Raw genomic sequence first — 111,624 nt, 5'->3', positions numbered from 1 at the left:
AATTAATTAAGAAGGCGTTGTGTGTGATTTTCGGGAATACACATGATCTGAAACAAGATCAAAACGAAATAGTTCTAAGTAAACACCGGAAAACATCACTGATTGCGTAATTGTACACATCGATTACCGTTGTGACAATTATTGTACATGTGTGTTTTATTATCTTATACCTTCAATTAGGGTGTGAAAGTAACAAAACTATATTTTATTTTCATCGCGGATTGTTATTATTGTTTTGATGTGCTCAGGCTTGCTTAGCGTACCTATGATTGCTGTTTCACAGCATCAAAAAACCATTGTCCACATCAAATGCAGGTGTCGGTATAAGCATTTTTAAACTTTCACCAAAATCTTAATCTAGATCTTTCGGCCAATTTGAACTTCTGAAAATCGTATTCGGTATGTTTTCCACATTACCAAGATAGCCTTTACACTCTCTCGCAATTTGCACTAAAACCTTGACCAACGCAAATACCGATGTTTACGCTAGGTTGACTGTATCAACCCCGTTTTCTTCCTTTGCTAGGGGAGATAAAAACTGTGAAATCGCTCATTCGTCAAGATTAGATCTTGAATCGGCAACATAGCAAAAACAACTTTTGTGTAAAAGTAGTCGATAGATTTAATAATAAGGAACGTTTATAGCTTTTATTACACGCGTTATTGAAAACTTTTCATTTCCATATTTTCCAAACCAAAGGTAAGAATGCGTAGCAAAATCTATTTTATCAGGAAAAAAACATACCCATGTGTTTAATTCCGTGACGTATGTAACATTTCATTTTGTGACAAATGCCATTACGTGAAAATACGTGCGGTAGCATTATTTCATCTACATTTGAACAATGCGTACATACATGTCACATTTGCTAAACCTTAAAACTTATTTTGTGTCAAGGTAGCATATCAAAGATTGCTTTTTCATTTTATAATTTCAGCTAACCATCAATGTGTAACATTAGAGACTGGTCAGAAACTGAAATTTTTTCCGAATATTGAAGTAACTTTTGACCAGGCCAACAGTATGTGTGTGGACCACGATGGACATTTGGTCATAGTCAACAAAACAGACAGTTTTCAACAACTAGGTTCGCTGGTGAGACAGATCTCAGGTAATAAACATATCCTGTAAACATTCTTATTTTAGCGGTAGTTTTATTTTAGCGCTTTTATCGCTCTCTTTAGAGCACTAATTCATGTTCAGTGCTCAAATTTGTAAAAGGGTATTTCCGTTATTGAACCACCGAATAGCGCTTTTTATATCTGCGCTAATAATCTTTCGGGGTTTCGCATTTCCGCTAAAATTTGACAGCGCTAAAATAAGCACGCTTACTGTAGTTAAACATTTGTAAATTGTGATAATGGATAATATGTTCTACCTTTGGAAGATCTTGTTGGCCATTTAAGATATTTGGTTTTGAGAACTTTAGGTTGTCTTTAAACATTTGGATTGTTTTCTTCACAACTCACAGGTTGTTAATATCCATTACCTTGGTTCCCTTCCAGCATGTACGTTTTAGATTTATTGGTTGGTTCCTCTTGCTTATAGATGAATTTTCCTAACTTCCTTCGTTTTAATGATCGTTCCTATTATTAAATATATTCTGCCGTTCATATCGCCTCCTCTGATTATAGTGTCTTATCCTTTCATCTCTGCATTCTTTAATAGTTATGTTGGCTTCCTTTGGTAGTTCTTTCTCCTATGCATTGGGAAACGATAACTCTCTCATATACATGGGATGATAGACAGCTCATACGTACTACACAATGTGACGTCATCAATACATGCAGCGTAACATCGAAAAACATTGTTGATGACGTCATCATTTTTCAGGCATTACAACGTTTCTGTGATGAAGAGCTGAAAAACAACTGATATATTTTCTTTTTTCTACTACGCAAGGAAGCAAAATAATCAAACATGAGTCTGTCGAGTGAACAGAGATATCTCAACCTAGTGTAAGAGGCAGTCAAAACATTTGATGATGTTTGATATGTCCCTGTCCTCTTGACAAACTTATGTAAGATTCTATTAGTCATCTGCATTTGATAATTCTTCCCTTCTTGAAATGTCTGTCTTTTGTCGTTAATTATTCTGTCATTTTCCTTTGAAAGTTCTTCATTTTTCTTGGATGATTATTTTCTCTTCCTCTGATAATTCTGTCTCCGTTCTTTGATAAGTCTGCATGCTGTTTTTAATTGTCTGCCCTTTTTATGTGAAAATCAGGCTACTGATCATATATTCCTACCTTTGCCGCTTCATGTCTCCTACACTCCTGTTATAAACCAGGAAGGGGGATGCAAACTTACCAGTTTCGTAACAGGAGGGGGAACTATTGTTACAAAACTGTTGAGAATGGCAACCCCTGTTTCAAGCATTGGGAGTCCGTTAAGTTGAGGATATGCGATCGAACTTCTGAGTTGTTGTGTCTTCGGGGTGAAGACTTGAAGGGTAATCGGTAAAGCATACGGCTAGTGTTCGGAGGTCCCGTTTCTCTCCCCTGTTATACTTTGATAATTGTGTTTTTCTTCTTAAGTTCTTTTTCCATCAATTTGCATTTTTGATCTCTTGTTGTTTCTGGCAATCCCCTTCAATTCCATGAAGCTCGTATACCTTCCTCTAAGACAACGTCGACTTCTAACTTATATGTTTCCTTTTTAATCTTATTCAGAGCTTAAAACCGTGAAACATTGGTGGCTCGGTGGACACAAAACCACAAATGACTGGCTATGGTTAGATGGACAACCCATGAACACGACAGAAGGACCATATTTTTATGCGAGTGGCAATGGAGACTGCGTAAGATACATGTCAATTACAGAGCGGCTTGATGATGTTCCATGTAAAATTAACATAAGTTTTATTTGTGAATTTAACAGATGCAACTGAAGGATACGAAATGTTTGTGTTAAAATTTACATTTAATGTGTACTCATCCCACAAAAACTGGTTTATTTGATTCACATCGTGTCAATTCAAATTAAAAAATGTGAGGTTACATTATGGAAACCCGTGAGCAAATAAAACATTTTCTTTTATTTTGTTTTCAATATGTAGCCTGCGAGTAAATTTACCTGTTGGACAGACTTTGTGTTATAGATCTATTAGTTCTGCGATGCACAGTACTTTTAATGTATATTTTTCCGTTTATGTGAACATACGCAGTCTTATCAACGACGGATTCATTATTATTACAGGATGCAACAAGTTATCGAAGCTTGAACTAGAAGTAGGTCGGTCCTGCACTGGATTTGTATCCATACGTCATTTGTGAGAATCCGCGGATTCACACAGTTTGCAAACAAAATTTCTATCATACCTCGATTGAATTTTAAAAAAAATAGTGACATCAATGAATAAATGATATATACATCCATCTTTAATTGCTCAAGCAATCCACTGCGGCAGTGCTCCACTAACAAATCGTTCTAGGTCGGTCCATAAATATTAATCATACCTTTACTAAAAGTAGTTCACAGCTTAGAATTGTTTTCAAAGACACAAGCGGAAATTTTTATTGATACCATCAGAACATAAATTTTATGAACTGAAACAATAAATTTTTATTCATCAAATCCGCGTGTGTTACGTTTATAAAATATTCATGTTTAACGCTCCCGTGATTATGCTATGTCTATATTGTTTAGCCCTTAATAACAGACATTATAAATATACCACCCGTCGAATTAACATATTTCGACATGGACAATTCAACCACGAAGAATTTCTAGTGTACCATGACTATTAAAGGCCCACTACCTTTCCGAAACGGCTTTTAATTTTTAAAATGGGAAAGTTAAACGAGATCGATATTTTTGTATAGACGCTAAAGTTATTAACTTACCGTTAATACTACACGTGTCATCACATTCTGATCAATTTGATTAAAATGAATAAAATTTTCATAACGCGGGTCGTCTTATGTTTTCCGCCGTCGTCCTAAATACCGCGCGGTAGTTGACTATCACTGCGCCAGACGGCAAAACAGCGAAATAACTCTCCACTGTTATCAAACATTATTTGGTGTTGTAACCTCATCTTAGGCCATTGGTATATATTTTCTGATGTTATTAATGTTTTTAAGAAACCTTTATGTTTTCCTCCGGAAAGGTAGTGGGCCTTTAATTTTTAAAATGGGAATATAAAACGAAACCGATAATTTTGTAGTATTGCTTGCCGTTAATACTACATTTATCATCCCCTTTTGAACAATATAATTAAAATAAATAAAGTGTTAATTTGCATAACGCGGGTCGTCTTATGTTTTCCGCCGTCGTCCTAAATACCGCGCGGGATTTGAGTAACGTTTTTTTTAAAGACCCCTTAAACTAGTAAGTTTTTGTATGGCTATATTTCACATCTTAGGTTTATTTGAACATAACTTAGTTGATATAAAGTCTCTATGCATTCGTTTTAACCTTAGATATTACTGTTGACTCGTAGATCGTTGTGTTGTTTGTATTTGGACAAAAGATGCAAACAACTGCACACCATTTAAGTCTACAGGGTTGAATACATGTATCTGTCAACAAATAACCATGCCATTAAGTTAACTTATGTTATCGCATGTTGAAGTAGCGATCGTTTTACCAGATTCGATTTTACAAAAGCATGCACATCGAGTCCTTGTTGACCTTGTCCGGAAAATGGAAAACCTTACCTTTGCCGTAATATAGTAAATGTAATAGATGTAAACCCATATATAGTCAATAGAATAGACGTAAATCGCTATATAGTCAATGAAATAGACCTATACCCATTTAAGGTCAATGGAATAGACGTAAAACTATACATAGTCAATTGGATAGACGTAAACCCATTTATAGTCAATGGAATAGATGTAAATATATATATTGTCAATGGAATAGACGTAAACCTACATACAGTCAATGGAATAGACGTAAACCCATATATAGTCAATGGAATAGACATAAATCCATAAATAATCAATGAAATAGACGTAAACCCATATAAAGTTAATGTTATTGATGTAAACCCATATTGAGTCAATAAAATAGACGTAAACCCATATATAGTCAATGGAATAGATGTAAATATATACATTGTAAATGGAATAGACGTAAACCTACATACAGTCAATGGAATAGACGTAAACCCATATTAAGTCAATAAAATAGACGTAAACCCATATTAAGTCAATAAAATAGACGTAAACCCATATTAAGTCAATAAAATAGACGTAAATTCATATAAAGTTAATGTTATTGATGTAAACCCATATTGAGTCAATAAAATAGACGTAAACCCATATAAAGTTAATGGTATTGACGTAAACCCATATTGAGTCAATAAAATAGACGTAAACCCATATAAAGTCAATGGAATAGATGTAAATATATATATTGTCAATGGAATAGACGTAAACCCATATAAAGTTAATGTTATTGATGTAAACCCATATAAAGTTAATGGAATAGACGTAAACCTACATACAGTCAATGGAATAGATGTTAATCCATATATAGTCAATGGAATAGATGGAAAAACCATATATGGTCAATGAGATAGATGTAATTCCATATATAGTCAATGAAATAGATGTAAACCCATATATAGTCAATGAAATACACGTTAACCCATCTTAAGTTAATGGAATAGACGTAAACCCATATATAGTCAATGGAATAAACGTAAACCCATATATAGTCAATGGAATAGACGTTATATAATGCAGTGACAATCATGAACACAAACTGATCAAACTGTCTCACGTTCACGTCTCAATAAGATGGTACGTCATGAAACCTGTATATGACTCGATCCTATAATTTGATCTTGTCGCATCGCCTAAGGATGAATGTTTATGACCCCTATAACTCGATCTCTTCCAATCGCCTATGGATAAATGTTTATGACCCTTATAACTTGATCTCTTCCAATCGCTTAAGGACAAATGTTTATGACCCCTATAACTAGATAACTTCCAATCGCATATGGATAAATGTTTATGACCCCTATAACTTGATCTCTTCCAATCGCTTAAGGACGAATGTTTATGACCCCTATAACTTGATCTCGTCCTATCGCCTAAGGATAAATGTTTATGAACCCTATAACTTGATCTCGTCCTATCGCCTAAGGATAAGTGTGCATGATCCCTATAACTCGATCTCGTCCCATCACCTAAGGATAAGTGAATATGGCCCCTATAACTCGATCTCGTCTCATCGCCTAAGGATAAATGTTTTATGACCCCTATAACTCGATCTCGTCCCATCGCCTAAGGATAAGTGAATATGACCCCTATAACTCGATCTCGTCCTATCGCCTAAGGATAAGTGTGTATGGCCCCTATAACTCGATCTCGTCCCATCGCCTAAGGATAAGTGTTTATGACCCCTATAACTCGATCTCGTCCCATCGCCTAAGGATAAATGTTTATGACCCCTATAACTCGATCTCGTCCCATCGCCTAAGGATAAGTGTTTATGACCCCTATAACTCGATCTCGTCCTATCGCCTAAGGATAAATGTGTATGACCCCTATAACTCGATCTCGTCCTATCGCCTAAGGATAAATGTGTATGGCCCCTATAACTTGATCTCGTCCCATCGACTAAGGATAAGTGTGTATGACCCCTATAACTCGATCTCTTCCAATCGCCTAAGGATAAATGTTTATGACCCTTATAACTTGATCTCGTCCCATCGCCCAAGGATAAATGTTTATGACCCCTATAACTTGATCTCGTCTCACAAGGAGGAGGGACATGGAAATTAAGTTTCCACGTCAAAAGTATACGAATTCCAAATGAACAATAATGAGTTGTTATGAAGTGTTAATTAAATATTGTATTTAAACATTGTTACGGTAATATACATCATAAGTAGTCGCTGGCAGCTTACAACGACTGTGTGCTCGGTTGCCTATAGTCGCTACTCTAACAAAACGATATTTTTTCCAAATGGATATTACTGCTATATGGTGTCATTTTGAAATTGACATTTAAAAAAATAACTGAGATTTATCACTGTTATTATTTCCAATCAAATAGCAGCTGTAACGTTCAACAATCGGAGCTACATATATTTGGTAACCATGACTATTCAGTCATTCTTGGTAACCCAAATTAACAAATATTCAACTACGAATCCACAAATTTAAACATACTATGTAAACATATCAATTGAACTGTATTTTATTGCGTATATAGTGGTATGAACATAATAGGATACAGTCATGGCACTTTAGCACTACATTAGAGTATGACCGTGTTATTGCGTCCATTCTATTGTTAACGTAATGAAACTAACGTATTTTAGCGTCAACTGAATTTTGTATTATTATGTCGAAACATTTTGACTTAAAGAGTTATTTTATAGACGTAGTTGAAACTAGGCTTAGTCGAATGCCAGCATATAGTAGTGTAAAATATATGAAAATAATCCATTTTTATATGCCAGCATATAGTAGTGTAAAATATATGAAAATAATCCATTTTTTTCACCTTTGATAAGGCCATTTTCTATTTTTATAATTATACATATCTGATCCTTGGTGTTTTATGTACACAACTGTAGACATAGTATGTTGTCGTATGCGAATGCTTACAAATTGTGATACAGAAAATATCATTCTCTTCCATAGAACGTGAAATAATTAACTAACACTATATCAAATGCTGCGATTGTCTCAATAATGTATTTGTTCGTTCAAAATGCGGCATCGCCCTTATTGCCTCGACAGTTACATAACTGTGTTCCATTGCATAAACTCTACATTTATTGAAAAATTTCGCGTAAAGAAAGTATCACAGCCAAATGCATAGCATGATAAATTCACACCCTCGCACTCGTTTATCGTAGATTCCATTTCCTTAGTTTATTCTATCTCGTTTTGTTCAAGTCCGTTCTCCGTATTAACAGTGGTTATGCATCATGGATAAGTTATCTGTGATGCGGAATAGCAGAACAATGCTAATAGACCATATCATATCTACGGAATGATGAGGCGTATCTCTTCATCATCACGCCACAAGCAGGTGTTCCACATCGAACCTGATATCAAACCATGTCAAAGATATGATTTCACTGGTGTGGAAATACATTACAAACAGTATATGATACGTGTTTGAGAAGAAGACTTCAAAGAAAGGTAAGAAATATGTCTTTTGATGAACGGTAAACAAAATAAGAATCATTCTCTACAGTGAACAATTAGCGTATTCTTTTAATGGTTGAATGGATTGCTAAAAACTGGACGAAAAAAACCCAATGCTAATGTCACCACAAACGCCATTATGGACACAACCATTTCTTTATTTTGTCAATATACGGTCATTTTTAATTCGGATCAGCATATAACTCACACTAAGGTCACCTTCATGAAAACGGAAAGCATGCTTATTCTAATTTGTAATTTATTCTACAGGACCGGTATACGATTAGTAGAACAGCGTTTTGTTACTTTTTGGCCTTCCGTAAGATAATATTGTGTTGATGGTATGTTTTAAGTCTCGACATTGTAATTTTGCAATTTTTCTATTTAAAGATGCTCCACCGCTGACAGAGCATAAATGATATTCAATATTTGAACAATGGTTGGTGTTTAATCGTGTATATATATGTCTAATTAACACAAAAAATAATATAAAACGATTTATTTTGCCTTTGGTGCATGTGAAATCAGTACTTCATTCCAGAATTTTTTCGGGATACAATTAATTATTTTTTTCATATTTTTAACTTGAAGTAAAATAAGAAGCCCAAATTTAAGTAACTTTTGTAACTGATGAAAAATACTAAATCGTCTGCTCCTGTTTTAATAGTGAAAAATATCATTTGTCAGCGATGGAGCATCTTTAAGATATATTTGTCTAGTATAAACATCGATAATATCTAAATGTGCAAAAGATATTTTTTATTCACACAGATTATAACTTTCCGAAATAAAACGGAAACATTTATAAATTTCGCTTTAAAATTATAACTTTGTGCGAGAAAACTGAATCTTAGTCACGAAATCTGAAATTGATTTGCATACAATCATAAATTATAATATCATTGTAAAAAGGCAAAAACAAAAGTGAAATAAAATAACCACAAAGCTAAAACATGGCATATACATATGTTTTGTTCATTATTCTTTTTCCGCGCGATAGTCAATATTAGCTTAATAAAAACTAAGAAAAGAATACTTTAAAGCATCTTTATTTCACGATTCCAGAGTTAAATCAAAATTGCGGACGTTATTTTTTGCGGATTCAAAGCCTGAATATCATCGAAGTAAATCATTCACTGAGATGAACTTTCGCGAATTTACTTTAATGACGAAAGATGGCTTAATGATGATTTTTACCTGTTACAGACACCATGGAACAAAGCGCCACAGTGATAATGATTCTGATTATAACTGGATGTCATTGCCAGTCTTATGAAAATACAGAAAATGACGATTTGAGAAGGCACCCCAAAACGTTTGGCAAAAGCAATTCCGCCTTGGCATCGAGTGACAAAAATAATCCAACATCTCCTTTTGCCATTTCTGAAAGTGGAACGTTAGGAAAAGGGATGGGGATGAAACCGGGATCGGGAAGTGGAGGTAAGTCCCCGTTCTCTATTTCTGGAAGTGGATCTCATGGTGGAGGAACGAGTAGCAAACCTGGGTCCGGAAATACAAGGAGTTCCCCATTCGCTATTTCCGGAAGTGGATCTTTAAGTGGAGGGACAAGTCTGATTTCTGGATCCGGAAATTCTCCATATACCATTTCTGGGAGTGGATCTGTTGGAGGAATGGGTAACAAACCGGGATCCGGACATGGAGGAAATTCTTCTCCGTTTTCTATTTCAGAAAGTGGATCTTTCAATGGAGGGATGGGTCAGACATCTGTATCCGGGAATTCTCCAAATACCATTTCTGGGAGTGGATCTGTTGGAGGATTGGGTAACAAACCAGGATCCGGACATGGAGGGAATTCTTCTCCATTCTCTATTTCTGGAAGTGGATCTTTTAGTGGAGAGATGGGTCAGACATCTACATCCGGAAATTCTCCATTTGCAATTTCTGGTAGCGGGAATGGAGGAAACTCACCCTTTTCTATTTCTGGGAGTGGATCTGTTGGCAGCGGCATGGGTAATAAGCCTGGATCCGGAAGCGGAGAAAATTCTTCTCCATTCTCTATTTCAGGAAGTGGATCTTTTAGTGGAGGGATGGGTCAGACATCATCTGAATCCGGAAATTCCCCATTCACCATTTCCGGGAGTGGGTCTTTCGGAGGAGGAATGAGTCAGATATCTGGATCCGGAAACTTCCCATTCACCATTTCCGGAGGTGGGTCTTTCGGAGGAGGGATGAGTCAGACATCTGGATCCGAAAATTCCCCGTTCACCATTTCCGGGTCTTTCGGTGGAGGGATGCCTGGATCCAGTGATGGGGGAAATTCCCCTTTCTCTATTTCGGGAGGTGGGTCGTTCAGCGGAGGGATGAGTCAGATATCTGGATCCGGGAATTCTCCATTCGCCATTTCTAGCAGCGGAAACAGAGACAATTCACCCTTCTCGATGTCCGGTGGTAAAAAAGGTATTATGGGTGGAACCGCCATGGGAGCATCTGCATCCGGTGCAGGGATGGAGAGTCCATTTAGTACTGGAGTCTCAGCGGGAGCCGGAAGTGGACAAGGGTCATTCAGTGCGTCTTCTTCTGAACATAATGGGAAAATGGGCGGAAGCGGTAAAGGTATGTGATAAATGATGTCGACAAAAAACAATTATACAACTTCACGTTAAATACTAGTAGTTATTTTAACACATTATATATATATTTACTGAAGGTATGCCGAGTCCGTTTGAAACAGGATTATCAGCCGGGGGTCCAGGAAGCATGACGGGCGGTGCATTTACTACAGACATGACAAGTCACGGTCCTGGTGGACTAGCAGGCGGCGCGTTCGACTTAGGAACCGGAAGTCAAGGGCCTGGTGGTTTGGCAGGTATTGTTATGGCATAGATTTCTTAAAGACCGCCGACAGAGTATAAATGATATTCATTATTTGAACAATAATTGGTGTATTATCGTGTATATATATGTCTAATTAACGCAAAAAATAATATGAAATACTTTATTTTGCCGTTGCTCAATCAGTACTTCATTCCATATAGGATATTGTGCAATGGAATTTTTTCGGGATGCAATTAATTTTTTTTCATATTTTTAACTTGAAGTAAAATTAGAAGCTCAAACTTTTCAATGCTAGTAATGGTTTAAAGTAAGTAACTTTTGAAACTGAAGAAAAATACTAAATCCTGTTCTCTCTTCTCCTGTTTTTGATAGTGAAAAAATACCATTTGTCGGCGGTGGAGCATCTTTAAATAATGATAGTTCAAGATCGCCAAATATGGTTAGAAGCTGTTAAATTCTATAAAATCTTACCTGGGCACAGAGTAATACTAACATTGACTTCTAATATTTAACATTTTTCGTCCGATTAGAGACATTAATTAGGATATTATAAATCACAGAGACAACGTTAACGTAAACAAGTAAACCTGTGTGATACGTCATATGTGTTCCCTGGTGTTTCGATACCGCGAATATGAAGTTCGTGAAAATGTCGATTCTCATAGTTAAAAGAAACATAATGATCTATTGTCTATAGGAGGGAAATTTGACATAGGTGGAAGTACTGGGCTGGAACTTAGTGCTGGGGCTGGTCTCGGTGGTTCACAAGACAACAGTCTTTACGATACAGACAAGTACCAGGCGATGCTACAGGAACAGTTCAACAGCGACGTGTACGAGAAAGGTCTTACCGGAACCTCATTCTCCGGGAGCAGTCTTACCGGCGACCCCTCATTCTCTGGGAGCACTTCAGGATCAAATGAACATACCAGTCTTGTGGATTATGACAAAAATCCATATTATAGTCTTGGTTCTTATTCCGTGTCATCTGGATCTGGCTGGAGTTCTACATCACAAGGTCAGTGATAACAACTTTTTGACAGATATTTGTTTGTGTGTTCATTACAAATAACAAGCCTTCCTCCATTAGCATACGGATGCGCTTCTAGGAAGTAGGCAACGAAACATCCATGTTTCGTCTTTGATTCGATTTCCCCATGCAATATAAGTAATCAAAAATATATGTATAATAACATTTCAATTAAATAAAAACATTAATATAACGAATAAAGCCATATCGAGTGTTCAGCTTTTTTGCTTTACAGTATTTGCAACATTAAATAAGCTGAAGTTGGCCTTCAAAGAATCATTTACCCTGCATCCAGGTCTTGAAATTAAAACCAATAGTTGCTGGTAGAATAAGCAAATCAATTGTGATCTAAATCTTAGGGATCATTGATGCTGGGAAGGGGACTGGTGCTAATCCTTTCGATACAAAAAGTTACTCTTCCGCCTCAAAAAGACCATTTACTACCTCCAAGTCTAGCACCGGAAGTAGTTACTTAAGTGGAAACAACTTAATTGGCGGAAGCAGTTATTCAACAGGGATGAGTGGGAAACCTTTGTACACAGGTAGGGCAATTAAAAAGATTATTCAATTTATGAAACATTTCATATGTCGTAATCATGGTCAAAACGGTTTTTTTTAATTGCCGTCGTGTTTCGGAGTGTACCTATAATATTATAAAATGTGGAAGACATTACCAAATAACTATACTTTTAATCCTCCAGAAGAAATGCTGAGTGGCAAGACAGATGCTGGCGCTGGACTCTTTTCCAATTCTTACCAATCAGGAGGGAGTTCGGGGTCATCATTTACTTCAAATACTGGACGCTTTGACACATCAGGTACAAACAATGGCATTTTCATCCTCTGATTGAATAACACTAGCTTTTCAGCCAATCAAAATACTTGCATCTTGAAAATGAATCCGAGAACAATGAGGGGAGATTATTGATCATAATTGCAATCTCATGAAATTGTTGATACTTGTAACGAGCACGTTCAATTTGATTGAAAACAAGTCAGAAAGGCTATTTTGAATACAACTCCGTTAATCAAGGATCCGCTGTCAATATGATATAGTTTATTATATAATGTTACATCTTAAAGGGCTGCGCGGTGATCATGAAAAGATAAAGTGAGCATTGTAAAACATAGTTATGACTGTGTTATGCTTTTTAACCATTTATATGATTAAAATTATCGTGGAAGGAAACTTTCAGATCTGGCGCTTACTTATAAAGATATTTTTAAACTCAAGCAGACACATCGAATGATGCGCGTTATGGAACACCTTTCGATGCACCTTACAATGAACTATTGTCCAACCCACTGACATCGTCATACGGTAACGCTGGACAAGGAACCGGTGTTACTGGTTACAGTGGGGGAAGTTCCCCTAGTGACTCCGTCAATTCCCTTTTCCCGGTCAATCAAGGATTTGGTTCCTCGGCATTGGGAGTAGGTGCTTTAAACAGTCCAGCTGGGAATCCAAACAATCAGGCTGGGTCCTATGTCACATTCAATTTATCACGGAGTGAGTATAATTCATCAAAGAACATCATTTCGACTTTTATACAGTATACAAATGTACTTGTGATGAAGCCATATATGTTTTTTTTCTAAGTATAACACTTGTATCGTAATTGGCAGTTGTCATTTCGTCGAAAATACTGCCTATAGTATCTTTAACGATGTAATGTATTCATACATAATTTCAATAATGCCCTAATAGTATTATGTCTCCCACTGATGTAATGTATTCCTGCATCTGTTTAATTATTGGAGTTAGACGTTTGAACAATGTGATGCAGTTTTGGCAATAACATTTTATAATGCATTTTCACGTTATTTCAACACATCGAAAATATTCCATTATGTAATGTTAATGTAATCTACTTACTCTGCAGGAAGAAGGATGCCTACATATGTGCATAATACTTTATTTGGAAGGATTCGGGAATAGTCTACCTCGAGCATCGAACTGACAAAACGTTTTCGTGCTTGAAAACTTTTGTCAAATGTCAATTCTATGTATGCATATTCATGTATTAAATGTCTTTAAACTACTTAGCTTACTTTGATATATATCTGATTTACACACTTTCATAATTTGTAAATGATTTTTTTAATACTGCAGTATAAATAACAAGATTGAATTAAAATGAATCAACAAATAAAATAACGTTTATTATTACATTATTACAAAAAAAAAGCGAAAAATACCAATTTTATTTGTCAATGTATTCAGTAGTAACAAATCATCCGCTATATATAAATATATATAAATAAATAACAGCATAATATCGATGGTGATGCAGTTGAGGAAAAAATATTGAAGATTTATTTAAGATTGAAAGTAATGCCATAGAAAAATGCCAACACCAGATGACTAGTTATTATTCAGTAGTAAATTATCATAGAGCTTGATACAGCTCTATGGTCAAATTAAGTGGAAGCCAGGTGCATTTTAACCTCTAAAATAACAATATTCATGGAAAAACAAATATTACCGAGGAATTCAACATCCTTTACTTACATTCAACATGTATGTTACAAACGTGAAAAGTTGTCTTTTTTGCCAAATATTTATGAGTGAGAAAGATTTGTCACTGTTTATTTACACTACTAAACACCCCGCGAGACACATATGAACCGGCAATAAAGCTATTTTCCGCACCAAATATTTGTCTTCTCGAGTCAGAAACAACAATGCAAAGCTTGATAAATTTCACGATGTCTAGTCCTTGTTTTAAGGACGGAAGATTTAGAAGAAATGTCTGAAATTTTCATTAAAAAATGACAGCTGAGGAAAGGACGGCCCGCTTCAGAAAGTAAGACGGTAAAGCGTACAGGCATCCACAAGCTATATCAAAGGTTGCACCGGTGGAAAGCCAGTGGTCGCCAAACGTCATGGTCAGTACAAACACAAAAGCGTTTGCGACGTATTCGTCCAAAACCCTGAGTGAATAATCCTTATACTTCTCATTTATAAATCATTTGTTTTACATAGGTGGTCATTATATATACTTTTATAAAAAATGAACCGCGTATTCTGAACTTCTTAATGAATAGTAAAACCTTTCTAAACGATATATACTTTGTCATGCATTTACACTTAAAGGTTAATGCAATGTGCAGTTTGAAGGGAAAGTAAAATGAGCATAACTTTACATACCATAGACGAGAAAGCATATAGATAAATAAAGAAGTGTTTATGCATATCAGCAGAACAGTTCAACATAGATGAAGTAACTTATCATCAAATAGTTTACTAATTATTGAAATAACAAAAAGGTTTTGTAATTCAGCATAAAACATTTGTACAGTATAACTTGTCTAAACCGGATGTGAACGGGACCAGTCTATTTGTTCGGTTTATACAGGTGTCCGGTTTATAGAGGATAGAACCTTATCACAATATGTTCACATGAAAATCACCAGAATTTTTTTTATTACAGCACAAACATTTATTCTCACATATGTACATGGTAGAACACAGAATTCCATCCTACTGTTTTCTTGGTTTCTGAGGTGTATACATCTATGATCCATTTCTGTGTGCTACATTCAAATGAACTCTCAGAAGTATGTGAATGTTTTATTGTTAGAATTGACCGTGAAAAATATTAACAATTACATTGTACATGTAACAAAACCGTCGAATGAAAAGTGAAAAGTTGTCATTATCTAGCCCTTAGTATACCGGTACAGGTAAATCCCCTTAGGCCCCTCATGATCAGTCCTATGTTGTGAAAACATTGCTGCCGGTTTGCCCAAGTTAAATTTACAAAGAAAGGTATAGTAACATTACCTAGACAGTTCCGGTTTTCAGAGTAGACAGGTTCCGGATTATGCATGTTTTGGGTACTATAGTTTATTAAGAAATTTGCCGGGACCAAACAAATTAATCGGTATGGAAAAGTTTCCGGTTTATACAGGGTTCGGTTTAGACAAGTTATACTGTACATAAAAGCTAACAGCAATCCTTATGTTTATTGAACAGATATAAGAATATGTGATTATTGCAAGAACAATGGAATACAATAATAATAATTTTAAACAGTACATATTAATGTGTCAATTAAATTGGAACTTTTTCGGTGTCTTTGGTCTCTCACGGAAACAATTTCCTATAGGTGGCATGTGCGTATCCGGTAAATAGTTCTTAAATGCCATAAAAGTGTCCTGTCGGAAAAGCTGGTGCGGAGGGTCTTCCACATATGTGGGATCCGGAGAAAAGATGGTGCCCGGGGGGCCGGGCGGTTTTTCTGTAATAGGTTCTTCCATATCTTCATCTTCCATATCTTCATCTAACATCGGACTAACTTGAACCATTCCTGTGAAATGTATAGAAGATGATTTAATACGGTGTGAGAATAGTATACAGTTGTTTCATGCGATATCAGTCAACAGTCAAAACTGTTTTCCACGAGGTGTTAGGTCCAGAAATAAAGCACGATTCAGACAATTTTATAATATCATACGCAATTCTTTATCAGAAAACAAAACTGAGTCTGAAATACTAAATTAAAAATGTTTAGAATTCCATGGTAGCATAGACTCCATAGATGATTAACGTAAATAATGTACGATGGCTATATATGTGACTCAATTTCCTGTTAAATGATTTACAGCTGAATGTTAATAATTTAAGACCCAAGCTATTGATAGGATATCAAATATATTCAAGAAATAAATTCGGTAAAAAATTAAAACTTACTGCGTTTCACCCTTGTTTTAATACAGTATATAACAACAGTTAAGACCAATATAGCCACCAGCACAATAAGGACGGCTAATAAGATAGTTAGGATAGAGGATGAGGAGGAGGTTGTATCATCAATTTCCCCTGCGTCCTGTTAAAATGGAAACAAATGAAACGAAATCATTATAATTGTTATTTATTTAGTATAGCGAAACTAGGCTAAACCAATGATGACTGTCTAACACATGAGTGAGCATGCACATACACAATATTCACTGTATACTACAGACTAAAAACGTGTGAGCAGTCCTTGAATGATTACCTAAATAATAGAAAAATAAAATTTCACAAACTGTGGACCTGAAAAAATCGCATATCAATGTGAAATGAAAAGAATGATTGAGTTTTTATATTTTACATTTAAGATTTTATAGATATGTATAGACGTTGAACTTACCGATGGGAAACAATTGGTTGGCTCTGAGCCACTGATTAACAGGTATTTATTTAGAGTGGCCGTAGTTCCGTTGTAGCTGAAGGACAGGGTAGAACTGATATTGTTACAAAGCATTGTAAGAAAGTCGTCAAATGTGGTGTTGGTCCCTTTCAGTACAAATGACACAATCACGCTCCCTGTAAGTACCGACACAAACAAGTCGAAGAACATGAGAAACGAAAAATTTGCATAGGCTCTTCCTGTATCATAGTTTTGATTTAAGACATTGTAATGTATCACGCAACAGGAAAACTTATTTGTTTGATTGGTGTAGACCAAAGTTACTGATAGGATAAGTTGTTTTTTATGATAAATAATTACAATAACATATTAACACAATTTCAAAAATTTGTTGAAGCGGTTGATCATTACCAATGGCCCCAAATGCTCGACTTATCAGAAGTCATTATTTCATTACTTTAGCAACGGATACAAAAAAAAGGTCTTCTTTTCTAAAACTGGTTACAAGTTAATTGTATATAGAATTGGAATAAGAACATATTGAATGTGATGTCACACATCAGGTCAGACAGAATGACACAGCATTGATATATCTCACCTGGAGATGCTGTACAGTTACTCAAACTTATGGCCGAGCTCATCAGCATCATGCTGTTGCATGCAGCCTTGGCAAACTCCGTCGTCCCATAGACACTATAGTCTAGGTCGTACTTCACCGATCCCGTATTGTTTACGATAGTGGAATTTTTCAACAATATCCAGTCAACCGCATCGTCCTGCTCTTTAGTAAAGTTGTACTCAGCAGGACTTGAAAAGACTTCTACAACCAGTTTGAAAATCCCCGCTGTATCCAGTACTAAATCATCAAAGACGGCTAAGCCGGTGACAGAGTCAAATGTAACATTGGTCGTGCCAGAAAAGGTTGCAGAAAATTCGTAAGTGTTACTTATTCTTAATTCAGCCGTCCAAGTGTGGCCCTAAAATGTTTAGAAATAATACAAATATCAATCTATAGTAATGAAAATGATCCATTGCACTGTTTATGCCAACCAAATCACCATGTGTCGATGATGAAACATTTTTCATGTTCAGTTGTGTAATTACTCGTCTTTTGATTTGTAAAATAAAAAGACAAGTTTATAAGCATTATCAAACTAGTATGTATTCTCCTTGCAAAAGTGAAATGATTTGTATTGATTAGAACCTTTATTGTTGAATAAATCAAAAGAAACTTTCAAAACATGACTTTAATAAAATGTCTACTTCATTTCGGTCTCTGTCCATTACATGACACCTTCAAACATTATGTCCTCATTCAATAGAATGAAAAAAAACCATTTATTCAATAAATGATAGTTGCATATAATTATATTAAATCATCAAAACATAGTTCTGTATAATAGTTTAAATATAAATATGAATGATAAAATGGAACTGCAGTTAATCAAAGGAGAGAGGGATTCGTCATTAAAAACAGTTTTGTATGATTTTTGGTAGTAATGAGGCAATCTTGGTCATGTTATACATAACAATTCTCCAAAAGAAAATGCGCAAATAAACATTTTTCCGACCAACCACAAACAAGATAAATACAATGTACATACTGTAATTTTACAAAAAAATTCTCTTGAAAAATGTTGCGAAAAGCATGGTTGCGTTATTTTTTTTATATTGTTCATAAAATTATGATAATGATTACGAATATTAATCATTGAATTAACATTTTCAATATCTCAATATCCTTTTTTATCTAAAATTTAATTGCGCTTGAATAGTAGAGCCTACAATTTAACTCCGTCTCATAACAACAAAATCTTTCATTTGCAGGAAGAAAATGGATGACAGAATTTACGCTCTGACATTGCTACACCAGTTACCTTCATTTGATAGTACGTGTACCAACATACCTTCCAACCAACATCCTCGATAACAGCATCTGTGGCTGCATCCTTCAGATTGATAGTAACGTTAAACGCCTCACCGGTGTACTTTGGATTGGATACCGATACAATGGCAGCTGAAACATTCCGACTCAGAATTGTCAGATTCCCTGAAGCTAAGGTAAAATTGGTCCCTGTCGGTGAAGTGACTTCAAAATCAATAATGTAGGCTTCTCCGGTACAGGAAATTGATAAATCTGTAAAGTTTGCCCAGCCGTCTTCAAAGTTGACTGTCGTAGTTCCTGTCAGGGTTGGGGTGCAGCCGCTAGAGTTGCCCGCCCCTGATCTCAAAGTGGCGGTGATTTCCCATGGCATTGCAGATATTCCCAGAACTGACGCATGATCTCCCTAAAATATACATAGCAGAATTTACAAACTTCTGGAGAACATCTTGTTCTTAAAGGCATTAATGGTGATGCCGCTTAGATATGGTAATAAATTCTAGCGTTTATTAAAGTGATGCTTCACCACCATCATAAATGATACCAATCAGTTGAACAATAACTGATGTTAAATCGTGTATATGCGTGTCTAATTAACACAAAAATACATATAAAATAATTCGATTTGCTTTTGGTACAGTACTTCATTCCATATAGGGCACATTGCCATGAAATTTTTTTCGGGTCACAATTACTTGTTTTTAATAACTTCATCTTGAAGTAAAATAAGAAGCTCAAACTTTTAAATGATGGTGAAGGTATAAAGTAAGTAACTTTTGTAATTGAAGAAAAATACAAATTCGTCTGCTGTTTTTGATACAGAAAAATACCATTCGTCAGCGGTGGAACATCTTTATCTTATTGCACCAAATTTGATAAAATCTTGTTAACTTTTTTAGGTTGAATAGTTTACATTGGAGCAGTGATAGAAGCTTTTCCACGTACATTTTCATCAATGAAGTGAAGAACAGGCTGTTGTTGGAAGGGGTTCCCCTCAGTGTCCTCTATGATGGGTGTGTGGAATTGTAGACTGTCCAGCACCTTTAGGACCGTCGTCACGTTACCAGAATCCACGATAGTTTGCCATGTTGGATCAGTACTGGGCGGTAACACTTCGTCTACACTCAGGGTATTGACAGTTACATTCAAAATGTCACTGATCTGTCCTAACTGTAAATAAAAAATAAAAATGAAACCATGGTTAATTGACTTTATCTTTAATTGAAATAATGCCATTCCATTTCATTCTTTTATTTCACCCGAAAAAACAAATTGACCTTATGTTTAAATCGGGTAATTTTTCTTCTTTTTCTTTTATATTTTGCATTAAAATGAAACCCTGTATACCTTCACGCAATAAGGGAAAATAGACCAAACAATTTTGGATAGGATACCTGTCAACTGACACAAGTACGGTGTTATCTATGACTGAACAACGATAGATGATTCATTACCATTTTTGCAAATAGCACAAGTCATACACATAAATGTGGCTTAGTATGACTATCTGAAATGTGACAGATAAACACTTATCGGAAAAACCGTACTAAAGATACTTACTTGTAATGGAAGTGATCTACTCACCAGATATGCATTGACAAGTTTGTTGGCTAAATTCACAAGGTCTACCGCTTCCAATGTAAGAGATTCAGATGCACAAGTTGTAGTGTTGCAAGGATTGTCAGCGATCTGTACAACGTACGTCGTAGTGGCACCAGACCTCTTATGGCGGGTCGTTGATTCAGAGATGGCCTCTCTGACCTTTACCAGACCTTCACTCACCCCTACATATTGCGCCAATTGTTTTACAAGAACTGTTAATATCGGATCTTCAGAAGATAATGTTGGCAGGGAGAGATGAAGAAAAACAGCTTGTGATATCCTTATATCAATGGCCCCATCACCACAGACAATAACATGAAGTAGTTTAGTGCTTGACTCGTAGAAATTGGCTCCACAATCGTCACTCACTGTCGGGATGTATTTGTATTTGTTAGTGGCCGTATCCATATGAAACATAAATTCATCTTCGTCGTAGAAACTGTTCATGGGTGCTTTGTAATCGCCAGAGGCAAACACATCAATTCTGTTAGCTTTGGAATAGTGGATGGCAATTTTGACTTTGTGTGACGTTTCTGAATGAAGCATGGTGAGACGTAGCCATTGCGGAGGAGTGTTTGTGAAGAACAGCTTGTACGACAGGCCTGAAATAGACACATCATCATTATACTATAAGCACTTCTGACCTCATACTGTATGTTTAATATAAGAGAAAGACAAAAAAGTTACTTTATCAAATAATTTGTTTTAATTATATTATACATTTTTTAAATTTTGTTTTCAATGAAATTTAATTTCATTGCTTCTGCATCTGTATCGGGAAAAAAAGCAAGCAATATTCACCTGTAAAATAAAATTAAGATAATAAATTAAAGCAAATTACAATACACCAAAATGCACAAGACTTATCACTTACTATTTGCCACAACAACTGCAAATGTTGAAGTATATTTTTGACATGTGTTGCTAAAGCAGGTTCCCCCATCCTTTGGACCATTAATTAAGTCAAGGTAATTTATGGTGCCAGACTCTCCCAGGAAGGCAATTGGTGAGAGACTACGGGTCTCAGTGTCAGAGTCCATGCTCTCAATAATCACCATCTTGTACAGATACTGTGTACACAGATGGGCCTGCCATGATTTCATCAAAGTACAGCTTGGATCTCTAATGATACCTGATGAAGAAGATGATCAGATTTTTATGTACAACAGTATTACATGTAATAAGTGCATACAAAATATCAAAACGCAACAACAAACCAAGGAAATGAGCAGTATGATGATCAAACATGAATAAGTGAACATATTACAACAAAACGTACATACTGCTGCAACAACAGTTGACAAGCAATAATTAACAATGAAAACAAATTTGAAGAAATCAGCAACAACAATGAACGATTCTAAACTATAGCCGTTCTGTTTCTTCTCCTGCCCCTGATATATTCAGTAACACTATTACAGTAACAATACCAATTGTAATGAACTCCAATATATATCTATAAAAGAACAGCAAACCTGTTTCTGAAGCGATTTCCTTTGGGTCAAGAATATTGCCAGTGGAAGTGTCTAGAAGCATTTGTCTGGGTATGTTATAGGCACTGTATCCTTTGTCTGGCCCTTGGTCTGATATCCCCTCCGACATGGATAGAACGGTTCCACTTTGTCCCAGCATACTTCCATCCCTGTCATGTATTAGGACTTTCTTGTGGCCATCATGTTCCATGTGTACACTGTCGGGCATATTCATTTGCCTATAGTTCAAAATTATTTTTTTGCTAAAATGTAAGACGAATTTCTAAGAAACTTTTATTGTAAACATTAATCAAATAACTGGAATTTTGCAGTAAATCAAAACGCAAGGATCTAAATGCTTGAAACATTTTCCCGGATAATGTCACTACAATCAATATTAGAATATAGCCGGTTTGTATATTTACTCACATCACTAATAAGTCCAAAGTGCTAAATTAACAACTGTTTGGTGTCCTTAGAATCATAAACAGAAGTCAAAAAAGACGTGTGGTGTCCAGTTACCATCAGTGTCAAATCCTTGTATTATGAAACAGAATTATGGTTCCGTATCAAACTTCCCTCACGTCTCTTGTCATACTTCTTATTAAGATTATGCTCAGATCTGGTTTGAATAATTCTTCAAAATCAACTAGAACTTTCGCTAGAGTGGACAACTAAAACCCCCGCTGCACATATTTAGTACTTACCCTATTAATAGGGGACATAGCAGAACCCCAGTATATAGTTTACTCAACTCCCTTTCACGTCAGGTGACAAAGTTGTGTTTACAAACAGAAGGGCGGATGGACAGACGAACAACCCGATTCCAGTATACACCCCATTAACTTTTTAACTTTGTTTGGGGGGGAGGGGGGGAGGGGGGAAGGGGAGATTATATTTGTGATAAATGCAAAAACAAGTACATTTACTTACCCTATACCTGGATGGTGTAGGTAGAATAGGCGATCTTTATTGTTGCTATGTTCAGGAACTACATGGACCTTTTGTACAAACGTAGGGTGAATAAAATCAGAAGCATTAGGCCTTGTTGATATTGCTCGATCCTCAAAATTTTGACATTTGTGCAGATTGGCAAATGTCGTACCTGAAAAAATATTAGTATCACAGATCATTTTAATTACTTCAACAGATGAATTATTAATTGTACATGCATCTTACTGCTTTTTATTATCACCGTAACAATAGATAAAGTGTGGATTTTGAGAAACCTTAGGATTAAAGCCCAGGGGTTACCCCAACTCCATTGGATTGTTCTGGCATTCATTCAAATAAAGATTTGATTTCCAATTTTACCCAACCCATCTCATTTACTGCATATTATAGTATTTCTTTTATGGGATCATTCCTAATAAGGCTTACATGAAAACCTGATGAAATCAAACTGTTCCTGTGTTGATGTAAATATCATTTTCAATCATAGACTGTTATTATGGCCCTGTATATGGTGACTTAGTCTTTGACCAGGCAACCCCTGAAATTTGTCCAATGCATTTTGAATCTATATCAATGTGTGCAGTTTGGTTAAAACTCATTTAGAAATGAAACCGAGAGAGTGCATTTTTCGGACAAAGAGATGGACAGAAACACCACTGAAGATATCATGATTTTATTTGTAGCCATAATTATGACGTATAACATACCTCTAATTTCTGTCCGCCCACCGATAGAACTATAAGTTGTTGTATCAAGTAGAGGTCGGCCTGGACCCTCGTTGTGAGATCTTGTGAAGGATCCAATGGTCACACCGACAAATCCGCTTTTTTCTATCCTGAATGAACGCCCAACACTTCTACTTAGTTTGTAGCTGTTGTCTGTCGTGTTGATCCTGTCCTTGTCACAGTCGAAATTATGTGATCGTAACACTACCAGACTGTTGTTGACCATCATATATTTGTCAACATGTGTATGTGATGAGGCAACAGAAGAATGGATGGAACTCCAGATTCCAACCCCATTGTCCAGTACTGTTACACCATCAAACTCCACACTGGCAGCACTGCAATGATATTATCTTAATTCATTATCCTATTACAATGCATCTTCACTTTGTCTCCTTACATTACTTGTTATTTCCCAGAATAAATCGCTTATTTTTTGTTCAATAACTGCTACCGCGTAACTTGCCTAAACCAGATATCAACGGTACCGTGCAAGAACAACATATTTAGCTGGTATGTAGCCATGTTTCTGGGTTACTTGTATACAGGTTTTAATCAATATAAATGAAAATTGAAAATGTCATAAAACTTTTGCAACAGTACGGTGACTGGGATCCAGAGTTAGACAAGAGCCAGATTTATTCTACATAAGGATTCAACAGTCTTTGAATGGGAAATTTCAATTTCTTATAACTTCAGTCATACAGCCGTAATTTGTATGTATTTGATAGGCAATCAATATCATGAAATATATTTATATTCACAACTTTCATTGTCATCTCCGTTGATATTTGACCAAAGATAGAAAATATGTTGACATTTGCAAAATCAGAATACTTTAACAATTTTCGTGAAAATGATATAGAGCTTACCTTTCCAGTTTTTGATGTGATTCAAGACTTAATATTTAAAAGAAATCACTTGGCCCCAAGGTCAATTTTCCAGTTGGCATTTAACACTATCTACCGTATTTTTCGAAGTACAAGTCGTGACTTTTTGCCTGAAATTCGGGAGTGTGACCTATACACCAGTGCGACTTATACAAAAGCATTCCGTGTATACATTTATACATTTGAGCTTACCCAGTGTAGAAAAAGCCAAAGTCCCAGTTTTTGTAGGACGTGACTCCTGTGTATCTAACACAGTCGACGCCAATAGGCTGTCCTTCATTCATAGGGAAAAGCCCCACACCGATCAGACACGTGTGGACAACATTGTCTCTCCATGTGACAGCTGTACTGTTGCAAGGATGTGGGAATGCATTTAGGCAGGTTCGCTGAGAAGACGAAATATGATTTCCGACCATGACTACGTCAACTTCTGTAAAACTCTCGATGGATCCAGTATAGTCTGAGAATTTTGTGTCATAATGGTCTCCATACGTTCCCTTCCACAACATCAAACTGACAAGGTTGTGGTACAGCATGGTATTGGGGGATCGTGTTTGTATAGCTGAAAGAATTAGATAAGATTCATATCATTACAATATTTCCATTGGTTATTCAATCTATGATTTCTCTAAAAGCTGTTGTATTATAACTAGACATGTATCCCTAACATGACTTCAGACATTGACTCCAAGAGACCGACATGACTTTTCAGGAGCTTAAATATATTTTTTCACTATTGTGTAACTTTGCCATTTCATGAAAATCATTAAATGCATAGGAGTGATAGATACCACATCAAGAAGAAAACATGTTACTACCTTTGGCGCAATATAGACCTCTGTAGAACTGATGACATTTGCAAGTTTTGCATTTTGACAGTATCAAAGTCGTACTCCAAGTCAGTGTGTCTTGCGATGTTAGAAATGTCTATATATAGTTTACAGAATAGGACCATACTTAGGTCAATTAAAACCACTTGAAAAAGTTTGGTGATATTTTTGGCACCAAAGTGAGAAATTTTCCCAAAATCAATACAACCCCCACTTGATCAGGATGTTACCAATGCAATTTGAGTGCTAGAATGCGTAAGTGCTAGAATGCTTAGTTTCAGAGAAGTTGTTTATTGGAAATAACAAAATCACGCCTTTTGACCATTTGGACTATTAAATATTTATTGTCCTGGCAGTAGGGAGACATGACACTTTGTTTACCCAAGGCATGTCATATTTCCCGAGAGCATATCCCAAGGTAAATACGATTTGAGAATATTACTAATTTCCTTGGTCAAAGGCAGCGTCGTCTGCCATCCATTTTGTTTGTTATCGGAATACCTCGGAGAGTTCCGTTACACGAACGACAACTCTTGCTAAACGTACGAGGGGCTCCACATTGGGGAAACATGATTTTTGAACATGACGTTCAACGGGATTCACGATGTTTTGTCGCCCGCACATGTGACGTCTCTCGACCAATCAGCGACTGTGACTCAACAGTGAGGTAAAATAAAATATTTTGTCGCCCTCACACATGACGTCTCTTGACCAATCAGTTACTGTGATTCATCAATGAGGTTTAACAATATAATAACAACCAAAACGTTACCTGCTCCAACTGTGTGATACACTATGTTGTATTCCAATAGAAAGTCTGGCGCTCCAAAAATCCCCACTGCAGTATTAAATCCATCGTGGAACACACAGTGCCTGAGGGAGCTGGGCGATGATGGCACCCTGGCTGACCCTGTGTCTTTGTATACAATGGAGAACCGAGGGTCATTAGGGGAAGTCCAGCCTTCTTGACCAGTGTGGTAAAACTCTGTGTTCTGAAGTCGAGCATAACCTGCAGGGACCCAATAATAGAGTTTGTATGAGAAGTTTACACCCATGACAATACAACCTTCGTAAGCAAAATTGTAAACTTTGAAATTTTCTTGAGAGACAAACCCTGCAATAATGCACAGATGGCATTATCTCAAATGAACTGTTTTATACTTCATTTTGTACCTAATGCAGTATTTGTGAGCGAATGGATTCCAGATTTAAATAATTTTCAAAAAGATTTTCCCATGATGGAAAAATTAAATAGTTTAAGAAAATTATATCTTTTACAAAATGGTCAATGAAGAAAATTTCATGATTATGTTAATAATGGTGTAGAACAATAAAATATAATAATGACGGAATAGTTACGTAAAGCTATCTGACTGAGATTAATTTTCTATCTGTAATTCATCAAACAAGAAAAAATAATTTGATAAGCCAAAAGAAAATGTCAATTATTGATATGTATCAGGACTTAATAGTTTGTATGTACCTACCTTGCCAAACCTCTCCAGTATCTCTTTCTTCCCAGGTTCCCACGACAACCCTTGCTCCAAACGCCTCCTTCATCATACCATCATAATCCTCTCCAACAATCTTTATATTTCGTGTAAGATCGCCAATTTCTGCTGCGATGGAGTAGGATGTTCCATTAAAATTCTCAGACCCAACTATAAGAGAAAAGACAATAATAGCAAAAACCCATTCACCCCTGTAGTTACTTTTGAGATCTTCTAATTCAAAGGATGGAACAGTCCACTATGAATTTTCAGGAATGAGTGAGTTAAAGCAAAAATAATAGAGAGCTAAGGAGACCATAGATTTGATACACTTACGAATAGTGTGATGAAAGATAAAGTACCAGGTATCCTAGCTGAAAGTAAAATTGAACAGCAACCTATTAATTCTTAAGTTTGGTGCTATGGTAATATCCACTGCTGAAACAGTATAGGTAACTACAAAAACATTAAATTGAAAAATTACTGAAAATGCCATGAAAAGGTTGTAAAACGTATAAACTTGAATTTGGATGTATAATCAATCAAATTTGCTATTTTCTAACTTATGACCAGGTATAACACATCCATGCCATCCACGGATTCATGTACAATGCTATAATTAATATATAATTAACATATTTACCTGTATGACTGTAAGCAAGTGCCGAGTTCAGTTCAATGACTGTTGTAGACCCATCATTTATGACAGATTTTATTCGTCGTTTCTCTGCCTCTTTGGGATTGTAACCTGTAGCCGTGATCAAGATTTCATCATTCATTTTCCAGTCTGTTACTCTTGTAACCAAAGTTACAGATGTATCCCCAGCCATGGCTGATTTGCCTAAAGTAGTCCACGGAATTTTGGGTCCAGTGCCATTTAAGGTCAACCCTCCAAACGAAGCTAAAGTTGAACAAAAGGTAACAATCAGAACATGTATGTTTTTGAAACAATGTTTTTCATAAAATGGAATATTGAAAAGCAATCTGAGCATTAAATATTCATTGAAATTGAACTGCCAACATCAGAATAACCCAACACTATCGTTATTGTTCCTTTTGCTTTGTTTTCTATTACAAAGCTACATTTAACTTAGTCACCCCTAAAGACACATTTAGACTCTTCATAGTCAAAGACAAGACCAGTCCATTATGAAATGTTAGGGGTTAAACAGTGTTAACATAGCTTAAATTCGGTATAGCATCATATGTATAAACTGAGAGGGACTGATAAATTACAGTTATGAATAAAATAGGTCTCTGAGTATAATAAACTTATATTAAAGGAGGTTCAACTGTATATTTATTATTTTAATACAAACAAACCTAAAACTTTGGCACCAATAGGAATATCCACACCACTCTGACTGTGAACTGTAAAATCTTGCGTCCTACGACTGCCAAGTAACACAATGTTTGCTGTACCAACAAAGGGTTCTTCACATCCAATTATAAGCTGACCGCCGATTATTACAATATAGGTCGCCTTGATGATGACTTCCACATCAGCCCTGTTTTGAACTTTTAATGCTCCTCTGATAATTAGCTTGTTTAATTGTGCTGTAGATGTTGTCCCCATGGTAACCCAAACACCTAGAAAACAAAATCATCAATGTTTCCTTGTGCTTAAATTTATACGAGTGCATGACAAGAAACATAACCTATCACCTGATCTTCTTAAATGTGGACTACAATATAAACAACCCCAAATAAGGAAAAAATGAAGCACAAAATAATATTAAAAGTAAACAAACCAGCTTTAATTTCAACGTCAGTGCCATCCTGACATTTCTGGTCGAGACTGTTACAGAACTGTTCCCAGGTCTTCAGTACTTGTGTAGTGTCAGGAACACAGCTGGGAGGTATTTCTTTCTTGTCCGGTAAAACACAGCCATCATATCTACACTTGAACATGTTCACATTGATTGGGCGGTCGTCGGTGTACGCGATGGAGGAGAATTTGGTCTTTTCCGCAGGCTTGTCATGCAAAGATGAAACTACAAACAAAGTAAAGTTATAGGTGTCATGATACAGGTAATATTTATTTTCGTCAAGATTCATTTTTAAGGAGCAGTAGGTGAAGGGAACCTAGCTGGTAAAAGGAAAATTTAGAATTATAGAGAAATGTGTTGATTAATAATGTAAATCTAACATTAAAGATGCCCTGCCGCCAACAGAGCATAAATGATACACATAATTTGAACAATAAATGATGTTTAATCTTGTATACATACATGTAATTAACACAAAAAACAAAAATACATATGAAATCATTTATTTGCTTTTGGTACATGTATATGCGCAATCAGGACTTCATTCCGCAAAGGACATAGGGCTAGTGCTGTGTATTTTTTTTGCAGGACGCAATTGATAATTTTTTAATATTTTATCTCCAATTAAAATAACTTTTTAAATAATGGTAATGGTGTAAGGTAAATAAATTTAATTTGTAACTGAAGAAAAATACTCATGCCAGACTCATGCTTTCGATACAGAAAAAATACCATTCGTCGGTGGAGGAGCATCTTTAAAGGATACCATTTTGATGGTCTTTGTTTTTGCAATGTCCCAATAACATGAAAGCCTGCAGGGTAATTTAAGGCGTGCCAGATTTAGGTAGAGGAAAGCCAGAGAACCAACAGAAAAACCACCCACCTACGGTCATTACTTGGCAACAGCCTCGCATGAGATTGAAATTTGTGATCCAGAGGTGGAGTGTCTGTAGTAATATGATGGCACATCTTAACCACTTGGCCACCGCAATCCAAATTTTTTTAACGAATATTACAAGATGTTCTAACTTTAGTACATAAATACAAAAATATGCAATCATACTTTCCAATCTGAATCCTAGAAATTAAACGATTTAAACAAAGGGAGCAGACATGATACTTCCCAGTTTCATGTGGAATCATGCTTACATGCTATTCCGTCTTTGAATATTACAGAGTTAGCTCCCTTGCGGGTAGGTATCGATTGTTACGTCATTATTTTGTGAGCGTAATTCACGTCGTTTTCTGCGAAACGTATAACGTTACACTCGCAAACATATGACGTCACAATCAATACCTACCTGCAAGTGCAGATAACTCTGTAGTATGCAAATTCGGAATATTCAATGCAGTATCAGCTAAATGTCAATCACCTATATAACAAAGCACGTTGGTGTCCTCGTTGTAGTGCCAAGCGCCATCTTTATCTGTTGATGTCAAGGCAGACGGAGATTCCTTCCTCTCAGTTTCTCCATTATACATAAACATGTCTGGCTTAGACTTCACAGAGTGGCAGAGTATCAGGTAGTTCACAGTATCATCAGAACCCTGTAAAGTCAGTCAATCAATAAGCATTATACCAAACAAATGAAACCATTCCAATATCATCTCAGGAAGCATTTGTTTTAAGTCACATCCATACATGATTAGAAGTTTTAAATATTGTTCATGTTTAAAATATATCATTGCATTTGTATAACAGTGGAATTATATCTAACAGGTGCTGTTTTCGCTCTATCATGTAGGGAATATGAAGATGGAGGGTAAATTTTTGTCGACATCTTGACAACAGTACAGAAAGAATTAAAAGAATTGAGCAATCTTCATCACTGGCAACAAATGTACCGGTAGTTTAATAGATATAAGAATATCAAGAATTCTGGGTTTCCCAATAAATTCTGTCTTCTTTCAACCCATGCATAAATGAATAATTGAAAGAGTATGGTGAGAACACTTTTTGTACAGCTGCATGTGCAAATTATCTAAAATACTACAAAATACAATAATTGCTTGACTTACCTGATTGAAGTCAGAGATAATTCCTGAATAACTGATATTGTTCACATGCACATCGAGTTCCAAAAGAATACCATTGGAGTTTTCCATTACAGTCATGGCCCATCTTGGTCTCTCTGAGAGACTTCCGGAAGAGTAGTGAGCAAAAGAAGAACCACCAAGGTAGGTGGCTCGAAGTGGATTCTCCCTATCTATGGGCGGACTTACACCAAGTACCAGACGATGAAATTTTGTCTCAGAAGGGCAGAGACAAACTTCCGTAGAACCGTGGTTGAATTGGTCCTGGGTCGAAAAGTCCTTGGTACAAACGCTGAAACATTATTTACTTTTAATTATTCAGTATATATTAAAATGCAGTAAACTTTTTTTATTAAGTAAAAAGAAGAAGAAGCAGAATTTTATTTCCACCATAATGAAGATATATACGTGTATAGGCTGGGCAAGAGTGTTCTGCAAAATATTTCTTTTTAAACAGAACTTCACGCTACTACAAAATGGTGGTAATACTGTAAATTGCCTGAAATACATCACCATAAAATACAATTGTAATTGCCTTACCTAAGGAACGGTGGACTACAAACAATTAACTTTGATGCATCATAGCTCTCAGTCAGACTTCCATCCTCCTCAATGACTCCAGAATATTCAGACAGGAATTTAACACGCTGGGCGGTATTGATAAAGGCAACCTGTGTGACTTTATAGCTAAAGCCGACGTCACATGCATCGTCTACAGCAGTAAATGTAATGGCACTGGAACCAAGAGTGTCATAATTTACAAATGTTATGCCATCAATCGCTCCAACTTTGCCGTAAGGTAAGACAACTCCGTAACATGTAACTGCAGCTGACCCATCACCGGCGTCCCATCCGTGATGCAAAGGAAGCCTGGAATCATATCCAACAAACACTCCGTTTTGTATACAGCTATTGTGATTGGATAAAGTCCCTTGAATATCAGGAATGGTTTTGATTTCTAATGCTGCTAAATCATTATGCAATGAAAACAAATTTCTAAGGCTGACTTCCTGAGCATAACTTATTTCAACGGCTTTTTCACACAAATATGTTGTAAAATTATCAAAAAGATCTGTTGCAGGCGCTCCACCAAAAGTGATCCTCTCATGATCTTCCGTAAAATCCTGTGTTACCCAAAGACCATAGCGTCCTAAAGAGTGAGCAGTGTTGCTATAGAATTGTCTTCCCGATACAGTCTGTGGTCTTAGATCCAGTTCAATATTGGTAGGTTTATCATGATCGAACTTGTACCAAAATCCAAAGTCGGTGCCTCCTACAGCTGTGTTGTACTTTAAAATATTGTTGGGATTTGCAATTGCAAAAGATGCTGCTGCAATATCATCCTTCAGCAGACGAGGCGAACCCCTGACGAATACTGCCAAATTGTTTTGTATAACATTTCCAATCCCTAGGCCTTCTTCAATAACGATTCCTCCACCCATCACATCAAACAAAATATTATTCTCTACAAGTAAATTGCTAGTGTCTCTGATATTTAATGCTCGATTAAATGTACTGTGAATCGCAGACCCTTGGATGTAAGACTTTGACATATCTCCGTTCGTATGGAAGTGAATTGGATGTCGTCCACGGTGGAAGGCTTGTCCCGCGTACGTGATTTCCGTATTGTTTATGCGTACCAAGGCTTGCTCTCTGCTAGGTTCTGGTGTATGGACCATGATTTGTGCACCAAAGTCATCTGATGAAATCTCAGCTCCAAATCGTCTACTGAAGCAGGACTGTGTCACAAACTCATCTGTGATTAAAAGGCAAAGTAGATGTTGTAATAAGACAACTCTACTCTTAGAAATAATCTCAAATTCATTTTACGTTTCATTATTACAATGTTAATAAAATTAAATATTCGATATAAGGAAATGTATTAAAGACTATGTTAGAATTATTTCTTTTTATTAAATAATACCTGATTTGTCTAAAAGTGCATAACCAACCATTTTAACTTGGCAATACACAGTACTTACTTCTGAATGTTAACTTGCTATGATATAGCCAGTCAAAGGGATGTTTTCAGGATTTTAAGGTAAAACATGATACTCCAGAGCTTCTGGTTAACCATTAGATTTGCAAGTTGTGTTCTCAATGGGTTATTGGCAATAGCTCTTCAGCAATATGGGGTTCAAATATCCAACAGCTATACCCCATTTGGTCAAAGGAACGTAATTGCTAAGATGACAGGCGCCCCATATATGCAAAGCTTTTAATAAATTCTGTAAATTCAATTTACATTGTTTGTTATTTGCTGTGTAAATATACAATGTATGAATTCTCACCTGGCGTAAACCCTTCCCGACAAGCCTGGACTCTTTCTGGTAGGCTGTCCTTGTCGCTACCAACGACCTTGACATTGTGACTTAATAGGCCAACTTCTGCTCGTACGTAAAAGTCATGCCCGGCGTGAGTCAATGTGAGCCCTAGGTGTTCGTAATCCAGGTGCTCGGTCAAGGTTAATACATGTCCATCTTCAAATACTTCTTCGATTATCCTACAAAATACAAAGTCATTGTCAGACATTTACCAAATATTGCCAATATAAACCATGTGTCTTAAGATTTATGACATGGTGGAACAGGCCAGTTATGTAATCCATCTATTTCTTATATGCTTATACAGAAGCAGTGACCTTTACCTCTAACCTTGAACCTTGATCACAAACAAACATATAATAAGAAAGATGAACATGAAGTCCATTCTGTTTCACAAGAGGTTTAGGGGACATGAGTTATTGCTGAAAAAACTGCTGTACTAGCGCAGTCTTATATTTGCTGATGTCACAGATGCAGAGTCTACTATTTGCTTATTGTCTAAAAGTAAAATACTTTTTCTTTTATTCCTGACAAGCGTCTAACTTTGAGACATAACTGGAAGAAATCAGAACTGTCTGCAAAACCCTGCATATTAGGCCTGAAGAAATGGGATATAACTGGAACTAATAAGAGAGGATGGGCTGGAAAGGACAGACATGAACAACACTGTAGGCTTCTTTCTTCAATGTGGAGCATTTAAAACAGACAGACATTTTGTTGTGAGCTCCCTTAAATTCAATTCTACTATGTTTCTTTCTAGAGATTGGGTGATATTGCCAATGGAATATGTTTAAAACATGGCATTATATCAACTCACCTTGTTTCCGTCTCTTCTTGCGAAGCTTTGTTGCCGGTAGTTGCTATAACAATCACATCGCCTGGTCGCCAATTAACGGGGTTGCTCAGGACAATCCGGGACGTACCGGATACTGCTGTTTCTGCTAGCCTTGTCCAGACTGACCGAGGCATACCTATATATCAGCAGGAGATAATTGATCTTATAGTGAAATCTACATACATTCAGTTTAGATTAGACTGAGTGTAATTTCATAATTCGCAACTTTTATGAAAAATCCAATCATTATCTTGGATTCAATCAAATAAAAGGTGCATACTGTATTCGACGCAATAAGTGCCCAGAGCGTTTAAAAAATTGAAAAAATAAAAAGTTGCTAATAATATGAAATTATTGCAAATTTGTAAAGTTTTGTATAGTTTTGGTCTTTATTTATGCCTTGACAATTAAAATTGAGGCCTCAAAAAGAGGGAAGGGGCACTTATTGGGTCGAATACAGTAATCTGCTTTTCAATGACATGTTTTTGTCTCTTAGACAAACCTTCCTTATTCCTACTAGATGAATGGTAAAATAAAATTAAATATTGACTCAGTCAAACGAAAAATACATCTATTCTCTGCTCTTCTTTTTTCTTTCTAATCTCCAATTTATTCCCTTTAGAAAAATAAAATAAATTGACTAATTCTGGTTACCATGGAGATCCAAAGTTCCTTCCCGGACAGCTAGTACTTTGGATCCGTAAATGGGAATTATTTCCTGTGTAAGATGGTGACCATACAACATAATTGTTACATAATTCCTGTATGGCTTCTCCTCAGTACCAACCTGTTTTGAAAGAAGGAATCCCATTGGTCAGATTAAATATTCAATTTTATACAGAATCATATATATTGTGATCATGCAGTTAAAATACTAAACATTTGTTTTTCTTGAATTTTTCTTTTCATCGTTTTTTTCCATATTCCAGATTTTCTTTCATCCATAACATTTCACATACATTTTTTTCCCATTTTTTTATATATTCATTTACCTGTAATTTTCCGTTGTTTATTATAAGAATGCTATGAGCCTGCAGAAGAATACTGGTTTGCGTCTCATCAAAAATAACTGTTCCACCTGAAACAAATCCATAAACCAGTGTAAGATTTAAATTACAAATTTAGGGTCAGATTACCAGTATTATTTTCTTATTTGAGTGTGCGTTAATTTGACAGTTTTGTCATAATGTTAAGTATCAACTCATACCGATATACTCGTTTTTCAACATTTATAGAGAATTTTTAAAAATTTGTTTGGGTTAAAAATAAAAACTCTTACCATCAATGACCAGCATGTTCAGGACAGGCACTATAGCCACATCTATCATTAGAGTCATTTCAGGGGAGACAATCACACTATCTCCCGCTACAGGAGGGGGTGACCCTCCCCATGTAAACGGCGACGAATACTTGTCAACAAACTGGAACTCCACGGTGTCCTTACAGAAAACAAAACTAACATTCAACACTTACAAAATGTAGATAATAAATTTTTAGAAAAAACGAGCATGTGGTAAGATTTGATCATACAAATTATTCATTCAGTAATACGACAATCCAAACTGGTCGTTTTAAAGAATGCAGAACAATTTAAACTTATGACTAGTGTTTTAAAACATTTGTACAGAGATCAAGCTGCATGCATTCAGTGATAATAATAGTAAAACTAGAAATATTTGCGAGACATAATTTGGTCTTCATATGAAATTGAAACAAGTTGGAATGGGACAGAATGGAAGTATAACTAAATACATTTACTTGACAATATATAACTATAATTATTAGTCACTTAGAAGTCAATTGTTATTTGAGGATAATGAAATAACAGATAAATAGTCTGAGAGATGCTTCTAAATTCAAAACCTAATTTGTTGATGGTTAGAATAGCGTTTTAGCATAATTACCCAGGTCAAAATTTTCCTGATTTAAACTTAAAACATTGACATTGAATTTTAGTGGTTTGAAATATTGGCGATATGGCTTTGCAGTTCCGTCATTTCTCAGTATCTTGCGAATCTCACGGAGGAAATTTTTGTGATCATAGAAATTTTTCGGTTTTCACCAAAATATTATTCACGATAAAATAAAAGACTTTATGTTATATTGGGCAAGTGCTTAAATCCTAAATGTACGGGGTTTAGTTAAATGGAGGTAGAATGTGTAGACTTACATCTGAAGTAGACATCTGTACAGGTTTACCATTGATTAGCATGGCAAACATTCCGCTTCTAGTTCCTTTGGAAGGGTCAGTAATACACACCACTGAGGACTCGTCCATTAGAGACTGGACAATACACTTCACACCAGCAATGTCTATCTCAACAAGCTCTGTGTCAGACCTGGCAACACAAAAGAAATAACCTCAATATGAAAATGCTTCTAAAAGTAAAATTGAATCCTACTTGAAAATTGTCACCACTGGTAAAGATTTCACGGAGGTATCTTTGGAATAAAGACAGCAGCAGGAATTGCATAATATGCACATTCATTTGATAAAATGCCACTTAAGCAAAATGTATATATATGGTCTCTACCAACTGACAACAACCTTTTTGATATGACAACAGTATTTAACCAAGTCACGTCGCCTTTACATTATAATTGTAAAATGCCATTATTAGATACACAATGTGGTGCAAAGGGAGGTAACAAAAAATTGGGGATGAAGTAGGAGATCTCAACCCTCGGGGAAAAGATTCTAATATTAAGCTGTCAAACACAATGCTTGTAGAAGAATCTAATTCTTGACTTGGGATTCTTATGTTATTATAAAGGGTTAAAGATGTTACTTTTCTATAGAGTAAAGACTTTACCCAAAGTTTGATCCAGTAACAGTGACATGGGTTCCTCCCGCTGTGCCTGCTGTCCGAGGAGTTACACTATCTATTGTGGGTTCAGATGTGATACGCCTGTACTCATAGCCATCGACAACAATGTGTTGTAAGGTACCCTGGGTGATCTCTATGTCAACTACACCTAGAATAAACAAAACCAATATTAAACTTTCTGTATAATCATGGTCCTGAATTGTTCGGATTACATATCAGATATATCTAAACTGTATTTCCGAACTTTGAAGGTGGAAATCTAAAAAGACACTATTATTAAAGTATCTTTTGTCTCAAAACTTTTTATCGATATTTCAACAATGATCATCAGTATAATTTTATATAGCTTGTAATGTGAAGAATATTTCCTACCTGAACCAGGTGGTGTTGAGATAACAAGTTTCTCTGACGATGATTGTTCTATCAAGATGTCACACTGAATACCAGCAAAGGTCACAGTCGTAGTTTCAGGGTCAAATCCAGCGCCCGTCATAGTAACACGCTGATTACCAGTGGATGGTCCTGGGGTGACAATGGAAGTTAATTTACAGAAAAGTAAGAATCATTACATTTTGAGGAGTTCATAAATGAAAACACAATTATTTTTCAAGTCAACATTTACCCGCGGGTATATCTATTTATAGGGACATGGGCGTTTATTGGGTCAAATACAGTTAATTTTACTGTATTCGACCCAATAAGTACCCATGTCCTTGTAAGCGCCCCTCCCTGTTTTGAGGCCTCATTTCAATTGCACAGGCATAAGACCAAAACTATCAAAACTGTATAAATTTGCAATAATTTCGTCTTATTAAGCACCTTTTCATTTTTTTCAATTTTCAAATGTCCTGGGCACTTTACTGGGTTGAATATGATACTTTAAATTAGAAGATTTTTAAATTGAAAAGATAACTTTAAACATTTCAACTGGTTGTATATACATAATTTGCAATAAAGAGGTTTTAACTCACCAGTGTTGGGATGAACAGGTGTATCTACGACCAATAGGTATGTAAACATGCTTGTGTCTCCCTGAGGAGCTGACCGTCCATATCCAGGTACCATGACAACCACATCTGTGCCACCCGCTGCATGATCACCAAGCTTGCACACAATAAGTCTAGAGTACTCCAATCGAACAGCACAGAGTGAGCCACCCACATGAACTTCTCGAGATTCAGCATCAAAGAATTCTCCTTCGATAGTCAGTTCTTGCCCTTTCATACCCTCAGAAGGCTGCATACTACTTATAAAGGGAGTATTTTCAGAAGAATATGTAAACTGGGCAGTCATACCAGTCAAGATTGTTGACCCAAGTTTGACCTCTACAGGTTGAAGATCAGCGCCATCTGCTGGTGGTAATTCACAAATAACTTGACAGGTTGAGACTGGTCCAAGAAGCTGGCACTCTTTACCACCAATAGTTACCGTTGTTGAGTCTTCATAAAACGCGTTGCCTGTGATGGTGATTTTAGCGCCTCCATAGATACTCCCTGATTGTGGGGACACAGAATTCACCGCGGGCCGACCCAGTATCTTGTGTTGTGTATCACTGTGTGCCAATCCGACAGAGTCAATGTAGACCTCAACAAGATGGAGCTCAGATGATAGACACATAATCTCACATGTAATCAAGTTATCTTTCACTGATTTAACCACACACTTTTCTTGTCCGATATTAACAATTACTTTGTCAATGTCTTTTCCAAAACCGTAGCCACCTAAATATATAGTTGTTAAACCAAAAACTTCTTTTGGAGAAACAGATGTTAATTTTACTGACAGCACATATCGAAAAGCTAACTGAGGGGAGAGAACTCCATCTGGACTCTCGCTGTGAAAGAATTGTACCGAACGGCGAGTATTACCACGACTACCAGTCATCACTGACATCCGTGGTGTTTTACACTTCACTTCAGTGAATGACTCTTCAATGACCTCACATTCTGCCCCTCCAATCATGAGTGTTCCCCCGTTCAACCCCATTCCGGTAATCACAAGAGTTGTTCCCCCTGCAATAGAGCCTTGTTCAGGTTTAGCGTTTATAACCCGAGAACGGAACTGGAAATTTGGATTCGGTACAGCCAGCAGAGCGTATCCTAGTTCCATGGATCTTACAGCAATAGGCAGTCGCTCCCCAACCTTTAAAAGCAAAATCAAATACCAAGGTACATGTATATGAAAATACAAATTTTCAAAAGCAATTTTCCAATATAATTTTCATTTCCACAGGGATATCTCAATCCCTTGAGCTTGGTTTGAAAGCACAAGGCTTGCCAAATGCAACATTCATATCATGTCCTCTAAACAGATTAAAACTGTCTAGAACTATCGCAAGAGTTGATAACTAATACCCCCGCTGCACAAATTTAGTAATAACTCCATTAATAGGGGACATTGCAGAACCCTATATAGTTTACTTAACTCCCCTTTATGTACCGAATTTTATCAAAATATGTCAAGTAGTTTAGGAAGAGTTCACCAGACAATGTTGTGTCTACAGACAGATGGACGCACGGACAGACAACCCTATTCCAGTATACCCCCTTAACTTTGTTGCAGGGGTATAAAAATTAATAATTAGGTTTCATTTACCAGTATATCATTTCCGGGGTCAATCCGACAGATGACCCCATCGTCCAACACTCGATGAACCCTACAAGGTCTGGTTCCCATGGTAACCTCTGTGTGACAGAACTGGTTGCCAGGTAGCGATGTCGTGACAATGATGTCATCTTTGTCCGTAGCTACAGTTGGCGAGATTGACGTTACGACGGCTGCCAGACAGGGAAGGAATGTGAAGTGGAATGATGTCGTTGATTCAAGCTCGAAATCACAATCAGGAACTGATAACTCACAATCTCCCGGAGCAATAGTCACACCTTTATAATTTAAATAAAGTAATTAAGACTGTGCAATTAAGTTTAATCTATTATTTAAATGTCAATAAGCGACAATATGTCTATATAAAATGTCTCCCCAATGTTTTTTTCTCATTTCCTCAATATTTGAAATGTATACATTAGTTTAATGAATGCTGCATAATTAATACACAGAAATTGAACTCTTGTCCAATGGGATAAGTATTACTAGAACACTCTCTATCATTCCTTTTCTACAATTGGATCAGACCATATATCTTATAATTTCATTGGTCAGCATGTCTTGAACTCTGCACTTAATTTTCAAACTCTCTATGATTTTTACCTGAATCAACAAAGTGTAGTGCTGTGTACTGGGCATCAGATTCTCCTATTTTTACACTGATAGCCTCTGTAGATTTTCTTTTCTCTGACACTGTAAATTGTCCTCGGAAGGAAATTGTCGCTGCATCTGCTGTGTCCTGATTTAAGAAGCCACTCCAGTAGTAATGTGTACCTGCTTTACTGAGTTCGTATGCGTAAGTTCCTGGAGAACAAACAGTACTAATATAACCATCATTCATAATAAGGAATTACTTTGAACAAGCAGTCCTCCTATTAGCTGCGATGAAATTAACCCTTCCCCTGTCCTCTACCTTTTTCTACCTATTCCATATTTGCATATTAGAGTTATCTACCCTTGCAGGTAGTAAGGTGTTGAGAGAATGTCATAATTTTTACTCATTCAATAAGGAATACTGTTTCAACTAAAATACATTATGAAGAAATATTTGATTTTACAAGCTGAATATTCAATAAGTAACATGGAACAAATTGTAGACAGAATGCATTTCAATATAGATGTTTCTTTATCATATAGTATATAAAGTCAACAGCTATTTCAATTTGAAGATAGTTATGAAGATATGATTTTCTATACACATTATAAGCTTAGATAATTAAATTATTTAAAATACTAAATCATGGATTAAATATTTATCCATTCAATATTTTCATACTGAATTGGGCAGAATTATACAGAGTTTTGACATGTTTTTGTGAAGAAATAAAATAAAGTTTTCAAAAATGCAGGTATATATCAATTATGGACCATTGTTGAGGTCCCTATGGTGTTATAATACCCAAGTAGAATAAATAACGTCACTGGTCATTATTTTAAGTTCTACAACGGCAATATGAACTATGATACCACCATATGGACCCAAACAAAGGTCCTTAATTTTTCTGTTAGATATGTTGTTGCTTTAACAAATGTCAAAAACAATCTCTAAAAAAATGCATATTTATTCAATTACAAGAAAAATCTTGGTAAAATTAAAGAACACCACCCTGAAGAATGCAGATTTTGGGCAATGAAGTTCATAAAGCAATATTGACTCAGTGTTTCTAAAAATGGAAACACAGAGTCAATATGCTATATATTGAAAGTCACTTGACCATATATAAGCCAATGAAAATAGTGGAAAATGAGAGCATATCTAATATATATATCAATATGTCATTCTCTAACTAAAGTAACGATCCATATCTACTACCAAGAGGAGATAACTGCAGAATCCTATTTAGACTATGACTCTATACCTGTATGGACTGGGATGCCACTATTAAATCCAAAGAGTAATTCCTCAGTACTTGTGTCATTCATCAGCTCGTAAACGCCCATCTTAAATTTATCTTGAGGAGAATTGAAAGACCACTGGACAATGTCTCCAACTTCATATTGACCATCTCCTGGGAGCCAGCTATAGCCAGTGCCATATCCTGTAAGGAAAAGTCAAAGCTGCAAGACACATAGATGGTTCTGCAACTATATGAAATCTGAATGAGAATCGGATGAAAAGAATGGAAAATATACTCTAAAGACTCATGCCATATCAAACAAGATGGTCAATGTGACAGCCAAACTAACAGCCTTAGAAATATCAAATTATATAGCCTGGTCAATGTGACAGCCAAATTAACAGCCTTAGAAATATCAAATTATATAGCCTGGTAATGTGACAGCCAAATTAACAGCCTTAGAAATATCAAATTATATAGCCTGGTCAATGTGACAGCCAAATTAACAGCCTTAGAAATATCAAATTATATAGCCTGGTCAATGTGACAGCCAAATTAACAGCCTTAGAAATATCAAATTATATAGCCTGGTCAATGTGACAGCCAAATTAACAGCCTTAGAAATATCAAATTATATAGCCTGGTCAATGTGACAGCCAAATTAACAGCCTTAGAAATATCAAATTATATAGCCTGGTCAATGTGACAGCCAAATTAACAGCCTTAGAAATATCAAATTATATAGCCATCATCTATGATCCTCATTTACAAACTTTTTTCTTTTAAATGATTAATTTCGATTATTTACAGTAGCTAATTCACTCTTCATTTGTTACTAATAAATTCTATTGTGTAATACTAATTCTGATGACTACTTGATGGCATCAGATTAAAATTCTTCTGGAGTACGTTCTATGTATATATTATACAAATGTATTAAAGATGCTCTACCGCCGACAGAGCATAAATGATATTCATCATTTGAACAATAATTGGTGTTTAATCGTGTATATATGTGTAATTAAAACAAAAAACAACATGAAATAATGTTTTTTTGTCTTTGGTGCATGCGCAATCAGTACTTCATTACATATATGATATAGTGCCACGGAATTTTTTTGGGATGCAATTAATTATTTTTTATATTTTCAACTGGAAGTAAAATTCGAAGCTCAACGATTTCAATGGTGGTAATGGTGTAAAATAAGTAACTTTTGTAACTGATGAAAACTACTAAATTGTCTACTCCAATTCTTAATAGGGAAAAAATACCATTTGTCAGCGGTGGAGCATCTTTAAGAAATGAAAAGGGAGAAATTAACACTTATCAAACACAGGACCATCTATAAAAATTCCTTCTACACATAGTATCATATGTATGCTAGAAACTATGCTGCAGGTAAATTTAATGGAAAAATAGCATAGAAAAATGGTTGCACATACATATCAACACCTAGGAATATATATCCATATTAACAATATTGGAATAGCTTTCTTTGTGATAACCCAATGTTGTATTTAGTTGTTATCTCTGGAAAGTTTAAAACTTTTTATTATATGTAACTGACACTTATAAATGATACTCACTGGCTCTGTACCCATTGTTTGTAATGTGATGAGTTTTCCGAGTTCTGGACACCTGGCATACAAACTCAGTGGACCCAAAGGTCAAGGGGTCAATCTCGCAGTCATGACTACCTATCCTTGTGGAAATCTTTGAGGGGTCCTCACCGAATCCTACGCCCTTAAATGTCACTTTGGTGCCCCCATATATAGACCCAGCCAGTGGATGTACAGCTGTGATAGCAAACTGGTACTCAATCTGCAAGTTCTTCCTATAATTAAAGATGGTTTAAGAAAAGTTTTAATAATTTTATTGTACAGATGAAATGAAAGGTCAAAAGGGAATGGAAAAGGATGGGAGTAGAAGGGAGGGTGACTAGGTGTGGCATTCCTCGCCGCAACTGAATTAAAAAAAGAAAATTAAGCTTTGAAAATAATATATATTACCAAATTATGGATACTGCCATTCAAGTGTAAATATGCTTAGGTAATTTTGAAAATTTATTTTTTTCATTCGCAACTTTTTCTCTGCAACATAATTTCCTGATGTAAAAGTTTAAAATTGTTCTGACATAGTCATTCGTTTTTGCAAATTATTTCCAACAAAATTAAATCGCAAACTAAAATAAAATGTTTTGCAGTATCATCAGCCTGTCCACCATTTTATTGCCTATAAAAGAAAGACCTGATGATATTATTCCGTCTTTGCATATCACAGTTATCTCCCCTGCAGTAAGGCATTGAATATGACGTTATTGATTTGTAGGCAAAGCTTTTTATGAAAAATATTATGTTATACTCGCAAACATGTGCCGTCACAATTTAATCCTACCCAAAAGGGCAGATAACTATTGAATATATGCAAATACAGGATATTCCAGTGGAAAATTTTGAAACCAAGAATGAAATTGCATACTGGGTCAAGGCATAGCCATGTTGACAGACAATCCTGAGGGTGTAGACACCCGGCTCGGCACCAGGTAGTACAGCCGTGGCACCAGTATCACTGATAACAACGAGATCTGTAGATACAGTAGAAGTGGGATGACCAGGAGATCGGCCAGACTGACCATCAAGACTAGTAGAATCAGTAGATTTGACCAGTAGAAGTTTTGTACAAGCACCATCTTCAAATCCACTACCAGTTAAACCAACACTATCTCCACCTGAGAACATAAAAATTCCTGACATAGAAAATGTAGATATAATCAGATTAATTTTATTAAAAGTACAACTTAGAAGCATGGGATAAAGATGCATGATTCTATCAAAGGATCTGTCTCAAATAAGACCTTTGCATTGAATTTTCATTGAGACAAACTAACTTAATAACAAAATAATATGTTGTCAATGATATAGATTATTAACAGTGATAGTACAGTATAACTTGTCTAAACCGAATCCTGTATAAACCGGAAACTTGTCTATACCAATGAATTTGTTTGGTCCCGGCAAATTTCTTAGTAAACTGTAGTACACAAAAGCTGCATAATCCAGAACCTGTCTACTCTGAAAACTGGAACTGTCTAGGTGATGTTACTATACCTTTCTTTGTAAAATTAACTTGGGCAAACCGGCAGCAATGGTTTCACAACATGGGACTGATCATGAGGCACCTAAGGGGATTTACCTGTACCGGTATACTAAGGGCTAGATAGTGACAACTTTTCACTTTTCATTCGTCGGTTTTGTTTCATGTACATTGTATTCATGAATACTTTTCAGGGTGAATTCTAACAATAAAACATACACATAACTTCTGAGAGTTCATTTGAATGTAGCACACCGAGAGAAATGGATCGTACATGTACACCTCAGAAACCAAGAAAACGTAGGATGGAATTTTGTGTTCTACCATGTACATATGTGAGAATAAATGTTTGTGCTGTAATAAAAAAAATTCTTCTGATGATTTCCATGTGAACATATTGTGATAAGGTTCTATCCTCTATAAACCGGACACCTGTATAAACCAAACAAATAGACTGGTCCCGTTCACATCCGGTTTAGACAAGTTATACTGCACTGTAATATTGACAGGGTGCAAAAAATGACCTCGTGTCAAATGTTGTCATATGCTCTATGTAACATGAAGTAAACGTATCAGAGCATGGTTAGCAGAACCTACCTAAAACAGTTGGGTATGGAACAGACAGTGTCCGGGCTATCACCGTAGGAGTTACTGTTGAACTGGGATTGTACATAAACCCTGGGAGGTTCTTCTTCACTGTATCTCCAATCAGAACTGTGACCACTTCCTTCCCAGCATACTGAAGATAAATTGCACAAAATTCCACATTTTTGCATAACTGTTTAATTTATTTCAGTTGATTTAATTTAATCAGCATTTCACAAACATCATCCAAGTTATATAATAAATCGCTTCGACTGACCATCATTGGCTAAATAAGTTCAATATTTACTATTTCTTTTGGTTTCCATATATTTGTAAAAGAGCTCATACAATTAAATTTATGAACTGCATAATAAATAGGTACAGTTCCTTTGGTTTATAATAACTGAATTAATCAAGCTTTTAGAACAAACCTGACAAAAGTGAGTGCTGAATTATAAGATTTACAAAACAAATCTAATAATTGCATAAATTGACATACCTGAGCTGGTGTGCGGCAGACAAATTTAGATACTGTTACAGGAGGCACGATTGGACAGCTTTTCGAACCAATCAGAACAGAAACATTTTGAGGAATACCATATCCATTAAAGGTAAGTAACGTCCCACCTGAAATATACACTGAATTTTACTTCTGAATTATAACATTTTGTGTAAATAACATTTATCTTTTATATTTTCCCCCATAAATTTGCATAGAATATCAATTTCAAATCCTTTAAAAATATTCATGGAAATGACATTTTCTGCAGTGACAATGCACTTCAAATTTCAAACCAAAAATCACTCCAAAACAAGCATTTTTGGTATTAGATAAATGAAAATCTGACTGCAACTTTCTACAAATAGATTCTTCTGCAAAATATATTACATTGTACATGTATATACATGTATGTGCAAAATAAATCTTTATGGAGGAAAAAAACCAATATTATCGAAGAAAAATAGGTCCAACTCTGTCATTAACACCAAAAAATGTTATGATCAAAGTGGAATATCCCTTTAAAATTATAAGTGTTCGAGCCAAATATGAAGAAAAATCACAAACCTGCTAAACTGCCCTGTACAGGAGAGTAACTGTCAATACCCGACGTGTATATGAATTTGGAGTCAGTGACAGTCGTCGCCCTTCCCTTGCCAGCAATAGTGACAGTGACATCGCTGGGCTGAGGAAGTCCATTCCCTAACATACAGACAAGTTGTGTCTCACTGCAGGAGTCAGCAGCACAGTCAAGTGTACATGGCGTATCCCCAACAGTCACCATGTTTTCTTTTCCAACAACGCTGAAGGAAGTCCCTCGGATAAAAAGCCGATCTCCAGCCCTACCTGAAATTATAAAGAAATAGACAACAAATTAACTATACAGGACTCTAATATTGGCTTGAAGGTAATTTACTCATTGACCCCTGAAAATTCATAATGAACTCTTCCAGCCTTTGAATTAGGAGAGTTCAAATGTGTCTTTAGGGGTGAATGAGTTATAATATTCCCTCCAACTTATCATCATATTGTTTCAAACTTATGCCTATTCCGACTTTTTGGATATTTACAGAGTGATCTGCCCTTGCTGGTAGGTATTGATTGTGACGTCATGTGTTTGCTAGTGTAACGTCATACGTTTCGGACAAAATGACGCGAAATGCGCTCACATAATAATGATGTAATAATGGATACCTACCCGCAAGGGAGCTAACTCTGTAATATGCAAAGACGGAATATATGGCATTTGCATTTTTCAGGTAGTGTGGCAAAGATGTTCTAACATATAACTACTATGGTACATGCCCTCCACTTTGAGTCAGGAGTTGGGAACCCATTTAAGGCAGTTGCAGACAGGTACAGACCACAGGTAGGTGCATGGTTTTTCTCTTTGTACTCAAAGTTTCCTCCACCTGTTCCATCTTTGCATATTCCAGAGTTAGCTCCCTTGCATGTAGATATTGATTGTTACATCATTATTTTGTGAGTGCAATTCACGTCTTTTTCTAGGAAAAGTATGACGTTATGCTGACAAACATGTGACGTCACAAGCAATATATACCTACCCGGAAGGGCAGATAACTCTGTAATATGCAAATACAGAATAAACTTGGCAAGTCCTTAAATGATCCTGACTGTTAATAGGACAAAGTCATGTTTAGCTAAACCACAAAATCAAGCACATGCATGTTGTAGTCTTGTTTCCCAGGTAGCAAAACCTTATTATGTAATGTGCTTCTAATGCCATTACCATCACTTTTGTAATAAACAATCACTATTTTAAGTTTTAGCTTATCAGTGATTGTGGTGCAGACCTATATCAAAATTATTATTTTAATTATTAATTATATAACAAAACTGTTATGAGAGTTCAACGTATTCATCATTCTTGTTCCAATGTCTTGAAACACACCTAATTCAATTAAATACTGACTTTAGTCAAAACTATTTTCACATATTAACTACTGTATATAAGGAGAACTTTGACTTTTTTTATTTAAGTTTGCACTTCTATTTTGAGAAATCAGAGCCTGGTGTAACCCTGTGGAATTTTTAAAACATATAAGAAGTAGAATTTTCCTGGACTAATTACTGAAAGATGAATTAAAATTTGTAAAAGTAAAAAAAAATTGTTATGGTTTCATTAAAAATAGGAATTGAATACTGTATTTATAACATTTTTCTAATGTTAATCAATATGTTTGCTGTTTTTATTTAGGTTTGGATATTAATTGTCAATGATTATTCAGGGATGTGTATCAGTAGAAAACTATACAAACCTTTGAGAGGAGTGAAGGAGATCAAGGAAGGAGTGGCTTCATCTGCCCAGTCGAAATCACAGTTACCACTGCAGACTGAAGGTATGGCATTCACAGTGACAGATACCTAAGACATACAAATCAAAGAATAAATTTTAGTTGTAGTTCATTTATTTTTGTTAAAATATTCTATCAAGTTATAATAACAGTGTGGGTATCAATCTTAAAATGGAACACATTTGTTGTCCTTTATGTAACCAGATTTGTACGACATGAATTTGACATATATTATCAGATGAAAACAGATTTTCTATTTTCAGTACCAGAGAGCTTCATATTTAACCTTCTGACCTGAAAAGCAATCCCAACTAAGTTTCAATAACTAAAAGAAAATTGAACAAACACATCAGAGTTAATCTTTGTGCATGGACACTACCACTGGTCGACACCAGAGAAGAAAATTCACAGGGTGTTTTGAATACATTATTTTTTCAAAATAAAATTTGTGAATTGTGAAAGAATTTCCCTGGAGAAACTTGCAAATCTTGGGAATTTTACTAAAAATGGGTCCCATTGTAGACTCCAAAAAGCTTCCAGAAAAGTTCATCAGCATTGCTTAATTAAAATTATTACCCAGGCATCAATCTTCAACCACATAGTACCATCTAAAGTTTAAACTATCTACTATATATATATAGACACTAAAAAATATATATTTTTATAACATGAAAACTATATTACCTGAGGTTGATGATGATGAGTTTTCAGTTGGTCAGGTGCACAGGGATCATATTCAGTTCGTCCTGTGCGTTTCCTCTTCACTTCACATTTGAATGGGCCACCTATGGAATCTTTCTCCACCACCTTTACAATTCAAAATTCAAAATTAAACAAAAGGAAACACAAAGATTTGTAATTTTCTTCTCGAACAAAAAAATGTCCCCCATACAAATATCCTTTTTCAGACAGGAAATTGTCCCTCTAGAAAGCATATTTGAGAAATCAAGTGCTGCATGTTTAGGCATCAATACAACGTACAATGTACTCTTGCCTTCAGGTAAAATCAAGATAGGATGCAAGCAGCTGCGTTCTTTGATTTCATTTGGGAGCTACCTTACACATGTATAATTAAATGACTCGATTTACTTTGTAATATTTATTGTACTTGCATACCTCCATTAACTTCTGTTTTCCTGGCTTTGTTAAAAATTTATATGTCCAAGAAAAGTCTGCACAATGACCAGTCTTCGTGACCTCCAGTGACCCCATCGTCTCTGGGTGAATGTTCTCCAGGAAGTCTGTTACCATGGTAACATCAAGGTCCCACCCAACAGGCACCTCTGTAATATCACAAAGTAAATATATATACTGTATTCGACCAAATAAGTGCTCCTCCCTTTCTGAGGCCTCATTTCAAAGAACCAAAGCCGATAAAACTATCAAAAATGTATAGGTAATGCAATAATTTTGTCATCTAGGCAAAAGGTCATTTTTTTGGGTTGTTCAGTGTGTTTCTCTGTGATATTTCTCAGGAGCAATAGGTGATTCTGAATTTAGTTTTGTATGAAATCTACCTTGCTGGCTTCGAATGGTGGTTTCCAAGCAGTAGGTTTAGTAGCTAACTCTCGTGGAGAAAATTGTTCTGTTGTGATGGATGTGGGTGATATCTTCTTCTGGGTGTACATTCCTGACGTGTCTTGCGGCTACGTCTTTCCTGCAGTAGTGTTTTAGACAAATGCGGCATTCATATCTGGTGACTTGCACACTATGTTTGTTCTTCATATGTCTTCTTAGTGCAGCGATGGTGCTGAGTTTGGTAATGCACTTGGAGCATTGAATGTGTTTTTGCGGCTTTCGTTCAGTAGAAGATTGGATAGGTTTCTTCTTGGTAAATTTGATATTGGCCATAGTTTAAAATTGGATGTTGAGACCGTCCGGTTGTTGTAGAGTGCGCAGATTCGTGATCACGCCTCCTCGGTTCGTAGGCGGATGTTGTTGTTGTTTACTGTGGTTGCTACTCCAATGATGATGACGTCATCAATATGATGGTTGCATGTGGAGAAGTGGCGCGATACTTGTTTATACTCGTTGGCGTTTTTGATATCGTAGAAAATGGCCTCTCATTCTTTCTTGAATATTGTTGGAAGTTTGGCCCACGTACTGAATTCCACATTTGCGGCATTCAATTACGTAGACCACACTAGGTGTGGTACAAGTTATAGAGCTTTTTATCTTGAAAATGGCTCCGGTTTTTGTGGCTAGTTATGGTTAGTTTCGTTTTCATGTACGGACAGGTATACATGTCATACCTGTCCCGACAAGCGACGAGTGTTTAAAAAATAGAAAAAATGAGACAAAATTATTGCAAACCTATACATTTTTAAGTCATCTGACCCGAAGGGTCAGGATGACCTATAGTCACCATGCACCGTCCGTCGACGTCCACCGTGCGTAAACTTTTCATTTAAAAATCAGGATTAGATATTATACTAACAGGTATCTCTTATAATAATGAGTATTATATTATAATTGCCCTAGAATGTGCAGATTGACCAGTTAATTAAAAGGTAAAACAAGGCAAAAACCTGTGCAAAAATACAATAATACATCAGCTGCTCTTGGAAGTGAGACAATAAGATATCAAATATTGTGTTAGCATGGTTCTTAATCCTGTCAACAATAATTATGCATGCTCTTTCACAAGTATGCAGTAATAAACCCTCCACCATCTTGACCGGAAATACACTAACTTTTCTCTTTTCCATCATATCTAAAGGTAACAGTTCCTCCGATCGGTGGAGTTGCTGCTTCTAATCTCTTCACAGTCACAATCAGGTTCTTTCCCGACTTTGTCGATACTTCAAATACATTGTGAGAAATCTGAAAATAGAGAAAAATTTGTGTTTTAAATTATTGATATTGCTGTTGGCTTAAGAACAGGAATCCATTGAACATTCATTTAAAGCATGTCATCTCTATAAACTGTTAATGAGGAAATCACAATTCTTAAAGGGACAATTCTGTTAATTCTGTTACATAACAACAAAGCAAATTATGACATATATGTATTGTCCTACATTCGTTATGAAACATATAACAAGAAATATTGACAAATTTCACGACATTGTTAAGTATTCTAATTGATACCAATGAAATTCCAAATCATTGATCAATACGATTATGCAGGTACAACATTTATCAGTACCCATACCCGAGCCAAAGTCATGCACATTAAACAAATGCAATACATAACCACTGAGGAGTTGATGAAATTATTTTTTAGACAAGGACATACATCTAATAACTAAAGGTAAACACACTACTTTAAGAACGATTTGAGTAGTTATAGACCAAAATTTCTTTACTACACTGGTAAAAGCCAGGGTTTGTTATACAAGACATCCAACCACTATGTGTAATGGCAGACAGTAAGTGAGTTTGAACAATTCATACACATTTAACCACATTGGGCTTTTCTGACATATCACAGAAAAACCAACTTGTTCCGAAATATGTGGAAATTTTAATGCACTCTTCGACTGAATTGTCCCTTTAAAGTACTGAATATACTTCTAAAAACAAACTTTAAAGTTAACATAAAATATCGAGAGATACTGATCATCCTTAAGATTGAAAAAAATAATACAATGAATATATATTTCTGTTTTGGAAATTACTGCTTACTCCTACCAAATAAATGAAGGAGGAATCCAACTAATTCATAAAAAAATATATCTTAAATGTAATTATTTATCTAAATGTTAACATTTTAGTCAGTATTATTAACATTTCATACTTCCTGTCCCCCAAAAGGCTTCAGCAGGGGCACTGAATGACCACAATTATGCATTGCCATGGTAACTTCAAAAGACAATGAAGCCAGATGTTTGCTCGGCAGTTGCTTCACTACAACTGATGATATCATTTTCCTCCCAGCCATAGCTGGACTTGTTCTCTGTTTCCATATCATGTCTGTAAAAAAAAACGGCAAAAATGTAACAATATCGAGGTTTCGAGATCCCGAAACGAAACGACTTGTGGTAAAGTATGATTTACTGTCGATTAGTCCCACCTTCCAGTATTTATGATGTCATCATTTGATGTGTGTTTCGTGACATTGTAATTACCGGAAGGTGGGACTAACCGACGGTAAATTGTACTTTACCCACGTCGTTTTGGGATCTCGAAACCCCCGAATTACTATAAATAAGTCAGAGTAATATTCTACTTAATATTGCAACATACATTTCTCTTGATGGAAAAATTACAACAGTGTTGGCATGAGCTTGGATACCAGGAATATGTTTGGGTTTTTTAGGAGAAATATTAAAATATTTATTTATTTTATATTATAACATAGTTCAAAATTAATTTCAAGAAATTCAAAATGACTGACACTTTTCAGTACAATGATATCTCATCTTTGAGCAAGAAAGATATCTTTGATCTTTTTATTCTTACTATGAAATACCCACGACCCTATTTCTGACCTGAAGTGTCGGTGGTGGTGAACTTTGACCCCAAGTGGACAACATCAATGTAGTAATCGTGAACTGGCCTTGTAAAGTTGATGGACACTAGACCAGCATTGGACTGTCTACAGAGACTGGACTTGCTCAGGAAGTCCCTCAGCTGGACACAACGGTACATCCATCTATTCATAAAATGAGACTCGTAGAAATTTTACCAGTTTATTAATAGATGAAAAACACACATTCAAAGCAGAGATGTACTGAATGAGGGGATATGTTTGCCAGAGTCATTGTGCCAAACTTAAAATTTAGAACATGAAATAAATTGACATCAATACACCCGTCTCCAAATAAAATTGGAAATGGGGCTGGATGGACAAAGGAATACTATACATCTCCAGCCCCTCTCTCCAATACCCTTTCCTCTATTATAAAGATCTAGAGGACCCATCAAATTTAGACTTGTCAAAATTAAAGAAGCTGGATTTATCCATAAGGCATAAATACCTTCTGAAAGACAATCTGATTAAAATACTGTAACAGATCCTTATTATCACTATATCACGTACGTTGGATAAGAGGATCTGAGAAAATCCCATTAGAGGTCATGTCCAGGTGACCTTTGGAAATGGCCAATCAAATTGCTGCCCGCAAAATCTTGACAGTGAATTTCAGGGGATGAAATAGTTTGAAAAAACTCAGAATATTTTCCGTTTTTGTAGTCATACCGCTCAAAGAGCACCACAAGGCTAATTGTACATGTATATTTGGGCGAAATGGCATTGTCATTTGACGTAGCAATGTGTTGAAAATGCATTTGATCTGAAGTAAATGTGGTATTAAGGTCATCCGAACATGACCCTTTATGGGATGTTGTCAGATCCTCTATTGAACGGAGTGGTTATAAGGATCTGTATTTCAATCAGATTGTCTGAAAGATGACATACTAGGTAACTCTTTATCATCAGTCATTTCATAGCAGGAGCTTATGTTGGCAAGTGTCTCAGGTGTCTTGACAATCTACCACTTGTAACAGTCTTAAACTACACGCAATTATATAATTACCAGAAATTCTCTGTAAGTAACAATAACAGATCATTTATCTCAGAGAACCATGGCTTCCTTCACCACTAATGCCTACCTATTATATATAGCATTGTCTGCAGTAAAGCAGGTCATTAACATTGCCGTATGTAAAATGACAATCGAATAAAACTGATAGACCTTTCTGACAATCTTAATTACTAATTAGAAGCCTTATAAGCAACTTATCCAGACAGACAGTTAGAATTTGTCCTTACTGACAACCTTTAGGTTACCAAAAAGCCATATGAGCAACTTTTACAGACATACACAGACAGAATATTTCCTTACTGATGATCCTTTGTCTTGGTGAAGTCCGTGTCGACAGTCTCTGTAGCTTCTGTGTTACCATTCACACATCTCAGGGTCAGCTGTGTCCCCACATTACCTTGATAGGCCAGACACAACTGTGGAAATTTAATGTTAAAAACTTTCATATTTTAAAAATTCTTGTCAGTCATACAGTCATGTACAGAACATGAATACTGGCAAAAGTAGGACAATTTCATAATTAAGGAGCCTCATGAAATAGCGTTAGAGAAAGAATGTAGAAAAGACTTTGATTTAGAATTATATAGTTACCATATATGACCCAATACGGGCTCAGGGCACTTACTAGTAGAACATTGAAAATACTACAGAGTGCTTAATAAGACCAAATTTTGGCTCACATTTCAAAACCTTATTGCACACAAAGAGGCCTTTTATTTCATTCATCAATTAAAATGCAAAATAAAATCAAATAGAGAGTGTTTCATACATTTTTGTAAGTAGTCGTATTCATAGTTTGTTTAAAGGGACAATTTCAGTCTAAGTGAAACATTTACCTCATTTGTAATATTCAGATAAAACAACACTTCTAATGGAAAATGTACATCAGTAAGTTTTACTGTGATATGCCCTGAAACGCCTAGTGGGTGGTGACAAGTGTAGTGAAATATTCAAACTTGCAATCGCTGGTCCGCCATTACACACTGTGGTCGAACTTCTTGTATGCCGAACCTTCCTTCGTAACATTTAATGCAACTTTTGGCTATTCAATCGCTGACAGTAGTGTTTTACCTTATTAGGTTGAATTGTCTATGCCTAAAAATCATTTTATCACAGGTTATTAGTTCATTGTTTAACGTGCGTGACTTTGCTGTGTATGGGACCAGAGTTAATATTGTACCTGCTTAATCGTATTGTCAACGAATTTGACAAACGATATTAATAAAATACCGTTATTGTTTCATAAAAATGTAGAAATTTAAATAATCATTTATGCTAATAAAATCAAATAGATAACATTTATAGTTTTCATAGTTTTGTTTAATTCCAAGAACATAATAAGTGATATTGCGGCCTCAAATGCAGGATGGGTGCTTATAGGTACTGGGTGCTTATTTGGTCAAATATGGTATCTACTTTATGTGTGTTCCATTTACGAGTTCTTACCAGTCGTACTGGTATGAATCTGTGGCATCTGTAATGGATCATGATATGCCAGTTTTTCAATAAGAAAATCCAAATGTTTTTCATTAGGCAGTACCTCATCAATTCAGTACAACTGGGATGAATCCGCAAAAGGAACAAACCTGATCTACGGTAATCCTGGTAATAAACTGTTGCATAAAATAATTATTAAATATCAAGTTATGGAACTTAATTACTGTACAGATCAAGATTCTTAAAAAAGGCTTAAAATCACAAGCAGCCTTCAGAAATTATCTGAAGAAGTATGCCATATGTTACCATGTTATTCCCCAATGGTTTGGCTCGCAGTGCAGACTTGTAGTACAGGAAGTTTGGGTTCTTGAGACAGAATCGTCCACAATATGGCTCCCTGTTACCGACTATTTCCCCACCTAGTCTCATCAAACTTGGATGGTTCTCAAAATCTTCAGAATACATGGTGAAAGGATTTTTTGTAAGGAAGGATGGACATCTAGCACCAATGGCTGTCTCCAGTTTATATCTGATCTAAAGAAAAGAAAGTACATTCAATTTGATAAACGTTTAACATTCCCCAAAATTTTTACAATGAATTTCATAAATGTTTGGATAAGGTTTCATTTGATCGATCTACAGAGAAGAAAGACTAGTGCATTCAATTCAGAAAAAGTTTGACATTCCCAAAGACATTAAGAATGCTTTTCATAAATGTTTGGAATAAATGTCATTTCATGTTCTTATACTTGTTTTCGGGGGAGCAGAGAATGGGTTATATCTTACATTGTACATCACCAGAATAGCGTGTTACTGTACCAACTTTTTTTTAGTGTGCAATTTATTTTTGTGACTTTCGCGATTAAGTAATTAATTCATAAAAATTTATCTGACAAGAAATTAATATCTATGACAAATTTTTCACAATTAAGTTCAAACATATCTCCATTTTGAGACTTATAATCTCCATGAAAATGTCTTGGAAAAAAAATCAAAAAAATTTAGTAGCCACAAATGGAAGTTGCTTTTAAGATACATCGTAGGGGGAACGAGGGGAACAACTTAGTGGACAAGGGTTGGAAAGAACAGGGGTAGGTAGAGAAGGGTGTATATACTTACATCATCAGCTGTAGGAAGTCCTAAGGTCAGGGGTGGAGTGATACTGTCTCCTATAGTAAATGCCATTGTATCACGTCCAGACTGACCACTAGTTATCTCTCCGACCGTTACTACCAGGGGGGCAGTAACATTAACAGGTTCTAGGTTCGGTAGGTCACCTGTTGATATATTAAGTGTCACACATTCATATAGAAGTAAAAAACAATCAGCAGCTTCAAGGTTTGAGCTTCTTATTTTACTTCAAATTATAAATGGATTTAAAATAATTAATAAGATCTTGAAAAAAAGTCCATGACACAAGCCATATATTATATGATATGAGGTTCTGATTGGGCAGACACAAAAGCAAAACAAAATGTTTTATATTAAAAACAATATATATATTTTTTATTTAATTTAACATGTACATGATAAAACATCAATTATTGTCCATATGATAAATATTATTTAATATGCTCTGAGGGCTGTGGAGCATCTTTAAGTGAAATAAATTGTCTGATACAATCCATTCTATGGCAGGAGCATAGTGTTAACATGTTCAACAAATCCAGTCATAATGTAGTATATGCTATGATAGTGAATACTTACCAATTTTGGAATCAAACTTTACCACGTATATTGGAGAGTTTGAATTAAAGGTTACTGTAACATCCGCCAATTCCTTCAACACTGGTATTCTCTGGATGGCTTCCTGTACCTCGTTAGCAGTTGCTAATGAGTTGATTGAACCTGGAAATTTAAACACAGCTTTAAATAACTTCTAAAGTTAACTAAATTTTCAGTTTGTTGTTTTACTCATGAAACAGTTAATCAACAAGTTAATTAAGAACTGATGAATTCAATGAAGTATACATGTACGTCTTATCAGTGCTTCTTGTAGAATTTGCTTTGTTCTTAGTTAGTATTTAAGCTAACTTCAAATCATGTTCAATTTTCCGCTGTTCAGGTGGCATTCATTATACCAATAGATTGCCAAATGAATTGCTGATGAACGCTTATATCTAAAATTGAAATTTTATTAAGAAATTTGCTTCGACAATTAATGAAGAAGAAATTTACTTCGACAATTAATGAATAACAAGACAGTCAATCCAACAGCAATTTCCCTTGACTACCAACATGACAAATATCAACTATCATAACATTCCTACCAACATGACAAATATCAACTATCATAGCATTGCTATCATAATGATGTCATCATAAATAGTTGGTATGCAGTAATACACAAATGACTGCTGACTGTATTTAGATAAAGTATGAGATTCGTTTACCTGTAACTGCCCCGAACATCTTTAATCGGTATGTCCTGGTGGCTTTTGGATTGTCAATTATGATTTCTTGGATTTCTTCTGTGTAGGTATCATCAGACTGGGACAAGTTGTCTATAGTCAATACCTGGTTAAATAGAATATAATAAACTATAATTATACAGTCGTGGGTGGAAATATCCTTCAACTCTTTCGGTACTTTATATTCTTTCTGGATTCAACCCCAAAGGTAGTTTTTAGTCTCTACCTGTGAAGCTTTCAAGAAAATATAGGGACAGAAAAGAATAAAGGTCATTGCAGAAAAGAAAGAATGTTGATATTCACTTCTTTTTTCAGAGTCAATGACTATAGTCGACAATGGGGAAGGCGGGTAAAATTCTGTCAACTATAGTCAATAATAGTATGAAAAGAGTTTTTTTTTTTCTTTCTAAATATATTTTTATTCAATAATCAGCAAATACAGATACATATGCAACATTCTTATTTCATTCTCTCATACTTTATGAATTACTATTTTGTATCAATATTAATTAATATTTGTATAAATATTACATAGTATGGAAAGAGTTAACATAACACCATTGGTGAAAAAACATTTATGCTGCAACTGTCCCACATACTGACCGATAACAACTACCGAATAAACTAGTGCTTTATCCGTCAATATGATCACATGAATTTCTTCCATATCTGACGGAACTTTTTCTAACTTGACTCAGAATTTGAACCTTCCAGTGAATGAAATGTCATTCAATCCATTAAAGTGACGTCACATTCACTGGAATGACGTCATTTTTACGATATCGAAAATTTTGTTGTCGGTGTCGTCTTTTTCTTGGCTTATGGCAAAGGTATGTACTGTAAAGTAATTCTTTGATGGGTAATTATTGATTTTAAATATTTTTATTTTGTTTCAGTGATACTTGATACTGAAAAGAATTTCTAGTACTGTTTGCGATGCGCTTATATATTTCCCACGACAGTAAAAAGGAATACACACTCATTCAGTCTAGTTAATGAATCTTTTCCTCCACATCAAAGAAAAGTCTCGCTTCAAGCGAAACCAAATAAATGACTGACAATTTGCTTCGTTTTAAATGTCAGAATAGTTGCAGGATAAACAGAATACAGGGTTAGTATCTTACAATACGTTTTGGTGCTCTACACGGAAAGCCTTGTCATCTGGGCTTTCCTAAGTCTTGCACCAAAATAAACCTTGTATTGTTAGATACTAACCATGTATTCTCTATATATACCAGAACTAGCTATCACGCTTGATCTTAGTCAAAGATCAATTTTAATTGAATTGAAAGTAGATGTCAGAGTAAAGGTTAGCATAAATTTTCACGTTTACTATTGACACACTGCATGATAAAAGCTAAATCTTGAAACATTAGGACAGAGACAAACTTTTGTTCGTCTTGAAAATTCAGGTCACTATGACCAAATTTTGATACATGACACCATAGCTTCAATTATGCGAGCCTGTCATGTGACTCAATGATAAAAGTTGCAGTGACAAACAGTGACAACTGATTTGAAAATGTACTGTGTGGTAGGAAAGACAGGAACAAGGCATTCTAGTCTGCACTTAAATAGAAGTAAAATTGAAGCTGAAAAAGGAGAAGGGGCGTTTATAGGGTCGACTACGGTATCAAAAATAAGTAAATCTTCAAATTCAGCTGTTTGCTATCAGACGTTCATTTATATTATTATGATTATTGTTTTGGTTGGACTTAAAAATTCTTTCTTTAAACTGTACCTGTTTCTCTAACATAACTGCTTTGGAGAAGTGGATCTGCTGTTCCTCCATTTTTAGAGCTCCTGTTTCATCCTCACTGATCCCATAGAAAGGGGGTGTGTCCTCAGTGTACATCCCCCATTGTACAAACGAAGATTCATCAACATGACGATGTACAATTTCGTAATAGTATCTGAAAATCATAAATTTGAAGTTGCATTTACTAAAATAGTTTGTCAAGTTACGTCAAGAAAAATTGTCATTGTCTTTACTTAATAAAGTTTTAAAATAATGCTACATCATTATTGCATCACTCTTTGGCTATTAAAAAATTAATAATTACATTTATCTATTTTACAATAATAATTGCATTACAAAATTTACCAAATTTTAATACCATTATTGCCTTATAATTTCTCCAATAACACTTCCATCCTCGATACTCCAGGGGTTACTATCACTGACGTTACATCCACCCCTGCACTATCTCATAGTAAAAGTGGAGGCAGTTCAGGAGAAAACAACTGACCTATCACAGGCGTGTAGAGACTTCCATTGGAAATTACAGAGAGAACAAGGCCCAACTTCAAAGTAACACAGTCCATATCAACCATAGTGTACCGCTGATGTACATCAAAATACCTGCGTCTTCTGTTACCTCCAGTTTTACTATGAGATAGTCCAGGGGTGGATATAATGTCAGTGATAGTAACCCCTGGAGTATCGAGGATGTAATACATCTGAATGTAATCATCAACACATACTGCCTGTTTTGTTGTAAGTTGATGACTTCAGATATCTGTCTGTCCTCCTCCCTGTTGTTATGGTATGACTCACACTCAGTCGTCCTTGTCGTGCTTGCAATTTCTTCCATCTGTGGTGATACCAATATATGATTTAATATCAAACAGTTGGACACCTCTCAACTACATTTTGTATGTCGGCTTCAGATTCCAAAATGCAGAGGTAGTATACGTACAGGTAATTTGAATTTTTTTGAGAAAAAGTAGTCAACCATGCAAAACAAATCAAAGATGGTTGTCTGCTTGGTAACTAGTTGGTGTCGGATGGATAGGTCCAAAATGGTGATAGGCACAACTAGGTCCCAAAGGGATCCTATGATACCTCAACATTACTATGTGGTATACTAATTAAAATGTTTGTTTATGGATGGACATGCAGACACTGGATGGGTAAAACTGGTATTTGCTAAACAAAAAATACACTTTTTCACATTCTATATTAAACTAGAACTGTCGCCAAAGCGGTTGGATAATACCCACACTGCACAAATTTAGTAATGACTCCGGGATCCATTGATAAGGGATACTGCAGAACCCTATATAGTTTACTCAACTCCCCATCAGGGTTCTGGGTACCAAATTTTATCAAAATCTGTCAAGTAGTTTAGGAGGAGTTCAGGCTGGACAGATGTAATTTGTGTTGCTAATAGTGTTTCTTAATGGCCAGTCTGGTTACCTACCGTGCCTTCTTGGTTCCGAAGAAACCATCTGGCCCCTCCACATCCTTTCAACATTAGCCTGAAATTAGCGGTGAAAGGTACAGCTAGAAACCCGCTGATACGAACGACAAACTTGTCGCTGGAAGAACTGGAATAGTATGAGTCTTCCAGCGTTGTTTTCTGATACCCATCATCTTCAGCACTCAGTTCACGAACATCAGCTAGATCAGCAAAACTCTTGAATAGATCCCAAGTTTCACACAAACTTCCTCTGGACCCTGAGATTACAATTTCATTTCTGATCAGTTTTAATTAATAAGATTTCTCCACAAAATTTGTATTTTGTTCTATTTATAAATAATTATATTTTACCTGTAGATTTTAAAGGACAGTTCACATCCTATCAATAGCAACAGTAAATTAACTGAATTTGATTTTTTTTTTTACCTATTTCTTGACAGTTTTTGTAAAAGAAACAATAGAGCACTATCTTGAATAAACTTCTAGATAAAAAAAATTACCAAAAATAACCAAAATTGACTAAATTTCCACATTTTCATAATTTTTGCATATTTAGGATAGTTGAAATAGACACTACAGCTGAAATGATGTACTTGATTTTTGATATTCAACAATTCAATTACTAAGTATCATGTTTGAAAATTTGATGGATTTGAGGGCAAAAAAGTTCCTGATCCATACAAAGTCCTTTGTTGCAGAAAAATATTTTTTTTTATGCTTTGAAGCACTTGCGCAAGATTTATTTTTTTATTTTTTTCCTTTTTCAAGACTACTTATAAGAACGAAATTCAACTATTAACAAACCTAGCAAACACAATTTGTTGTCTCACGCATAATTTATATGAACACCATCAGAATTCTCTACTTACCTGTGTAGATATGATCTGCATTATGTTGAGGTCTTGCAGGTGTGATGCAGGTAAGCACTGATGTAGATACAACATTGACATTGATACAATCCAATCCTACATCAAATGGGAAACAAAGAAATATCATTTAGATATTTTTGAAGGTCAAGGTCATTCATATGAACCCCACTTTGGTAGTTCTTTATCCCAGAATATCACAGCCCCAATATCAGGTCCTTAGGTCTTTTACTTATTGAGAAGAAGTTGTTTAAAAATTTTAGCAGATTTGACCCGTGTATCCTTGAATGAAGGTCAAGATATCATTGATATGATTAGACTTGGTAGTCCTTCATCCCTGCATGCTACAGGCCCAATAACAGGTATCTAGGGGTTTTAGTTATTGACAAGAAGCCGTTAAAATTTTAGATTTGTCGACACTTGTGAACTTGAATGAAGGTCAAATCCATTCATTTGAACAAACTTGGTAGCCATGCATGTTATAGGTCTAATATGAGTACCCAGGGCCTTTCGATTAATAATAAGAAGTTGATGGAATGAAAACTTAGTACACAGCGGACTTTGTACGAGTACATACAATGCATGATGGCAATTGGGCATTCTGACCTAAAAAGGTGAAATTCTCAAAACCTTACCTCCTACTGAAACAGAAGTTGTATCTTTATCGAAGCCTCTCCCATTCACTGTTAGCAGAGTTCCTCCATTAATGCTTCCTGTTGTTGGATAGACAGATGTCACATCTAAAATTGAAGCAGTTACATAATTTAAACAATACATCCATTAAGTACGTCTATCAAAATAAAAAAAAATCAACTAAAAATATATGTATCATAGACTTACATGCATACATTTGGAATACAGCGAGCTTGTTGTTCAGGGTCAGCCAAGTCAGATCTGGATGAACTTTTGACCTGTAAACAAAATATAATTATACAAGTAATATAATTATGGTGACAAAATGTTCTAAAAATTCCTAAATGTAAACAAAGATAGCATTCATTATAACTGTAAACAACCTAATTATGGTACAAAATGTTCTAAAAAATTCCAAAATGTAAACAAAGATAGCATTCATTATAACTGTAAACAACCTAATTACATGTTTTAATGCCTAGCTACTTTTTTACCAAATGAATTTAAAATCAGATTTTAGAGTTACATGATTCTATATACAGGCACTATTAAAAATATTTGGGTATGAATTCAGAATTAATTGTATATGTGTTATGTTCTACAGTAAGTTCTGTACACAAATTTAACCCTAATTTTTAATTTTGAAAACCTTTTACCAGGTATAGTTTATACCTTCCATATGGACCATCAACAATAATGCTAAATCCAAGGTTATCTGCAACAAAAATATTTGCATTAGCATTGTATATGTATTATCATTTGCCATAAAAAGAATGTTGAAATTTATTCTACAAACAGTATTTAACCCAATAAGGACCCAGGGCAGTTAAAAAATTGAAAAATGAAGGTACAATTAATAGGACCAAGTCCAGACAAACGTTTCACAAAATTATGGCACAGAGTAAGCCATTAATCACTGTGCAAATGAAACCAGATACAGAAACCTACGGCGTTTTCATAGTTTTAGTTTGCATGTAAGTCAAAATAAGTGAAATTGAGCCCTCAAAAAGAGGACAAGGGGCTTATTGGGTCTAATACCGTGTATAACTTTTATAAGATATTATTTTAGCATTTGTTTAAGTGATGTTTATAAGCAATTGATTACAAAGTATATATTGCTTCCTATAAACTTTGAATGCAAAGCCATGAATACACTTGTAACAAAGTCATCATACCATATCATAATGCCAGAAAGAGCAAATTTCAGCAATTAATGTAAATTCGTTTAAGAATAAGTTGGATAATCACTGGAAGAATCAGGAACTTTTTTTTCAATTACGAAGCAACAATATCATAATACCACAATTTTGTATGATGTGTACAGATTATAAATGCATTTATGACTTATGTAATATGTATCCATACCAGTTGGGTATAGAGGACTCATGATTGTCCTGAACCAGAATAAACCTTATCTTATCTTATCCTAAAGAGGTTGGCAGAGATTGTTCAGGGTTCAAAGGTTACCCAATCTTTGCTGTAGTATATATACATACCAATATTTACTTCAGAAGCTTTACATTTGATCAGTCCAGTATTTGCATGCTCCGAGTCAAGTGCTAAGCCATACCTAAGAAGACAATAAAGTGTACGTTGTTTGAAGTTTAAACCTTAGGTGTCAAAAGTTAAGTAGAGCTTTGTATGCCTTACTTAGTTGTCGTTTAAGTACCAGGGTATTGCATATACAAATATCTTCTGGTGCCGCGGTGGCCCAGAGATTAAAAGACGTCTCGACATATATACCACAACCCCTCCAGGTCACGAGTTCGAATCCCATGTGGGGCAGGTGTCAGGTACTGACTGGTGGTCGGTGGTTTTTCTCCAGGTGCTCTGGCTTCCTTCCACCAACAAACCTGGCATGTCTTTACATTGTCCGCTAAACCTGCCTATATTATTAGGCTTTTTTTTTTTGTCTAATATATAGTCAGCTCGCGGTACCTCTTAAAAATGTGAAATCGTAGGCCAGATTTGGCCTACGCTACGTCAGCGGCATATTTCTAATATATCGTCCATGCAATGCCGGGAAAACGTACACATACCTATATATTGGGATCTTATGTACTCCACTGCCCTCATGTTACATCCCATTTATGAAATTAAACAACTCTGCACAATGAAATACTTCCGAGACCCTTCTATTTCACACATTTGGCCTACGATTTCACATTTTAAGAGGTACCGCGAGCTGACTATATATTAGGCAAAAAAAAAAGCCTAATGATATAGGCAGGTTTAGCGGACTAGTCTTTACATGACCCTGGCTGTTAATATAGGATATTAAACTAATAAAACCCAAATCCACATGTATGATACAAAATGCCCCTTTTTTTGTTCCATCTGAAACCCCATTGTCTGTGCTTATTAAATTAATTAACTTCAACCAAAGGAGCTACTCTTTTGATTAGTTAGTTTATTTGGTTTTACATGCATCCTATATAGCTAATGCATGTGTGAATATTTTGGGAGGCTGTGGTATTATATAGTGTTATCTAAATCAAGCATACCATCAAAGACACAGACACCACACCCCACCAAGTCACACTCTACAGGCGAGCCATTCATCCCACTCCCTTTATGCTGAGCTGAGTGTTAAGCAGGAGCAGAAACTACCACATCTATAGACTATGCTGAGTCTATCATTGGACAGAAACCAAAGACTTCCTAAAACAAATGCTCGACTAAGTGAGGCGGTGTTATCAAGATCTTAGGAAGGACAAAGTCAGTTAGAAAGAGGGAGAAAAGATAGATTCCAAGTTTGGTCTATGAGTAAATAATCTAAAAAAAATCTATTAAAAAAGTATTTAAGCTTATCTGACCACAGAGACTTCAAATGAAGGGCAAAGTCATTTGTTTCATCAAAAAAGTAGCCCTTCGTCCCAGCATAAACCAGGATTCAGACTCGGTCTCTCAGCCTCTGTTACTTGAATGTTCTGAATTTGAAGTCAATTACAAATTTTTATCTTGCTATAATTGACCACTGTGACCTTGAATGACGGTCAAGGTCATTCAAACTATCCTGAACCAGCATACTACAGACCCAATATCGGGTGCTAAAGGCCTCTTACTTTTAGAAAGTGGAAATAAGTTGTTTAAACATTATAATCTCTTTGACCTTGAGACCTTTAATGATGGTCAAGACATTCAAAGTTAAAAAGAGTAAGTTACTTACAATTCACCTGCTTTGTTTGTCATTTGGCATTCATCTATCCCAAGGTAAACCCTATAAGTAATAAAACAAAACTTGTATTAATACATAGCAACTGTCCTCAAAAGTCAAAACTGATAAGGACTTGTAGAAAAATTTAATTATGAATAAATTTACTGGATATTTACATATACACTGTGTATTGTGGCTCACCTTAAAATCTGTGTGTCCACTCTACTTGTAGCGGAAATGCTGTTAGGTCCATATCTATCAGTAAAAATCCTTCCCTTAAAAGTTACTAGTGTATCTGAAAATATCAATATTCAGATTGTCAATCCATATGTGTTAATTCATATATGACTAGTACTACCAAGAACAATAAAAGATATACACTGACATGTTAAGTTATTAACACACTCAAAGAAAATAAAAAGGGGAAGTAACTCAAATAAAACGGATATAATGAAATACTTTTTTTGTGTTTTAAAGTGAATAGCCAGACAAAGAAAGCCAGTCTATTAAATGCATTCATTGGCCTTCTAAAAGTCTTTGTATATTAAAACGACAGTCAAGTTCTGCTTGCGTTGTCCATTGTTGACCATTGAAGTTACGGAAAAGCCCCATGTAAAGCAAGAACAATTCAAAAAATAAATTTGGCTTTAATTAATCTAGATTTGAAAGTGATGATACAATGTACATGGAAATGTCAACACAAACAAAGTCAGTCAGGAGGACACGTTATGATTACTAAATCAATTTCTTCACATGCCAATCAATTTTGACAGGAAATTTTATTTTTCTCTTTCATAAGAAATTATGCTGGACATATTACCACCATTTTTACCGCCTTCCTTTGCCCGACTATTCACTATAATCATGAACTTTTCTTCTTTTTTTTTTTAATTTAAAATAAGTGAAATATATTTATCATATCTAGGATTTTTCTATTCTCTCCATAAGACTTAGTGATTAGCATTATCTTTGAAGGCCGACATAATTTGTACATGTAGGCTTTGTTCCTTCAATATTATACAACATAGTAACTTAGTAAGTTTTCCGACTTTTCTCACATGAAGCTATACATTAAGTTTTCTTACCTGGTGGACCAGTTCGAGGTAAAAAACTTGTGAAAAGTGGTGTATTGTACTCAGTTGCCTGTCAAAATAAATGTAAAGAAAATATAGATCTATCTTCAGATTTATCAGACAAGATAATATATAAATCAAAATGTAAAGAATCTACAAGACTATCATTTACTAGTTATTTATCAAACAGGACTATATCATTTCAACATTCAATTCTTTAATAGATTGATTAATCTTCTCTCCAACATCGCTAGCCATGCTAGGGTATTAGTTCGTAGAGAGAGGATCAGACTAATACCCTTGGCTAGCTAAGTTGTCTTCCCTCCTGTACTATACATACGTACAGCAGAGAACAGAAATGTGTGCTATACGTCACAGCGTGTATGACGTTTCACGCAAATTTATGTTGTCCATATGACTACATGTACTATTTTAGCTCCTGTAATTGTCCATGGGAATCAAGATTTCCTCTCATACCTACAAGTTTAATACTGGCTGGTCTAGGGCAATACACTCATGCCGCCTGAGGCTGTATTGCATGGCTACCCATGCAATAAAGCCTCGTGACGTCACGGCGTCAACAAAATTACTATTTTATGGGTTAGATTTTAACAATTTGTTTCAGAAAATATGCTGGATTTACTTTAAAAGATAGAAACAACGGGAATCGAGTTGAAAATATCACGTAATTTTCGTGTATGGAGAATTGACTTGCAGGTCTGTTTTCTTTCGAATTGATTTCAAAATGGCAGAAAATCATAGTAATAAAATTGCAATAAAATGTCGGGGTATGAGAGAAAAAAACTCTTTCGTAAGTGGATATGAAGGATAGGGATATTCTACCCACGGGATCACAAAATGTTGTATAACCTTCAGCAAGTCTCGAGTTTTACAACATTTTGTGACCCTCGGGTAGAATATCCCATAACCCCTATCCTTCATATATATCCATATATGAAAGAGTCTTATATTATTAACTCAATGCAACATAATCAGTAAAATTTTCACTGGTGAAGAAAGTTTCAAAGTTACAAAAATATAGACTATCAAGTTTATTTAATTGGTTTTCTTTTGTTTCGCAATCTTAAACAACTCAGATTTGACTCAATATGACAGTGATAGTAACCCCTGAAGCATCAAGAATGGAATTTCTGTCTGTTTTGTGTGTTAATTATTTATTCACTTCATTATATAGTCAATAATATTTATTTAAAAATAAAAAATACCACTCTATTTTAATTCCTTAATTTATTTTACAAATTTATATAAAAAAATAATAAACCAATAATATATATTAATATTAAGTAATGATAATTTTTTTTTTAAATCAAAATTATCCCAAAATTATTATTATATAATTACCTGATATAGACACGTCTCATCATGACAGATATTTTCAGTCGGAACCATAACGCCATCAACAGATAACCCTATAGTGTACACACCCGGCTGGAGAGCTCTAGAACAAAATTAATTTTTTTTTTTGAGTTGTCTCTCTTCAATTACACAGGGAGGCAAATAGTTATCTGAGAGGTATATGTATCTCTGATTTTAGGCTAAAGTTTCAGTTAGTTAGTTGAGATCATTTAAAATGTAGGTTTCTTTTATTTTGTTACATGCTTAAGGTTGTGCAGAATGCCTCCAAACGCCAAAAGCTAGGCCTAAGAAATTTCAAAAGCTCCGAGCGGCTACAGAGGCTGCCAAGATCCGATTGTCTAAAAATGACGTCAGCACTTACCTTGTTGTACAAACTATCGATGATAACGTGCACCTGTCTACTATGACGTCACAGACGTATGTTTGAACCCCTTTTAACCACACTTTATTCTCGTTTGAAGGGCCGTCTCCGAGGATTGGCGCGTTGGTCGAGAACCCTAAAATGGCGCCAAACGAAAGTTAGTTTGTAGCAGGTGTCAGATGAACTAAAGTACTTGGCCTATTTAAATATGAGATAAATATTATTAATGATATATTACCAATGGTAATTTAATTAATATTGACATATATATTAATTATTATTAATTTACATCACTAGATGGCTAAACAAATTATCTTAAAAGGTCATAGATTGTCTACATGTATCAAGGATTTATAAGTGAGATCTTTGATCTAAATCTCTACTGTAAGTCAAAGAAGTAATACAGTGACGTCTCAAGAATTTTACAAGTGTAATTTGAATCCCTGACGATTCTCAGTGAAATAGGTCAAACAATTTGCTTTCTATGGCTTAGTATTAGCTAGTATCAATGTCCTCATAACTCGACCCTCCAGGTCTAGGGTTCGTTAGTCCCATATTCCTCAGCTCCCTGCTTCCGGTACTGGCGGGCCCGGCCGGGGGGTTCGGGGTTGTGGGGTCAAGAGTAAAACATGCATGTATTTTTATATTAAGATGTTCTGATATAAAACATGGACGTTTGGAATATTAGCTTTGTTATTGGTAATTGGATGTTTCTGCAATAGAATTAGAAATTTTACAGCCATTCCAAAAAATGGTCCCACTATATAATATAAAAACGTTGAAAAAATTAAAATCGTTCAAAATATCAATGATATTGATTTTTTTTTTCGAAGAAGAAAAAAATAAAATCATGTAAAAAATAAAATCACAACCACACACCACACACACACACACAGAAAAATTTTAGTTTTACACTATGTGTTCCCCGTTTCAGGCTTTCGGACTGAAGAAGACCGTGATAGACCGTGAGCGTATACCGTGGCTGAGATATATATTCCACAGGCTAGGTATCTAACAAAACGGATGATTTAACAGCGCGTCCGGATTTTACTTTGAATTTACGTTCTGTGCGTTTTTCCACGTTTTTTCACGGCCTTTTATTTGTCAAGGACGGCAAGCCATAAGGTATTATTTTGATTACTACGGCTTGTCGCTGTGTTGAAAACCGCTTTATACCGTTTTTCCCTAGGCATATTTGCTATGAATTTTGTATTAATAAAATAAATAATCAGTTTGTGTTACGGATGTTAGCCAATAGATTTTGTTTAATATTCATCAGACTAAGCCTTGGCGAGAAGAAAAAGTCCCTTTACCCGTACACGTAAATTCCTGGTTCATATTTTTGCAATATTTTCACAGCTATATTTATAGATGTAACCCCCAGCGTGGAGGAATAGACAGGAATCCAGGGTCACTGCAGGGCCGGTACCGCAGTGTAATCATCTGATGGCTATGCACAACTCATGGGTTCATTGCCACAAAATAAATCCTCGATAGCAACTAGTGGAACGGCAGACCATTTCACTTTTGGTAGTTGTGGTAAAAACAGCTTTTTAAGCTACAGCATATCAATATTATTGTGATGATTAAATTACTATTGAAACGATACGATTATGTGATATTACAAATTTGTCATAAAAGTATTTATGTATTATAAACAATTATCTTTCAGTATAAATAACAGCAATGATAAACAATAAAATTAAGGAAAATGTAAGAAAACGGAACCATATCAGTAAAGCAAAACAACGGATTCTAGATTTTATTAGAATGAATACATCGTCAAACCGTTGTTTTGCTATCCAGTACTTTCGCATATCAATTTGATAATTGAAAAAAATTAGCCTCGACTATTTGGTTTACAATCTAGAATCCAGATGATATTCTTACGAATTCGGCGTTAAACATTCATAAAAATGATCGTTTTTAACAAAATTGCCTTCAAAACAAACAAAATGATTTGTATATACAGTTTGTCAGCACGAAGACATAGACGTCGGAAGAAACACTTTACATCTGTTTTTGTAACGAATAGACGCTATTTGTTTTAAATATATCGTGAAGTGTTGTCATTTTAATTATTGCCAAGCCCCCCGTACATTATTTATCTAAACTAAGCCCCGTACACCTCGTTTTAGCAAGGCCCACGTTCCAAAAGAAATTTTCAGTCTCTTGTAGGAAACATTGAAAACCCTCATGATTAACCTGGAACAATATTAGTAATTCAAATATCACGCAATAGTTCACAGGCGTTTTCATTGCGGTTACCCCCCCTACAGGTGACTTCAAAGGATTCCAGGTCTAATCTGACACTGGGGTTGAAGATCGCATTTCACCGAGTATTTATATCTCGTAAGCTTGAAACATGACCAATAGTTACAGAGATACATTAATTACATTAAAACTGTTGAAAAATATTGCAAAACTTCCCCTTGCTGTGACAGGCCCACGCCTGCGTCGATACCAATATCCCAGTGTACGGGTATCCCACACAGTGTCATCAGATCCGTAAAACAGGCCTAGAGAGAACGTAGTTGGTATCATTGATAGCCGTGCTATAAGCCGTATGTGCCTTTTAACACTCCGGGATACAGCATTTTTCCTATATCCACGAACGTAATCAGTAAAAGACCGTGGCAAAACTTCACAAGACCTTGCTCAACTTGAATACAGATAGAAAAATAGATTCAAAATTCAACGGCGCGCCACGTTTCGGCAAACGGTGGGCATACCGTGGTCGCCGGTGATATCCTTTACGTAAAATTACATATTAGTTAATATTGTTTACATGTTATGGAGGTCTAAACATCTGATGATAATTATTTGGATTTGATGCATCATTCAAACCAGCTTATGGTTTATTACAGAAGTCATAGTCTTTTTATAAATCACTAATTCCACATTAAAAATTTAGAGAAAATAACAAACGAAGAGATGGTCTGGCATATCATTCTAGTTATAGAAAGATCGACGCGTGATCCTTTTTACAAGGAACATAAGCTTAATTCTGTGTTTAAATTGTTGGAAATGTGAAATCAATGGTCAATCACTTTAAATATTATACCATTATTGTAAATATCACTATATATCTCTACAAGCCTTTTTTGGCTTCCCAATGATATTGGACTGAACTGATGAGAAATAGACGAACATATACACTCCAAACCATTGCCAGAAAAAGTTTATAGAACTAATTTCTGATGAAAACTCATTCAAGCTATTTTAACTCAATTTCTATGTTCGTAACATCCGTAACACTATTCATAAATAACCTACATAACGACTTCAATAAGCAAACTGCGTTATATTGTATAGAGATTTATGGTGTAAATAAAACATACTCGTCGTATTATTCAATAAAATACAATTTAGTGATGGCTTGTCTAAATTTTGATCGTTGTGAAGTATTATTTCAAAATATTCTTTCCCTACATAGATCACAGTAAAATTATTTTTATTATGGATGCTATAATTACAGGTACTTTTTAATTTTGAAGAGACGTTATGTGTACAAAAAAGGGTTTGCAATCATAACATCCGTAACATTTGGTCCGACAATTTCTAACATGTATAATTCCTCTGAGCTCTGTAATTTTGAAGTCAATGGTGTTTCGATTCGTTTTTATGGACTGTATGCGTATATTTGTTCACAAATATTGATATGCAGAAAAGCATTTGTGTAAATTCACATAGTCAAATCAAGAATTATATGTCAATACCTAAATCACCCATTAGTTTTCCTTTCCATCCATCATATTTGACTAAATCGCTACTTCATTCTTACAAAAATCATCTACTTAATCTATTGGTGATGTTCAAAACCAATGATTGGACAGGAAAAACGATTCTTTAGGTTGTTCATTTTTGCCAATAATACTTCGAATTCGTTACGGATATTTACAAGACGTTGTGGAGGTTAGAAAACACATAATCCTTTGAGAATCATTCGAGTTAATTCTGATCAAGAGTCATGTTTTTGTATTGATTTTGTTTCTTTACCATAACATGAAAATGTGAGCAACTGACTTATACCCGTTTGTTAGCTCTTAACTGTCCCATAAGCAAAAGCGACATCGAAAAAAGGCGATTTTCAAGCTGTCCCATAAGCAAAAGCGACATCGAAAAAGGCGATTTTCAAGCTTATTTTAAGCAACAGAGACAAGAGATGGGTGGCGGAAATAACCCCATTCTTATCTTTTTCATGTAGCCTGAGGCCGTTGTCTTGCATTTGGAACAACAAATTACATACAACTGACAACATAATTGTGAAATCCGCAAGCGACAGCTGCTAAAATTTTTGAAAAAAGTGGGACCATTTTTCTGGAATGTCTATTTACACAATTTAGGTCTTAACTAAATCTTTTGAGATATTTCGTGGCTCATGTGGACATGAACTGCTGAGGTAGAGTTGCATTATGCTTTACGGGTTGGTGTCCAGCTGTATGGTTGCCCGTGGTCAAATATTCGACAGACTCTCGATGTGTGGTCAGATTCACATAGACTGGTTCCCGCCTCAGTTACCTCCCTTGCGTACGCTTCACTGAGGTCCAGTGAGCGGAGCGCAGCCTGGCGGAGAGTAGAGAACTAAGGGAAGGGAACCAGTTAAGATTCACAGTGATTTGAGATTTTTTATTCGTTTGGACTCATCCAGTCAACTGACCAATTTAGACGTTTTATGGATCACGATAGGCCAAAAATCGCACATGGTCATGTTGATGCCGGTATATACCTTTTATAAGATTCTTTACAGTATGTAATGTATGATTTTTACCACTATTTTATTTATCTTATTAAGACCCCTAAATGTTTAAAAATTGTCTATTAGACCAAAAAATATGTCTATTTAGGGTTACCCAACCGACCCAAATTTTCTACCGCCGACCCTACTCTTTTCCCCACTTTTCTATGAAAAAAAATAAATAAAAGTCGGGATTTCGATCTCAGACTCCGGTTCCGGTCATTACTTTAGAGTGAAAGATGAAAAAAAATTCCCGACCTACGGACCCTATTTTCTTGCCAATGTAACCCTAAACAGATATATATATTTTTTGGCCTAAATACTAGGGTAGTTATTATGAAAGCAGAAACGTATCTAAACAGAGATCTCTAATATATATTTCTTTGTAAACTGAAACTTATTTCCATGTCCCTGTGGGCAGATTGGATTGACCTATAGATACCAGACATGTTATACATGTACAACCCTTATCTGTACATGTACTCACCGAAACCCTCCAGGGTTATCTTTGTCCCACCACTGACACTCCCTTTTGTCGGACGAATGCTCGTCACCTTTACATCGGCACCTGAAAAAACAACATTTTGCATATCAATAATACGAATCCAATCCCATCCCTGTATCGTGAGGCCAGAGTGCAGATATAATCAAAATTTTTACAGCAAATAAGAAATGAAAATTTCGCTAATCACGAGATAAAGCTAATCATCCTTTGAACAACAATGCCCAGATCTTAAAGTGCAAACAATTGTCCTGTATTCTTTGTAAAAAAAATAGTTTCCCGTAGATATGTAATTATTATGAATTTTAATGCAGCTCTAAAATCGTCTGAAAATGTATTAAACCCCAACTCGCAGTCCGAAACGGATTTTGATTTCTAAAACGTGAATTTAAAACGAGTATGGTAATTTTGTCGAATCGCAGATAATCTTATCAACAATATAATTAAAATGAATTAAATGTTAATTTTCAAAACGCGGGTCGTATTTTGTTTTGCATTGTTATTCTAATCACCGCGCGATGGTAGGTATAGATTATCATTTAACCACCATTGTTATATAAAACTTTTCACGGGTCGATTTTTGTTAAAGAATCACGGACTTGTCAATATATATCTTTTGTTGTTTTGAAAAAATCCTTCTATACAGCTTTAGTACAGACGTTCAAATAGCTTGTTCCGCATAAATGAGAACGGCCCATGTTCCACGGTAGTGTGCATGAGAACTTAATTTCAGACAAAGATGTTATGAAATGGACAAACAAAATTACGGGATCAACAAAATAAATGTTCAGGTCAATAGACATTCTCTAAAGTAACTTAATAATGACAAAATAACAGTCAATTTCAATAATTATGTGATAATTTATTCAATTCAAAACGCCACCTCTTGTGTGCCAGCCATTGTTCGGTGTGAGCTGAGGTCGTTATTTCAAAGGCACGACCACCGTGCAAGAAAACTAGTCTCGATCGGCTATCAATAAATTATACATAAATAGAGTGATTTATTCATCAAATTTTGAAATTAAAATGATGCCATTTCAGTTCTTTTGACTGTTAAAAAATAAATAGAATTTTACATATTGGAAAACACGCTATTCAAATAAAACCTAAATCATAATACTTTGAAACAACTATACTGATAATAAATGTTGTCAATATTTTGTCAAAGCAAATTAGACAATTAAAAAAAACTACTGCAATCAAATCAGTTAATTAACACTACCATAATCTTTTCCAGCATGCAAGGAATTATATACATGTAGCACATTTAATTTGTATATTTGCTATATCCTTGACCATACATTGTATATGTGAGATGAGTCTCTGACTCAATACGTGACAAAGCCTAAGTAAAAACTATACATGTACTGTTATAAGTATCTATATCTATTTTAACCGTAGGGTTCAGAATATACATTTTTTATTTCAATTTCAATTTTATTATTTAAAATTCAAAAAAATTGGCTGACAAATATAATTTCAAGTTAAGCTTTAGCTACTCTCCGTTCTCAATTTGATCTTTCTTCCGTCTTTTTCATTTTTTCTTGTTATCTGACTTTCACATAGCTTTTGACCTTTTCCCCACTATCACGTTTTTACGAAAAAGACGAAAAATTTGACTTCATCAGTATTCAATGGCTATTGAATTTATCATTCGCCACAGGCCAATTTTCTTATCAAATCAATTTCAAAACCATCATTCAGCCATTTAATTGTATCGCGCAAACAAAGTTACAAAAATCTATACGAAAATACACGCAAAAGAAATTAAAGCCTTTTTAAAATTGATATTTAAAAATTGACCCATTTATAAACACAATAAGGTCTTAGGTCGAACGGATTGGCTTCATATGGCGCCATTGTCGAATATACATTATATATATATAATCAGCATCGAATTCGTGGGACTATCTCACGATATGTTTTATGATAATTCTCTTTTGTTGACGAAGGTCTTTCGTAATTCTAAACTTTCATTTTTATATGTGTATATATGTATGATCACACACAAGGTAAACAAAGCCATTATCTTATATTATCAGTACACTATTTGTTCCCGTCAACATTTTTTAACGTTCTCGTGACCTAACTACATTGTCGTGAACCATTTCTCGATCAAACTTTCAATATGTATTTTATTTCCAAGGACTTTTTTTCATGACAATTTGATTTCGCAATCTAGGCTACGGTAGTGTATAATCTAGCATCTCGGAGGAAAACAGTTCAAGCATGAAGAACAAGGATTCAGTTTCTCTTGAAATTCAATGACTTCCATATCCTCAATAATCCATACAGAAATAAAACCCACCTCCAACAGAGCATAAATGAGATGTCAATAATAAGAATAACTGATGTATAATCGTGTTTATATTCAATGCATGTCTAATCAACGCAATAAATGCATATACAATTATTCATTTTACTTCTGGTACATGTGCAACCAGTACTGAATTCCCTATAGAGCATGTCATGATTTTTTCCCGAGACGCAATTAAAGACCCACTACCTCTCCGAAACGGCTTTTAATTTTTTAAATGGGAATGTAAAACGAGATCGATATTTTCTGAGGTAATTAATGTTTTTAAGAAATCTTTATATTTTGCTCCGAAAAGGTAGTGGGCCTTTAATTGTTTTTAATATTTTTATCTTTAATTGAAAATGAGGAGCTCAAACTTTTCAATTGTGGTATTGGTGTAAAATAAGTAAGTTTTGTGACTGAATACAAATACAAAATCGTCTGCTATTGTTTTGATAGAGAATTTACCATTCGTAGGCGGTGAAGTATCTTTAAATGTTCTGATTATGATTTCTATAACACCGGTACTTCATTTTAATGGGGTCAAGGTCATCATCTGCCAATTTCTACTTTCTTTAAAATATTGTTACGAAATTATAAATATAGATTTAACTCTTTGTTGCATATCAATTGAGATTACATGACGTAAATTTTAATTTTTAACGTAAATAAATACTTCCATTTTTTCCATTTTGGTTAAAATGCCATTCATATGTCAATCTCAAAATACCGAAGACCTATTTATGTTTATTATCTAATAAACCATGCCAAATCACGGTAGGGACGTTATCTGATGGTCGGAGTGTATTTATAGTTAAACTGATCTAATTACGTACTTCGTTTGCGGTGACATGTGTTTAAATATATGCCAATTCGTTGATTTAAAACCAAAATATATTCTCAATCAAAACAGCGAATCAAAAATAATGTATATAAGAACAGTTTATGTACTCGTTTCTATGAACTGATGATTTAATTAACTAGGGATTGTTAATTGATCACAACTTACTGTGGATCTACTTTCTTCTAGATCCAGTTCAGCGAGGAGCTAACAACATGGTACAATGACAGGCCGAGTTTTACGATAGCCATTGTGGGAGAAAGTGTAGTCTGAGTCTACTTCCACTCTTACACCAGACTTGGACCTTCTGACAGATAGGCAATTTACATAGCATAATCATGTCACAACTCATTTTGATAGATAAGAATGAAAAAGTCCGAGTAAAGGTACGTATATGGTCTAAGATAACTCGGGTTCTAACAGCAGATTAGGAGCGGCCATTTTGATGTAAAACCTTATTGTATAGCCTGATTTTACTATGGTAATTGGTATTAATAACAAAAGAGTGTAGTATGAAATAGAAATGATCAGAATTTTAGAAATTTTACAAAAGTGTATCTACAGCGAGTTAACTCGAAACTCGAAAAAGTAAACTCTAAACTCGAAAAAGTTGACTCGTAGTTCGAAAAAATTAACTCGAAAAACGAAAATGTTGACTCGAGAATCGAAAAAGTTAACTCGAAACTCGAAAAAGTTAACTCGAAACTCGAAAACGTTGACTCGAAACTCGAAAATATTAACTCGAAACTCGACACATCTACAACGATGGGGGAAAGTGAGTTATTTTATATACACTTCTAACAGACACATGTGTATCTTATTACCTGCAAGGGTATATATATCTACTCCTAATTGGATCTACTTGTTGGTCATTGTGTACCTGTAACAGCCACGATAGAAGTGAGGAGTTTCACGTTCTGACAGATAGATACGTGTAGCTTTTTTTTTTTTAGATATTTCGACTGATTGGTGGGATTAGGAGGTACTAAGTAAAAAAAAAAAGAACAAAAAAATATTAGATTGAAAATTTTGTATAGTTTTTACATTGAATAGCCTATACTGAGTAATTATAAGCAGATATTGTATGGACAAAAATGTAGTCTGCTTGCACTGCGGCCGTGTGCCGATGTAGCGTCATTGTGATGAGATCTCGTCTTTTTGTCGAATTGAATCATATTCTTTTCTTTTGGTAGCAAAGGTTAAAACATGCCAAAGTATTTGCAACGTCATTACTGGAATTATCAAATAAAATAGCACTCGTGTTTACACAGTACATGGTGAGTAACAGATGACAAGAAATACGAACAAATACTGTAGCCTTATTTCATGTCCTTGCTGAACACCAGCAATAGATTAAATGTGCTCTGACTTTTATCTATATCCAATGGCTATTACATAGTCAAGTTGGATTCGCTATAGTATATTGAGTCGGCGATATTCCTTCTGTGACGTCATTACTCAAAGAAAGATTCATTTCTTCAGGGTGACGTCCTATGACCATAGTTCTTGTAATAGAATATGCTACACCGATGACGAATGGTATCACATGCAGTGATTGTGCATGCACCAAAAGCAAAACGAATTATTATATGGGTATTTTTTGTGTTAATTAGACATAAACGATACTCATCATTTTAACAATAATTGGTGTCTAATCATGTATATATATATGTGTCCAATTAACGCAAAAATAACATAAAATGATTTGTTTTGCTTTTGATGCATGCACTATCAGTTCTTCACTCTATAAAGGACATAGTGGCATGGAATTTTTTCGGGAAGCAATTAATTATTTTCAATATTCTTAGGTTTTTGTAAAATTAGAAGCTCAAACTTTTCAATGGTAGTGATGGTGTAAAGTAAGTAACTTTTGTAATTTAAGAAAAATACGAAATCGTCTGCTCCTGCTTTTGATAGAGAAACATACCATTTATCGGCGGTGGAGCACGTATCGAATGGAAAACTAATGAGTCGGTTCATACATATGCGTGGTGTTATATGCCGCCTTAGTAGAATCTAAAATAATGACCCTCGACCATAATTTAATTCTGCCAAGGCGGTATTACACCACGGAAGTTGGCATTTATATTTTAAGATGGACTACAAATATAAAAAATAAAGTATTTCCTATCTTAACCATAAAACGTATTTAAGGTTTTATGCCTTGTTAAAACTAGTGATACTTAAGGTTACGCCTGTTGCATACACGCGTTTTATCAAGGCTTAATTCTGTTCAAGTATACTTAAGAAGTGATACAAAATATCACTAGTTTAAACAGGGTCTAAACTCTTAAAGGTCCGGCATACATCCCAATAACATGTTAAAGGGACAATTCACTCAGGCTAATTCTTTTACATAAACAAGAAGCAAAATATAGCATAAATGTATTGTTCTACATTTCTTATGAAACATATAACGTAAAAAATTGATAAATTCCACGACATTGTTAAGTATTTTAATTAATATCGTTGAAATATCAAATCGTTGATCAATACGATTAAGCAGGTACAATATGGACGTATACCCATACCCGAGTCAAAGTAACGCGCGTTAAAGAAATAAACTACATAACCACTGAGAAGGTGATAAAATAATTTTTAGGCAAGACAATTTACCTAATAAGGTAAACACACTACTGTCAGAGCGTTTTGAGCCGTTCTAGACAAAAGTTGCCTTACTCTACGCGCAAGGGACAGGGTTCGGCATACAAGAAGTTCGACCACAATGTGTAATGGCGGACAGCGAGCGAGTTTGAACACCTACACACATGTCACAACCACGGACTTTTCATGCATATCACAGTAAAACCGACTGATCTAATTTTCATTAGAACTGGTTTTTTTCGATATATGTACAAACTTTAATGTTCTCTTACATCCCAATACACATGTTAAACAATATAACCTTACATGAGTATTTTTTGTATTATTTTCAAAGAAGGAAGATTTCTTTCATTAGTGAAAAGAAATCGGATCCGATATATTGGATACAAATGGTTTGCTTCAGGAACCAAACCGTTTGTGCCGGTTCAATTAATGTAGATATAATCGTACATCAGGTACGGTACGAATCCGTTACAAATATAACGTACGTATTGTTTTACAAGAAATAAAGCCGACAATTAAAAACAAATCTCAAATGAACTCTCACACTCTTTGTAACCGTGGTAGAAACAATAGAGATGCACATAGTTTTAAAAGATGTCTCCGAACAAAAGAACTATGTGATCGTGTGGTTAATTCGGTAACAGCCAATTGAGTATTGGTGTACTGGCGTGAAATACACCGAGGCATACCAATAAGCCTACATGACTAAAGGATATTTACTTATGCGGAGAAATCTATGTTAACATATGATTTCACGTCCGACTTTTTTTTTTGCACGTGTTACTTTGTTAAAGAACAATAACCTTTAAGGTACGCAAGTTTAGAAACAGACGTAAGCCGGCCGGCTTGAAATCATTTTTTTTAAATGTCGTCTGCTCGTTGCCAGAAACGGTTACAGGTTATTGAACTTACTGAACTAAAATGTTCATTGGCGATATCTTACGATAAGAACACCGTTGCCAAATACCTATTCCGTCACAATGTTTCATTTTCTAACAGTTAGTTAATTAATAGACAAAATAAGCATGATACTCATCGATTCATTTTTTGAAGTTTTGATGAACACTTGTCTCCCAATTGACGTTCTCAGCAAGACAACCATGCATTGGCAATGTAAAGCTAATTACATAAATGTTTTATTGGGTTGTTTTGGCGGGGCATTCAAGTAATAACCCAAGCAGATACTTGGTGTTTTTCCCCGGGAACTCCTAGTTTACTCAAAACTAACATAATGATTTCAAATAAAGATAACCGCTTCTGCTAATATAATAAACATTACTGTAAATAAACAAAGTATTGAATCCTAATTGACTAGAAAGCAATCACGCGTTGTATAGAAGGGAGCACAGACGATATGTAACGTATGTGAGGTTGTATATGCAATTTAATAACTTATAAGCTAGACGCATGTATCATATCGGAACAGGTACGAAATAAATTTTACAGTATACATGCTTCCAACTCATGCTCATTAAGTCATGTCCTTGTTTAAATTGAATAATTAGAACACCGGCAGTATTATCGTGTATTACCAATACACAAACTGTATCTTAAAGAAAATTACTAGTCATTCAAGTCAATTAGTTAATTAGAAGCAGTGGAGCGGAATAACTAGATGGAAAAGGTTAGATAAACACAGTATTATATATCGCTAACAAGTTGTGCTGACACAATGAATGAACGACTGATTTACGCTGAGATTATTTTATTGTATAGTTTCATGCGAAAGTTTTGGAGTGTTATTTCATATGAATAAAAAACAACTTTTTGTAAGATGTTAAAATGTTACACTGATTAGAGCAATGGAACGAATTTCACGGAATGGCGTGGCGTGTGCATGTCTATATGTTTTGGGAGGATGTGGTAAATGGAACTATTGACCTTTCTATAGTGTTGTCTTACTGAAACATGCTACCAGAAGACACATTTCACCTGGTTACATTATAATACTGACAATAGAGAAACCAGTCGTTCCACCCCTCTTGTATGCTGAGCGCTAAGCAGGAATAGAATCTATAGAGTACCACTAAGATTAAGAGGACAGAAAGTAGAGACATCTTATTAATACACATGGAAACAAAGGAATATTAAAACATATCTAATGTACATATATAACTTTTTTCTAATTCTCTTTTAGTTCTTTAATTCAGTAACACTGTTATTAATGCCGATAAAGAATTGTATTTCCCTTATGGATCTGATTTGGACATATGTCATCGTAAATAATTTGTTTGGCATTCAATCACCGAATAAATCAGTTATTGTTTATATTAAAATTTTCGTTAATATATATAATATTCAGAAACATATCTATCTTTTAACAATGAGATAGTTGATTGGATGAAATTTATTGCTTAGTTTACCATTATACAGTTGTTTCATGTTTTTTCAGTCAACAGTCAAAACTAACTCTTTCTCGAGGTGTTGGGACCAACCCGATGAACTGCTCCTCGAGGCCGAAGGTCGAGGGAAACGTTTTATAAGTTAGGTCCCAACATCGAGGGAAGGAGTTTTGACTGTTGGCTGAAAAGGCATGAAACAACAGTTGCTGTTTTGTTACCTGAACTGCAATCTTAAACTTATCACCGAGCTTCTGGTGAGATAGACTTTCTCCGAAAGAATACCGGTATTTGGGTCGATCTGGCGCGCCAGTGTTTATGGCGTCAACAATTAGCAAACGTCAATCCCGGTCAACAGTCAAACTATTGACCGGTCAATAGGCTAAATTACTTAATTTACATTTATATAGAGAGTCAGGTAACAATGCAATCTAATGGGCTGTTGGTTTATATAGCTTGACCTGTTCGCTAGACTTCTTTTATGATTAATTAATAGACAAAGTATTATACCATATACAAACGATAACAACCATTTGCATGAAAACATTTTCACATTTTCGTTATTTTTGTTTTCCGTATCTTAAACCAGGCACAATCAAAAGTAAAATTTATGATGCACAAACAAATAAACGCTTAAAAATCCTTTACGGTTTATTGTGACAAAAGTATGGCTTTTTACACCAAAAGAAATACAGCGATATCGACGTAAGAGTTTGTGTTAGACAACTAAATATCCGCTGAAGTTTGTTATGTGGGGCAATATAATGGTACTTGCAATTCGACTATTAACGATGACCGTGATGACGTCACCACGGTCAAGAGAGAGCACCGCCACATTAGTTCCGGTTGTTTCGTAAGCCTGATCGTCGCCTGAATATGCCTGTGCAACAGTCATTCCGTTTTTCAACAGATCTGATATTAACCAATGGATGTTAATATGGATTGTCCACGAAAACACATACAGTCCTGGTGTTCCGCAAGTGAAAGCACCGGTGAGGCCGTTGTAGTCGCCATGGGTATTTGTAACAACGCTGTTGAATATTATGATATAGCCATCAGCTACATTCGAGAGAGTTTGTGTTGTTTTTGCAAAGAATCCACGTCCCCTTGCTGGAAAAGATAACGTACTAAATAAATCACAGAAATAGATATTTTGAGAGTGATATTTTCATGCCTTCATTTCAGGGATGACACAAACAAAACCGGTTAATTACCATGGCCAAAAAACGGGTTTCTAAGCTAAATTTCACTTGCCTAGTGGATCACTTTCAGCAACCCTCTTCATTCCGGTTTGATGTACTTGTGATGGACGAATTCCGTGAAATGAATTATCAGGTTTAGAATAGGTGGTTTCCTTGGTAGCTAGTTTTGGCCCGGTCCGTCTGGAATCACCTTGTAGTTCGGTACCGTTTTCAGGAACTACATCTAAATCCGTTTTAGGGGTATCTCCATATTCTTGAAAAGTACCTTTTTCTGAAGCACTACATTTCTTCTCACATTTTTCTGACATCTCTAGAGCGATATTCAGCCTGGTATGGAGAAGTTCGTTTTCACTTTGAAGTTTCCAGAATTTATCCTTTAGAGCTGATAGATCTGTCAAAACCTGATCTAAATTATTTTTCTGAACTTCAACAGTTCTTCTTATCTCTATCGATTCCCGGTCATCCTTTGAACGAAGATCCTCCAGCACCTCAAGCCGTTTGTACAAGTCGAAGTAAGTGCCATCTTGAGCAAGGTTAGTTGGTTGGCCTATTTCTACACCAAAACATTCACCAAAACAACCTATGATACTTGCTAAAATAACAACGTATATGATTCTGCTCATCATTGTGCCAAAGTGTTACGTCTGGATAGTAAGCAGTGACTTATTATCGTTGACCTGTACTTCACTACAGGTGAACTATTCCTTATCTATATATCTGCCATAAAAAGTCGATGTTATGTCCGCCCTTTAAATACAGGAAAAAAATTCCAATGATAAGGATGGTAAGCCATAAATAGCTAGATTCATTATCTTATACCGTAATTAGACCCAATTAATAAGCGCACCCGTTCCTCCTCCCCTTTTCGAGGTATCATTGTCACTTAAATAGACTTACACACAGACTGAAACTATAAAAAAACAAGGTAAATCTCTGTTTTTGATATTTTTGAAATTGATTCGTGAATTACTAAAAATTTCATGAAAGATTAGCCCAAATTTGATCCTTGTAAGCGGCTCTTCATTTTTCGATTTTAACCGCTCTGGGCGCTTATTTGATCAAATACGGTACGTACATGTAGTTCTTACACTGATGATAGCGTTTAAGCGAATGTCCTGTACTACAACAGCGGTGCTATATCAAACAGAGATGGGTCATTTTCTATCACCTAACATTTCTCAATAAGACTGTCTCAAATTGAACAACCTATTATTAGTAAGCATTTCTCCTGCAGATAAATATAAACTATTGCTCGTATAAATGTGGCAAATGCTATACACCACGTATGTTTTGTTTTTCCCTACGGTATGGTGTTTGTTAGGGATGAATGCAGTTCGATGCATTTAACTGGTAAATGTTGCATTCTATCAGTCGTGAAGATCAACCAAAGGCTATATTACATGGCTACTCCTGCAATGTTATTATCTCGGTAAAATTTGACTGGTTTCACTATCGAAATACAAACAACGGGATTTGTGTTTCAGTTAGATAACACTATACAAAGAATACGAGTGTATAGGGATACAGCAAGAATACGTGGTAAGGTCGTTCCTAAATGATATTTTCTATCAACAGGAAGTTAGATCTAACCAACCACTCTTCTAGTGTATCAGTGATCAAAATACAGAAAGTGATACATATGCAGCTAAAACATAGTCTTACATGGTAAGTTTTTCATTAAAACAACAAATTTAAAGGATTTTTAATCAAATCTTTATGATATTTGATAGCTCCGCCACTATACCGATATAAACACTATGTACAAGCCAGTACTTCCCTATCGTGTTATTTGGTCCATTTCAACATAGATTTCTTAGTTGATTGAACATTCAATTATTCATACAAATAATACACCATTTATAGTATCTCTCTTTGCAAACTGATGCGTGTCATATAAATCAGCAATTGCCGCAATCCAAAGTTTGTTCCGTCATCTATTCCTCATCCTAAATACCATCAAAATCGACACGAAGTATTGGCCATTGACATGAGATGCCTACTATAGTACAAACTATTCTGAAGTGTTTAGTGATTTATTTATGCGTTCCGTCTCGAAAATTTATTTTCAATCTATTTCGGAATGAAGCTGAAATACTAGATAAAGTAAAAAATGAATACGTGCTGTTTGCTGTTGCAAGACGGTTTGGTGTCTATAGGGTTGGCTTTTACCAAAATGACTGAAGTTCGATTTCCTGATCGGATGATTTCCTCGTGAAGTCAGATCTCCTCCTCATTAAACAACCCCAATTGCATTTAACGATCAACAGGTCTCGAAATTAACAGCAATATTATAACTGGTTTTAGAAATTTTATAAAATTGGAACTGTAATTTTATTTTCATAACGACTTGATTTCGCGTTTTCAAGTTTAAAGGCCCACTACCTTTCCGAAACGGCTTTTAATTTTTAAAATGGGAATGTAAAACAAGATCGATAATTTTGTAGAGTCTTAAAAATTATTAACTTAACGTTAATACTACATTTATCATCACCTTCTGAACGATTTGATTAAAATAAATAAAATGTTTATTTTCATAACGCGGGTCGTATTATGTTTCCCGCCGTCGTCCTAAATACCGCGCGGTAGTTGATTATCACTGCGCCAGACGGCAAAACAGTGAATTGACTCTCCACTGTTTTTATATATTACAGGAAATCTTGCATATTTTTGGTGTCGTAACCTTATTTTAGGTCATCGGTATGCATTTTCTTATGTTAGTAATGTTTTTTGAGAAACCTTTATATTTTGCTCCGGAAAAGTAATGGGCCTTTAACTACTTTTCGTGACGACTTAATTTCGCGTTTTCATGTTTATCTTTTTTTTCGCTTCTTTCGTGATTTCTTCATGCCAGTGAAATACGTATAATCTAATCTCACACGAAAGTTAGTTGGTCCACAGTAATGTGTATATTCATGGTTAAGATGCCTCTACATATTACCATAAGCCCTCTATCTCTAGGTCGCAAGTTCGAATCCCATGTTGGGAAGTTACTAGGTGCTGACCGCTGGTTGGTGAAATGATCCTGACCGTTATTAGGACGTTAAATTGATAAAGCCCAACCTATTGTTTCAAAATTAATAAACGATTAAAACAACAACGGATTCTGATTGATAATACAAACATTATTTATGTTCGTCATTGCATATTATTTAGAAGTGTTAGAGCGTGTTGGGTAATTGATTATACAGGTTGTGTAACAATATGGCTGTCCTATATAATGCCCCTAACCATTAGTGCTCTTTGTAGTAGTGTCTCTCTGTTGTAGTCTTGTGTTTCGTTAAGAAACATTTATATCCTCGTGGTCCATATTTCTGCGACAATGAACAAAGGGCGAAATACTTAATCTCGTCATTATAGGCGGAGCTATTGGACCTCTGTATACATAATTGTACATTGGGGATCATTTCCAATTTAAGGTTATATAATAATAGGTATATTCTTTTAACTATACTGTTGGAAGGTATTTCTGTTGACTTTGCAAACTAAGGTTCTACTTTTCCGATGCACAAATGGGTAGTTTACATTCTTAATAACGCCGTATTATTTTCTATAGACTGCAATTTTTATGGGACGAAAGCCAAATAATTGAGATGTTATGAAAATGCAGTAATATAACAAAATAAATCAATTGCAACAATTTTGATATTTCATTTTATAGATTGTGTTTACTTTCTCCTAATACATTTTGCTTTATATGACATAAGTCTACTGGACTAACAATGCAACATTTTGCCAATTGTTGTGTGTTGTTTAGAACTAAATTACTTATGTGCAATATACACTTGTATTGTATAAATTCTAGAAGATTATAGAAGCCTATCATACCATTCAAACTATGTCTTCTTCAATCTTGGTTTAATGGGATTGCACTTTTTTTATTCAGGCGGTGATGTTAATGTGCTGCATTTTGAGATTAATTAATTCTAGAGGACTGTGTCGAAATAATCATCATTCTTATCCCTCACTTTCATTTAGAATACTATGATAAGATCAAACTTGATCACATGATATTGAATAAAATATTTCACCGGAGTTGAAGGCAAGGGGAATAATGTATCGGGATACATCTAGAATTATCTTCTTTGAAAGAGTTATTTTCGCTCGGGCCTCGCTCTTTCAAGGGAGGCAATTCTACATATGTCCCTCCATAGAGAGCCATAATTGTATTTTTTTTTATCTTAAAAAGAATTTACTTTATGACAAGACTTGTTCGTTGTGTTGAACTTTCGTTAATTTTATGGTTAATGTCAAACAATAAATATAAATGAAACTTTTGACTTTTTTTATTACTTTTGATATCTCTCACAAGCCAAACAGAATTATAATTACCCATGACATATTTCGTGTACGGCTAATACGCATTACTGCAAAACAATTTTCTTTCGCGGTTACTAAATTACGCGATTTTCATTTCAAAATAAGTTCGCGAAGATTAAATTGGCAGATTGAAACATTAAATGGCAATTTTTATAAATAGATATGATGTTGGAGATAATAAACTTTTGGAAATTACTTGGGTCGCAAAATTAGCGAAAGTAAATCGCTCGAGAAAGACTGAGATGGTTTTCATATTATACACGTGTACTTTTTTGTTTCTCTTTACAATATTAGTCCTTTACTCAAATGTGTTACATGCACATGTGGCGTGCGGACCAGTGTAAGTAACATTGATATTGTTGCACCTATCACCTGTCTAGTTTAACCGTTTTCTTTGATAATAGCAGACATTAAAAATTCTTAACGAAGATATAATTACTTCTCGTTGTCGTAACCCTTACCTCTGTTTCTATCCAGTCACGAACATGATTTTTTAATGGCTAGATAAATATCAGCTTAGTCTACTCAAATTAATGTCTCATTATATTAGCAACAGATAAAAAGGAACTAGTACTATCGAACGATGTTCAGAAGGAATTGTGTCGAGAGATAATTAGTCCTTATTTAATTTCCGATGGTTATTGCGATATAAGACAGTCCCTGACCTACAGAGTAACACACTGCGGTGGAAAACTGGAACTATACGGTTCTCAGCCTTGTAAAATGCTCTATATCATGCGAAAAGAAAGAGTATTTTTGGAGGTTATAGAATGATAAAGTGATCCGTAATTAAAATTGACATACATTACAAGGACGTTTCATTATAACATGACAGATGAGTTCATTACTTCAAAATTTACACTGTTAAATTTTGATAGAATTTGTTTTCAAAAGCAAGTTATAATTGCCTTAATAGTTTGAAAATTAGAAATAGACAGAAATAAAAAAAATATCGTATTACATCATAAGGCAAAGTATAGAACAAATAAAAAAGCGAACATAAAAGAAACATATAAGAACTGATCACTACGCTAACAGGCTCATATTGAAAAAAAAGACTGGAGGAACTAAAATCTATCTACATTCAGAGAATTCAATATTTTCTATCTATTGAAAACTTTTTGTAATTTTTCGATCGGTAGTTCCTAGATTCAAAATAACAAACTATAACAACATTAGTAAATATTGCATCGCTTTGTAAACTTCTGTAAGGCAAAAACTATTTTGAATCATAATTTAACACGCTACCGCAGATAAACAAAACTTATACAGATAGACCAGTAATTTACATTGATTAGTTAAGCATTACATGATCGCATGGTAATTATTTGAAATATATAATTAATATTTTTTTTGTTAGAATACGTCAGCTAATTTGAATGAAACAAAAAAATAGGTTTTATCGATTTTTTTTATAGATATTGATAATTTATGGAAAAATAGTTTTCGATGATTTATTAACAATAGCAAGAAAGTCCATCGTCAAGTAAATAACCATAATACTTTAAATGAAAGGAGTATATTTATAATCTCATTGTCGTTAGTGTTTTTCGATAGAAATATACACCATATAATATCACGCACGCTCAAAATTCTAATGCGACACGAAATTCTGGATATTGAATATTTCGGCGGATCAATGGATAAAATAATCAAAATGTCACCTCAGGTAACTCCTACATGACCTAGTAATATAAAGACGATCTTATAAATCAAAGTCAACGATTGTCGAGTCGTTACGCCTCAGTACAGTCGACAGGTCACAGTTAAAATCGGAACCCAGCGAGTAGTGTGCAAATATATACCTTTCACATGATATATTTCATTTCTTTAACACGTTCCCGTTCTCATCGGTACATTGTACCGATATGACTTTGATAACGTCATCGACTAAGTTCGAAGGCATCAGATTAACCTTTATATTCATCGAAAAAACGAAATATTAATTTCAACAGAATCAGTGATTTCTCTATGTTGTAGTCAAAGCAATTTCACAATTTGGTTTGCTATTATAAACTGGTCCGTCGACAAAACGTCCGTTAAAAAATGCTGAAAATGCCGTTAAATTTGCCAACATTATTCGGAAATAAACCACTCGGAAAGTGAATTTAAAATATCGCAGTATACAAATGCATTTTGATCATTAAGTAAACATATATCGATTTATTAAAATAAACATTGTTATTTCCGTAAAATGAATGAAAACAACGTCTTACGAAAAATATGTTTCACCATCTTTCATGTAAAACCAAATCAAAATTGGGAGTAAATGATATGTAAACGTTTTCCCCAAAACAATTAGTAGTGTGCAAGAAAATGAATTACCTCCCTTGTTTCTTGCATGTGTACAATTTTATTTTTTTATGATACATTGATTTGTTAATTACCGTAGGTAGCTCTTATCTGAATATCAATTCAATATTGTTTATGATATGTGTAACTACTAACTTAATTAGTACATGCTTTTGCTGCCAATATTGTCATTTTAGCTGTTATTTCCTTCGAAGGCCACACAGAGAATCTCTTATCCAAAATTTTGTTGTTGGTTGTTAATGGCCTATCTCATAGGATTATCTTCAGAACTATGTGTACTTTACATTTAAACTTAAAATTTACCGTTTCTGGTGTTATTCCGCGCGTTAAATAATCAAGAAACACAAAATTTTTGTTCAATAAAAAGGTGATTTTTTGTGATCATTGACCTTTGACCTTTACTTTAATAAGGTAAAATGTGAAAACTATATTTAGAAAAATAAAATTCAATGTGGTACAACAATTTAAGGTTCTATGAAGCAAAAGTGTGAAAACAAAGATATACAAAAAAATTGCTAATTTCACTTATTTTGCACATCAAAAACACCCGAACAGGAAGGTGTTCCGTGAAGGGATTTGGAACGATTACTTAACTTTTTTTCATTATTTATTATCATTTCCTCTGTTGATATTACCAAACAAAGGATAAATTCTTAGATAGATATTTTAAGTCTAAATGTAAGATAAAAGTTGAGAAAGGAGATTGCAGGAATGGAGCCATAAATGTATTATTTATTTATTTAAAAAATAACACAACTCCTTATTTCATTCCTCCGACTTCTATAGGACATTCCATATCAGTAACTATGACATTTTTCAATGCGATATGATAAGAACATCTGTTGTAAGACATATACATATTGTCCTAGATCATACGATATTGGTAACATTTCATAAAATGTCTTGACCCACCATACTGAATATCTTCTGTAATGGTTTTCTTATGTTCACATTGTCCTTCGATTATATGAAAACTTGGTCTTGTTGGTCATATTTGACCCAAATATTGATTAATTTCTGCAAGCCGACCTGCCCCAATTTTCCACAACAACCTATCAAGTCAAACACAAATGTAAGTTAAATATACAAGTTTATATATAAGTTTCCAATTTTGCTTTCACGATGCCAAGTAAAACACACCGGAGAGACTAAATCTATTTATTGTATAAGGGAAAAACCAACTAAATAAAAAAGACCTTCGAAATGGCCCTGTAAAAAAATGTAAAAATGTTTTCTGACAGGTAATTATTCCTAGATGACCTTGATATGAAATTGAAAATTCAGATTGAGATTTAGGTTCAAAATATCAATTTTGATAATGAATAGGTAAAAACATTAGAATTACAGGATTTTTTTAGTGCAAAATGCGCCTGATTTCAACTTGGCGACCCTGGTTGGAGTTTGAGCTGAAGGACCCAAACCTTTTTTTCTATCTAGTGTTATATGAGAACCTAGACTTTAATCATAGAACAGAATAGCTAACTAATATCCCTATGTAAAATTATTTAGTTGGTTGTTCTCCGATTATCTGCTCAATATCATTGCGCGGTAGCCAATTGGTTAAGATGGCCCAACATTTTTCCACCTTTAGGTTTTGAGTCCCATTTTGGGCAGCTGTAAAGCACTGTCATTTATGACAGTGACTGTTTCACTTTCTTTTGTTTAATAATTCACCTGGTACAATTTACTATAAGATAACACATACTGTGAATCATTTCCCCATTTCATATTCAAAAGGCACCAATGAAAGGTTTTGTATATCATTGCCTTCCTTATGTTTAATTCTACTTTCGATAACAGTCTTTCTGGTGTTAAATACCTACATTTTACACGATATTATTTTTTTTATGAAATTATGATACATGGTTATCAATACGCTTACTTCCAAACCTTTTTTTTTCGTTTCAGTCATTAACTTCACTATTATACCAGAAAGAAGAATTTTGCAAATAAACATTTGTGAAATGGAAAAAAAAACTAGTTTGGTTTTCCTGATTGTTACCACAAATACTTCTTTGCAAGATTCAAGTCTGCTAAAATGATTGTCAAAATAAACACATTTTCAACTGTTGAAAGTTGCATTTGTACATTTTCATTAGGCATCAACTGTCTCATTGAAATAGGAAAACAAGTCTTGTATTTAAGTGTTAAACTAACTTAGCGTTTTTAATACAATTATATAAGTATACGTCTATGATTCTATGATCGAATCCAACCATGTATTATCTAATCCAAATATCTGTTGAACAACCTGCACACACTCAAAGATGATAATACATTATTTTTATGACCTTCTAAATAAATTTTTCCTATTATTCTTGAGACTAACAAAGGTCTAAAAAGCAAATCAACAAAAAATTATTATTTGATGGTTCAATATGAGGAACACGAAATCTTCATGCAAAATTATATGCATGTTTCATGGTTACATGACAGAAAAAATAGGGTAGGTCGGTCGGTATTTTTTTTTCATTTTTTGTTTTGTTTTGAGAAGGGGTTCAGTTGCTTTATTACTACATGATAAAGTAATTTGTCTTACAGGCTTAAGGCTGGCTAGAAGTCTGTCATATATCATTGCTTTAATTTAGCTTTATCTGGAAATACCTCTGTAAAATTAAAGCTGAAAACTTCATACACTACATTTTTTGTTTTGAAAAAGTGTGATTAAATAGTTAGGGTCGGGGGTAAAAACTGGGGTAGGTAGGGTAATTATTTTTTTGCCTGAACTGTATATATATCAAAGTTCTTAGTTTTCATAGCTATATTGACTATTTGTATAAACTCATTATACGACATGAAAATCAATTTTCTAATATATTAAATATTTAATAAGGCATATTAAACCATTATCATTAAACTGCTACCTTTTGTACCCGTAACTCATAATAAATCTAACAAAGAAAACTTTATTTAATAAGAAACGGATCATGATGTTCAGTACAAAGGAATATACAAACGTCAAATTTTGTATTTGATAGTATTGTTATATGATATCAATACATTTGTGTACACAATTCCTCAAATATTGGCAGACTATTTGTTACACTTGGGTTAAACTGAGTACTGCACACCTGTTAAACTGTGCTGGAATATTAAAGAAAGTAATGTTGGTACAGCGTACTTCATTCAGTACGCAGTACGGCGACGGTCTACTTTTAAATTTCACAATAACAATAGTCTGATACTTGACACGTGAAAGCATTATTTGAATGCATTTTTCATCTCTGAAAATTGCTAATCGCCTTGGCACACTTTAATTCCTATTTATAGTAACATGGATCAGAATTAACCTATAGCCTCAAAGTCATGTTGGTTTTCAATAAATTTATTGATTTTTATGGGCTATTATCTTCCTAGTAATTCTCTTGAATTTATTATTCATTGTAAATTACCGTCAACTGTGTTGGAATCATTTAATTTTCGCGATTTTTAGTCGTACGGTCTAATCGCATCGTACGGTCTAATCGCTTCGCACAGTCTATTCACACCCCGGTTCGATGGTGCAAACAAATAGTTTCGTTACATGCAAATTTAGCTGGTTGCTAAAGATGCTTCATGCTTCATTGTATATAAAAGCCTACTAAGTTTCCGAAAATGGTAACGAAAAAATAATTATAATACAAGTAACAATGCTAATCTCAGACCACATCTATGATCATGGTCTAAGATGACGTCACAACACCAAACAAATGTACGGTTTTATGTGTAAATGGAGGTTCATTTGGCTGCTTTGTCCAGTGATGAGGTAATAGTCACACTGCACGTAAATCAAGATGATGCAAAGAAATATACTCCTGATAGAGTAACCTGCGTTGTGAGAATTAACATTTAATTTATCTATCTAGAATTGTTCAACATGTCGTATTAAAGTTAACATTTACTACTCATTTCTCTGAAATATCAATGCCGCTATATTTATTTCTTTATAATCTGGGCAAATAAAATAGTTACAAGTTTATTTCATGTATTCTAATAGGGATTAATGGAATAGCGGTATCACGATATCTAGCATGACTTTAAAAGCTCTTCAATACACAGTATGTATATCTAACGACTCAAGACAACCAATGAGTCATTGTTGATCCACAACAATGAAAGACGATCTTTATCTTCAATCATTTAATGAAAACACTCCAGAAACAACATATCTAATCCAAATATCTGTTGATCAACCTCCACACACACAAAGATGATAATACATTATTTTCAAGACCTTCTAAATACATATTTACTATTATTCTTGAGACTATCAAAGGTCTAAAAAGCAAATTAACAAAAATGTATTATTTGATGGTTCAATATGAGGAACACGAAATCTTCATGTATGGGTTTTACACAAATATTTTATGTAAGTCGAGAAGACTTATTATTTACTGTACCTCTCTGTAACAGGTCGATTTTTACCAGTTATCAAAGGTTCGTTGTAATTAAAATATACAAAACTAATTCCAAACGTGTCTAGTCATCGTACTTGTTACTATACTATATTGTATTACACAATGGATTAAACGGAAACTTTTGATAAATAGAAGTTACACAACTAATGGTTTTTGGATATGGAATTTATTTCAATGGGTTAATTTTTAATAGTTACGAAAGACGCGAGTTTTAGCGAGTGCATTTTGCAACATAGAAATAACTTACGAGTGTAAAATAAATCCCATATCTAATAACACCGAGTTGTGTGACCTGTTTCTAACACATTTTTAAACTCGTATACAAGATGGATAAGATAAACGTTATTTGCCAACATATGCAAATAAGGTGATAAGGAGTATCTCCATAAGCAAATAGACACTTATTAATATTTAAAATCTTAATAGCATAAAGAATATATTAATAACAATTCATTTTCATGATGAACAACTAATCCATGCATTCCTACATAGGCGTCTTTTTAAAATCTAGATTTCTATAGGTATTCCAATAATAAACTACCCATTGTCGCACTACATTCGAACATATTTACGGCAAAGTAATATCTCCTTCCCGCCAAGTAATCATTAAACCATTGTAACGAAGCTCAAGCAGGAATATGTGCGTTAATTCTACCGAAATAGCACTAGGGTTCTCATACAGCAAGATACAGGTATAAGGCTGACCAATAGGCAATTACGAATTTTGAGTCCAACGCCTTCACCCAGCCAGTGTCAACAGCGGTTTGTTCAATCTAATCAAAATTGGATGTTCATTATCTACTCCGTATACTCTATATGAACATCTAACCACATCGCATTGGGGATAACGTCAGGAGGATCTTTGCTTTCATATTTGATCGACCCTTGATCGATTTGATTTGAACCCTGACGTGACCCCCAATTGGATGTTATTATATGCTTTTACGGAGTTTACGGAGTAGATAATGAACATCGAATTTTAATTAGACTGCGGTATGTTCTGATACGATTGGAATGGGAATACAACAGTATGACGTAATTCAATTGTTGATGACGTGAATGATTTGTGACGTGGCATTGAAATGTTTACCGGATCGAAGTTTTCTAAAATGGCTATTATCAGGACGTAAACTTACAAATAAATAAAACAAAAATAAATGATAATAATAATGTAGTTATCGAAACTCTGCACAATAATTCACGTTGTATATAATAAATCATAATCTTATCTTGTTACGCGAACCATTCGATGTACGTTTATACAGTTAAATCAGAATATTTACGAAACCATACGTTCATATTTAATATTACCCATACATTTCTTAATCAGGCCATTGAACCCTATCTGATAGCTTTCGGAAGAAGATTACTTTGCGCTTGTTACTTAAGAGTTGACGTATTTATGAGTCTCAAAATATTTATAATTTTAAATAACCATAAATTTTGATCTAAACGAATTTGTGATCTTTGACATGATTTCCGAACACATAACAATATTCTACAATGGACGGATAAACACCTGTTGACATCATAAATACATAAACATTTAAATCTAACGACACAGTCGATAGTATGTCCCCCCAACAATCATTTAATTACGAACCATGTTTAGGCTACGCAGAATATAAGATAACATTAACCTCCGTTAAATTAAAGATTTAATCTTTACTGCTGTTCGTTTAACATATATATTGGAGTTTCTCATAATGTGCCCGGGTTGGTGAGTGCTGTCCAAGCATGCTTCTCATCTTGCCCCATAAATTTCCAACAGTATACTAAAAACTAGTTTTTAGGGTATTATAGAGGCTTGTTCTATGTCAATTAACACCTTTGAGTCAGATATGGAGGGAGCAACGCCATATTGGGATTTCAGCCAAGAAGAAACAAACGACGGCGATCATATATTATAATAGGACTATGTCAAAATACACAAATGCGCTGTTCCGTTTGAGTTCATAATATCCATGGTTAGCGATATTTACAAATATTGGTTTATTTTGATTGCAATACTGATTGTGTCAATGCTTCATAATCCACTAACGAAGCAGTCCCAGATTCAGGTGAAGGTGAATGAACACAGCTATTAACCCCTCAGCATTTAAAAAAGACTTTTTTGACCTCTGACAAACGTCGGTCAACTTTCCATAATGCATGCATACATTTTGCAAATAATTTAAGATATGACTATAGATATGACTTTCTGTGCATCAAGCATGTCAATTCAATAAAAAAATATAAATAATTATTATTTCTTAATCATTACCTTTGGACACTTTGACCGTTTAAATGTTGATTGGAAGTTCCGGGTTTTAAAGTTCATATAATTCGTTTTTTTTTCAAAAATGTATGTTATGCACAATTTATTTAGAGAACAAAAGGAGGCGTTATCACGTGTTCAAATTTAAACAAAGATAGAGGCTGAATGAACCCTTTCAGACGTACGTAGGTGAGATTTCAAGTAAATGATTTATATTTACTAGAACACATGTAATGGAACTTAGAACTACATAAAATGCATCTTCTGTTATGGACACATACTATGTATATATAACGGGGAAATAGAACAGACTAAAAAAAGACACAAAAAACAACAACAAATACAAATAAAAAAACCCATTATGAGTCAGCATTTTATAAACTGAAAATTTTTTATCCTAAAACAAACATTTTTGTTTTCGGAATGCACTTAACACATACTGTATATTCTTCGCTGTATTTGGCATTGACAGTAAACTTTATTTTAGAATTTCAGCACCTGCGTCGATTCGAATATTGTTTGAAAGACGGACTTATTAGCAACAGTGTTGACATCATGAATGGCGCAGGATAAACGTCGGCTTGAAATTAAAGCTGCATTCTGCATAGAAAGAAAAAGTGAAAGATCGAAAGTTCATCACTTTTGTCTTTCTTAAACCTCGCCAAAATACAACTTATATTTTAAGACACTGAGCATGTATACTCTATGTACCTATACATCTACAAAGCCACGTACTAGCTAGTACACACAGCACGCAATTGTAGTACCTTGAGCTACATATTTGTGATCTGTGAATGAATATTGCTGTGCTAATAGTACTAAAGCTTGCGTGCCAGTGTAATATCATTGTTTATTATGATAAATGATGCCGATTCTCGTGTCCCCAATTAGACAATAAGTGTGAGTAAATTGATAATATACAGTAGTTATAATCAACCAATGACATAATTGTTAGATATAACAATATGTTGTGCTTATATCATATGACCTGCTTTTCAAACATGACAATGGGATTTGGTACAAATAGAGCATAAACAATTAGTTAAATATCAGCGGCCCTCCTGTAAGATATGAAGTGTCAATAGTAGACAAAGAATTCTTAAGAAACTATTAGACAACAACGCGTACCTTGGCCCGGATCTTTAATTTTCGTTAATTACAACTACTTGGTCTACTTATTAGATATTAAGCTAAGTAAATTAGAGCAAAACAAATGTTTTAGAAACAATGCGACAGTATATTATTTACACTTGTGAAACTCGAAATGGTTTTGAGCTACCAGACCAGACAAGTTTTGTCACTGCTGTTGCATCTATGTGGATATCAAGGCCATGAACTTGTTTTTAATATTCCGGCTGCATAATCATTTGACGCGACTGAAATTCAAATATAACTTTTACAGTCTGAATCCCTATTTTGGGCATTTTGACCTTGTTACTTTGTTTAAAGGACAATTCAGTCTAAGAGAACATTAAAACTTGTACGGATATCGAAAAAAAACCCAGTTCTTATGGAAATTAGATCAGTCGGTTTTACTGTGATATGCCAGAAAAGCCCATGGTGGTGAAATACGTGTGAAATGTTCAAACTCGCTCGCTGTCTGCCATTACACATTGTGGTCGAACATATTGTATGCCGAACCCTGTCCCTTGCTCGTAGAGTAATGCAACTTTACTCTAGAACTGCTCAAATTGCTCTTACAGTAGTGTGTTTACCTTATTAGGTGAATTTCTTGCCTAAAAATCATTGTACCACCTCCTCAGTGGTTATGTAGTTCTTTTGTTTAACGTGCATGACTTTGACTCGAGTATGGGTACAGCTTGCATGTTGTACCTGCTTTATTTTATTGATCAACGATTTGTAATTACAACGGTCTCAATTAAGATACTAAACAATGACGTGGTATTTGTCAATATATTGTGTTATATGTTTCATAAGAAATGTAGAACAATACATTTATGCCATATTTTGCTTCTTGGTATGTAAAAGAATTACCCTGAGTGAATTGTCTATTTAAAGGCCCACTACTTTTCCGAAACGACTTTTGATTTTTGAAATTGGAATGTAAAACCAGATTGATAATTTTGTAGAATCGCAAAAGCTTACCGTTAATACTTCACCTGTCATCACCTTATGAACAAGAAATTTAAATAAATCAAATGTTAATTTTCATAACGCAGGTCATATTATGTTTCCAACCGTCTCCTAATTACCGAGCATTATTTGACTATCACTGCGCCAGACGACAAAACAGCGGAATTAATCTTCGCTGTTAGCATGGTTTATGCAGGAAATCTTGCATTTGTTTAATATTGCAACCTCATCTTAGACCACCGATATAAATTTCCTTATATAATCAATATTTTTAAGAAACTTTTTTTTTGTATCGGAAAGATAGTGGGCTTTAAGTTTCACCAACATTTACTAAATTTCATTATCAAACGTAAGACGATATAATTACGACCTACTATTTAGCTGTGAGGATACACACCCCTAAGAGGTCAAAATGTACCTTTATTAGCTTTTTGGAAAAAAAAAATCTTTCATACAAGACTGCAAAAAGGTTGAAAACTGAGAAGTATTCATCCTTAACCATATTGCTGAAACATTAGGAATAAATCTCTGTCCTCATTCGGTTAAACTTCACTGACTTCGATATTGATGAACGTAGAGAATATTCGTTTTGTGAATGGCTATTGATATTGGATTTCAAGCAAGCTTTTCTGTCGATTCTTCAGATATGTCCATTAACATCATTGGATGGGAAGAGATATGGCCATTTTATTTCATTCTTCTTCTACATTAGTATTAGGCTGAGCTGTAATGTTATTTCTATCATGCATCACCAGTCATGCGTACTTACCGACAATTGTACAAGTAACAATTACCGGAGAACTAATGATATATAAGTAAACAATTGAAATAAATTTCTGTAATATATCTGAAAAACAAACCGCCAACATGTGCTAAATTACTTCTCTCTTGTAGCTGATATACATTATACAATGTGACAAAGTAGACCAACTATCCTATTGTAGGTTATAGACAGAGAAATGTTACAAGACCTAAATATTTAATTTTAGTATATTAAACCATGGCCTACTAATTAGATGTTTACAATGTATATGACAATATAAATTAAAAATCATCATGAGATTATTTGGTATTGTGTTGTTGAGAAACTATAACAACAATGTATCACATATGTAGCACACTAAGAAGTTTGGGCCACTTCTACTGAAAAGCTGCAGGCTTGTTTGCTTCTAGGTTTGCTGACAGTTATTGTTTTGCTATATTTAGCCGAATGTCCGAATTCTAGGACAGGAAATTTAAGTTATCTTGTCACACATGCCGCATTACATTTTTATATCATTTTAATACATTTGTCTATATTATCCATGTTCAAGCCTAGAGGTTCATTTGTTTGTGGATGCGTGGATGCTTTGGAATGCTGCGTGTATTTGCGTATTGTATTTATGTCTTTATTTCTGCCTAAACATTTAGGGCCTAATCATTTAATCAGATACACAGTTGTATGTCTCTTATACAGGGCGTTTGTAATTAAAAATATCTTACAGCCCGTATAATTATCATATTAAATAGTAATTTTCTGTCTAGTGTAAATTTAGAACCACTTATGCTTTCAGTTAACAATTAGCCGCAATACGGAAGATGTTCAGTATTTTTAAAACCGGTTCTAGTCCTGATTTTGGACAATTTTAAGTGCGACATCTTCGTATGATCTCGATAAAAAATTAATTGAGTCTTCTGCTGAATGCTGGACGTCTTCAAATTTCTTCGACTCGTTGAATCAACAAGAATCACATACTATGCGAATACACATTATATAGGTAGTGTAGAGTTGTTTTCGGTAAATGTCATTTATTGATTTTTGACGATTTGTCTCTGTCCCCGTATTGCAGCGTGACCAATTAGTCTGCTTTACATACGACAATTTGTAACACACTAGTTGTTTTGCTTCATAGTTACAGAGGAGAAACGCACTACAATACCTCGAGCTCACATTTCTCGAATACCCTCCATTCGTCGAACTGCTCGCATGGTACTGACCATGCCCCTGTATATTTCATGTAACATAACAACAGATAGCTCAATACCCCAATAACAGAAATACCCCCTTTTCGTTTTGCAACCAATACATATCTAACAGGTATTTATCCCTCTGTTTATCAGCAACATTTGAATAAGAATTATATCCATTTATATTCAATATTATTATCAAAACGATTGAATAACACCTAATAAATAATTAAAGAAAACTGACATGCATGTTTTGTCATAATTTAAGATTATAGTTGTAATCGTCGATGATCAACCTCGAATACCGCGTTTTCCTTGAACCACCAACTGGGTCTCTAGCAGTTCGAGTTACAGAAGTTTGACTTTATTTACGCTGCGTGCATTATTAAGTCATTAGCAGGCCAGTGTAGCGGGATTGGACTGAGTCGATCATCGATAACTAGGTAGTTCAGCGGTAGAGCATTCGGCTAGTGTTCGGAGGTCCCAGGTTCTAATCCCGGTCTGACCGCTACATTTTCTCCTTTCTTGTTACGTCACCGATTCCTAATACATCTATTCGTATTTGCTATGTTGGACTTAAAGAAGAGACAGAGTTAATAAGGATATTTGGTATAGAAAAAAGAAAGAAACGAGATAAAATAGAACGATTAAAAGATGTCTAGAAGAACGATAAGATGATTATGATTTGTTTGAAATTCAAAGGTACACACCATTGTCAATAAAAAAGTATATTTCGATCACGCTTTTGGGGGATGCAGTTATATAGATGTTGACTGAACGTGAATCGGTTCAAATGCAAAGTTGGAAAATAGTGATAAGAGACTATCTAAGGCACTAATGCACACAATAAATATTTTGTCTCACTGAGCGTCGATATATCTTATGTTTTTAAATCTTAATTTCTGACATTGCCTTTCAAGAACGAAAGTATTGCGTGCTTAAAAACAATAATCATTGATAACTAAAACTAAGTAGCGGTAGTTATCAGAAAAAACTTAGCTCATGGTTGAAACAACAAATACCGGAATACAATTATATATGTCTCAAATTATAATGAATATAACAAATAAACTTGCAAATGGAGAAAATTTAAGACTTAATTAAGTTACCTAAGTGGCCCTCCTCCAAGATACTTAGTACGAAAAAGCAGACCAACTATTCTTATGAAAAAGTTAGACAGAGAATAATGCCTAAATAATTTTTGTTCTTTATTTCAAGATGACCTACATTTCAAAACGTAAATATGTAATCAATGTTAAGATATTTTGACAATATACCAGAAGAGATTTGGCCAGCGATTAATGACTTTATAACATAAAATGTATTAACATATCTCAGTGAAATGACTGTCCTCGTCCTCGATATTCTACAGTATACTATCATCATCAATGTTGTTATGAACACTCCTAGACTACTCTATGTTATAGTGACAATGAATGCTTTTCAGGAGAAAAGAACTGACCAATCACAGGTCTGTACCGGGACTTTCAGACAGCGACGCCCAGCTTCAACACCATATAAAATGTAACATTATTCTGTTATTTTAATGTACATCAAAGGAAAAACTACCCCTGCATCTTCTGTTGCTTTCAGTTTCACTATGACATAGTTCAGAGGTGGATACAAAGACAGTGATAATAGCCCCTATAATATCGAGAATATAATTTGACCTGTAATTAGCGGCTTTTTAATAAGCAATGCAGAAATTATTTATTTTAATAACGTTCATCGTTAGTCATTGGTTTATTTTTAAAAACATCTTTTTAAAACATTTTACTTATATTAGATTATTTCATGTCTCTTGTATAGAGCCGAATATGCTTTTGTAAGTCAATAATTTGATAACTGTGTTTTTTATGTTTAACTACTAGCTTCCAATGCTAAATGGCAGTAAATGTGCAAAAATGTTTTCTCGTTATCTTTTTTCTCTTTTGAAATCAAAATGGCTGGTTCACATTGATTCTTATATCATCCAAACCATATCATTCCTTCCGAATACCAAAATCTAAACAAAACCCTAATGATGTTTATTGGTAAACCATTAGTTGTAAACGAAATTATGTTTATAGTAATTAACATTACATGTGACAGGACCCAATAAGTTAAAACGGATTTATAAACGTAAATCAAATTTCTTTAATACTATTCTCTAAGTTCATCAACAGTATAAGGTTTCAACAAATTGAAATACTCTGCGTCGTTTAAAATCATTTTTAATTACTTTGCCAAATCTTTACAAATTGGATCATCGAAATTTATGACTTAAGATATATCATTTCGGAAAGAATATCGATAATGTGATATAATTATTTCATAAATTACATATCATTATAAGCCCATTTTCATGCTTAATATTAACTGCAAATATATTCAGACAGGAAATGTAATGATATATGATATAATGTAATGCATTAATACTAGAACCATGCAAAATGTTCGCCAGTGTCGAAAGCACGACAACGTTACAATTAATCATTCTTTTATTGCTTAATTTTGTAGGGAATTACTAATTACATTCATGCTATAATACAAATACAAAATACTTCAAACGAACATTTATTTCAGAGCAGGTGCTTTTTATCTTAAATATTTTATTTCTATTTTAAATGTCGTTGTTGAAGTGAGAAAATTAGATATGGGTATTGATGCATTAAACATTAGTTTTATAAGCTAGAGATAGGTTTTACTGTTCGCCATCCTCATCCCAGAGCAATATGTTAGGAATTAAATTAAGTTTTATGAATAGGCATTTTAATAACGCCCAATCGTGCTGCCGGTTCTGATAATGATGATGACAGTGTTCAATAGACACCATAACAAACGGCATGCTACGCTGATGACATATGGATAGGAAGTGTGTTTACTAAGGTTACATAATGGTAATATAAATATATATTTTTTTAATTACACCGATTGAGAAACAAGTTATACAACTTATGTAAATCACTCTTGATGGCCCGGATGTAAGCGCGCGAGGGGTCTTAGTGTGGGTGGACACTGGAGTGCCCGGAGAAAAAACACGTGATCAGGCAGGTGACCCTTAACCTTTTCACGTACGTGCCGGGGATCGAAACCTGGCCGGCTAGGTGAAAGGCTAGCGGATTAGCCACTACACCACCAGATCACCCTACATAATGGTAGTACAGATAAATGTAAAATTATAAAGAGTAATAATTGACTTTAGACCTTAAAACCAATAAAACAAGTATTGGTGTATAGCATAGTGTATATGTGATGTTGAGAATATTTTGCGGCGAACTAGCGATGCTAGCATATAATATTACAATGTTACACTAACGTCATTATGGTCCGGGTATCGGTATTTAATCTCTAATTAATCCACATATGCAACGTTGTCTGTTTGATACATGTATACGGGGATATGCTCAAGTATTTAGATAGAGAGATCACATAATATAATATTACAGGCTCGTTGTGTAGAAACCGTCATTGTTGGTATGAAACAAATGAAGATAAAATTGAATATGTTAATCAAACCAACTTAAAATAAAAAGCTATTTTCGTTCCCAAATAAACTGTACAGGCAACGAAGTCTATCAATAATAACAGCACATTTCATAGTCTGCATTGCTAAATTGTGTTTTGAACACGTTAATTAAACGTTTTACTAAATTGAAAACCAAAGTAACGAAAAAGCAGCATTATGACTTACCTTGGTTTCGTTGACAAAAGGAGACGAATAACAACAAAATAAGAGACTTCATTTTGTACATATTTCACCTCATTCCAATTACTGTCATAATCACATTAATCATATATCGTTTACATTGTCGTAACGTGGCTAATATTCACATGAAGAATTTACACTCCGAAAATGTTTATTTCTCGAAGACTTCACAATTGGTATTTAGGAAGCGACGTTACTAGTGAGAAAAAACTGGAATCCATATGCACATATGACAGAGAGGTTAAACATAATATTATCTACTCTTTTGTATCCAATGTATCCAGTATTTCAAATGACCCCTACTTCAGTCTTGAAAATTTAAAACATGATGAGCTTAATGAATATTAATAACATTTTGATTTTCTTTTCAGACATAATTCCTCTGTGTAACCATTATTTAATACCAATTGGAATAAGTTGTCATAAAATATTTAAGAGGAACCACACATATTGGTTTAATTAGATAGAATGAACTTTTTCCCCAAAGATAGTTAAGTGGACCAAACATTTTGAGATTTATTTTTCCCATTACCAATGCCTAGGTGTGTTACGGGTGATCTACCGACATACTACAAAGACAAAAGAATGTAACACTATACAAATTAACTATTGTCCTAATTCGTGTGTATGTGTATTGACTATAGCGCCGACCTACTATACTACATTACAAACAGTGTTGTTTAAAGACCCCTTATTCGCATTTCTGTAAGATCCTTAATTCTACATCTAAAATATCTTTAATTCACATTTCTGTAAGATACTTAATTCTACATCTATAATATCTTGAACTCACATTTCTGTAAGATCCTTAATTCTATATCTATATGATCTTTAATTCATATTTCTGTAAGATCCTTAATTCACATTTCTGCAAGATCCGTGATTCTACATCTATAATATCTTTATTTCACATTTCTGTAAGATCCTTAATTCGACATCTATGATATCTTTGATTCACATTTCTGTAAGATCCTTAATTCTACATCTATAAGATCTTTAATTCACATTTCTGTAAGATCCTTAATTCTATATCTATAAGATCTTTAATTCACATTTCTGTAAGATCCTTAATTCTACATCTATAAGATCTTTAATTTTTAATTCTGTAAGATCCTTAATTATCATTTCTACATTTGTAAGATTTTTGATTTTCATTACTTAAGATCCTTTATTCTACATATATAATATCATAAATTCTGATTTCTGTGAATTCCTTTGGTCTATATCTATAAGATCCTTAATTCTCATTCCTATGATATCCTTAATTCTCCTTTCTATAAGATCCTTAATCCTCATTTCTATAAGATCCTTAATTCTCATTTCTATCAGATCCTTAATCCTCATTTCTATAAGATCCTTTATTCTCATTTCTATCAGATCCTTAATCCTCATTTCTATAAGATCCTTGATCCTCATTTCTATAAGATCCTTAATTCTCATTTCTATTTAACTTGCACACAAAGACTACCAAAGGTTATGCCCGAAGCACTCTTTTAACTTCCACAGGAAAACTCGAGACTATTAGTTTAATCAATATGCTTAATTATAATAAACATGTAAATGACGTATACTGCACAGTTTGCGTGTTGAACATGTATCGGTGTTTTCTTTTATACTAATTCGCGAAGAACAATTTCGCGTATTTGTCAGTTGATAAGCTAAACAGGTTGTCTTTCTATTCTTTTTTTCCTTTTTTTATTCCTGATTATTATAGTTCGTAAAAATTTACTTGCCGCAATAATTGCGAAATCAAATCCACCTCAAATACAAAACAGCTATACTGTATGTAAATAAAACTTACAAATTTCGCTTTTGATTCTGGTATATTATCATAAGAACAATTTTTTTATCTAACAAGCTCTTCAGCTATGCCATTGGGGTTATGGATGCAAATATCAAATTATAGGTAGGCCGGCGATTTTTCGTGATGTGTTTGACTTAACATTATAATCAATAATTTGTATGCCATAAATACAAGTTAAAGGAAATGTTACTAAAGCAATTCCAATGCACCAAGTTATATCCCCAGAACGAAAGATGTAACAAAATAGTGTGACAAAAATGAGTCATTCAAACTCTTTCTCTTTTAAAGACATAACAGCAGATGTTATGGCGTCGGATAATATACTTGTGATGAGCTATATATCTAATGTTAATGTTATCCATGACGCCAGTCTTGATTGACTTTTGTCGCAACTATAAGCGTAACCTTAAATTTCTTCCACGACTGAATTGTTCCATAATTTATTCATATAATCTATATACTGACGTTAACGATCGAACACAAATATCGTCCTTAGCATGAGAAGCATATCTACAATCGTATGCGTATAAATACAAGATTGTAAGAAGTCAGTTAATTTAGCACGACGAACGAATTTAAAGAAATATTCGGTTAAGTTTAACACTTACTTGTGATTATCACGCGTCATCGTTATATCTGGCTCTCTAGTTCTCATGAACGTTATCCTAAAAACTCTTTGCATTTATTTTCACTAACAAAAAACATTCGCTATGCTAAATGATTTTTTCATTTCTTATGATGCGTAAATCAAAAGTATCAACGCAAAGTTAATATTTCGTGTTACTGTCTCCAGCATGAGTGATAATGTTCAGTGACAATGTAATCAACGGTGACAATTAGTATACTTTACATATCCACACCCGATAAATAGGATGTTATAGCCGTCCCATGAACATTTGTACATATTGCATTGGTCTTGGCATCGCCTACTAAATAGGTAATATATCTTCTAATTTTGCAAGATTTTCAAGCACCGTTTGAAAAAATATATGTAATTACGTAACCATGAATTTTCCCTCATTTTGGACACTAACTGTATAATATCGTTATTGGACGACTAGTGGGCGTGTTCTTAATTTAGAATTTTTATGGTACTGGTGCGACTGTTCAGAATATGATCAGGAGTGCGCACAGATTTGGCAATGATACAAGACCTCCGAAGTGCTTTGTGAACACATCATGATGTCTATCATCCCCTGGCACTCACATGAGGTTGTTTCAATGAACATGTCTACAGATTTATCTCCATTTGCAAAATAATAATAAAACAACAAACAAACAAACAAACAAACAAACAAACAGACTTAACAATCACTAACTGACACAAAAGATGTATTTGTTGGTAATTTTTGTATGTTTGAACTGATATATATCTGTTTCATAACTGACAAATCTAATGGGACGAAGCAGATGAATGATAGCCTATTGTTAGAGTTGCATTAGTCGTTTTGCAAATCGGCATCATGCCCACTGTTTATGTATAAAATATCATCCAAGATGGTTTTACATTTTTGGAGAGAGAAGTTTTTGGGGAAAGTCTTGCTTAAATCAATAAGTTGTGCCAATTCAATCATTTGTATGTAAGACACACTGTATAATTAGGATATTCTATTCCATTATAGTGTTTGCTGTATGGTAGCGCCGTTTAACAATGTCGATAGATGATACTAATAATTGAACGCGACGCCATGCGGAAGACACCCAATTGCAATGCATCTTAAAATAAATGTAAAGTCCTAAATCAAAACCATCATGCCAATCAATATTCACCGGTGATATATCGAGGCAGCGTACTCAAAGACGTTTACACAAGCGTTATTTTTTAAAGTTTTACGGGCCTTTAATCAATTATGCGTTAGATATACGTTTCCTAAAAAAACACTAATAAAGATATGATGATTTTCATATGGCATCTATTAAACAGATTTATAACGGAAGGGATAACTGATGCGGGACGGTTAGATTAAATACCTCAGTCTGAAAACAAAATTTCTCTTTAAATGAGATCTATGGTCTACTAACAAGCCCATAATAACTTATTTAATTATTTAAAGGGAAGGACTGCATGATCAAACCTATCACTTTTCTACAGAGAACAACACACACAAAATACAAGCGATGACTTTCACAAGTGTTAAAGCTGTACCGGCAGTGCACCCTGCTTTGCCATATACAGAGAACTCTGCTATGTTATTTTTTCTTTGCTATTTGAATGGTATTTGTCGCGGCCTGATCGTGGGCTCTTTCTCTGTTCACATTATTTGAACATTCGCCTCTTTAATGAAAGTTTTATATTCTACTATATTAATATAGAGACGCTCGAAAAGTACCGTCAAACTGTTAAGGAAAAAGGGATTAGAAGCTTGCAAATCTTATATAATACGATTCGAAGTAAACCAGTTTCCAAAATTATATGGAGATTTGGTAAACTAGTAGTATCCTGTTGCGTAAAAAACAGACTGCTCCCTAGACGGATAAACAGTCATGTGTACTTTAGGTTCATTTTCTATTTATCAAATATTTACTTGACATAAATTGTCATCTTCAGGACGCTGTACATGTTGTACTCATGCATGGCGACTTCTTACTGTACACTTCATTTTATTCGCGAGGATTTATTTTCAACTTATATTGGCAATCTAGTAAATATCCATGGTCTTAAACAGTCGGGAATGAAATGAAACCAAAATAGACAATTACGATAACCTGTATACCATATTACCGTTCGAAATTGACAAATACGTGAGTGTTTCTCCCCACATATCAGTTAAAGAGAAAATCACAAAATTTTATCTCCGCAAAATTAAACAACTCTATCTATATGAAGTTGCTATCTTCATTCTTTTGTTGGGACAGTTTTGGTAAAAAAAAGAGAAACAAAATGAATTTTATTGGCGAATATGGACGGATGCTCCTCAACGTTTCTATCTTCTTTCATTCACTACAATAGTTAAAAGCAAAGACATGATGTTACAAGGTATGTTTATAACATAGAAACTGCTAAAAATATATACACATATGTTTAAATCAGTGTTTGATATATTAAATTGATAGCATTCAGTATTTATTCCAATTAAAAGACGCTTACATATTGTAATAAAAACCAACATGGTAACATTTAAACACCAGGTGTAATAATGCATTATTCCACGATAATGACTTTTATAAGATTGATAAATTTGTATTTAAATATTACATAAAAGAGTATTTTACATATGCATCAGATGGATACGATTTATTAGCTGCCCTTTGGTATATCTGTGCCATACACAGGTTAACATAAGCCGAAAGGTTATAGTTACAAATCCAAACCTTCATACTTCAAAGGAATTCTTTAATCTGAGTACGTTAATTATACCGTTGCAAGATAACGGCAATTTATTTATTAGGACGGAAATTAATAATAAAAATTTGATAGTTTTGTTAATTTTTTTTCACCAAATGAGCATTCATTGTCGTGTATGTTTGATATAGGAATACTTATTTGATACTCAACTTTTCAATGTTAGTTACCACTTTAATATAACGTACTTCTGTTGTTTTTTTTTATAATGTATTATATTTTGTATATTGTGAAACATTTGTGATGATATACCAATATACCAAAAGTAGTCTGTTCTAAAATGTATTGATATACGCAATATAAAAACATCAAAATGTCTTATATTGTTAATGACAAAAAGGCACCTCAGTAATTAGAGAAAACGTTGTCTGGAAAGTGAGCTATAACGCTACTCGCTTATTCACAATACCGAGGCTACATCTGAGTCAAATATACTGACAAATTATGATCATTTTATGATATTAACTTGGGCAGAACACTCTCTATCCACTCTCCACCCTCTCCCCCTCTCTCTCCCCTCACTCTCCCCTCTCCCCTTCTCTTCTCCTCTCTCTCTCCCATCCCCCCCTCTCTCCCCCTCTCTCTCCCCTTCTCCTCTCTCTCCCCCTTTCCACCCTCTCTCTCTCTCTCTCCCTCCCCCTCTCTCTCTCCCTCTTTCTCTTACTCTCTCAATCTCTCTTTTTCTTTCATTTTCTGTCTGACAAAGACTTGAGTGTAAAGTACTGTAAATACATTTTCTTTCGTGGCTACTAAATTTCGCGATTTTAAATTCAAAACAATTTTGCGAAAATTAATATTCAGAGAAAAAATAATACTGCGATAAATTTCGCGAATTTACTTCGATCGCGAAATACGCGAAAACGGTACATGGGATACAGTGACAAAGCGACAATCTTGTAGAAAATTATTATGGGAATACTGATTTGACTTGTGTCGTCCTTATATTGAAAATGTGTAACACTAAAAAGAATTTCTTCCTTGTCCTGCAATAAGGAGACATTAACAGTCGATTATGTGAACACTTTGTCAGACTAAACATGCCGTTTCTTTCTCAATGTTATATCTTTTATCCCTATAGTAATATGTCCCGTAACTGTTTCAAAGAATATCGACCGCATTTCCTACCTCTGACACTGTACACTGACATTGAGGACAGGAGTGACAATTAACAGAACAAAATGGGGTTTTTTTCAATATAAAAATGCCAAACACATTTGGAATGAAGCATAGTGACGTGTTTTATTTATATAAACCATGCTTTTGGTTGTGAACAGAAAGACAAATCCCTTTACAGGCTGTCTCTTTCAAACTTCGCCAAGATTCCTTGTAAACTATCGGAATGAATATCTTCATTGACATGGTTATGACGTCATGGTCAAACCTGCGTGTCACTTGAGATTTTTGTTCTACCCAAAAAATTGTAACTTTGATAAAGATAATATCTGACGAGTGTCAATAGGTGTATCTGGTTTATTTGTTTCTATAGATAGATCTAATAGCCACACCTGTCCAGTAAATTTGTTCTCCATTTTAGGACATTACTTTTGGATTCATGAAACCACCGTCTTCAGAGGAGGGGGCAAAACATAATATTGTGTTTTACACCAGCATTTACAAAATGTCTTGAATGAAATCGGTCGATATCTACACATTCATAAGAATCATTGTGATTAAATTTGAGTCGCAAGCCAAACTACATGGATGGGCCGAAGTTTCGTACTTTGTGTACGTCTACCGATAGTGGTGATTAACTGGGACATGCGAGTCAAAATATACATATATACAATAATGCCAATAATCTATGTCGTGATCATTTTAGACGTTAAAGACTATTTAAATCTACTGAGGCGATGGCCGTTCGTACTATTTTTCATATGAATAACTTTGTATCAGTTGTGAAACAGTTTTTGGACACGTCAAGGATATACCATATGATAGAAATCGGGGCACGAGTTATAAAATACTCACATATTAAATGCACTCTACCTTTCCAAAAAAATATGTTCTTAAAAACAACATAAACATGAAAATTTATGTCGATGTCCTAAGATGAGGTAACAACACCAACTAAATGCAAGTTTCCCTGCGTAGTCTATTGTGAAAGATATGATTCATTTCGCTGTTTTCCGTCTGGCGCAGTCATAGTCACCTACCGTGCGGTAATTTTGCGACAAAATTATCAGTCTCGTTTTACAATTTAAAAAAAATCAAAAGGCGTTTCGGAAAGATAGTGGGCCTTTAAAAATAGGATTATTTGTTATATGTATATTATTCATCAATCAAATTTTTGACAAAATTCATTTTGACCACTACCATCGCGTCATTAATTTAGGGCACCATTTAGCAGTGATAACCTTGATATTCAATGAACAATCATTTGATACAGCCGTCATTATTCTTCATTTTTTTTTTTTAATTGTTTTTAAAATTTTTATAATAAGGAGACAACTTTTATATTATACCCATAATTTTCATACATTCTTACAAATCAGCGAAACCTGCAAGTGACGCAGAATTAAAAAAAGGACATTATTCTACATGTATTAATAGCTGGGTAGTGACATCTTTTTATATCGATTCGATCATTTAGATACAGATGCTATCGGCCAGGTGCACATGCGTGTGTTTAATAGCGTTGGTTTTAAAGTTCTGAAGCTAGATCACCAATGTTTATGCACTTCCGAAAAACTGAAACCGTGAGGTTTGAGTACCCAAAATGGAACAACTCCTATGTAAAGCTTATTTACATAATTGTCCAGCAACCATTTTTCTTCTCCATTTATTATAGTCACATATCTGTGAATGATATTCTTTTTAGCAATACTTTTAAATACATCGTTTCCCGGATTCCTTTTTAAATTTATAATCGCATTATTTTCATGTTCAAATAGATATAATAAGTAACAGGAGAGAAAAGGCATATGCAATTGTCATAGTTAATATTCAACACCTTAATTTATGTTTTTGACAGTTAAAGTTAGTTTATATTGTAAACTGAATATTGTGTATAGCATATATTTAAGTGTTTGGTTAAAAATTTGGTTATCGGCATGTTTTGTTTGGTGCGAGACATTTTCGCCGTCTCACCCTCTCACCCTAAACGAAGTGTTAAGAAATAAAGTTGTTGTATTTAGAATATTTAGTACATTAGAACATCTCTGACCCCTTAATCGAAATTTTCCAAGTTTGCAGCTTTAGTAACCATGGTAATCATCCGACATATGCACAGGATACGCAAATTCGAAAAAATGACATATTTTGACTATTTCAATAGT

General features: G+C 34.6%; 2 protein-coding genes across 3 annotated transcripts; one reads left to right on the top strand and one right to left on the bottom strand.

Annotated features, from left to right (window-relative positions):
- The first annotated feature begins 8,067 nt into the window (after positions 1-8,067).
- LOC138317563 (uncharacterized transmembrane protein DDB_G0289901-like) lies at positions 8,068-13,991 on the top strand. 2 transcript variants are annotated; one of them, XM_069259328.1, is made up of 8 exons: positions 8,068-8,117; positions 9,330-10,697; positions 10,792-10,950; positions 11,617-11,937; positions 12,309-12,491; positions 12,651-12,767; positions 13,187-13,459; positions 13,833-13,991. In XM_069259328.1, exons 2-8 carry the CDS (start codon positions 9,335-9,337, stop codon positions 13,886-13,888), a joined length of 2,472 nt encoding a protein of 823 aa, XP_069115429.1. In that variant the 5' UTR covers positions 8,068-8,117; positions 9,330-9,334; the 3' UTR covers positions 13,889-13,991. The 2 variants fall into 2 exon arrangements, with proteins under 2 accessions (XP_069115429.1, XP_069115428.1); XM_069259327.1 differs by having other exon boundaries at positions 13,184-13,459.
- Positions 13,992-14,093: 102 nt separating this feature from the next.
- On the bottom strand, positions 14,094-82,815 carry LOC138319475 (fibrocystin-L-like). Its single transcript, XM_069262630.1, has 64 exons — positions 82,242-82,815; positions 81,759-82,097; positions 72,890-72,970; positions 67,665-67,800; positions 67,289-67,385; positions 65,939-65,996; positions 65,055-65,148; positions 64,866-64,916; positions 63,193-63,266; positions 62,369-62,411; positions 61,904-61,974; positions 61,699-61,803; positions 61,067-61,162; positions 60,198-60,454; positions 59,479-59,588; positions 58,736-58,907; positions 56,977-57,100; positions 56,291-56,431; positions 55,703-55,860; positions 54,890-55,117; positions 53,447-53,562; positions 52,091-52,254; positions 51,397-51,572; positions 50,351-50,480; positions 48,774-48,940; positions 48,342-48,464; positions 47,622-47,727; positions 45,910-46,188; positions 45,343-45,470; positions 44,856-44,997; positions 43,644-43,893; positions 42,752-42,999; positions 41,186-41,365; positions 39,930-40,130; positions 39,318-39,604; positions 37,694-38,864; positions 37,095-37,244; positions 36,708-36,870; positions 36,065-36,233; positions 35,174-35,333; positions 34,887-34,972; positions 34,549-34,681; positions 33,877-34,030; positions 33,027-33,238; positions 31,276-32,491; positions 30,721-31,027; positions 30,075-30,249; positions 28,684-28,926; positions 28,256-28,522; positions 27,576-27,833; positions 26,930-27,103; positions 26,215-26,451; positions 24,805-25,174; positions 23,705-24,060; positions 22,977-23,148; positions 22,047-22,282; positions 21,446-21,703; positions 20,554-21,173; positions 19,915-20,139; positions 18,995-19,375; positions 17,686-18,064; positions 17,088-17,263; positions 16,646-16,781; positions 14,094-16,262 (listed from the first exon to the last, which is right to left on the bottom strand). Exons 1-64 carry the CDS (start codon positions 82,813-82,815, stop codon positions 16,003-16,005), a joined length of 14,550 nt encoding a protein of 4,849 aa, XP_069118731.1. The 3' UTR covers positions 14,094-16,002.
- Between the last annotated feature and the right edge of the window lie 28,809 nt (positions 82,816-111,624).

Source organism: Argopecten irradians, chromosome 3 (assembly GCF_041381155.1).
Source record: "Argopecten irradians isolate NY chromosome 3, Ai_NY, whole genome shotgun sequence".
Classification (NCBI taxonomy): Eukaryota; Metazoa; Mollusca; class Bivalvia; order Pectinida; family Pectinidae; genus Argopecten; species Argopecten irradians.
This window is presented reverse-complemented; position numbering and strand designations above follow the sequence as displayed.

What these genes read in the sequence shown, in the direction of transcription:
- LOC138317563 (XM_069259327.1), top strand. Translation starts at nt 9,335, where the DNA reads ATGGAACAAAGCGCCACAGTGATAATGATTCTGATTATAACTGGATGT. An exon ending in CTGGAGTTCTACATCACAAG is followed by an intron (nt 11,938 to 12,308) that starts GTCAGTGATAAC and finishes TCTAAATCTTAG; the next exon opens with GGATCATTGATGCTGGGAAG. An exon ending in TGGGAAACCTTTGTACACAG is followed by an intron (nt 12,492 to 12,650) that starts GTAGGGCAATTA and finishes TTAATCCTCCAG; the next exon opens with AAGAAATGCTGAGTGGCAAG.
- LOC138319475 (XM_069262630.1), bottom strand. Translation starts at nt 82,815, where the DNA reads ATGATGAGCAGAATCATATACGTTGTTATTTTAGCAAGTATCATAGGT. An exon ending in TCTGCCGCACACCAGCTCAG is followed by an intron (nt 44,998 to 45,342) that starts GTATGTCAATTT and finishes ATTTATCTTCAG; the next exon opens with TATGCTGGGAAGGAAGTGGT. An exon ending in TGTAGTCCACCGTTCCTTAG is followed by an intron (nt 31,028 to 31,275) that starts GTAAGGCAATTA and finishes ATAATGTTTCAG; the next exon opens with CGTTTGTACCAAGGACTTTT.